Source organism: Chiloscyllium plagiosum, unplaced genomic scaffold (assembly GCF_037043375.1).
Source record: "Chiloscyllium plagiosum isolate Xiang-an unplaced genomic scaffold, Cpla_swu_hap1 HiC_scaffold_19, whole genome shotgun sequence".
Lineage (NCBI taxonomy): Eukaryota > Metazoa > Chordata > Chondrichthyes > Orectolobiformes > Hemiscylliidae > Chiloscyllium > Chiloscyllium plagiosum.
Window position 1 is genome coordinate 33962210 of NW_028270157.1, and position 144179 is coordinate 34106388.

The 144179-nt window shown below is 41.5% G+C and overlaps 1 protein-coding gene across 1 annotated transcript; it reads right to left on the minus strand.

Moving 5' to 3' along the window:
• Positions 1-48389: 48389 nt before the first annotated feature.
• Positions 48390-101177, minus strand: tes (testis derived transcript (3 LIM domains)). Its single transcript, XM_043709558.2, has 7 exons — positions 101039-101177; positions 88255-88340; positions 70736-70988; positions 69797-70120; positions 53298-53513; positions 49952-50110; positions 48390-48988 (listed from the first exon to the last, which is right to left on the minus strand). The coding sequence occupies exons 1-7, from the start codon at positions 101063-101065 to the stop codon at positions 48797-48799; spliced, it is 1257 nt and encodes a 418-aa protein (XP_043565493.2). The 5' UTR covers positions 101066-101177; the 3' UTR covers positions 48390-48796.
• Between the last annotated feature and the right edge of the window lie 43002 nt (positions 101178-144179).

The following is a 144179-nucleotide window of genomic DNA, read 5'->3' on the forward strand; positions in this document are numbered from 1 at the left end:
TTCATTGTTGTACTGTGGGGCACAGTTGGAACTATTGTTGCAATGCTGCAGCAAATGCACTTTGTTTTCAGGCACTCAGCTCATGGACTGGTGACCATGGAAAGTGCCCTGAGATGTTGGTGTGCCAGGTACCCACTCTGAGTTCCATGTTGAGAGTTCTTGGCATCTTAGTTTGCTCATGGTAAGATATGAAATTGCATATTAATGAGGTGAGATGTACAGTTAATGAAATCTTTATAGGCAATAATTCCACTTAATTGATAATTTACCACTGCCTAGTGAGAATCTCAGCTCGACACTCGGAATTTTGTTAAAAGATACACTGAGTTAGCTCTTGGTGTCATGATAGGTCTTGCTGGACTTCTCACACAATTCTGCCACATTCCGCACCATAGTTCATGTTGTTCAGGTTCCTCTAAAGATTCCACCCTCACAGTCTATATAACACACATGTATTTGGCAATTTTTCCACACCTTGTCATGGTATAACCTTTGCAAAGATCTGGACTTTGCTTGTCTATTGGTCCCTTATATGCTGTTTGTATGCTTGTTTTCATGATTTTGTTCCACATCCTGAATATCTCTTCGCATATGTTCTCAGCACAATTGCATAGTTTGCTGAATTGATTTCTGTTTCCCCTCAATGTTGCTCCATTCGTTATTGTGACTTATTTGGATCTAGGGTCACTGCACACTTTGGATATTCTGCAGGTAACCAGAGCCCCTGGGTGGGATGTCTGTTGGGTAGGACAATTCTGTACCCATATATTGGCCATGTTCCATCCTCATTCTCTCCTGATGTTTCACAAACTTGTTTTGTATTTCTGAGAACTTGGGCAGGAGATTGCTTGATAAGGATGTCCAAACTTACCTTTCCAATATGGTTCCTACTAACAATGGTAAACCCATATCAAAAGGTGTAGCTCTTAGGTAGAACATAGCAATATGAAGGTCCTGCTTTGTTGCCCTGCACTTTGCGATACATTCTTTAACATTGCTAACCACTTACTCAATGATATCATTTTATCTGAAATGATGTGGTGAGGCTATCATGTATGTTATACCCCATTTGGGACATGTCTCTAAAAAGTCTGCCCATATATTGTTGCTCAAAGTCAAATGCAACGTCTTTGGGTGTAATGAATAGACTGAGTTTTGCAAATGTTACGTCTGCAGTAGACAGATTGGTAGTTTCTTTTAAATATCTGATAAAAAAAGTAGCCAATGGTTGACTTTTAAGGAAAGATGCTGATGTGCATGGCTGTCGATTCACTAGAACATGTTACAATGATTCAAACAAGGGATGAGGTTCCCAATATATGCAGTCAGTTTTGCTGTTGCGAATTGCATCCTTGACTTGATTTATTATTGTTGCATGTACCTAGGTACAGTGAAACGTTTTGCATGCCATTCATAACATACAAAGACCATAGGGTAATAGAACAGAGCGAGGATTACAAAGTTACAGCTGCAAAGAAGGTGCACAAACAGCAAGATCAACATTAAATTTGAAATTTGACAAGTCCATTCAGAAGTCTAATAACAGCGGATCAAGAAGCTGTATCAGGGTGTATAACCTTCAGGATCCTGACTGGGTGGATGCTTGTACAATTCCCACATCATCTTTGGTCTTAAGCATGTGTTTGCCAATTTTCTAAGACATGTGATAATAATAGTGAAAAAAGCTTCTCGCTGTTTGACTTTGTCCACATTATGTGTCACATTCACAATGTGGAAAGCTTGTTTGCTTGCTGGTTGAAGGTCTTTCTAATCTGAATCTTCACTCTGGTCTGTTGTGCTGTGAACCTCTTGAATGTTTTTGTATGCATCTCTGGTGTGCTGCCAGTACACTGTACCTGGTTTTTTGTTTCTTTCATCCCGTTTTAAATTCTAGTTACAACTCAGAACAAGATTTCTTACGTACGCAAGTCCTAGTGTCCTTTAACACTGCATGACCTGTATAGATCTTGGAATGCACAACATCTTTATGGTGAGTGCAGCAGACTTACTTTCACCAGTAAGAGGCCTGATCCCCATTTCCTATGTGCAATAAGTTTGCCCTGAATCCAGCCACTAAGGACAACACAGAGCTGAATTAACAATTTTTAGAGGGATCATGTGAGATGAAGGGGTGTGTCAAAAACATAAGCTTCTAAAGGTCATTGGCCACCCCTTCCCCCCCCTTTTAATTTCTGATTTTTTTTCTTCTTCTCCTTCCTGGTTACTGACCCCATTTCTAGGCCACACCCATCTTACAATGTCCACATGAGAGTCACAGTGGCCTGTGATTAAAGCGGTTCTTCTGCAGCTTCCTGGTGTCTGGAATAATTCTAGATCTCAAATCCAAAATCCAGGGAGTAGAATAAAGAATGGTCTAGGAACTGAGGGTGCCATATTTGGACAGCAGACCTTTTTGTAAATCAGCGCTGTTGGTGCCGACTTAACAAGTTGCACTTGATTAAGGGAGAACATTGATAATAAAATAAAAACAAGAATCATTTTTGAAATTGGATAAATTTTATCTAAGTATGATTTTAAAATATTCCATTTCCAAACATAAATTTCATATATTTTGCTCTATACAGTTTATGCAATGTAGGCTCAGTGCTCTTCCAAACAAAAATTACTAATTTCCTGCTAAAGTATCAACTGAAATTGTTATTACTGGAAATAATACATTAACCCTAAATGAAACTTTACATTTTTCTAATGAGAAGATTTGAATGTACTTCACAAATATGCTTTTTGAACCTGTTCCAGCTTAAACTGGTTGAACTCACTGATAGTCTTAAGGCATGACAGGCCATTTAAGGCAGTCAGGCATTCTGCAAAGACAGGCTGGGAGAACCTGTACCATTTACTGCACTCATACTCTGCATACTTCTTGGAGGTTACGCAACTAAATGAGAATCATCTTTTCGATTTTACTAGTTATTTGAAGTGTTCAAAATGAAAAGATCTGGGGGCAGTGTTTGACATATAGACCTTTTAAAGATTGTTTTTCAAATATAGCTTTTAATTCACCTAGATCTGGACTGACTTGAAAATCAGCTACTATTCTGATTTCATAGATGACGAGAACCTGCCAAGCTTCACACAGCATGGGTGTGACAGCACTGCCTTCAGTAACTGAAATATCACCAAGCAAGGCACACTGCCATATGCCTGAAATAGAGGGGTTCATTTTAACCCAGAGCAGGGTTTGGGTGCCATGCAAGCTAGCTGAGTGCAAATTCCTCTCACTGACCTAAATCTCAAGCCCAGGAAAGTCTAAAATAAAAAAAAGAGTACTGCAAATGTTGGACATCTGAAATTAAAAACAGAAATGCTGGAGGATCTCAACAGGTTTGGAAGCCTTTGTAGAGTGAGAAACACAGTTAACATTTTCAGTCTGCTATGACTCTTTCAAATAGGTAGGAAAGAGAGCACATGACTGCAATTGATGTTCCTAGACACCATTGACTACCAGGTAAGTGGTAAGAAGGAGTATTACACAGGCTTTGCAGGAGGAGTCTTGTGAACATGAGTCACTCCATCCCTCTGACTGTTCCACCATTCAACCATGGCTGATTACTACGTCAACTCTATTTATCTGCCTTTGATCCATAACCCTTATACCCATCCCAATAAAAAAAAATCAATTTATATTAGTGCTAGAGTTCTTGGTTAACATTTGATCCACCTTTTGTTAGAACAATCTTTGGAACTTTTCCACAGGACCTTTACTGTTTTTCTGACCAGCTCTGAAAGGGAGTTTTTACAGGAGGTAAAGTGGCAATGTCCACTGGATCTCCCAGCAATCAGACAGCTTACTGCTTCATGATAGGTTTTCGGCCTTAATTGGGTTGGGGATTGTAAAATCAGGGAACCAGAGATGAAGGGTGGAACATGACTTTCAGCAGCTACTCTCCTGGCCTTGGTCTAGGCCCTCAGCCATGCACAAATCAATGGAGATTAAAGGACCCTCTCCCCCAAACTGATAGCCTTCCTGCATTGGTTCATTAGTCAAGTAATCCAACTGTTTCTCCTTCCATGTGCTGCTGGATAAATATCACCTAGGAGGGATGGAACTCTAACGTAATCATTAATTAACCACTTAAGGGGTTCAGTTGGTCATGTGACAGGAAGAAAAGCTGGATTTTCCCTCTTGAAATTTAATTTGGGTGGAAAAGTAGAAGGTCTGGGACTCTGTTACAATCTTGCCTGTAAGTAAGTTCACTTTCCTCCTCTGGGCCCAAATAATTTTGCACTTAGTGTTAAAAAGTGTTTTGTCATTATTAAGATACAGGATAGCTTAGCTTTAATTTCAAGATTGAGCTGTCTCATTCTGCAGTCCATCTTTTTATCATTTTAAACACGTCTGTTAGAGAAGTCTCCAACTTTATAACCTCAAGGAAATGCTAACCATGTTTATGTAATCTGTCCTCCTACTTTAAGTCTTTTAAAGCCAGTAACATTACGCTGAATCTGTGCTGTACCCCCTCCAAGACTAATATATCATTCCTTTCATATCCCACAGTAAGGGAAGCTAGTAACCAATGCACAACAGCAATGTGATTGCTAAAATATGCATTCCTTGCCTGGTATAATGAATAGATTGAAGAGAAATTGCTGACTTATTCCCCAACACACACTACAGTCAGCATGCAAGTAATATTTGAAGCATAGACATGCCAGATAATCGTAAGATCAGAAGGATAAGGAAGAAGAGTAGTCGTTTAGCCTATCAGGCCTGTTCCACATGTCACCAAGATTATGGTAGATTTGATTGTGGGATTAATTCCACTTTCCTGCCTACCTCCTGTAATCCATCATTCCTTTGTCATTCTGAAGTCTGATTAATGCAACTTGAAGTATATTCAATGATCCAGCCTCAAATGATCTTTGTTGGCAAGAATTCCAACAATCGATGATTGCTGAATGAAGGAAATCTCCTCATATCCACCTTAAATGGGAGACCCCCTTATTTTTAAATTGTCTGTCTGATTCTAGATACTCCACAAGGGGAAACATCTTCTCAGCTCCCTGCCTCCATCAGGTCCCCTTAGAACCTAATATGTTTCAATAAAATCACCTTTCGTTCTTCGGAGCTCAAATGAGTATGTGTAGAATAAAGGCTTTTAGTTAATTTAGCCTTTCTGATTACTTGATGCACTTGTACCCCAACATTGCAGGATTAATCTAAGAGATGACCCAGATTCTAGTTTTCCTTCACTTCACCCGTATTCTATTTCTTCTTTTCCTGCTGAAGGACAAGTTGGATCGAAAGGTCTATTTTGGTGTTGTACATCACTATGACTAGGTGTTGTACATCACTATGACTAAGTGCTGTCTATCACTATTCCCTCTCAGGTTAATATTTTCAATCCTTAATTGGCTTCTTCTTACGCAAATATCTGGGACTATATGGCTCATACTCCTACATCTTGCTGTAACAAACTTGTAAGTTTCAATCTACATTTAACAGGGGTCCTCAACTACTTCTTTGATTACAAATTTCACATAGATTGCTAAACATTTTGGATACATTGGGAATATACTTCAACTTCAGGGAATGATTTTCCCTTAAGCTCAGTGGAAAGAAAATTCATACCATGCCTAGACTACCCATTTACGGACTGTCAGAATAGAGTTTTATTAAAATAAAATCAGTTTGAGACACTAAAATGATCAGCTAAGCTGTATTTCATAGTGATCTACTTTTTAGCAAAAATTAGTCAAATGAACATGGTACAACCAAGGATTAATGACCCGTATTACCCTGCAACCTTCATCTTGTGACAAAACATAAAGATGGGACAATAAACCTTGTACTATTTCCTAATTAAAACATAAAATACATTACTGAGTTGAGAGCAGAAATGTCCCTCAAGTTTGGTTTGATTTCTCGTTTAAAGCTGTTTGTTCTGTAACTATGCCTTGTTAAATAATGAGTTTATGAATTTAGTGGCTGGAAATAACTAATTTAATTTCTAGATAGACTAAACTTTCATTCCAGTAACTTGAAATTGCTGTCAAAGAAGTCTGCACTTTTGCATCACTACTTTCTTCAGTCCAGCTTTGTTTTTTCTCTATTTTTTTCCTTCACCAAGTCACCTTTTTTAACACATGGAGAGTACTTGACACTGGTCCAACTCCTTCAGAGCCAGATCTGAGTGAACAGTCTTTTACAATGCTGTTTTTAACTTTCTTTCAGTCCAGCTTTGTTATGTGGACTTTACCTGTTTGCAAAGTCACACTAAAAACAATTAGTTGACTATTAATGGGTGCCATCTGCTATCCTATAAGCAAAGCATCCAGATAATCAGCTAGGTACTTAACTGAATGAAGAGTAATAAAAAGATGGGGTACTGGGCTAATGGACGGATACTTGGTAGTGTGGATGAGCAGAGGGATCTTGGTGTCCATGTACACAGATCTTTGAAAGTTGCCACCCAGGTAAATAGTGCGGTGAAGAAGGCATATGGCGTACTGGCTTTTATTGGTAGAGGAATTGAGTTCCGGAGTACTGAGGTCATGTTGCAGTTGTATAAGACTCTGGTGCGGCCGCATCTGGAGTATTGTGTGCAGTTTTGGTCGCCATACTATAGGAAGGATGTGGAGGCACTGGAATGGGTGCAGAGGAGGTTTACCAGGATGTTGCCTGGTGTGGTAGAAAGATCGTATGAGGAAAGGCTGAGGCACTTGGGGTTGTTTTCATTGGAGAAAAGAACGTTTAGGGGTGACTTGATAGAGGTGTACATTATGATTAGGGGTTTAGATAGGGTCGACAGTGAGAATCTTTTTCCACGTATGGAGTCAGCTATTACAAGGGGGCATAGCTTTAAATTAAGGGGGGGTAGGTATAGGACAGATGTTAGGGGTAGGTTCTTTACTCAGCGAGTCGTGAGTTCATGGAATGCCCTGCCAGTAGCAGTGGTGGACTCTCCCTCATTATGGGCATTTAAGCAGGCATTGGATAGGCATATGGAGGATAGTGGGCTAATGTAGGTTAGGTGATCTTGGATCGGCGCAACATCGAGGGCCGAAGGGCCTGTACTGCGCTGTATTCTTCTATGTTCTATGTTCTATTAAAGAAAGAGAATTGAATAAGGCACAGAGTAAGGCTAAGGTTGTGGACATGGATCTGGATGGGAGTGGGAGCCTACCACAGCCAATGGTGGAATTTTAATATAACAATAATCTGGAATTAAGAGTTTCATGATGACAAAATCATTGTTGATTTTTGGAAAATTCCATCTGGTTCACTAATTTCCTTTAGGGAATTAAACTGCCATCCTTCCTGGTCTGGCCTACTGATAACTCCAGACCCACAGCAATGTGGTTAATTCTTAACTGCCCTCTGGAATGGCCTAGCAGCTGTAACAATCACAAGAAAGTCTCAAAAGAGAAATGAAACCAGACAGATCACCTGACATCAACCTAGGCACTGGAAATGACAATGCCAAACACAACCTTATCAACACTGCAAAATCTAACTCCCTAACATCTGGGAGCTGGTGCTAATGTTGGGAGAGTTACCTCATAAACTAGTCAAGCAATAGTCCTGACATAGTCATACTTCTGGAATCATACCTTACAATCTCTCAGACATCACGCTCATGCGGGTGTTGTGAGGGAATTGTTGGGATATGGCGTTGGTGATTGTTTGCGATAATGGAGCTCAATCCTGGTGAAGTGCAAATGGCAGTTGCTGATGTCCTCACGGTGCTTCTCCTGGTGGGTCCACTTGCTGTGCCATTTCACGCACAGCAACCTTAGCTGTTTATTATTGAAAATCCCCCGGGGAGACATCTCCAGGTGATTAGGTGTTGTTCACTGCACATGCGACTGTGGGGTGGAAAGGTGACTCAGTGGTTAGCACTGCTGCCTCACAAAGCCAGGGACCTGGGTTTGAGTCCACCCTCGGGTGACTGTCTCTGTAGAGTTTTCACATTCTCCTCGTGCCTTCATAGGTTTCCTCCCACAGTCCAAAGATGTGCAGGTTAGGTAGATTGGCTATGCTAAATTGCCCATAGTGTTCAGGGATGGGCAGGTTAGGTTGATTAGCTACAGGAAATGCACGGTTGCAGGGATAGGGTAGGGATGAGGGTCTGGGTGGGGTGCTCTTTGGGGAGGGGGGTTGGTGTGGGCTGAATGGCCTGCTTCCACAATATGATTCCAAGTGCTTCGACCTCAATTAATATATGATTCTACCACTACCCCAACCCCCTGGTTATAACTTGTTCCTCTGGCAGGAGTGACCCAGCATAGGGAGCAGCATAGGAGTTTCCCTGCAATTCCTCAATATTGACTCTGGACATTATGAAATTGCTGATTACCATGTGATCCCCAATAGCTAGTATAGCTGGTGAATCAGTGCTCCTCACTGTTGCACATCACTCGGAGGAAGCACTGAGGGTGCAGAAAGTAGGAGAATTTCAAATTCACCAGCAAGAGTGGCTTGGCAGATGTATTACTGATTGAGCTAGTTAAGACCTAAAGGACAAACCTACTTGGCTGGGTCTGCAGGAAGTGGTGAGGGGACCAACAAGAGAGAAAGACATATGTAACCTCAACCTCTGCCAGCTCAGATGCACCTGTCCATGACAGTACTGGTAAGAGTGACTATTGGTAAGAGAGACAAAGTCCAAGCTTCGCGTTGGCTCATATCTGACATCATGTTGTGTGGCACTATCACTGTTCTGAATAGAACAGACTTCAAACAGAGTTAACATCTCAAGACTGGGCACCCATGAGGTGCTGTAGGCCATCAGCAGCAAAACAAGCATACTCCAATACAATCTGCAACCCCATGGCACAGGTATGCTCATTCGACTGCAGAATAACCTCGATTATCTGAACAAGACGGGCAGGGTATATTTGGTTCAGATAACTAATCGTTCACATAACAGATAATGTTTCTCCAGGACCATGAGATCTTGTTCGGATAATCCGAAATTTGGATAAATGACATTTGGATAACTAAGGTTATTGAATCATAGAATCTCTACAGTGCAGAAACATGCCCTTCGTCCCAACAAGTCCACACCAACCCTCCGAAAAGTAACCCAAACAGACTCATTTCCCTACACTATTATCCTATATTTTCCCCTGACTAATGCATCTAACCTACACAACCCTGAACACTATGGGCAATTTAGCATGGCCAATTCATCTAACCTGCACATCTTTGGACTGTGGGAGGAAACCGGAGCACCCGGTCAAAACCCACACAGACACGGGGAGAATGTGCAAACTCCACACAGACAGTCACCAAAGGCTGGAATTGAACCTGGGTCACTGGTGCTGAAAGGCAGCAGTACTAACCAGCATGTATGGGTCCATGAGTGTGGACAAGGGTGATGCATACCTAGAATGTTCCCCATAGTCAATGGACCAGTTGATGAGACATCCGTGGTAGACCACCTCTGTAGAACTGTACCTTGGGAGAATAGTCAGTTGCAGAGAAGGAGAGGAGGTGATGGAAAATGAAGAGAAATAAGTCTCCAATATCTATATCCACAATCTGGTACAAACCTGCTGCTAATGTTATTTTAAACGCGAGAGTTATAATGAACACTGAGCCAAGTTAGCAGTCACAACACCACGGTGGCTCAGTGGTTAGCACTGCTGCTTCACAGCACTAGGGTCCCAGGTTTGATTCCAGCCTCCGGTGACTGTCTGTGTGGAGTTTGCTGCTTCTCCCCATGTCTGTGTGGGTTTTGTCCGGGTGCTCTGGTTTCCTCCCATAGTGAATTGGCCATGCCCACAGGTTAGGTGCGTTAGAGGGAAATGGGTCTGGGTGGGTTACTCTTTGGAGGGTCGGTGTGGACTTGTTGGGCCGAAGGGCCTGTTTCCACACTGTAGGAATCTAATCTAATAGTACAACACAATATATATTAATTATTGGGGCTATTCACAATTCCTTTGTTCACAGGTAATAATGAAGGTCACCAAAATTCATATGTGTCACGCGCATGGAAAGCAACATAAATTAGGATAAATTAGATTAAAGCTGCAAAGATCTCTCATGTGCCAGACTGAGGAAGAGGAAAACCAATCCTGGGAGAGGATATGTCTCCCAGCTGAAGGCTACATTCTGCAGGGCAGGCTTTCATCCAGGGAGGAGAAAGTGAGGACTGCAAATGCTGGAGATCAGGGCCTATCCCGAAACATCGACTCTCCTGCTCCTCGGATGCTGCCTGACTTGCTGTGCTTTTCCAACACCACACTTTTCAATAGTTTAACTATGTCAAGTTCTTAAGCGGAAAACAAACATCTCACTCCTGATAAGTCTTCACCGATCAGTGTTCCGTGGTAATGTTTGGCTCATGTAACCCAGCAGCTGCATTAACTTTGCTGAGGTTAGTGGGGAGGAGGAGATGAAGGATTGTTCATTGCCAACAGAACCAGAGAGATGAGGCACAGTGTAGGGGAAGTGTGATTGTGGAAGAGATAGCTGTACATGGAAAGGAAAATCAGGGTCTTCAGCACTGTTGAACAGTGTTCTGAGTGAGGGTGAACTAGAGATGTTAAAGCTACTTGTAGATGAGTGGAAAGTAGTGTTGGGGACTTTGAGTCATACAGTCGTAGAGACATACAGAACTAAAACAGACCCTTTGGTCCGACTCATGTCATAAATTAACTAGTCCAATTTGCCAGCATTTGGCCCTGTCCCACTAAACACTTTCTATTCAAGTATCCATTCATATGCCTTTTAAATGTTGTCATTGCACCAGCCTCCACCACTTCCTCTGGCAGCTCATTCCATACATGCATCAACTGCTGCATGAAAAAGTTAGCCCTGAGGTCTCCTTTAAGTCTTTCCCCTTTCACCTTAAACCTATGGCCATCTTGTTTTGGATTCTGCTACCTTGGGAAAAGAGACCTGGGCTATTTACCCTATCCATGCCCCTCATGATTTTATAAACCTCTATAAGGTCACCCCTCAGCCTCTGATGCTCCAGGGAAAACAGGCCCAGCCTATGCAGCCTCTCCTTATAACTCAAACCCCCAACCCTGGCAATATCCTTGTAAATTGTTTCTGAACCCTTTCAAGTTTCATAACATCTTTTCTATAACAGGAGGCCAGAACTGAGCACAGTTTTCCAAAAGTGGCCTAACCAATGTCCTATACGGTCGCAATATGATCTCCTAACTCCTTTATTCAATACACTGACCAATAATGACAAGTGTACCAAATATGTTTTAGATTACTTACAGTGTGGAAACAGGCCCTTCGGCCCAGCAAGTCCACACCGACCCTCCGAAGAGCAACCCACTCAGACCCATTCCCCTACACCTAACACTACGGGCAATTTAGCATGATCAATTCACCTAACTTGCACATCTTTTGGACTGTGGGAGGAAACCAGAGCACCCGGAGGAAACCCACGCAGACACACAGTCAGTCGCCCAAGGTGGGAATTGAACCCAGGTCTCTGGCGCTGTGAGGCAGCAGTGCTAACCACTGTGCCACCATGCCGCCCATGATCTACCCTGTCTACCTACAACTCAACTTTCAAGGAGCTATGAACCTGTACTCCAAGGTCTCTTTGTTCAACAGTACTCCCCAGGACCTTACCTTTAACTGTATAAATCCTGCCCCGATTTGCCTTTCCAAAATGCAGCATCTCACATTTATCTAAATTAAACTCCATCTACCATTCTTTGACCCATCTGGTCAAGGTCCTGTTGTACTCTGAGGTAACTTTCTTAACTGTCTACTACACCTCCAATTTTCTTCACCTGCTTATGCCTGTCACCAGCTGCAGGCAGATCCACAGATACTTGATTAGGTGGAAATGCAGGACCAGTGATGCCGAAGGTCACTGCAGCAGTGAACTTTCTCACCTTCAACCCCTTTCGAATCTCAATTAGAGACATGTGGCATTTGCCAATCAGCAGCCTATTTGTGAGCTCACTGATGGCCTTAACGTAGAAGAAATGCAGTTTGTTCAGTTCACCATGAGCCCAGAGACCCAAGGTGCCCAATCAGTCAGATTTGCAAATATCAGTATTCCTTCAGATACAGGGGGCCACTGAGTCTGCACATGTGGTTCTCAGAGCTCCATGGCCACTTTCAACAAGATTCCTGAATGGGAATAGGAATCCTGAATAGCACTCTCTCAGGGCTCAGCTTGCTTATGACTCCAGGCAACAAGTTCCACGTGATGTTCACAGTCTGCACGGCCACAAAGTTCCTTGAATGTTTCTTCCCTTCACCTCTACATCAACCCCATGGCTAGCTCCTGGGTGAAAAAGGGTACTCCCAGAGGAAAAGGCTAATGACCCTACTGCCAAATTGTGCTACAATGCATCTCCTGCATCCATTATCATTTAACAGACAATCGGTCTTCTGAAGATGTGGCTCTGTTGACTAGACTGTTCAGCAGGAGCACTCCAGTCCACATCAGACAGGGTTGGCAGAAGTGCTGTGCCTTGCACAATCAAGCTCAGTGAGGGGGTGAAAACCTAGAAGAGGGGGAGAGCGGTCAGCCATCTGTCTCCTCAGGTAGTAGGGGAATCTGAGGAAGGTGCTGAGGGAACCAATGCTTTTGATGAGGAATATAAAGAAGCCCGGGCAGTCATGAGGTGAGGCAGCAAGCCCCACGGAACCTGATAGCTGCTTAACGGCAAATGTATTTGCATTAATGTGAATGGACAACCTGAACTATGAGCTGATTATGGTACTGAAGGATTCCTTCCCTTGAAGGAATTCTTGCTTTTTACCTTTAAACATCAAGATACTTTGTATGCTATTCATTTCAATTTAATAAGTCCCCTTGGCACCAATAATCTCCAGTTCAGTTCCCTCTCTAGAGCATCAGTAAGAAATTATGTAGAATTACATTGAAGCTGCACATTTATGATTTTGCACGTATTCGAGAGACATAGAGGAGCTAAACTGATTGAGCTGACTGATTCCAGAATCCCAAACCTTTTACTTCAGTTGCTGCTTTCCGGAGGTTCGGATCTTCCCTCAGGGATCAGAGAATGACAGCTTTTTGCACTGCTCCGCATGATGTGTGCGTGTGAATGTGTTTGGTGATCAGTGACCCTGAAAGTAGTCTACAAGGAAGTCATAAATATTCAGCAGCTTTAACAGATTGAGAGACACCATAGAGCTGTTGTAAGAAGCGCTATCTTTGTGACAAGTGTCAGGTTATACAGAAGCCTGACATGTGCACACCCAAATTTGCTTCAATGTGGTTTCATCTTTCTTTTCACACCATTTTACCTTTGTGCTCCCTCCACAGCTGCAGCTCAGCCTGAGGAAGCCTGATGACTGCTTAGGTAAAAGCAATGACTGCAGATCTGGAAACCAGATTATGGATCAGTGGTGCTGGAAGAGCACAGCAATTCAGGCAGCATCCGAAAAGCTTCAAAATCGACGTTTCGGGCAAAAGCCCTTCATCAGGAATAAAGGCAGAGAGCCTGAAGCGTGGAGAGATAAGCTAGAGGAGGGTGGGGGTGGGGATAGAGTAGCATAGAGTACAATAGATCAGTGGGGGAGGAGATGAAGGTGATAGGTCAGGGAGGAGTGGGTGGAGTGGATAGGTGGAAAAGGAGCTGGGCAGGTCGGACAAGTCCGGACAAGTCAAGGGGATCGTGTTGCTGGAGGTTAGAAACTAGGATGAGGTGGGGGAAGGGGAAATGAGGAAGCTGTTGAAGTCCACATTGATGCCCTGGGGTTGAAGTGTTCCGAGGCGGAAGATGAGGCGTACTTCTTCCATGCATCTGGTGGTGAGGGAGCGGTGGTGGAGGAGGCCCAGCACCTCCATATCCTCGGCAGAGTGGGAGGGGGAGTTGAAATGTTGAGCCACGGGGCGGTTTGGTTGATTGGTGCGGGTGTCTTGGAGATGTTCCCTAAAGCGCTCTGCTAGGAGGCGCCCAGTCTCCCCAATGTAGAGGAGACCGCATCGGGAGCAATGGATACAATAAATGATATTGGTGGATGTGCAGGTAAAACTTTGATGGATGTGGAAGGCTCCTTTAGGGCCTTGGATGGAGGTGAGGGAGGAGGTGTGGGCACAGGTTTTACAGTTCCTGCGGTGGCAGGGGAAAGTGCCAGGATGGGAGGGTGGGTCGTAGGGGGGCGTGGACCTGACCAGGTAGTCACGGAGGGAACGGTCTTTGCGGAAGGCAGAGAGGGGTGGGGTGGGAAATATATCCCTGGTGGTGGGGTCTTTTTGGAGGTGGCGGAAATGTCGGCGGATGATTTGGTTTATGCGAAGGTTGGTAGGGTGGAAGGTGAGCACCAGGGGCGTTCTGTCCTTGTTGCGGTCGGAGGGGTTGGGTCTGAGGGCGGAGGTGCGGGATGTGGACGAGATGCGTTGGAGGGCATCTTTAACCACGTGGGAAGGGAAATTGCGGTCTCTAAAGAAGGAGGCCATCTGGTGTGTTCTATGGTAGAACTGGTCCTCCTGGGAGCAGATATGGCGGAGGCGGAGGAATTGGGAATACGGGATGGCATTTTTGCAAGAGATAGGGTGGGAAGAGGTGTAATCCAGGTAGCTGTGGGAGTCGGTGGGTTTGTAAAAAATGTCAGTGTCAAGTCAGTCGTCACTGATGGAGATGGAGAGGTCCAGGAAGGGGAGGGAGGTGTCAGAGATGGTCCAGGTAAATTTAAGGTCAGGGTGGAATGTGTTGGTGAAGTTGATGAATTGCTCAACCTCCTCGCGGGAGCACGAGGTGGTGCCAATGCAGTCATCAATGTAGCGGAGGAAGAGGTGGGGAGTGGTGCCGGTGTAATTATGGAAGATCAACCGCTCTACGTAGCCAACAAAGAGACAGGCATAGCTGGGGCCCATATGTGTGCCCATGGCTACCCCTTAGTCAGCCTGCTTCAGTTAACTTTGGTGGGTTTCCTCTGGTGGTGCTGAGTCTAGAGATCTGTCTTCCACAGGAGTAAGTGCAGTCTCCTCAGGCCTAACTGACAAAAACATATGGGTGCCAGACAGAGAGAAGATACTGCAGCAAGACACCACTGGAGTGTCCTGAGGTGTCAATCCATAGGTGCCTGTCTGTTGCTCCTCTTCCTGCCAGCACACAATGGAATCTTACTCATTGGTCACCTGGAGGTAAGTCAAGATCCTCAGCCCTCTCTTGTTGAGCCAGTGAATGAATGCATCCAATGCTCAAGTGAAGGATTGAAGGCCCTTGCACATAACCAGCCAATACTGATTGTTCTGATGGATTTGCTGTCCACCTTGACAAGCACCTAGTCCATGGAAGCAGCCATAGTCTTGTATGCCAGAGCCACATTGTCAGGTATTAACTGAGCAGAAATTTCCACACTTCATTCAAGTCTGCACATGATTTCTCACAGACATTTCTGCCAGACATTCCCTGACTTGCCCCTGCATCCTCATCAGTGGCTTATCATCTTTTCTGGGCTCAGTAGGGGCCTTTTCTCCAGCAGTCTTCTGAGTGTCAGAGACCTCAGTAATTTCTTTCTTCTCTGGCTCTGGACCTGTGTCAGTGCTATGCTGACTATATTGTGACCCTGAATCTGTTTGAGTTAGTTTATCCACTGTGGTGAATGTCTCTGTGCTAGTGGAGGGTGAGGAAGAAGGCTTTGACTGTGCATCCCCTGAGGAACATGACCTTTCCTATTCAGACGTGAGGTTTGAGAATGGTAGAGACAGGCCTGGGGGCTGGTTCTCCTTTAGGTCCTTGCTTGTCAGTGGGATCCGGAGGCCACATAAAAAAAAAAATAAGATTTTGTGAGTGTTGTGAATTACTAGCCTTTCTGGAGGTTTTATTAAGGCATGGCTTCTTGGAATTTAGCTGGGAATGGAAGCTGGGAGGTTTTCTCAGTAGAGGACTGTAGGTATCTAGTTTCTCCTTCTGCCCCGGCATGTTCCTCTTGCTGTCCTACCAGTTTAGCAGTCTGTTCCACACTGTGGGTGTGGAGCCCTATGTCAGACATCCCACCCCAATGTTTATGGCACATGTCCTTCTTGGGCTGAAAGATAGAAGCTTTAAGAAGCTTTAGCATAGATATCCGAGCACCAGGATCTAATTGATAGATACAGATGGAGATATCAATCTCTATGATTGTCTGCACGTGATGCTAGTAAGAAGAACGTGGTATGTGGGAAAATTAAGAGTTAAAGGGTAATGAATGAAAGGTGGTTCAGTCTCATAAAAAAACAGCTGATGTAAAACTGCGAAGCATTATTTGGTGTGTGTGCCTGAGATACCTGTGAGGGGTTCATCCCAAAGCCTTTGAATGCTGTGACCGTGTCCCATACAAGTCTTTGGTGAAAAGTTATCAGATGTGCATGATCTCTTAGTTATGTAGAAATATCAGTGAGCTGCATTGAGCTGCTGTAGCTCCTTTAATGTTTTAAGTGTGAACCCTGATGGATGCATGAGAAGCAATATCACTGTGGTGTAAGTCATGTTACATTGGTAGCTGCTATAAAGTGGTAGACACTGAATGCTCAGCTGTTGGAGACATCTGGCTGTTTACCTTCTGTGTGACAGTCCTCTGCAGTGATAACCTTACAATGCTATAGCTCACTCAAAGAGGCAGGAAGCATTGAGTACAGTTGTACACATCCTGGAAGTGCACAGCAGATGATTCCTAGAGTCTTAGAGTCATACAGCATTCAAACAGACGTTTCGGTAAAACTTATCTATGCCAACCAGGTTTCCTAAACTGATCTAGTCCCATTTGCCCGCACTTGGCCCATAGCCCTCTAAATCCTACCTATTCATATACACATCCAGGTGCCTTTTAAATGTTGTAATTGTACCTACCTCACCTCTTCCTCTGGAAGCTTGCACCATGCACATACCAACCTCTGCATGAATCAGTTACCCCTCAGTTCCCTTTTAAATCTTTACTCTCTCACCTTCAAACCCATACCCTCTAGTTTTGGTCTTCCCTACCATGGGAAAAAGACCTTGGCTATTCACCCTATGCCTCTCGTGATGTTATAAACCTCTATAAGGTCACCTGGAAAAAGTGAGGTCTGCAGATGCTGGAGATCAAAGTTGAAACTTTATTGCTGGAACAGCACAGCAGGTCAGGCAGCATCCAGGGAACAGGAGATTCGACGTTTCGGGCACAGGCCCTTCTTCAGGAATGAGCAGAGAGTGTCACACTCTCTGCTCATTCCTGAAGAAGGGCCTGTGCCCGAAACGTCGAATCTCCTGTTCCCTGGATGCTGCCTGACCTGCTGTGCTGTTCCAGCAATAAAGTTTCAACTCTATAAGGTCACCCCTCAGCCTCTGATGCTCCAGGGAAAATAGCCCCAGCCTATTCAGCCTCTTCCTATAGCTCAAACATTCCAATCCTGGCAACTTCCTTGTAAACCTTTTCTGAACTCTTTCAAGTTTCACAACATCATTTCTATAGCAGAGAGACCAGAAATGAAGACAGCACTCTATATATAGCCGAATGCACAATAGCAACACAAGATCCCAACTCAATGTACTGACCAATGAAGTCAAGCATGCCAAGCACCTTCTTCACCACCCAGTCTACCTGTGACTCCATTTTCAAGAAACTTGCACCCCAAGGTCTCTTTGTCTGGCAACATTCCCCAGGGCTCTACCATTAACTGTATAAGTCCAGCCTGATTTGCCTTACCCAAATGCAACACCTCACATTCCCTACAAATTCCCTACAGTGTGGAAACAGGTCCTTCAGCCCAACAAGTCCACACCGACCCTCCGAAGAGCAACCCACCCAGACCCATTCCCCTACATTCACCCCTGACTAATGCACCTAACACAACAGGCAATTTAGCATGGCCAATTCACCTAACCTGCACATCTTTGGACTGTGGGAGGAAACCAGAGCACCCGGAGGAAACCCACACAGACACGGGGAGAACGTGCAAACTCCACAGAGGCGGGAATTGAACCCAGGTTCCCTGATGCTGTGAGGCAGCAGTACTAACCACTGAGCCACCGTGCTGCCCTAATTTATCTCAATTAAACTCTGTCTGCCAATCCTTGGTCCATTGGCCCATCTGATTAAGGCCCTTTTGAGATTATCTTCTTTATTGTTCACTGCACCACCATTTTTGTGTCATCTGCAAACTTTTACTAACTAGACCTCCTATATTCATGTCCCAATCATTTACACAAATGACAAATTCCTGCACTGGAAGCAGCTTCTGTTCAGCCATCCACGAGCAGTGATCTCCAAAGCCACCAATGTCCAGGCTTCCTCATGTTGCCATCCCTAAGGATAATAACTTCCTTTCTCTCCAGGAGAACCTCGAGGGAGGTAGCACCAAAACATGTTGCTGCCTTTTGCCTTGTTTCTGATGTCTTCAGGGGTGGGTGATCAGTGAAGGTTGAGTGATGCTCCTGGGATGCAGACAGTGAGGTTTTTCTAAAATATAGTGCCTGGAAGCTGTAACTCAGAAGGTTTGGCAAAGTGTAACATCTCACCTGCCCGTAACGTTTGGTGGTTTAGGTAAAAACAATGACTGCAGATGCTGGAAACCAGAGTCGAGATTAGAGTGGTGCTGGAAAATCACAGCAGTTCAGTCAGCATCCGAGGAGCAGTAAAATCGACGTTTCGGGCAAAAGTCCTTCATCAGGAATACAGGCAGAGTGCCTGAAGGGTAGAGAGATAAATGAGAGGAGGGTGGGGGTGGGGAGAGAGTAGCAGAGAGTACAATAGGTGAGTGGGGGAGGGGATGAAGGTGATAGGTCGAGGGGAGGATGGAGTGGATAGGTGGAAAAGAAGATAGGCAGGTAGGACAAGTCATGGGGACAGTGCTGAGCTGGAAGTTTGGAACTAGGGTAAGGTGGGGGAAGGGGAAATGAGGAAACTGTTGAAGTCCACATTGATGCCCTGGGGTTGAAGTGTTCCGAGGCGGAAGATGAGGTGTTCTTCCTCCAGGCGTCTGGTGGTGAGGGAGCGGTGGTGAAGGAGGCCCAGGACCTCCATGTCCTCTGCAGAGTGGGAGGGGGAGTTGAAATATTGGGCCACAGGGAGGTGTGGTTGATTGGTGCGGGTGTCCCAGAGATGGTCCCTAAAGCGCTCTGCTAGGAGGCGTCCAGTGTAGAGGAGATCGCATCAGGAGCAACGGTTACAATAAATGATATTGGTGGATGCGCAGGTAAAACTTTGATGGATGTGAAAGGCTCCTTTAGGGCCTTGGATGGAGGTGAGGGAGGAGGTGTGGGTGCAGGTTTTGCAATTCCTGTGGTGGCAGGGGAAGGTGCCAGGACGGGAGGGTGGGTTGTGGGGGGACGTGGACCTGACCAGGTAGTCACGGAGGGAACGGTCTTTGCGGAAGGCGGAAAGGGGTGGGGAGGAAAATATATCCCTGGTGGTGGGGTCCGTTTGGAGGTGGCGGAAATGTCGGCGGATGATTTGGTTTATGCGAAGGTTGATAGGGTGGAAAGTGAGCACCAAGGGCTTTCTGTCCTTGTTATGGTTGGTGGGTTGGGGTCTGAGGGTGGAAGTGCGGGATGTGGACGAGTTGTATTGGAGGGCATCTTTAACCACGAAATTGGAAGGGAAATTCCAGTCTCTAAAGACGGAGGCCATCTGGTGTGTTTTGTGCTGGAACTGGTCCTCCTGGGAGCAGATACAGCAGAGGCGGAGGAATTGGGAATATGGGATGGCATTTTTGCAGGAGGTAGGGTGGGAAGAGGTGTAATCCAGGTAGCTGTGGGAGTCGGTGGGTTTGTAAAAAATGTCGGTGTCAAGTCGATCATCATTAATGGAGATGAAGAGGTCCAGGAAGGGGAGGGAGGTGTCAGAGATGGTCCAGGTAAATTTAAGGTCAGGGTGGAATGTGTTGGTGAAGTTAATGAATTGCTCAACCTCCTCACGGGAGCACGAGGTGGCGCCAATGCAACCATCAAAGTAGCGGAGGAAGAGGTGGGGAGTGGTGCCGGTGTAACTACGGAAGATCAACTGTTCTACGTAGCCAACAAAGAGACAAGCATAGCTGGGGCCCCTATGGGTGCCCATGGCTACCCCTTTGGTCTGGAGAAAGTGGGAGGATTCGAAGGAGAAATTGTTAAGAGTAAGGACCAGTTCGGCCAAACGAACGAGAGTGTCAGTGGAAGGATACTGTTGGGGACGTCGGGAGAGGAAGAAACGGAGGGCTTGGAGGCCCTGGACATGGCGGATGGAGGTGTAGAGGGACTGGATATACATGGTGAAGATGAAGCGTTGGGGGCCGGGGAAACGGAAGTCTTGGAGGAGGTGGAGGGCGTGGATGGTGTCTCGAACGTATGTGGGGTGTTCCTGGACTAGGGGGGTTAGGACAGTGTCGAGGTAGGTAGAAATGAGTTCAGTGGGACAGGAGCTTGCTGAGACAATGGGTCGGCCAGGGTGGTCGGCTTGTGGATCTTGGGAAGGAGGTAGAACCGGGCAGTGCGGGGTTCCCGGACTATGAGGTTGGAAGCTGTGGGTGGGAGATGTCCTGAGGTGATGAGATTCTGTATGGTCTGGGAGATAATGGTTTGGTGATGGAGGGTGGTCATGGTTGAGGGGGCGGTAGGAAGAGGTGTCCTCGAGTTGGCGTTTGGCTTCAGCGATGTAGAGGTCAGTGCGCCAGACTACCACTGCGCCCCCTTTATCTGCTGGCTTGATGGTGAGGTCAGGATTGGAGCAGAGGGATTGGAGGGCTGGGCGTTGTGGGTGAGAGTTTGGAGTGGGGGAGGGGAGTAGACAGGTTGAGGCGGTTAATGTCCCGGCGGCAGTTGGAAATGAAGAGGTCGAGGGTGGGCGGCCAGCACGGGGTGTCCAGTGGATGGAGTGTGTTGGAGGCGTGCGAAGGGGTCCTTGGAAGGTGGGCGGGAGTCCTGATTATGAAAATAAGCTCGGAGGCGGAGGCGGCGGAAGAAGTGTTCGACGTCACGGCGTGTATTAAATTCATTGATGCATTAGCAGAGGGGGATGAAGGTGAGTCCTTTGCTGAGGACTGATGTGGTTTACCTGTGCATGCATATCTAATGAGCTGAGGAGAACGTAATCACGCAAATAAAAGTCAGCCACCCATGAACAGAATTGCCTTCTGCAGTCGGCCTGTTAGAACACACACTCAAAAACACAAGATTCCATTCTTGGTGTAACTTCACTACAGTGTTGAACTTGGCTAAGTAAAAGTTTACATCTATTAGAACACTTGAATGCTATTAAAAATTACAGCTGAATAGCTAGAAAGTGCAAATACTCTTGCTTGCATTCTTGGAAATTTTTAATGATGAGGTAGGGTGTGTCAGAGCAACAGAGCTCAGAGTTAAATGAGGTATTTGCTAGCTCGAATTCAACCTGCAGTTACCAGTTTCAGCTTGAATAAATATCCCTCTGACAAACCCATTAATAACTAAATATCTGAATTAAAATAACAATTCCTGAGCATCCTCCAAATGTAAAATTTGGGTTTATAAATGTGAACTTTTTCTCTGGAAAAACAGGACATCGGCTACGTTGAAAGTTTATTTTGGTTAAGTCAAACTCTTTTCTGGTTTGTTTTAGTTAACTCAGATAACCTCATTCTGGTTGATCGGATAGGTGAAATGGATCAACCATGAGGATAAAGTCCCCTCCCCCTCGCATCTTATGAAGCTCTTCTTTCCTCTCTGAGATAAACCAGCCAAGATTAAAATAAAACCTGCCTTTCAGAAAAACTGGGTGAATTGCTTAATGCAGGAATTTTAGATCAGTTCTTTTCGAAGGATCAATTCTCAGGCAAAGTTTGTAGATTATATATATATAATATATATATATTGATTTGTCCTGTGGAGATAAGATATTACCAGAGTCCTTCAACTTAGGATGTAAGTGTAAATGCTAAATACCCCATCATTGTCAAATATTCAGGATTAAATGATCCTCAAAAGAAACTCAAGGATTATGAGAGGAAATGGTACGTTACCAGCTACTATGAGTTAATCATTTGCTTGTATTTTAGTTAATGAACAATATGCTTTCAATACACTTCTTAAGCAGACATTCTGAATCCTGACCATCCTCTCATAATGCCCTATAGAACATTTCACACTAAAGAGAGCTGGTATTTATTAGTTTTACAGCCACGTATGGCATCAGTGCATTCTTCCATTGAGTTTTATTACCTTTTTAACGATTCCAGAGACCTGCCAAAAATATTTTGCACGCCCTGTAAGGAATGAGCTTCGTCTTTTACCAGCATGGTACTTCAATATTAAAGCTACATTTGATGGAGAAATAATCAGAATTTCTATGTATTAATTATTATGCCTTTGAAAGTAGGTGGAGGCAATATTTCTGTCCCATTTTCTAGTCCATATTTGTCTGTTTATCTGTAAACACTATGACCTGCATTGTTCGGGAGTTGGACTGAATGTGAAGCTATTTAAAAATGGTGGCAGAACCCAATTCTGAGATTACAATCCCTATTTCCAGTGCTGGCTTCTTTCACCAATACCAGAGAAGGACTCCTGACTTGGCTGGCTCCATTGTAGGGTTAGATATTTCATAGCCATTGTTATATTTATGGAGTCTGGGAAGTTTCTTCATGACATGTCATCCACAACCCATCAGAAGAATCCTGAATCATAGTCTGAATTCAGAAATGTCATGCCCATTTTCCTTCCTATGGCCTTAATTCCCAACCATACCTTCCATGATTGTTCCAAGACCAATTATTCAGCACTCACCATATACAGAACCAATGAGTCATCTGATACCAAAAACAACTGTTGAAATGCTGAGGAAATAGAAAACATCCATTCTGAATTTTTGTTTGAAAACATCTGGGGTGCCATGATGGCTCAGTGGTTAGCACTGCTGCCTCAGAGCACCAGGGACCCAGGTTTGATTCCACCCTCAGGTGACTGTGTGGAGTTTGCATGTTCTTCCCGTATCTGTGTGGGTTTCCTTTAGGTGCTCTGATTTCCTCCCATGGTTGAAAGATGGACAGATTAGGTGGTTTGGCAAATCTAGTTTTCCCCATTGTGTCCAGGAATGTGCTGACGAAGTAGATTAGCCATGGGAAATGCAGGATTACAGGGATAAGGTAGGGGCATGTGTCTTTGTGGGATGCTTTTCGGATGGTCAATGTGGACTCGATGAGTGAATTGGCCTGCTTCCACACTATAGGGATTTTATGATCTACTGTTCCAACAGGCATATAAAATGACCAAGCTAAGGCATAAGCTTTAATCACTTTATGGCTCTTAATCTTGTCCAAGTTATCATTCATGCATTGACAAAAGATGTTCTTTTATCATGTGGCTCTGTGCCGCATTGATGAGTTCAAGTTCAAGTCAGACTGATTGAGGGGGAGGCAAAGTGTCTTTTAGATTGGGTTTCTTTAGAAATTTTCTTTATAAATTTATATTTATATTAACTACTACCAAACATAGTAATCTGCGAATTACCAAGCTCTAATCTTACTATTGCATTATTGAAACTATTACCAATATGTCCTTCATTTTCCAGCCTAATTAACTGTGCCCACATCATCATAAAGTTGCTGTAGGGTCCTGAAGCAATACACAGCAGAGATCACAGAATAATAGCATATTATAATGACATAAAGATGCCAATAAATCAAAATAAACATTTTACTCTGTTGTCAAAATGAACCCAAGCTGACCGAAAGCATTTGTGAATCTTTGAACTGGGCAGTGCATTCAGAATGAGCATAGGTGGAGAAACCAAATATCTGGCCATCTGTTTCCACTGAAACAGTTCTCAGGGAGCTCCCTATGGATGGTGGCTCGATGGTAGCAGGGAAGAGGTATACTGATGGAGGTGAAGAGATGTGAAGTCTAGAAATAGAACTAGGACAATGTCCTGAAGAAGTGAGGCAATACAGCAGGGAGCCTAGAATCTCTGGTTGAGGGGGGAAAACACAAAAAGGCAAGGCAATGCAGGGATGCTGTGAGCATCCGAATAGGCTCAGAGTTAGTGAGTGCTATGAGAGTAAACGAACAGACCAGAGATGCAACTTGGTTCAGACCATGAGCTGGGTACATGTCCCTGGGTGCACACTACTCTTGCTGCAGCAATACAATGATAGTTGCCAGTGCTGCCCAAGGTACAGCGTTAAAGTGCAGAATTGTACTGTAAGTGGATCAGAGATGCGGAAGACAGTTCACAGACACATGTTGAATGCCAAAGTCTGTGGACGTAAAGGGCGTGTGAGTGGTGTCCATGGGTGTGGCCTGAAATGCCAGGAAGGGCCCCAGAGCAAATGACAAGCTGACATTGCCAGGTATTTGCTCTGAGTTCCATGTTGGAAATTATCAGCAACTTTTCTGCTTACAGCAAGTGATAAAATTCAGCAGTTGTATATTAATGAGGTGAGGTATGCAATTAATAAGGTTGTTAACAAGCACCTGTCTCTCTTAACCTCAACTTGTTGCTACCTAATGAGAATTTTGTCACTGTATTCTAATCCTGCTTAAAAGATACAGTGGTTGTGATGTCGAGGTAAACCTCAAGGGACTACTCATAGACCACGTCTCTCAGGTTCCTATAAGATTCCGTCACATGACTCTAACAAAAGAAGATAAAGATATGTAAGTGCTTTCTGAATGGTGCAGAAATACGCAAGTGTAAAGCTGAATGTGGTGTAAGAACATAGTTATGTCCCAAGTTGCAATCAAGAAAACTGACAGTATATTGAACATCAACAACACAGCTGAAGTTAAAATAGAGGAGATAGTTATTACAATAAATTGTAATTTAATCAGGTCATGTTCAAATATTGTGCCCAGTATCAATAAAGACATTTGAGTACTGAACATAGTGCAAAAAACAGTCACAAGACAGACTTGTAGAGTTACAGTTCCAAATTATTAAGCAACACTGAAGAAACTTAATGGTTTCATCCGAGAGGGACTGAGAGAGAATTTTTTTGAGGAATACAAGATTATTAAGGGTGCAGAAATAACTAATTTCAGGAAAACAATGGGATATAAATGACTGTGTGTGCACTTACTTTTCAGGTGTAAAGTGGGGGTATACCATACTGATTTAGAAGTGGGAGAAAGTGAGGACTGCTGATGCTGAAGACCAGAGTCGAAAGGGTGGTGCTAGGAACGCACAGCAGGTCAAGCAGCATCCGAGGAGCAGGAGAATGGCTGTTATGGGCATAAACCCTTCATCAGGAAGATTCCTGATTTAGAAGTGGAGTGGTCTGCATCCAATCTGAGCACTCATTGGTTTCTACTGCTCAATTTGTGAGGCTGCTTTTTTTAGATGTTCAAAGGCTAGATGTTCTTATTTAGTTTTTTCATGCATGAATGAGCAAATGCATCTTGAAATTCATTGTGTAGCTGTTCACTTCAGCTTGTTTCTCTCTCCACTGGACTCTGAAGTCACGTTGACACCAAAGTAATGGTTACCATGGAATTAAGGCAAAATCCTTGGACAGAAATGCTTGACTAGTTCTCCATTCCCCTTTGTGGAATGACTTTCTTTTAGTATTTTTTTTTGTAACCTAATAACAGTTGCCCATAACTAACTTTGGCAACTAAATATGATTTATTGCTTAAATTATACTTCTACGACAGTTAACGTTTTATTGTCAGACCTATGGGAGCAGGAGTGTGTCAAGTGATCAGATATTCCGGATAATCAAGAGGTCCACATAATCAATGTAAAAACATACACTGAGTAATAAAAATGTAAAGCAGGGGATATACATAACACTGCTATACTTTATTTACAGCATAAATTGCTCAAATAATGATGCAACTTTACCTTAAATAAAGCTTACTGGCAGACAGCCTTCTCACTCAAACTTTCAACTGACTACTCAGACATTGTGATGGAATTGGTATTCGAGGAGAAGTTAACCCGAAATTGAATCAACTGTTGATATTTCATATGGCTATTCGATTGAACAACAAGTGTATTTACATTGAGGTAAATCTATTTAAAAATAATCGGACAGAATAATACAGTAAACTTGATAGTATCTGAGATATATCATTTTTGCTGGTTTATCAAGATCATCGATTCATAAGATGCCGGTTAAAACAAAGTTTGCAATATTATTTTAATCACTTCTGTTTCTTTAAATTTACAAAGCCAATGCTTCAAAATGTAATGATACAGTATCCTTGCTTTCATTGGGTATAATATTCCCTCTAAGCTGCACATGTGCACAGACAATCCAAGCTTCTGCACAGCGACTGGCATTTCTACACTGGTAGATTAGATTAGATTAGATTAGATTATTTACAGTGTGGAAACAGGCCCTTCGGCCCAACAAGTCCACACCGACCCTCCGAAGAGCAACCCACCCAGATCCATTCCCCTACATTTACCCCTTCACCTAACACTATGGGCAATTTAGCATGGCCAATTCACCTAACCTGCACATCTTTAGACTGTGGGAGGAATCATGACATTGAAATTGCTGCAGCATGTTGGCTTCAGTGGCCAGTACAGCTAGAATGAAAATGAGAGGGAAAGCTGCTTAGGTGTCATTGCGGACCCAAAATGGCACAGGATCAGAGGGAGAGGATTAGGTCATTCAGACATTTGCTCCATCTTTTTACATTGTAACTGATAAGACCAAACTTTGCAGAAGCAGAAGTAGACCATTCAACTAAAGGTTGACTTGCAGGTTGACTCCGTGGTTAAGAAAGCGAATGTAATGTTTTAATTTATCTCAAGAGGGTTGGAATGTAAAAGCATCCATGTGCTTCTGAGACTTTATAAAGCTTGGTTAGGCCCCAGTTAGAATACTATGTCTAGTTTTGGGCCCCACACCTCAGAAAGGACATACTGGTACTGGAGTGTGTCCAGCAGAGATTCCGTCGGATGATCCCTGGAATGGCAGGCCTAATATATGATGAACGGCTGAGGATCTTGGGATTGAATTCATTAGAGTTTAGAAGGTTGAGGGGAGATCTAATAGAAACTTACAAGATAATGCATACCTTAGAAAGGGCGCACGCTGGGAATTTGTTTCTGTCAGGCAGTGATACAGGACCTGTGGGCACAGCTTTAGAATTAGAGGGGGTCAATTTAAAACGGAAATGAGGAGACAATTCTTCAGCCAGAGAGTGATGGGCCTGTGGAACTCATTGCCACAGAGTGCAGTGGAGGCCGGGACATTAAATGACTTCAAGGCAGAGATTGATAAATTCTTAATCTTGCAAGGAATTAAGGGCTGCGGGGAGAATGCTGGTAGGTGGCGCTGAAATGCCCATCAGCCATGATTGAATGGTAGAGTGGACTCGATGGGCCGAATGGCCATACTTCCACTCCCATGTCTTATGGTCTTATTCAGCCCATCGAGTCCACTCTGCCATTCAGTTAGGTCAGGGCTGATCTGATAATCTTCAAATCCACTCTCCTGTCTTTCCCATTAACCCTTCATTCCCATTTTATTTAAAAATCTGTCTAACTCAAAACTTGAATACATCTAATGGTCCAGCATCATCATGCCTGATAAAGAATTCCACAGATGGAGAGAAGAAATTCTTCCTCATCTCTGTTTTAAATATGTGATCCTACATCCTGAGGTTATGCCCTCTGGTTCTCGACTCTTCAACAAGAGGAAGCTACCTTTTCGCATTGACTCTGTTAAGTCCCCTAAGGATATTATATGTTTCAGTAAGGTTTCATCTCATTCATCTCGTTTCCAACGGGTATAGGCCCAACCTACTCAACCTTTCATCCCAGACTGTCCCACCAGATCAGCCAAGGGAACTTCTTTGGACTGCCTCCAATGCTTTTCCTTAGATAAGGGCCTAGAACTGTTCACCATCTTCCATCTGGATACTAGTGCCTTGTATAGTTTTTGCAAAATTTTCCTACGTTTATATTATATTCTCTTTGAAATAAAGACCGACATTCCATTTCCCTTCCTGTCACCCATCGAACTTGGGTGCTAAGTAGACAAACAGGAGGCTGGAAGAACTCAGCAAGTCAGGTAGGATCAGGAGGTGGAGATGTCAATGTAATAACGCACTCTCAGCAATGGAGGTCGTGGTAGGGGGTGCTATAGATGAAGGGAGGTGTGGGTGGGTGCAGTAGAGTAGCAGGATGTGAGGTAGTGGGTATGACCTGGTTGGTCGATGGGAGGGATGAAATCGGCTGGTAGCTGGAAGAAAGGGTCAGTAGATGGAATGAAAGAGAGGAGGTGGGGCTGGAAAGGGATCTGGGGATGGGTAGGAAGGTTATTTGCAATTAGAGAAAACTCAATGTTTAGTCATAGAGCCATAGTCATAGAGATGTACAGCATGGAAACAGACCCTTCCGTCCAACCCGTCCATGCCGACCAGATATCCCAACCCAATCTAGTCCCACCTGTCAGCACCTGGCCCATATCCCTCCAAACTCTTCCTATTCAAATGCCCATCCAAGTGCCTTTTAAATGTTGCAATTGAACCAGTCTCCACCACTTCCTCTGGCAGCTCATTCCATACACGTACCACCCTCTGCATGAAAGGTTGCCCCTTAGGTCTCTTTTATATCTTTCCCCTCTCACTCTAAACCTATGCCCTCTAGTTCTGGACTTCCCCAACCCAGGGAAAACACTTTGCCTATTTATCCTATCCATCCCCATCACAATTTTGTAAACCTCGATAAGTTCACCGCACAGCCTCCGACACTCCAGGGAAAACAGCCCCAGCATGTTCAGCCTCTCCCTATAGCTCAAATCCTCCAACCCAGGCAACATCCCTGTAAATCTTTTCTGAACCCTTTCAAGTTTCACAACAGCCTTCTAATAAGAAGGAGACCAGAACTGCACGCAATATTCCAACAGTGGCTTAACCAATATCCTGTACAGCCATAACATGACCTCCCAACTCCTGTACTCAATACTCTGACCAATAAAGGAGAGCATACCAAACGCCTTCTTCACTATCCTATCTACCTGCAACTCCACTTTCAAGGAGCTATGAATCTGCACTCCAAGGTCTCTTTGTTCAGCAACACTCCCTAGGACCTTAGCATTAAGTGCATAAGTCCTGCTAAGATTTGCTTTCCCAAAATTCAGCGCCTCGCATTTATCTAAATCAAACTCCATCTGTCATTTCTCAGCCCAATGGTCCATCTGATCAAGATCCTGTTGTAATCTGAGGTAACCCTCTTCGCTGTCCACTACACCTCCAATTTTAGTGTCATCTGCAAACTTACTAACTATACCTCTTATGCTCACATCTAAATCATTTATATAAATGATGATAAGTAGTGGACCCAGCACCAGTCCTTGTGGCACTCCACTGGTCACAGGCCTCCAGTCTGAAAAGCAACCCTCCACAGCCACCCTCTGTCTTCTACCTTTGAGCCAATTCTGTATGCAAATGGCTAGTTCTCCCTGTATTCCTTGAGATCTAACCTTGCTCACCAGTCTCCCATGGGGAACCTTGTTGAATGCCTTACTGAAGTCCATATAGATCACATCTACTGCTCTGCCCTCATCAGTCCTCTTTGTTACTTCTTCAAAAAACTCAGTCAAGTTTGTGAGACATGATTTCCCACGCACAAAACCATGTTGACAATCCCTAATCAACAAGAGGCCCAGCAATCACTTCTCTAGCTTCCCACAGAGTTCTCGGGTACACCTGATCAGGTCCTGGGGATTTATCCACCTTTATGCATTTCAAGACATCCAGCACTTCCTCCTCTGTAATCTGGACATTTTGCAAGATGTCACCATCTATTTCCCTACATTCTATATCTTCCATATCCTTTTCCACAGTAAATACTGATGCAAAATACTTGTTTAGTATCTCCCCCATTTTTTGCGGCTCTACACAAAGGCTGCCTTGCTGATCTTTGAGGGGCCCTATTTTCTCCCTAGTTTCCCTTTTGTCCTTAGTATATTTGTAAAAACCCTTTGGATACTCCTAAATTCTATTTGCCAAAGCTATCTCATATCCCCCTTTTGCCCTCCTGCTTTCCCTCTTAAGTATACTCCTACTGCCTTTATATTCTTCTAAGGATTCACTTGATCTATCCTGCCTATACCTGACATATGCTTCCTTCTTTTTCTTAACCAAATCCTCAATTTCTTTAGTCATCCAGCATTCCCTTTACTTACCAGCCTTTCCTTTCACCCTGACAGGAATATACTTTCCCTGGATTCTTGTTATCAATATACTTTCATGGATTCTCATTATCCTCATAGCTGGGATGCTAACTGCTGTGATTCATGCCTGAGGACTCACAAACCCCTTATTCTGGAGCTTTCAGCAGTCTTTCTCCATTTAAATAATATTCAGTTCCTCTATCCTTCCTGCCAAAGTGCATAACCTCATATTTTTCATATTGTTTTTCACCTGCCGAGTCTTTGCTCAATTGCTGAAATGGTGCATAATACTCTGCAAAGACTTTCTGTCATCTTCAGCATTCACCTTCCCACCTATTTTTGTGTCATCTGCAGTCATCTACATCAATGTCATATTCCCACATTATCCCCATATTCCCACGTTATCCCATATTCTCACATTATCCCCATATTCCTTGATATCATTAATAGTTAGACACTGCATTTATTCCTGATGAAGGGCTTTTGCCCGAAACGTCGATTTTGCTGCTCGTCGGATGCTGCCTGAATTGCTGTGCTCTTCCAGCACCACTGATCCAGAATCTGGTTTCCAGCATCTGCAGTCATTGTTTTTACCTCGTTGATTTTAACCCTATTGTGAATACTCTTGCAAGGATGCCTGCCTTGAAGAAGTTTTCCTCCTCTCTCTACAAGAATCTCAGGGAGTCCCTCTCCCACTTCAACTCCCAGGTCATCTCCTCTGCCCTGAAGCTCTTCAACCATGTCGTGAAACAAACTCGGTACCACAGCCACATTTGCTTCCTCAGTGCCTGCCTCCGTAACCAACTCATCCCACACGGACTCCGGACCGGACCACCTTTAAACCAGCAGATTTCGGACCCGAACAGGACAAACAGTACAGACTACAGATTCAAAAACACCAGCAACAGTTCTCCTTCAAGATCCTCCGGTCCACGCTTGCAGCAATGCGCCGGCACCTAACCTCTCTACAGTCTGCCCTGCCTCAGCTGAGGACCACACTCTCTCAGAATTGCAAAGGACCCACTCTGTACTACATCCTGAGGAGAATTCATACTCTCAACAAACAGTATTTTAATTCCATCTCAAACATCAAAAACTGTAAGTACAACAAACTTTTATCCACCCACCTCCATAACCAGCGCTCCTCAAACATTCCAGAAGATTCCCCTGGCCTTGGAAACACCATTAGCCATGCGGCTGATGCAGCTACCACCCCCACGCTGATTGATGATGTCACTTCTGCCCCCATCATGGCCACTCCCACAGCCACTTCCGGCCCTTACATCATCGCCGATGCCACACGCTCAGTGACTTCCGCCACCCCTACTGCCGTGTCTGCCACCACTTCCGTCCCCACCAGCACCACTCACCTGCATTCTGCTGACACGCCCTCCACAGACCCCACTGTCACTATCCCCACCCCCCAGAACCCCGAGGGGAACACTACCCCTGCTCATGCCTCCACCCCCATTCCCCCCACCATCACACCCACTCCAGGTACTGGCTCCGACCCCACTCCCAGCTCCACACCCTGCCGAGTTTTCACCATCCCTCCAGACCTCCCACTCACTGAGGACGAACGATCAGTCCTCAGCAAAAGACTCACCTTCATCCCCCTCCGTCCACACATCAATGAATTTAATACACGCCGTGACATCGAACAGTTCTTCCGTCGCCTCCGCCTCTGAGCTTACTTTCACAATCAAGACTCCCGCCCACCTTCCGAGGACCCCTTCGCCCACCTCCAACACACTGCATCCATCTGGACACCCCGCGCTGGCCTATTACCTGCCCTCGACCTCTTCATTTCCAACTGCCGCCAGGACATTAACCGCCTCAACCTGTCGACCCCCCTCCCCCACTCCAACCTCTCACCCTCACAACGCGCAGCCCTCCAATCCCTCTGCTCTAATCCCAACCTCACCATTAAGCCAGCGGATAAAGGGGGCGCAGTGGTAGTCTGGCGCACTGACCTCTACACCGCTGAAGCCAAACGCCAACTCGAGGACACCTCTTCCTACTGCCCCCTCGGCCATGACCTCACCCCCCCCATTACCAAACCATCATCTCCCAGACCATACAGAACCTCATCACCTCAGAAGATCTCCCACCCACAGCTTCCAACCTCATAGTCCGGGAACACCGCACTGCCCGGTTCTACCTCCTTCCCAAGATCCACAAGCCTGACCACCCTGGCTGACCCATTGTCTCAGCATGCTCCTGCCCTACTGAACTCATCTCTACCTACCTCGACACTGTCCTATCCCCCCGAGTCCAGGAACTCCCCACATACGTTCGAGACACCACCCACGCCCTCCACCTCCTCCAAGACTTCCGTTTCCCCGGTCTCCAACGCCTCATCTTCACCATGGATATCCAAACCCTCTACACCTCCATCCGCCATGACCAGGGCCTCCAAGCCCTCTGTTTTTTCCTCTCCAGACGTCCCCAACAGTACCCTTCCATCGACACTCTCATTCGTTTGGACGAACTGGTCCTCACCCTTTACAATTTCTCCTTTGAATCCTCCCACTTCCTCCAGACCAAAGGGGTAGCCATGGGCACACGTATGGGCCCCAGCTATACCTGTCTCTTTGCTGGCTATGTAGAACAGTTGATGTTCCGTAATTACACTGGCACCACTCCCCACCTCTTCCTCCGCTACATTGATGACTGCATTGGCGCCACCTAATGCTCCCACGAGGAGGTTGAACAATTCATCAACTTCACCAACACATTCCACCCTGACCTTAAATTTACCTGGACCATCTCTGACACCTCCCTCCCCTTCCTGGACCTCTCCATCTCCATTAGTGACGACCGACTTGACACTGACATTTTTTACAAACCCACCGACTCCCACAGCTACCTGAATTACACCTCATCCCACCCTATCTCTTGCAAAAATGCCATCCCGTATTCCCAATTCCTCCGCCTCCGCCATATCTGCTCTCAGGAGGACCAGTTCCACCATAGAATACACCAGGTGGCCTTCTTCTTTAGAGACCGCAATTTCCCTTCCCGTGTGGTTAAAGATGCCCTCCACCGCATCTCGTCAACATCCCGCACCTCCGCCCTCAGACCCCACCCCTCCAACCGTAATAAGGACAGAATGCCCCTGGTGCTCACCTTCCACCCTACAAACCTCCGCATAAACCAAATCATCCGCCGACATTTCCGCCACCTCCAAAAAGACCCCACCACCAGGGATATATTTCCCTCCCCACCCCTTTCCGCCTTCCGCAAAGACCGTTACCTCCATGACTACCTGGTCAGGTCCACGTCCCCCTACGACCCACCCTCCCATCCTGGCACTTTCCCCTGCCACCGCAGGAACTGTAGAACCTGTGCCCACACCTCCTCCCTCACCTCTATCCAAGGCCCTAAAGGAGCCTTCCACATCCATCAAAGTTTTACTTGCACATCCACTAATATCATTTATTGTATCCGTTGCTCCCGATGCGGTCTCCTCTACATTGGGGAGACTGGGCGCCTCCTAGCAGAGCGCTTTAGGGAACATCTCCAAGACACCTGCACTAATCAACCAAACCGCCCCGTGGCCCAACATTTCAACTCCCCCTCCCACTCTGCCGAGGACTTGGACATCCTGAGCCTCCTCCACCGCCGCTCCCTCACCACCAGATGCCTGGAGGAAGAACGCCTCATCTTCCGCCTCGGAACACTTCAACCCCAGGGCATCAATGTGGACTTCAACAGCTTCCTCATTTTCCCTTCCCCCACCTCATCCTAGTTTCAAACTTCCAGCCCGCACTGTCCCCTTGACCTGTCCGGACTTGTCCGACCTGCCCAGTTCCTTTTCCACCTATCCACTCCACCCTCTCCTCCCTGACCTATCACCTTCATCTCCTCCCCCACTCACCTATTGTACTCTATGCTACTTTCTCCCCACCCCCACCCTCCTCTAGCTTATCTCTCCACGCTTCAGGCTCTCTGCCTTTATTCCTGATGAAGGGCTTTTGCCCAAAACGTCGATTTTGCTGCTTGTCGGATGCTGCCTGAATTGCTGTGCTCTTCCAGCACCACTGATCCAGAATCCATCAATATCTGTCTTGGGTTTACTTAATGACCAAATATCTGCAGCCCTTTGAGATCAAGAATACCAAATATTCACCACCCTCTGATTGAAGACGCTCCTCCTATCTCAATCCAATTTGCCCCTTATTCTGAGATGATGTCCCTTGTTTCTAGATCTCACAGCTAAAGGAAACATCCTTTCTGCATCTACTCTGTTGCTCTGTAAGAATTCATAAGTTTCTGTGTGATCATCTTTCATTATTCTAGACTTCAGAGAATATAGGCCTAGTGTCCTCAATCACTTCTCACTGGGACATTCCCATCTATCTGGAGAATCAATTTTGTGTAATTCTTTTGCACTCCCTCAACAGCAAGGATTTCCTTTCCTAGACAAAAGGATCAGAATTGAACACAATACTCCAGATGTGTTCTCTATGGTCCTCTGGGACTAGAGTGACTTTATTTACTTATTTATACAAATATAGTAAAACATCTCTGCTCCTGTACTCAAATCCTCTTGTGAAATTGGTCAGCATACCAGCTGCCTTCCAAATTGCTTGCCACACCCACATACTGGCTTTCAGTGACTTATGAGAAATGACCCACAGGTCATTTGACAGCAACGCTTTCCAATTTCTCACTATTAAGGAAAACTGTGCACCTCTATTCCTCCTACCAAAGTGGACAATCTCAGACTTATCCACATTATATTCCATCTGCCATGTTCTTGTCCACTCATCCAGCCTGTCTAAATCTCCCTGAAGCCTCTTTGCATCATCATTACAACTCACATTCCCACCTAGTCTTGTGTCATCCATAGACTTGGAAAGACTATTATTACTCCCCACAACAAAATCATTAACATAGACTGTGAATGATTGGTGTCCAATCACTGATCCTTGTGGAAGCCCATTTGTCACAGTGTGCCAACCATTTATTCCTAGTCAAAGTTTTCTGCCTGTTAACTAATTCTCAATCCATGCTGGTATGTTACCACAATCCCATGTGCTGTAATAAGTAATGAAAACAGAAAGTGCTAGAGAAATTCAGCAAGTCTGTCAGCTTGTGTGGGGAAAGAAAAGGAGTTCAGTTTTCAAGTTTGATATGACACCTCTTTGGAACTCCCTGAGATGGCCTTTCCATGTGATGGAACCGGAAATTACTCCAAGTAGCAAAGATGGCCTGGATGAAGGTAGCTATGGTGGTCAATGCCCATGGTGCCCAGAGGAGTGACTAGATGCAGATGCAAGAGAATGAATGATCTCTTGAGATTCACCAGCACAAGTGCCATTGCCTATTTAATGCCTCTTTTCTTTATAAGTGTGAGTTGGCATTATGAGCTAGCCATGCACAGGAATGTCAGACACAAGAGTGGCTACCAGATATTTCCATTACAAGCCTCATATGCCATCAATATTTGTCACCTCATTGCACATACCTAGATTGATCTGCTTGCATCACAGCTCTATTGCCTTTCTGAGGAAGCCGAGGGATGCTGACCTCACTCTAAGTGGTTCATTCCCTCAAGAAGTGAATGAGGTGTCAATGGCAGGGAGGAGGAGTGAGAGTCCTCTTAGGGCACTTGAGAGGTCACCTGCTGCACCAACTCTCTCAACCAGAGAGCCAAATACCTACTTTGGGTCAGGTCAAGGAAATTGCATCTGCACCACCAGCAGGCTGGAGCCGTCTAGGTCTCATGGCATCAGAGAACACTCACCATGGTAATCTGTGGCAAGTTGACAAAGTAGTCAAAATGTTTTGACCAGATCAATTGCTGTTGCTGAGGTACCACCCAGACCAGTGATAGAAAGAGAAAGCTGAAAGAATGTGGATGTCACTTTGGATATACAGGTGTCAACCTTTTTTTCTAAATTCCTGTGGTCTTGTGTAACCTGTTTATACTTCAAACAGTTTTGCACTTTCTCTCAAATACATGGAGGGGTGTTGTCATCCATGTTTCAGGTAAGTGAAGATTATGGATACCATCATGCACCAATCTCGAACAAGAGGCGGATATTCTCTGAGAAATAGGAACATAAGCCACAGTAGTTGTGTCCCACGAATGAACCAATTTGGTCTGACCTGTCTACATGTTGGTGATAAATGAATGTTCCTCGCAAACAAAAGTTTTTTTTGTGATACAGGGTGGTGGTGGAGAGTTGTTTTTCAGACTGGAGGCCTGTGACCAGTGGAGTGCCACAAGGATCGGTGCTGGGTCCACTACTTTTCATCATTTATATAAATGTTTTGGATGAGAGCATTAAAGGTGCAGTTAGTAAGTTTGCAGATGACACCAAAATTGAAGGTGTAGTGGACAGCAAAGAAGGTTACCTCAGATTACAACAGGATCTTTATCAGATGGGCCAATGGGCTAAGAAGTGGCAGATGGAGTTTAATTTAGATAAATGTGAGGCGCTGCATTTTGGGAAAGCAAATCTTAGCAGGACTTATACACTTAAAGGTAAGGTCTGAGGGAGTGTTGCTGAACAAAGAGACCTTAGAGTGCTGGTTCATAGCTCCTTGAAAGTGGAGTCGCAGGTAGATAGGATAGTGAAGAAGGTGTTTGTTATGCTTTCCTTTATTGGTCAGAGTATTGAGTACAGGAGTTGGGAGGTCATGTTGCGGCTGTACAGGTGAGGCCACTGTTGGAATATTATGTGCAATTCTGGTCTCCTTCCTATTAGAAGGATGTTGTGAAACATGAAAGTGTTCAGAAAAGATCTACAAGGATGTTGCCATGGTTGGAGGATTTGAGCTATAGGGAGAGGTTGAATAGGTTGGGGCTGTTTTCTCTGGAGTGTCGGAGGCTGAGGGGTGACCTTCTAGAGGTTTATAAAATCACGAGGGGCATGGATAGGATAAATAAACAAAGTCTTTTCCCTGAGGTGGGGAGTCCAGAACGAGAGGGCATAGGTTTAGGGTGAGAGGGGAAAGATATAAACGAGACCTAAGGTGCAAAGTTTCACTCAGAGGGTGGTATGTGTATGGAATGAGCTGCCAGAGAAGTGGTGGAGGCTAGTCCAATTGCAACATTTAAAAGGCAACTGGATAGGTCTACGAATAGGAAGAGTTTGGAGGGATATGGGCCAGGTGCTGGCAGGTGGGATAGTTTGGGTTAGGTATCTGGTCAGCATGGACGAGTTGGACCGAAGGGTCTGTTTCTGTGCTGTACATTTCTATGACTCTATGACTCTGTGTAAATCTGTAGAATCCCATTATCTGGCCATCAAAGTGAACAGGAGTTCATCTTTGCAAATAGAATGAAGAAATATAAAATGTATGATACGGAGTCATAGAGATGTACAGCACGGAAACAGACCCTTCGGTCCAACTCATCCATACTGACCAGATATCCCAACCTAATCTAATCCCACTTGCCAGCACTTGGTCCATATCCCTTTAAACCTTCCTATTCATATACCTATCCAGATGCCTTTTAAATGCTGCAATTGTACCAGCCTCCACCACTTCTTCTGGCCGTTCATTCCATACAAGCACCATCCTCTGCATGAAAACATTGCCCCTTAGATCTCTTTTATATCTTTCCCCTCTCACCCTAAACCTATGCCCTCTAGTTCTGGACTCCTCCACCCCAGGGAAAAGAGTAGGTCTATTTATCCTATCCATGCCCCTCATGTAAACCTCTGTAAGGTCACCCCTCAGCCTTCGACGCTCCAGGGAAAACAGCCCCAGAATATTCAGCCTCTCCCTACAGCTCAAATCCTCCAATCCTGGCAACATCCTTGTAAATCTTTTCTGAACCCCTTAAAGTTTCACAATATCCTTCCAATCGGAAGGAGACTGGACTTGCACGAAATATTCCAAAAGTGGTCTAACCAATGTCCTGTACAGCAGCAACATGATCTCCCAACTCCTATACTCAATGCTCTGACCAATAAAGGAAAGCATACCAAACACCTTCTTCACTATCCTGTCTACCTGTGACTCCACTTTCAAGGAGCTATGAACCTGCACTCCAAGGTCTCTTTGTTCAGCAACACTCCTAAGGACCTTACTAATAAATGTATAAGTCCTGCGAAGATTTGCTTTCCCAAAATGCAGCACCTTGCATTTATCTAAATTAAACTCCATCTTTCACTCATCAGCCCATTGCCCATCTGATCAAGAGTCTGTTGTAATCTGGGATAACCCTCTTTGCTGTCCACTACACCTCCTATGTTCATATCCAAATCATTTATATAAATGACAAAAAGTAATGGACCCAGCACCGATCCTTGTGGCTACTTCCTGGTGTCTGGTGTCTGTCCGCCAGATATTATAATAGTGGAATGAGGACATATGAGAAAAATAATCAGAATTATAATGAATGATAAAATTCCTGCTAATAGGCCTCTTACAGCTGACTAATGAGATCTTGTCTTGACACGCACAGCTTAGTTGTAAAATGGTCTCAACTTTAAGAAAGGCCTTGCTTGACTTCTCTCGCATTTCTCCCAAGGTCTTTGCCATCGCCATGGCTGTCAGGCCCTGGGAAGATTCCAGCCATGTCAATTTTTAATTTAGATAACTGGAATAATGTTAGGCCTCTGTATTTGTATCATATTCCAATCATAGCTGATTTCTATATTTAGAGAAGCAACAGAAGCTGGTCCAATGCAAGTTCTGACATCTGATTTGCATTTCTCTCCATTGTCTAACACAAGACTGTCTGAATAAGTTAAAATATGCTGTTCTCCAATAATCAACTTCAATGCGCCATTGCTTGTCAGAATTTTCCACCGTTGACATATAATACAATTCTATTGGCTGTATTGGCAAGACTGTTTATCTTTGTTTGCATGATTCATGAGACCAATGGCGCCTACAAAGTTCAGATCCCAAATTTCTCTATCGGTGTATGCAATGCCTGATTTGATGAGATTGTCTCATTGCAAGACCAATCACAGCCCTAAATTATATAGAGAACACTGTGCGACATCTGCCACCAACTGTTATATTGAACCAATAAGTTAACTCATTGCTAATTCTCAATATACATTGTACTTCTTCATGTACAATCCCAATTATGCTAATAATTTTCCTAAATAACCAATGTATTTTGAAAATCGGCCACAACAAATCTTTGTAAATACTACTGACCACCTTCAATTAAATTCAGAACCACTAATAACTTTTTCAGCAAAGCAAAGAATAAAAAAAGACTAAAGATTAAAATAACAAAAAAACAGCTAGCACCTCTCAGAGTTAGTTATCAATAGCTGTTCTAATTTTGTTGAAGTTAATTGTGCAGAAGAAATTGCAGCAGACAACAGTAACATTATACCACAGCAGACGTCACAATCAAGTTCATTCCTCTGTTTAGGAAGTCTGACGATCATTCCTTTTGTCCAAACTTTCACGGTTCTTCTTTCTCTCCATACTAAACAAACAGACATAAAGTGCTAGCCAAATTCTCATCTCCATTAACTTTGACCAACCCCTCACAAATTATGGATTGTTGTTTGATCCTTAAATTAGCTCTGGTGGAAAGTAGCTCCCATACGGAGGTTTCACATTTGACATCAAGTTCAGTCCCTTTTCCAATATAGCTTTCAATTCTACCATTTGAAACAGTTTTGTTCAAAATTTCATACAAACTGCTCTGCCACCTGCTCTTCATTCGTTCTGATTTTGTAACAAGTGTATCATGTGTTTCCAACAGAAGTTTCAATGTAATGGTCAAAATTACTTGTGAGATAAAGGCTCATTGTTTATTATCATAATTTGTAAATTTGAATTCAAAAGTAGGGGATATGTCGAGCAACGTAAAGTTTCACCATAAGAAACCAAGCATTCTCTTGAAGACAGTAATGTTTTATGTTACTTCTGAGTGTTCACAAATATTCATGCAAAGTCATTCATTCTCAAATCAAGATGCTATCAGGATCTCACAGGCTTTTGTCTGTCTCAAAACTGTTCTGGCTTGTTCAGCATCAGTGCTGGGCTCTCTTTGTACCTGTATCAGACACCCCTTCTTCCTTGTCCTAGGAGATGTGACTGATCCATCTCCTCTTTAAGTTCATAGGACCATTAGACACTGGAGGAGAATTGAACCATTTGACCCATTGAATTTTCTCTGCCAAATGATCATGGCTGGTGTGTTTCTCAATCCCATTCTCCTGCTTGTGAATCTCCTCTGGACCCCTCCAACACCAAAACATCCTTCCCTAGACAGGGGGCCCAAAACTGCTCACAATATTCCAAATGCAGTCTGAACAGAGCCTTATACAGCTTCGGCTGTACATTTCTGCTGTTGCATTTTAGTCCTCTTAAATGAATGCTAACATTCAATTTGTCTTCCTAACATTCAATTGAATGTGCATATTGACCTTAAGAGAATCCTGAACTTTATGCTTCAGATTTCCAGAGCCTTTCCCTGTTTAGAAAATAATTTACACATCTATTTTTCTGATCAAAGTGTATAGTCTTACACTTACCCACATTGTATTCCATCTACCTCATTGCCTACTCTCTTCGCCTGTCCAAGTCCTTCTGCAGCCTTCCCACTTCCTCAAACCTGTCTGCCCCTCAACCTATCTTTGTGTCCTCTGCAAAGTTAGCAACAATGCCTTAAGTTCCTTCATCCAGATTGTTAAATGTAGAACATGAATAGTTGTGGTCTCAACATGGGCAACTGCGGAACTCCACTAGTCACTGGCTTCCATCCTGTAAAAGACCCCTTTATCCTTACTCTCTGCCTTGTGCCAATCCTCTGTTTTTGCCAGTATCTTGTCTCTAATACCATGGGATCTTATTTAGCAGTCTCTTGTGTAGCACCTCATCAAAGGCCTTCTGGAAATCAAAATAGGTCATATCCATTGGCTCTCCTTTGGCTAACTTTCTCCATACCTCCTCAAAAGATTCTAACAGATTTATCAGGCATGATATCCCCTTGATGAATCCATGCTGACTCAACTCTATTTTATCACTTCTAAGTATTCTGGAATCTCACCGTTAATAATGTACTTGAAAATCTTACCAATGGCTGAGGTCAGATTAACCAGCGTATAGTTTCCTGTCTTCTGCCTCCCAACCTTCTTAAACAGGAATGTTACATTAGCAATTTTCCACTTCTCTGGCACAGTGATTCCTGAAGGATCACCACTAATGCATCCACAATTTCCTCAGCTAACTCCTTCAGAACTTCAGATGTCATTCATCTGGTGATTTATCCACAGTTACCCCTTTCAGTTTTCCCAGCACCTTCTCTTCCTTGATTTAGCCACTACATTCACCTCTGCTCCCTGACTGTCTTGAAGTTTTGGTGTGCTGCTGGTGTTTTCCACCATGAAGACTGATGCAAAGTCCCTATTTCGTTCCTTTGTCATTTCTTTGTTTCCTATTACTACTTCTCCATCCTCAGTTTCCAGCGGTCTAATGTCCACCCTTGCCTCTCTCTTACCTTTTAGATATCTGAAAAGCCTTGCAAACTTCTTTTATATTACTAGCTAGCTAAACCCTCATATTTCATCTTCAACCCCCTTCTTGCTTTTGCTGTTAACCTCTGCTGGACTTTAAAGGTTTCCCAAACGTCTGGCTTCCCACTAATCTTCACCAAATGGTATTCTTTATGTTTTGCTTTTGTGCTGTCCCTGACTTCCCTTTGTCAGCCGTGTTTGCCCCATCCTCCCTGTCATTGAGATTGAGCTTTTTTAATTGCAATCTTCTATATGGTCTGCTTTTAGCTGCCATACAGAACATCCCCAGTATATGGAGCTGCAAAAAGCAGGAGGAAACATCGAATAATGGTTAATAAAAACAAGTATTACTATAATCTGGTTTGTCGATAGCTATGTCCCAAAAGCCTTATTGTTTTTACTTCAATGGTTCAATTTTACCAAGGCAAGCTAAGCTACACACTACTAGAGTAGGAGGAGGAATATGGTGAAGACCTCTCAGCAGGAGGCTTAGCCACCTAGGGTTTCAGCGAGTAATTCTATCTGAGCTATAGCAACAAATTGTGCGTATGTCTCCATTCCAGTAAAGAATGCATGAAGACCCTTAGCTTCAGGGCAGGATGAATCAGGCATTCCAAGAGGCTGTGAAGGTAACTTTGGTCGTGAATACTTTCACATTAGGTATCTTCCAGGTTGTGAAGAAGTTACATTTTCAAATGCTCACAGTCTACTATCTGCTGTTATACAAAGGAAGTCACTCAGGCTCTGTACCCCAAAACAGCTGAAAACCTCTCATTTTCACTTGGCAATGATAGCAGCCTTTCCTAACCTGCTGGGTACAATTAACTACACATGCTTTGCTTTGCAGGTGTACCTTGTAAGGTCAGATACACTGCAACAATTCCACTTCCTCAATGTTCAGCACATACATTACTATACTTAATGTTTCAGGTCAAATCCAGGAGCAAGCTGGTTTTAGCCCCTTCACTTTCCTAGGCTCAGATATGTCCACAGTGGTGCCTGTCCCCTTGTCAGTTGGGTTCTACAGTTTCTGGTTGTGTGCCACTTTAAGGTGGACTTTTAGACAGAGGGAACTATGTCAGTGAGTGTGGCACAATATGTTTAGGTATTGAGTTTGATACATTTGGATAGTTGGCATCATGTGCAAGCTGTCAAATGTGAGTTTGAAGAAAGCAACAATATTAAATGTATGAGGCTTAGGTGAAGACTTGTATGCAAAGTATGAATTGTAGTTGATGAGTGGTTGTGGAAAGGTGACTCAAAGGGGGTGGTGAATTAAGCAGCATGTGAGGCTCACACTGCAGTGGGTGAGATATGACATTTGTAGATGTAATCACTGGCCTTAGACATACACTGTTGCAGGTTCAATGACCTCAAGTATATCTAAATCCTAGAGGCTATACCTCTGGAATTGACTGCAATGGCAGTTCACTCCCAATACCTTACTGCATTTCTCCAGAAGGCCTCATGCTCCACCTATGGATATAAAACCATCCTCTCTCTGTTCACCACCTGCAGTGAGACTTCAGTATTACATCAGAGGACAATGAAATATGCTCTCTCACACCTCCTGCAAATATCTCACTTTGTAACTGGATCCTGGACTTCCTGACTGGGAGACATCAGTCAGTCCCAATTGGGAACAGCATTTCCAAGACCATTACAATGAGCACATCCCCCCCAGGGCTGTGTGCTCAGTCCACTGCTGACCACCCTACTGGCACACGACTGTGTAGCAATGCACAGCTCGAATCATATCATTAAGTTCACTGATGGCCTGTAATAGGTCTCATTAGCTGGAACGATGAGTCACCATACAGAGAGGAGGTGTAGTAGCTAACAGGCTGGTGCAGAGCCAACAACCTGTCTCTGAAGGTGGACAAAACATAAGGGATGGCTGTTGACTTCAAGAGGGCATGGAACGACCATATTCCGCTGGATATTGACGGCTCTCCCATGGAGATTGTGAAGACCACCAAATTTCTTGGCATTCACCAGGTCCCTCAACACCAGCTCCATAGCTAAGAAAGCCCAGCAGCATCTCTACTTTCTGCATAGGTTGAGGAAAGCCCACCTCCCAACCCCCAACTTCACCACATTCTACAGAGGGTTCCTCGAGAGTACCCCCGAGCTGCTGCATCACTGCCTGATTCGGGAATTGTACCGTCCTGGATCGGAAGACCCTACAACGGGTAGTGACGACAGCTGAGAAGATCATCGGGGTCTCTCACTCCCCTCCATTACAGACATTTACACCACATGCTGAATCCAAAAGGCTAAGAGCATTGTGAAAGACCCCAGACACCCCTCACTCAAACTCTTCTCCCTCCTGCCATCTGGCAGTAGATGCTAGAGCATTCAGTCTCTCATGGTCAGAGTGTACAACAGTTTCTTGCCCCAAGCCATCAGGCTCCTTAACACTGTTTGATCAGACTCTTTTCCATCTGAAACTCTTTGCACCTCTTCAAATTGCTATTTGAACAATGTTTTATTAATTATTATTCTTTTATTACACTATAATTTGGACACCACTGTGCCTATTGTCTTGACGCATCAGGAATTACTGTGCTGCCTTGTGTGTTTTGCACTTCTTATGCACTTTATGCCACCCTGTGTACAATCATGTGGTTTGTGCTGTCCATGTAGCACCTTGGTCCTGGAGGAACACTGTCTCATTTTTACTGTATCTGTTGTATATGGTAGAAATGACAAATAAAGCTACTCTTGTCTCTTGTGCCTTTTCTAGATGAAGCTCACTTTAAAAATGATTTTAAGCCCATGCTCCAACTAAAATACATTTTCTGTTTTCAGGAGCTTGCTGGCTTTAAGCAGTATGCATGTGGTCTCTCATGAGTTTGCACTGCCTACACAGGAAGATAGCAACTTACACTGTCCTTGGACTTTCTGCGTGTTAAAATCAGTTCAGTGAGAAGTCCACAAAATATTTGATTGTTTCATGAATCAGAAGGAATGGGTACTGGTGAATAATTTATTCTGATGTCCATTCATGTTTCTGGAGGTAATGAATTTTGCCTCTCGAACCTCTGATTATTGATGTTTAATTAGCAGATCGGATGGCAAAGGGATGACTTCATTCTGTAATGAAATTGCCTGGGGCTCAGCCTTTTCACATTGCCATGACAGATACCACATTCAATGGGATAGAGGTCGGTAGACTTTGCACCCTTCTTAAGAAATTTATCGTCTGCTACTAATCTGATACTCAGCAAACACAAAGATGAATTATTGCAATAGCAGCTCACAGAAATTATTACAATATGATGAAAAACATTTCATGTCCAAATTTCATCTGGCATTCCATCCCTTGATTTTAACTTGCATATCTTTCACCATCAAAATAAATCATTAATTGTCACATCAGAGAGATACAGTGCTAATGTAAGATGTGCTGATTTTTATGAAGACATTTTCAGATAGTTAGAATCTCTGAAACAGTGATGTGTCCAGAATATTGACCTATGCATTATTAGTACAAGCTTAGATTACAGCACACACACTGTCCATAATAACACTAGACACCTATCTCAAGTAGAGTGCAATAAAATTCTCTTTTTATATTTTCTGTTATCAATAGTAAATAGTGAGTTTATGAGATACTGGGAGAAGGCAACATTTGAGAGATAAGGAGGGATTTTACAAGAGTTAAATGATGCTGCAGAAGTTACTAAAATTACAGATCAACAGTAAAGAATCATTAAATGAGATGAGTTGACTACAAAGTAGATACATTCTTATAAGGTGATAAATAGTACCTCAAATGATAGAATTCTGCAGATAAATAGACCAATTAAAACTGAAATGCACCTCGAAAGGGAAACATATGATAAAACTTGGGCCAACAATAAAAAAATCATGAGAAATATAAAAATATAGAGATAAAAAGGGAGATTTGAATTGCTACAAAGGGACATAATTTTCATTTCATTCATTTGTTTGCCTTAGCTGTATTTAAATTACACTGTTTCTTGTATTAAATCTAAATCTTTTCTCTGAAGTCTAACTCATTCCTCAGAGACGGAAACTCATTAATGAAACTGAATATTGTTAAAAAGTTCAAGATTAAAGAATAAAGTGAATAAGATTCCTGTTCGGCAACTAAGAAAGCAACCTGTGTGAATTGGCCTTCTCAAACCAGGTTTGACTTATTTGGTGCATTGCTTTAGAAACTGACATGCGTTAATGAGGAAACTAGTTTGTAAAATAAATGCATTCATAAATATTGTACTTATGTCTGAGCAGAACTATGCTTGGTTCTTCTCTTCACTGCTGATGTGTTCTGAACTCTAACCTGTCTGAAATGTTTATAATTCCCTGTCTGGAATATTGTTTACTCAATTATTGCTTAACCGCACAGATACATGGCTGCACCACATCACTATTTACAAGAATGAGTACCTGACAAATTCATTTTCTCTATGCATTTCCAAGTGCCTGGGTGAAATGGGAGATGATCAGATTCTTAGGTAGAGGAGCAGAGCAAGAGCAAGCACCCAAAGATATAGCAATACATCCTCAAAGGGACAAGGGAAAGTTATTCACTAAATTTAACTATGTTAAAATGAACTCCTCCAGATTTTTCTCATATTAGATATGCATAAATAGTATAGACTCGGCAGCTGGAATGAAATAATCCTTTCAATCACACTGTCCTCCTTTAGCAAAACAGGCTGAACATTTATACAGATATTTCAGCTTCAAGATTGGGCTGCAGTTGCTACACTAGTATAGAATGGTGCTCCACTGAGGGTCCATCATGCTGGTGTTATTTGCGTATGCCATGCTGTTGTTATATTGGATCAGATTCCTCCATACACAGCTAGGGCAAATGCCAGAAATGTTAAAAATACTCATCAACATCTGGGTCTTACATGTGTCATTTTCCCGAGGAAGCTGCCACTGAGATAAGGCATCTGTTGCAGTACAGTTCATGCTTCAAACCAAGCGATGGACAGCACAGTCTGGTCTCTATCAAATTGTCACCATGGCTTGAAGTTTTTTATGCAACGTGGTCTTTTCAGGCTGCAACAAGGGAAATATGTAACGTCTCCTGATTTGAAGTTCATTGTTGCATTGGGAGATCATAGCAATTCTCGCAGACAGGAGGAAAACCTACACCTGATACCCAGGAATTAAGTAAAGCAACATGAGAAAGCAATTGGCTTTTCTAGCATCGTATGTTCGCTTGGAGTGCAAGGTATCAAATCCTGCATTGCATCATGTTGGTCTGTGCCCTTTTTTCTGGTTGCACTCATAATCCATGCTTTCCCAAGCAGGTTGTTGTGCGAATCTTATTATTGGGCAACTAGAACTATTCACTTCAAATACGGCTCAAGACTCCTGTCAGGACACAGGTACAGATGCAGAGCTGGGGTACAAACATCATCGAACAGTCAAATCACTCACCCACTTCCACAACTCTGAGATCTACAGCCCCAACATTTCTGGCAACTTGAGATTTTGTGCTGCATGACATTGCCATGATGAGGGACTTGTACTGACCCTCACATGGACAACAGGGAGTAGAGATGGAGAAGGGCCATGAAGAAGATCACCAGTGGCATCAACCACATTACTACCATCATCCAAATGTATTCCTTCACATGAATCTCAGCAGCCTCACTTCACTATAAACCTGAAAAACAAAATAGCAACTCAGTTCCATCTATTTGACAGCCATGATTGGATGGTGGAGCAGACTTGATTTGCCGAATTCTGCTCCTATATCTAATGGTCTACCAAGAAGAATGAAACATTCCATTTGTGCTTACTTTTTGGTATTTATCTAAGCAGTTTTAATGAAATATTCTCTCATGGCTATAATTTAGATAGTAGCAGGATGCTGACCATTGGCTGGAGTCCCTTCAGACCCTGATGGTCGACAGCCCCCAGAGGTGCCTGCTGCAAGGGTTGGGGCAACTTGGGCCAACTGTTTCTGTGGCAGTGAAAGGCGATGTACTGAAACAGCTAACAGGGGAAGAGGTACACCGTCTTCAAAGGACAGCAGGTCTCCCACCTTTAAAACCAAGGCCAAACTTCTGGTCACATACCTCAGCACTCCTACAGTAAAATGGTGCAGATCTAAATTATTATTTACTCTGGTTCTTTGCTGCTGCACTTTTCTGTGTGCATTTCTTAACTCTTCATGTCACACATTATTGTTTGTCTCCTCACTGCCGTGCCATCTTGTTTCTTTAAAGTCTTTTTTAAGCTTTCCTCTAGTTGAACCCCATCCTTAAACTGAATCAGAAATGATGTAGCCCAGCTCCAGCTGAGCCCAGCAGTTCCCCAAAAGCCTCCATTGTGGAGGTGGACGCCACATGCTCCCTTTCCACCCCAGAGTGTGGGCAGATGGCTGGGACTTGTGGCTCCCTCCATGACTCATTGCCTGGACCTATTGTGGCTATCCTTTCGCCAGACCCTGGAGCGGGCTCACAAGGAGGTCCCTGATTTCTAAACTGAAAGGTTGCTCATGGCAGAACAAGTACATCCTCAGAGGTCTACGCCTTCAGTACATGAACTGTTTAACGTTTATTCAACAGAGACACAAAGAAAGAAGTGATTGGTGAAAGCAGATATAGTTTGCCATGCTGACTCAGTGAAGTGAGATTGGGGTGACAAAGGGTGGGGTGGCAGGGAGGAGAAGATAGAAAGCAGGGCAAGATGTGAAGAAACCAAATGTGACATCTCCATTAGTGCTGCCACCAGCCATGTTGCCTCTATGAAGTACTGGGTGCCTTTTAGTATTCAATGAAACTTGATTTTGCCTCACCCTCCAACCAACAAATCAGGAAACAGCCATTGAGCTCTCAGCATCAACTCAAAATGATCTTTGCAAATAGGTGATGCAGCAGACCAGTTTTTAAGGAGTGAGTGCATTTTTCAATCTCGGGTTTTTATGCTACAACAACATCCAAAATAAAAACAAGTCTGGATTATAGAACACTCAGTGAAAAACAGATCAAGCAGAATTTTATTTTTCAAGCTGATAAAAGTACACCAAAGCTCTGCTTTTGCCTGGATAGGATAACTATTTCCAAAGTACCAAAAGGGAATGCCATTTTAGAATGTTACATGAGATTTCTAACTTTGATACTTGAATCATGCTTTTCATGAAATAAAAACTGAAGATTTACTAAAAGAGATGAGTTCATTGTAATACATGCCGTTTTTAGATTTCTTAGTTTTGATTATACCACATTTTTGTCTCGTCAATGCAACTTTCAGTTATTAGCAAATGCTTAACATTTGTAATAAAAGTGATTCCTCATTCCACAACACACAAGTAATAGAATTCAAATTGTATAAACTGGAGAAATGAATGTTGTGATCAGCATTTAAATTTGTTGCAGTTAATCATGTTCAAGACATCAGCTTCTTTTTGCAGTCCACTGAGCAGAACAGCATTCCTTCCACAGGCATGAACTTCTGGCCAATCAGACACTTGCCACAGCAAGAGCACAGGAAGCAGTCAGGTGTAGCGTGCCAATTGTATTTCCCATATGTAACACGCTGGGCCTCAGGATCAATGACGTTGTGACAACATTGGCACACCTAAAATCAGACATTGACACAGAAAGAAATTCACAGTTGCACAGAATTTACACTGACATCTATCAACCTATCTGGTAGCGCTGTGCAAAATTTGGATAATTAGTTCCTGACTGCATGCTTGTTCCCTGCTGCCAAATTGCTTGCGTTCAAAATGTTTTACTCTGACCTCTTCAACTCAAAAGAAACAGCGTCGAAGAAATGCCATAAATTGACAGTTGCTTGTGTTTTTTTGAAAGTCATTAGATTTTAAATGACAAACAAGCCCTTCCAGGAGGGCAGTTTTTCTCAAATGCAGAATGATTAAAGTACAAAGGCTATTTTCCCCACCCATTTGGTGTAAAGGTTGACAGGAAGTGGGAATGAATCCTTTAGGGGAGTTGCCCTGCAGCCCCATTAAGATTATACACTCCTCTGTGTGCCCCTCATCTGGCCTGTAACATCCTTCTTGGCTCAACCCTCCTCCTTTCCATCCTTTTTGGGTACCTAGCCCCTCTGGGACATTCCTTTGTGGGACAGGTTGCATCCCTGGCAGAGCTCACTATTGGGTCTGCAAGGGCAGCTCTCAAAAGATAGCAATTTCTTTTACTGAATTCCAACTCTCAGGTTAAGGCCACCCAGTTATCTGTGTAGTGCATGAGGTGTGAGCAGTTTACACCTGTAAAATCCAGCCTGTAGGTTCTTACCAAAACACAATATTTTAAATATCGGCATTACTGTTTGCTGTTTCTCATCAATGTAGTGGCTGGTTTCAAAAGAAATAACTATAATTAGAAGGCCCGCTGGGCCAAACAAATCTGTACACAAATAGTTGTAGCAGCTGTACTTCTCATAAAACTCCTACTGAAAATCCCAAACGTCTCTAAGAATAAGTAAAGCACAAGGGTGGAATCAATCTTGATATGACCATTTGCAGCTCTATAATCTCCCAATTACAGACTCAAGTATTTTGGCAAAATACATTACCGCAGCATGAAGCTTCACATAGCAAGGTTTGCAGACAGGTTTGTCATTCACCATAACATAGATTTCTCCGGCAAGGACACAGTCACACTCGAAACAGCAGAAATGCTTCAAGTGCCAATTCTGGCCTTCAGCTTGGGTGTATTCATTGCTGAATATTAACTAGAGAGTGAGAAAAACATCAAGGAACAAGGCAGTGAATGCACAACATACAGTTCAATTTTGTGCTCACAGTACAGAGTCATTAAATCTTATTGATGGATTAAAATTACAGAAATGGAAGTATCAGAATTTAGTCACTTCTGAAAGCTTCAATAATCCAACACATTGTGCAATGAAAGTGAAAGCAGTATGAAGCACAACAGTTTCACGAGGAATTTATAATCTTTACTATGCATGTTAGAACCAATCATGAGGTCTTTAAAAAGCACAAAGTTAAAAAGCACAGAATATATTTTTGAGGTGATTTGAAATGAGAAAAAGGCCTAACAGAATCAAAAAATTATAAATGCACAAGCTGACAGTACTGAAGGAGGCATCCTTACGTTATTTCATTATGTGGAGTTCAGCACACATTTCCAATGTCATAATTTTTTTCATTAAAACCTTTTCAGAAAGTTACACATGTGAATGTCTCTTTGCAGTGTTGTGTCACAATAATAAGTGGGGCATGTTTTTAGTGGATTGCACATGGCAGGTTGGAAATCAGAGAGTTATGAAAATCTCTTCAAGACCACCACGTCAACTGACACAGGAACAGAACATGTACCACAGTGACACCTACAGTCTGAGGGAAGCACTGCAAGTTAGAGAATCCTGGGTTTCACTTGAAAGTCTGAGCTAATCAGCATCACAAATCAGGATGTTATCTTTTGGTGCTCTTCTCAACATTTCATCAGCTCCTTTACAGAAAGGGAGAGACTTTAGAAGCAGGTAAAGAATATCCATCCACCTGGTAGAATTTAGAAAGAAAATAACATTGTACAGGCAGGGGTTGTGATAAGAAAATGAAAGTTCTCCTTTCCTATGCAGATCTAGGGAATCACTGTAAATAAATCTTCTATACAATGAGGAACTTTTACTGTCCTCTGTTTAGTTTACAGAGTTTAGAAACAGTAATGTATGAAACGATAAAGAGCATTTGGTCTTTGCTTCTTTATAGAATTTCCTAGCGCTTATTGTTATGAAATGCTATATTGCAATACTTCTGATTAAATCTGAGCTTTTATTCAGAACCTTTTCCCAACTATACAACTTACTACGATATCTATGAATAATAATTGCTTTCAGCTCGAGGTAAAAATAGAACAGATGGTTATAATAACAAAACACAATTTAAAATATACCAGACCACGCCATTCCTCTTTATCTGTCTCTGTTTGACTCTCACTGGAATTGTGGGAGATTGGCTAATAAATGGGTGCCCAATAAATTTCCCCTTTCAGGATTACCTAAGAAGAAGAAAGCTAACATGATCTTAGTTTAACACATTTTTGCTGTTTTATACTTCAAAGGAAACAACATCTGAACAAAACTGCTTATAAAATGGTTTCCCTGTGGATTTTCACAGAGAGTAATTTTCTATTAATAGATTAAAAAAAAACTGCAGGAATCCTGACACCTAAGTGAATCAATAGTACTGCAGAAGACTAAAACATGCTTGGGAACTCTAGCCTGGAATCTGACAAGTTTGCCAGCAGGCTATGACAACTCTGGAAATCACAACGGGTTTTAGTCGAAAGTTTTTTTTTAAAGCATATATACCTAATTAGAAAATAAAATTACAACTAAGCTTACAATTACTTGCCTTTTAAATAAAAAATGTTCCTATACTACAAAATCTAACTTCAAGACCTCAGTTTAGTAAAGGACATAAAACGGTGGGAAAAAGAACTTTCAAGTATGATACAGAATTATGTAATTTGCACTCATTGCAAGAATGAGGGAATTAATTAGAAAGTTTAAACTTTTAGCTGACTGGATGAGTATCTGGCTCATTTATTTAGTGACTACCGGCTGGCTCTCCACAAAAATACACATTACTGCCCAGTATGCAAAATAATACTTAAAAAGCCACTATTCTATGCTAGTATATTTGCATGGGAATTCAAAATAAAGTGGAAGTAACTTTACATGAACTATGAGTTCTGTTCTGAAAACTGTTAGTGTTTTCAATGCATATAACTGGGCTGTGGCCATATATAGGGATGAACGAAATGTATTGTAAGTTTTTTGATTTTGGTCGATTTAACTAAGGAAGGCACCTTTTTGATTTCCTATACTAATGTTCAAAGGAAATTGACAGCAGCATATGCTCAGTTCTACTCTATACCACAAGCTATGCAGAAGTGCTCTTGTAGAGTCAATTGTTATTACTCCATCTAAGAGTTACAATTCAATACAATAGTGAGCAAAGTTCTATGTATTTTTAAATTGCGTTATAAAATGCAAATTACAAGATCTGCAGACAAAGTGCACTAATGTTTCTGACTGCTTCCTTGATATATTTTCATGCATTTATTCCATTATTTTCAACTAAATTGCAATCTGATAAGTTTTATTCTTATTTTTCATACAGTCATAGAATCCCTCCACTGTGGAAGCAGACCATTCAGTCCATTGAGTCCACACTGATCCTCCAAAAAGCATCCCACCTAGACACATCCCAGTATCCTATCCCTGAAACCTTGCATTTCCCATAGCTAACCCACCTAACCTGCACGTCCCTGGACACTTTTGGCAATTTAGCTTGACCAAACCACCTAACCTGCACATCTTTGGACTGTGGGAGGAAACCAGAGTACCAGCAGACACCACCTGCAGATACAGAATGAAGGTGCAAACTCCATTCAGTCACCCAAGGATGGAATTGAACCCAGTTCCCTGCTGTGAGGCAGCAGTGCTAACCACTGGGGCACCGTGCCACCCTTTTTAAAATCAAGATGTTCATAAAGGATATTTTACAGTTTTAAATCCCAAGAGCTATTGGATTGCTGTTAAGTTAGATCATTAGGCATTCAGAAGTTATTCTTTGTACATTTATATAATGGCATACAAGCTAAAACCTCCTCCATTACAGTCCCAGGCTAGATTCTTCATGAATAACTGGTTTACTGTGATATAATATATATTAGCAATTGTTGAGAAGATTTGTAGCTCAGATTGATGATAAGTATGCAAGGTACCTTCACCAGAGACTCTCACTGATGATGTTACCTAGTTTGGTGACAAAACGTCTGAAAACAAACCTTCAAGCTCAGCGAGCTAACTTACATACATACAATATATTATGCTAAAAAAATGGTGAAATCATACATTTTCTAGTATTTTGACAATGGTTTTTCCCTACCTCATCACAGCCAGCACAACGTGGTTTCTCCGTGTCACAGTAGTGACGTCCACAGTATAGTTTTCCTTTCTTCCAAAAGTAGATCATATCCACAAGCAGTTCACTGCAGATGCAGCAGACAAAACAAGCAGGATGCCACAGCTTGTCATAACCAGCCCGCTCTGCGTATACAGCTGGGTCTCCCTCCTTCATGCTCAATTTACAACGAAAGCATGCCTAGAACAAAAACAAAACTCTCAGTGATCTCAGCAGACAATAGAGAATAACTGAAAATGCGTGACAACGTGATAAAATAAACTTATGACACAGATATACAAATAGAAGAAATTAGTCAAATGGCCCCACAAGCCTGATCTTAGTTTAAGGAGGAGAAAGTGAGGACTGCAGATGCTGGAGATCAGAGCTGAAAATGTGTTGCTGGAAAAGCGCAGCAGGTCAGGCAGCATCCAAGGAGCAGGAGATTCAACGTTTCGGGCATAAGCCCTTCTTCAGGAATGATCTTAGCTTAATCACTGTTTTATGAACTTATCCTCAAGGCTACTTGTAGCAATTTAATCTGTTCAATCCATCTTTATTCACAGTGAATTATTTCACTTGCTAATTCCTATCCACAGCCAAACAGATTCTACACCTTGACCTTCAGAAAGAATAAAAAAGACCGTATGGTATCAAAACCATATAGAGGCTTGAATACATCGGGTACCTGACACTATATAGATACATGCCTCAGTATTTTGCTAAGCAAAAGCGAGGACTGCAGATGCTGGAAACCAGAGTTTAGATTGAAGTGGTGCAGGAAAAGTGCAGCAGGTCAGGCAGCATCCGACGAGCAGGAAAATCGACGTTTTGGGCAAAAGCCCTTCATCAGAAATGGAGGCAGGGAGCTACCAGTTGGAGAGATAAGTTGGGGTGGGGGGGTGGGGCTGGGGAGAAGGTAGCAAAGAGTACAATAGATGAATGGGGGTGGGGATGAAGGTAATAGGTCAGAGGATAGGGTGGAGCAGATAGGTGGGAAGGGAGATTGGCAGGTAGGACAGGTCATGAGGACAGTGCTGAACTGGAAGCTTGGAACTAGGGTAAGGTGGTTGGGGGGTGGGGGGCGGGGGGGGGGGGTGGTGAAGGGGAAAAGGGGAAATGAGTATTTTGCTGTCATTGTAATACCGCACATCAAAACCCAGATCGCAAGTTTTGTAAGGCTATTCAATCACAGGGAAGAGGAAGAGGAAGAGGAAGATGTCACAGGGAGAGGAAAAAAAAAATTACAGACAAGTTAAAATCTCTCCTTACCAGACATGTGTACATTGGGACAACTGCATATAGTTAACTGAAGAGAGATCGAGAAGCAGGAATCCTGGCTAGTTCTTTATCCCCTCAGTCAAGTTTAGCTTCTAGTGAAGACATGTGAACTAGATAAGGACTGAACTCAAGATTTTCCTAATCTTTATGGTTTCGTTCACAACAAAATTACCAACTGGTCTTCAAACATAAAAAAAGCTACAAGTAGTAAGAATGTTGATTATAGTCATAGAGAGGAGTTTACTTCAAATGACCTTTCGCCATCTTACCTCCTCCTGCTGAGGGAAAAGGTCAGCAACTGACACTTGAACCTGATTTTCTAGGTTCACAGTTCAGAATGGGATTGAAATACTGCATTGATAGATCCACCAGTATTTGGATAGAAACTAAGTTTGGATATTATTTGCCTTATCTGTCTCTTCAGAAAGTGTAAAACATTCTTTGCTATTATTCAAAGGGGGTTTCCCATGTTTAAGGTAAACTGCTCAATTATCTCATTTTGATTCGATACACCTTACTGTGTACAGAATGGCTGCTGCATTTACTAACAGTGACCATTCCTCAAAAATTTATTGGGGATAAAGTACTTTCCAATGTCATGAGGATATGAAATGATCCATATGGAGGCAAGTTGCTACCTTTTTTGTGACGTGCTTTTGGGCACCTTAAAAACAATAATTCATGCAGAATCAGTCAGAGTAATACAGTTCTGAGGAAGGGTCACCAGACAGCAAACGCTAACTCTGATTTCTCTTCACAGATGCTGCCCGACCTGCTGGGCTTTTCAGCAACTTCTGTTTTTGTTTCTGATATCAGCACTCAACCCTCATAAAAATAACTCTCAGGCAGTAGAGCACATCTGAAAAAGCAAAATAGTGATCTCACATAAATGGCTTGGGTGCTTGAAATTTGGATTCAAACTTGGTTACACTGTTGGTCAATTCTGGGGTTGACAATGACAAAGCATTATATGGATTCTAGCTACAACTTAACAGCTGAAGTCTTAATAATTATGTTATTATATACCAATGAAAACAATCCTTGCCTAATTACTGATAAAATGTATACCAATCTAAATATGGCTATGCAAACAATTTACAAAATTTCAGACTGGATCAGAAGCTTTCATAAAATGCTCATTTAGTGCCATCCAGAAAGTGTGCATAAACACAGACATACTGACGTCAGTGAGCCTGTCAATAAGTATTCCAATTTTGCTCAGCTTTATAAGGAAGGCGTAATCTATTTTAACATGAAAATATCACATTATGATATTCAATTTAAATCACACCAAATCAGCCAAGTGATAGGCTTAACTATTGTTACACGTCCAATACTGAAACGTTTCAATGAAACGATTCAATAATACTTTTAGAGAACGCTAACAATCTGTTGAGGTCTCATTAAAATTGATTACTGCTAAAGGTCAGACAGAGGTTAACATCCATATCCAGTGATTCATTCCAGAAATGCCGGTAGGCATCAGGTTCAATTGATTTGCACCCTTGGGGAACAATTGTCTCACTCACAATTGAGACTTTTCATGTTGACCCTCTTGTGGGACAGCAGAAAACAAATAGGTGGTCAGGGGGACTGTAAAAGAGAGGTTATGCGATCATACCCCAATCAAGGTGGTGACAATTTGGAACATGGACAAAATTAGGGAAAAACAGGAAAATACATCAGCAAAAACATTAACAAATGGAAAGCCTTTATTCCACACCCCATTAAAACTACTTAAAGAAAATTAAAAAGGCTGTTATGAGAACAGGTCAGTTTGCTAATTTTGGAAGGTTCTCGCTAGCATGCTAATACCAAATTTGATTTCCCATAGTGAAGGGCTAAATTGCAAAGAAAATAATGGAAACAATGTAGTCCACCCAAATCCCAAGGTAACCAGTTCCTGTTTAAAGAAATAATCAGTTTCCAAAGACTGGAGAAAATCACACAAAACTAATAACTTTTAAAAGCAATGCTTTAAAAACTAACTGAAGAATTCTCCATCTAAATGCTTTTCTTTCTAAGTAGTTAGCTTCTAATATCTGGTCAGATTTGCCATTTGTGTTGTTTAGATGTGGATGATGCTGTATACATGCCAAAGTACTGGATTTATTTTCAGCTGTTTAAAAAAAATACAGCTAAAATAATAAAGGGCGTGGGCAGAACAGTATTCTGGGTTGTTCAGTTTTCTACTTCCATTCACTGGGACTGCCTTTTCTGAACGAAAGCGAATTGCCCCCTCTGCTGACGATCCGTTGTAACTACTAGTAATTACTTTAAGTTTGTTCTTATATTCAGGATGATAGTTTGCAATGATTGAGAACGGTGTTAGTTTGGCGCTAGGTGAATATTTCCACTTCACATCATTCCATAATATCAAAAGAAAAGGCTTATTTTGTTCTGAAAATACAATTTTTTACACAACTTTCTTTTTGAATAGAGAGGAAACAAAAATATTATGGGCTGAATCATAGATACTTGACTAAGTTCAAGTGCAGGGATTTTCTTCTGGAGGGATTCTCACCTCGAGGCCGAGCAGAGTCAAGATGAGTGGTGGGATGCCCGATTATGTGGACAGCATCTTGAGCACCTAGACGACGGTGTCCTAGACACTAGTTCTGTATTGGAGGCTGCCCTGAACTTTATTGTGCTGAGACCCTCTCAGCAAAGACTACCCTACCTGACATGATTGAGGTGGCTAAAACCATGCTAAGTTTCCTGGCTTTGCATCTGTAAACACAGAAACATAGAAGATAGGTGCAGGAGTAGGCAATTCAACCCCTCGAGGATGCCACACCATTCAACATGATCTTGGCTGATCATCCAGCTGAATACCCTCATCCTACCATCCAGCTATATCCCTTGATCTATTTAGCCACAAGAGCCACATCTACCTTCTTCTTGAAAACACAATGTTTCAGCCTCAAACCACTTTCTGTGGCCGTGAATTCAACAAGCTCACTACTTTTTGGGTGAAGAAATTTCTCCTAATCTCAGTCCTAAAAGGTTTACTAATTATCTTTAAGCTATGACCCTGCCATCAGGAACATCCCTCCTGTCTGCGTCTTATAGGTTTCTATGAGGTTCCACTCCTGTCTCTCCCCATTCTTTTAAACTCCAGTGAGTACAATGCTAACTGACTCAATCTCTCCTCATACGTCAGTCTTGCCATGAATTTCACCACAGCTGATAAAAGGTTTCTGAAAAAAGTGGAAGTTCATAAGTAGTTACAGTAGTAATTTTAGAAGTTCTCCATTCTCTGAGCAATGGGGCCTTTTTGATAGCCTATTTAAAGACATCTGTGAATCCTATCCAGATAAAACACACACTGGAAGAAAAAGACAATGGAGGAGGAAAAATCCTTCATTGTGTGAATGACAACCACCATAGAAGGTTCTAGGGGATCCACAACTCATCAATCTAGTCTACTCTTTAATACAGAACATAAACTTTGACATGATGGTCTTTTAAAGCTACCTACCCTGATCAAACATACTGGGAGAAGAGGAGCGAATGTGTTAGAGAGCGAATATGTACAGTGGATTCAGAACAAGGGAAAAGTTTGGCAATCTAATTGTTTTATATAGATTTATTCTAGCGATTCAAATAATTAATATAAATTAAATAAGCTGTTCATCCATTTTTGTTTAAATTCATCATCTAATTTGAATGAGCGTTCCCTGACCCTAAAGTAAGTGTTTGTAAGTAGTGATACAATAGGATACAATAATGAGATTAGAACGTCCTGGCTGTATGATGCAGGACATACACTTCAATATTGTGCCAGTTTATTTTTCCAGCTTTATTTCTCATATACTTTAAATTCTATTTAGGAATATTAGTAACATGTATCTATGACACATCTCCCATTGAATATAATGGTACTATCACCTGCATTCAGGTGAAGAAAATTGCTGTAACTATTTTGAGAGCTTAATTTCTGCATTGAGTTTATGCGTCTTCAAATCTCCATTCCATACTTCCTAGGCTTGGTTTAATTCCCAACTACTTGTTCTGGCAAGCCACATAATTTAGATACTAATGGGTCAGTTCTGTAGCAGTCTGACTTGAATCAGGATGTCTCTTCAAGTCCCACCTCAGAGTAATCTATGCCAGCATTTCAGTGCTAATTGTATTCTGGTGCCACATTGTATTCTGCAGAAGTTACCAAATAAAAGACTCTTCTGTCCTTTCAGATGGATGTAAAGACCAATGGTACAATATAAAGAGAAGTAGTGAAGTTCCGAGTGTTCAGTCGAATATCAGAATAGCACATTATCAGATGATTAGATTATTTAGTTAATTGCTTATTGGAGGACTTTGCTGTGCACAAATTGGCTGCAGTGATTTTAGATCAAATTTTGGCTACTTGTAATGTTAAAAAATTAAATGGGACTCTCTCTCTGACATTAATGGAATGTTAAAGGGTTAAACTGCACTGTTTTGGGGTGGGGACAAAAGCCATTAAAGAATACAGATGACTATCCATTGTAATTTACACTTGATTTAGGCATTACTCTCCGGCTATTGTCAAGTTAAACTATCAATTCAACCTCTTCCATTCAGAAATACTTTTTGGCCAGAGGTATGTCACACCTGTATTGTCTTGGGAAAGCACGGAGTCAGGAAATCGTCTGCATAATGATTCCCCATGATTATGGCAATTAGCATTATCGTGGAAGAGGATCTCATCCTGTCATTGTACCTGGTGTAACACACGACTGTGAGTAATTGGTGGCTGTCTCGAGAGGCAGGTGACTGTGGGGAGTAGCCTGAGTATCTGTAAGCATTGCCATTGACCTGCATAAAGGGGATGTGTTTCCTTTTGTTCAGTGCCTCACTTTGACTCAACCTTGCATGGCTGCAAGGGGGGGCAAAGGGGGTCACCTAACTTGTACAAGCTTTAATAAACTTTAACTATTTCCTTTGTTCAGAGAGAGCTTTTGCCACGACACCATGAGCTCTGCTAGGTGTGTGTTAAAGGTCCCTCCAGAAAGCCTGCACTGTACTGTGTTTAATAATTTGGTTGCTTGTTCACAGAAGTTGGTGTGTTGCAGTTGCATCAAGTGTGTAAGAACCTCAGGAGTAAAATAACTTAACATACTGAGGCGGGGATAATGCAAGTTGGAAAATTTCTTGACTTGGCAAACCTGTTTGTGACTTGAAGGGCTCCAACATACCACATTTTTGTCCTAGAAGCAGATCCTAGGTGGCCAAGAGCAAGTATTGAAGTGGACTGCTTTGAAGGCCAGCCTCATTTCTGTAGGACCTGGACCCAATTGTTTCATCAGTTGCTAGACCCTCCTCCCACTCACACACCGTCTCCTCCCCATATACCCAACCAAAGTTCCCCCAACTTCATATTCTAATACCACACCCATAGCCAGACCTTAGCAGACATGCAGAAGTGAGAAAATACACTTCTGACAACATAAAAGGTCTCACAAACAGATATGACTGTTAAACAAACTCATTCATGATACGCATTCAAAACTTGTAAGTCTTCATGAGTGGCTAAACTTTGATTGAAAAAAAAACGTTTATTCAAAAAAAATCCTCTAAGTGTTTTGTTAAAGTACAAATCAAATAGTGAATTGATAACTCAGAGATAATTGTACTGCTTGAAACTCATTTAAGCTTTCATAATGATATAATAATATTTGTGAAATGTCAAACACTGACTGAAAATGCATGAAGATTTGGTAATGTTTTTCCTTTCCTAAACCATACCAATGGCCCATCAACAAAAGCAGCCAAGCAAAGTTTTTTTCTTTAAAAAGAATAACTCATTGACAGTCTCAAGTCTGTGATTTTCATGTTTAAGACTGGGAAATTTTAAAATAAACTTCAGACAGTGACACTTATTTTATCCATCTCTTCAAGAGAGAGAGTCCACATCTCCAGTTTAAATCCATGATTCTCACACTGTGGGTTAAGGCCTTCAGACCAGCCAAAAGGGCGTCTGTTCGAGCTCAGGACAAAATAGACATCTTGAGCTTGGAGTTCCTTCCTCTTTTGGTTATACCCTAACCACTTCCCTATCAGCAACAACTGAATGTGTCAGAAAGTTAAGTGGGACACCTGGACACTGTCTACCATTTCTGTGTCATGGAGTCTTCCTGACTGCTGTCTTGCACAGTATAAAAGTGATTAAATTTAAAAATCACACACCATCAGGTTATAGTCCAACAGGTTTATGTGGAAGCACTAGCTTTCGGTGTGCTGTTCCTTCATCAGGTGGCTGTGATGAAGGAGTGGCGTTCTGAAAGCTAGTGCTTCTAAATAAACCTGTTGGACTATAACCTGGTGTCGTGTGATTTTTAAATTTGTCCACCCCAGTCCCACACTGGCATCTCCAAACTATAAAAGTGAGCCCATTGTTGAAGCGGTGTACGACACCTGTACAGGCTCTCTATGACAGTACATGATTTCTAGTTACACAACAAACTCCTGTAAAAACTGCTGATTCAAGTTTTCTGTCATTCAATTCATGTGTAAATATTTTCTCAAAATTTTGAGCAGATTAACACAAAGTTCAGTTTTTGATTCTATTGGTTTTCCCTGCATCATACTTTCTAGACTTAGCTGACAATATTACACAATCATGACACAAATGGTATTTCAGGCCCTGCTAAAAATGGGCATGTTGAGAGCAGTTTACGTATCTGGCAATGCTCTTGGATGCTTTAATAGCTCAAAAATGCTTCATGGGATTCAAATAAAATACAGAACGTCTTAGGAATTCTGATGTGTGTATATGATTATACATGAATCAATTTTTAAAAAAACTTGAATTCCAAATTAAAATCTTGGCTCTTTTTTTAAACAGCCAACATAACTTAGCACCCTTTGTCTCCAGTTAACTACAGAATCAATAATTAAGTGTTACATTTTACCTCATTAGCTGCTGGATTCTAGTTACTTTAAGTCTCTAAATCAGGCTCAACTTTTTAAAACAGTGTCCATGTCAGTCCTGCAGGTCCAGTGTAATCCATATGGGATTAGTGCTTGGTCGCTTGAGAAGCAGCACAGAGGTCAGTCAGGCTGTCCTTCCCAAGTTGGCCCGGGGGGTGGTGGTGCAACCATGGATAGTCTTGAAGGTCTGCTCACCGAAAGTCAAGAGGAGTTATCAAGAGCCGCTGCTGTGGCAGGGAAGTTGGTGAGGTCAATGTGAAATTCCTCCAAGTGCAGGAACTATAGTCTGTACACTTGTTGTGTTGAGAGAATCATCTCAAAATTCAGCAGACATCATCATACAAGGCAGCCCAGTTCTTCCACCAGGGCCGTTCTGGAGCAGATGTTAGGCCTGCTAAAGATGAGTTTCCAGTGCTTGGATCAATCTGCAAGTTTGGTCCAGATAGAGCACATTCTATAATCCTTGGATGGTGTGCCTGTCCAACTGGGATAGGCAAAGAGGGATGAGATGGATATTGAAGAGCTGGGAGACTAGCAGCAGAACTCCAAGGAGGAAGATGAGGACTTTGAGGGGGTAGAACATAATCTTTCATAAGATGATATTATGGTGGGTGCAGCATTGGGTGCAATAAGCCAGACAGGCCTGAACTAACATCATGATTGTTCATCAATTAAAGTAGTCCTTATTTGTTCCCAGATGCAGCCTTTTTTGATTGTTTATCTTTGCTTTTCCTGTTGTCCAATACAAGTTAACATTTTCAACTGTTTGAAGGCTTTCCAACATGCGATAATCCCACATTAACCGATGAGAAGACATGAGGCTATATTGCTGCTAGGGAAAGAATAGCATTCCCTTAAATATAATTCCAACAAGGAATGGCACTAAGGATGGGTAGTATGATTCTTGTAACTTCAGATACAATGACAGTCGATCAGACAGGTAATGATGCAAAAAGTAATGCATCTATAAATGTGTTTCCGTTTCACAATGAAGTGTCACCCATGCCACCTACAAGCCCTCAGAAGCCTGTCTTCTCATTTCCCTCACACTATGTGTACTGCTTGTGACTGCCAGTGATTGAATTGGTGCACAGCTGACCTTTGAACATGGCACCAACTGCCCGAATCCCAGAAGGTCACAGCAGTACTTACGCCACTCGTGTGCCCACAGCAGTGCAAGGATGGCATAGAGAGGCCTGGTGCATACACAAGACCATAAGCATTAGGAACAGGAGTAGGCCATTTGGCCCCTTGCACCTGCTCAGCCATAGGATCCGACACTCCTCTTGTCCACTTTGTTGTCCTTTGCCCATAACCCTCGATTTCCCTACTGATAGACAGACAGATCATTTATCTAACTCAGCCTTAAATAAACACAAGGACTCTGTCCCCTTAGCTCTCTTTGGCAAGGAGTTCCAAAGACTCAACCTTCTGACAGAACATAGTTATCTTTCTTATTCCTTAGAATCTCACAATACGTTTAGCAGAGAATTGCAGCAAAAACTCACTTAAAGCTCAAGGGGAGAAACAGTCAATAAAACTCTCAACACTTGATAATTAGCTGCTTTTTTGTAAAATCCAGCCCAATATTTCTTGCTCGATATCTGAAAGATAACCCCCCAAGAAGATTATCAATCAGAAAAAATAAATTTCAAGAACATAGAGCCACTTCTTTCTCTCTCCCAACAAGGTGTAATCTAGTGAAAATAACATTGATAGCTCCTTCATGTTTTATATAACAAATATTTGGAAACTAAGTGATTTAAGCAACACATGGAAAATAACATTCATCAGCAATTTCATTGAAGAAAAAAACACAACTCAATGTAATAAAATCAATTACCAAGTATATGAGCTCTAACTTATCAAATTAATAATTTTTAAGATATGTTCAACAGCTTGGTTAACCTGCTGATCAGTTTAAAAAGAAATAGCTAGCTATAAATTTATACTCTCTTATCCCAGAACTTTTTTTAGCTCAATAACTCAGTGTGATAATGGGACTTTATTTGATAAAAAGAAAGACAGCAAATTGGTTTTAAAAAAAAAGCTCACAGGATGCTAGAAATCTAAAATAAAAACAGAAATAGATGAATAAGGTCAGCAGGTCTGACATCATTTGTGGAGAGAGAAACAACAAACATTTTGGGTCCAGTCTGAAGAAGAGTCTCTGGACCTGAAACGTTAACACAGATCTTTAGTTCAATTTGAAGTCAAGTTTGTGAGAGATTGAAAATTAGCGATCGGTTCTGTATCAGAGGCTTTATATTATCTTGCAAAATGAAAACTCTTTGCCTTGTAAGGAAAATAATATATAATGGTATAATTTCACTTGGGTAGCATATTTCATTACTAACATCAAAAAATGCCACATAGGTAGCAGTTCTTGAACTACTTTCCCCTGATGAATCAAATACAAAAACAGTATGACATGAATACATTTCTCCCCCATTGTATTTTCCTATTGAATATTTTACTTGACAAGGTAAAAATCTCTTTTGGATAAATATTGCAACTTGATTTAGTCTGCAAATGTCCATTTTGTCTGCTGGCACCTTTTAGAGTGAAATCCCTTGAATGGTTCAGTCTAATTTTGCTTTTTGTTTACTTTTTGAATCTGGAAATGGTACCATACAGAAGGAAAAAATGCCATTTGCATTTCCAGACCAAATTCCTTTCCACTTCCACCATCAAAACAGATGATCAATTTTGCTATCTCATTGCCATTTTCAATAAATGGCAATCTCATTCAACTATCAGTGGTTATACTTCACAATAATTCATTGTGAGAAAAACATTTTGGACTGTATCTATAACACATGGTAGTGCACTATAGAGATAATGGTTTTTCCATTTCTGCAAAAGAATTTCTTTTTGCCATTTTCAGCCAAAAAGTGTTTAAGGCAGTTTCTTTGGCTCAAAAATTAGTCTGGGTTGTTTTAGCAACTGTGACTTCTAGCGCCACACAAGAGTTTTATTTTTATTACACTTCATGAGGAATGTTCAAGAATCTTGACTGTTTAGGTTCAATACTAAATATTTCATTGCCAAATTTTTAAAAAACATCATGCACCTTATTTACCCACAGAAGGCAGCTAACACTGTTCCTAAGCATCTGCCCAGACAGTCGAATAAGACCAGCCCTCAATTCTAGCATGAGAAACTATGCTTACAAAGAGTAGGTGCGAGCCCATTCCTGAAATGAGTGCAACTCATACAGACATCTAATTTTGCCTTTTCCAGAAGGTTGCAAAATTGGTTTGGATTTTCGTTTTCAACAGAGTTGGGACATTTCCCAACCCCACAACAGAGATCTGAGGAAAATAATACCCCGGAATATCAGATTTTCATACCAGGGTGGTGTGGCTCCCTGTGAGGTGGAAGGCTTGCTACAGTGCACAGGCACTGTGTATAAGTTTGATATTTTAAAACTCAAATTTTCTGACATCCCTTACCTCCTTCACCCCCCACCCCCAAAATCTCAATGCCAACCGATATCTCTTCATACACTATGCCAAACCATACCTCTTTTCTCATTGAGAGTCTCTACGACAATATAATGTCAACACATAACAACCCATGCACTCATCCACAACCTGTTTCCCTTCTGCCACAGTCAGACCTCAGGTCCCAAGCAGAGGGGATGCAAAATAAACTTCTATAAAGTATATTATTAAGTGTCTGTTGTCAACTTTACAAAGAAAAAAAATCACAAAAGTCAATTTATAATCCTTTACTACATACAACCTTACAACAACAAACAGTGGAATTCATCATCTCACTTCAAAGAGTCTAAAACCACTTGTAGCTGTCAATTAAAGTGAGAAATTGCAGGGATACAAATCCTGCAGCACTAATTCAGCAATAGAAATGCCCAGGCTTATGCCAACAGAATGAAATGGCAAGACATCTTATTAAAAAATCATAATGGGCATTTAAAAACAAAATACACTTAGAAGGGCAGACTTGACAGCTTCATTTGGTAGTTACTTTTGACCAGTAAAGAGGTCAGCATTTGAGACATGAATCACATAAATATCACGCATTTTCTTCACGAGCTTAGGTCATTTAATTGCCAAAGCCTTGATTTTTCAGCAGCTGTTCCTGAAACAAACTTCGACTCCTTTGTCAAGATTACATTTTGCTCCAAATGGCTGAATAAACCACATTCCAGCTCAAGACCTCATTTTGGATGCTCTTTTTTGGCTAGAACCTATATGCAGAAGAGTGCCATTTTAATGTGGAAAATTTGTCACTGCTGAAGCAGTATTGGAGGAAAGGATCAATCACTGACACTGCAAACAATAGAGTGAACAATAAACAAGAATTTCTCTATCAAGCTGGGAGATGGTTTTCCATTCTCCTCTTATTAATGGAGAAACATTACTGCTGTTCCCAAATATGAAGCATTTCACTCGACCACGTAAAACATTTGCCTATTCAGTTATTAAATCAGCCCTTGGATTTGAATCAGAACAAATTAAATGGGACAGCCATCCACAGTCCTGATATAATGTTAAATAGAAATTAGAATGCAGAGTTGTGGGTATAGTGAATTCACAAAATTGCTCAAAACAATTTTTTTGAGTTCTAGTAAAAATGAATTAGCAGTGCAGGCCTCGTTCTAACAAGCAATCCCATTTTTTGTTTGAAAAATGAAAAAAAAAGCAGTGGAATTATTCATTTATCTACAGTATATAAATGGAATGTTCAAGCTCCCGAATCAACTCTGGTTGCTTTGTATCCAATTTACAACTATAAAAGGAGACATAACCAAAGGTAATTTACTGGTTCAATGCTCCTTCCACAGCAGCAACTTCAAACAAAAATTCCTAAGAAAAGAATTTGAAAATGACCTTATGCTTTCCATTACAAAAGTTTTTAATTTCAGTTAGAATATAGAAATCTATGAGATTAGAGATTAACGCCTGGAGATTGGGCTGCATTGCAGGCTTCCTGAACAGCCATACTCATCTCCAGAATTGGGGTAGGAAGCATACACACACAATCCTGATTGAAGGTTGCTGCTTCACAAATTAATTAAGGTGTTATAGAGGTGGCATTACTCCAAACCAGAGTCAGGCAACAGGCATTTTGCAAAAAATGAATAAGAGGTCTAAACGTTGATTGATATCTTTTCCAAGAGGGGTTTGCCTGTGTGCATTAACAGTCTGACATGTTAGTATGTGGACCAGTGTGCTCTGAAGTTTATAGCTTTGACAACAGACGTTAAACACCACTGCACTACAAGAAAGGAAGGGAAAGGTAGCTGGCACCATCAGTCTGTGCTCAGAGAAACCAGGTTTATGGATTACTGTCAACAAGGAAGGCAAGCAACTCACATGAATACATATTAACTCCATTCTGCCAGATCATCATTGATCATTGACCAAGCCCAAAGTAGCCTCCATGGCATTGGTTTTACTATAGTGACCTGATGCTATATTAGCATTTGTTTGTGGGCTTGGAGACTGCCCTTTCTCCACTGCAATTCATATTTGAAACTTGGACCCTAACCATACTTTTCCTGGTTACAATCCCTAAATTCCTTCAGCAACTCCCACCCACCTCACCTATGATTCCAACCCTCCAATACCTACAACCCTCTCCCTTTCCAAGCTTGCCCTCCTCTTGTTTACTCGATTGGCATAACCCACATCATGAACTGAACGTTACAGAGTGTTATTCAACTCCCTTAATTTCTTTCTGCAACTTCAAGCCAGTGTTATCAGCACTACAAATAAAACATCTAAAAACAAGGTTTTTTGGTTACAAAGATTTAAATTTCATAAAGTAGTAGGACAGCAATGCTAACCACGGAGCCACCTTTTCAAGGAGATGAAAAAGTAAATAGAGATATTTTAGTGACTATCTGTTAATAGCTATACACACCAACACATTATATTTATGTACAACTAAGATCCCATCATACTTGCAGGTGTTAAGATGAAGGATCACATTCCTGGTTCACCTTTGGTCATGTTAAACTTGTAATTCTCATGTTTTCTTTTTAAAAAGAGGAATAGTATATCCAAAAGATAACAGGGGATGTAATTTCAGAAAATCATAGAATCCCTGTACTCTGTAGTCATTCAGCCCATTGAGTCCACCCCACTCCCAATCCCTTCCCTGTATCCCTGCATTTCCCATGGCTAATCCAACTAGCCAACACATCCCTGGACACTCTGGGCAATTTAGCATGGCCAATCCACCTAACCCACACATCTTTGGACTGTGGGAGGAAGCCAGAGCACCCGGAGGAAAGCCAGGCAAACACAGAAAAAAATGTGCAAATTCGACACAGTCTCCTGAGGGTGGAATCGGGCACCTTGCACTGTGAGGCAGCAATGCTAACCACGGAGCCACCTTTTCAAGGAGATGAAAAAGTAAATAGAGATATTTTAGTGACTATCTGGAAGAGTCCTGTACAGATTCATGGAATGTCATACCTTTATAGAGGCAAGCAGACTTCGAATAGAAGGATTAAAAAGGAAGAGATAATGAGAGGCTGACTACCCAACTCTTTCCTCGCAGAAGCAATCCCTACAGGGATTGTTTTGCTCTTCCAGAGATGTACAAAAAATGAATTTCAACCCTGGCCTGTGTATGTTGGTGGCCTGACATATTAGTATGTGGATTAATGTATTTTGAAGGTCATAGCTTTAAGAACACCCATTAAACAGCATGCACTGCATGTAAGGAAAGGTTGCCAGCCAGCCACTGTTGAAATGAACCAGAAAAAAAAGGGATTTCAATTAACTTGCAAAGCTGAGAATCTCAGAATGTCAACATGAATGCTACCAGAGACATGCAATATTACTGGCAGTTACAACTGAGAAACTGATTTGTATATACTGATTTGTATATCCTGCTTCAAACATTTTTTTGGACTCACTTCTTATTCCTAATCCCTATATATGCATATTTTGTTCTTAGTTCTTCTCACATTTAGTAAGTAACACATTTCCTCTTTTGTTAACTCAAGATAGCCCAATTAAAATGATGCCTTTTAAAACCTAGGTTGTTTTCGTCTGTGAGAAAGGTATTCAAGCAGAAGGGCACTTTTATGTAAAATTAAAATTAAACATGGTGTGACAAACCCAGGGGGCAGGTGACCAAGCAGGGGAGCCAGTTCATCCAGCCTCACCCAGGTGGTGTGTATGTGCAAGAGAGAGAGAGAGAGAGAGAGAGAGAGAGACACACACACAGACAGACAGAGAGGAACGAAGGAAGGAAAAGAGAGCATGAGAGAGCAAGAAAAGATAAAGAAAGTGAAAATAGAGAGGTTGAGTCAGAGGACATGAAACAAACAGCAGCTGCATGTCATTTGTCCAGTGAATGTTTTCTAGAGCCCTCACTGTTTAAGAAGTACAATATCTCAATTGCAATGTAATTAGAATCAGCTTGTTTATTTATTTCACTGGGTGCAGAGGGGAGAGCAAGAGAAAGCGAATTGAATAGGAGTTTGTACTTATGTAGTGCCTTATATCTCTCTCTCTTTTTCTTTCTCTCTCACACATACCCACACCATACAAAAGCAAGTAAAAGTTGATAAGTGACTACATTACATTTGTTAACCTTTCAGTTAGGACATGACGTACAGATGGCTGGCCATCAGCCTCATCTCCAGGTAAGTGAACTCAAGATTTTATTTTATTTTCCAATGCCTCCCTGAGGCAAGATTACTGCCCTATGGTGAAGCATAATCACTTGATCATGCAACTAAATAAAAAGGGGTAAGCAAGGTATTTTAAAGATATTTGCGCTTACAGGGACAGTCAAAGTATAGTTTTGTCTTAGAACCCAAGCATGAAACTCAAACATGCATTAATGAGGCAGTGCTGGAAGAAAAACAAGTTGTCAAAAGAAATCAAATCAACTTTGGACCAAGTCTTACCATCATCCTCTGACACAATATACATACAGCCTTAAAATGTGAAAGCACACTATTTGCAAATCTACACATGGAAAATAGGAGGGCAGATCATTTTGTAATTGATAAAACAGGAGTCGCTTAAAATCATAGTGATCCAAGTGTAAATGTAAATATTTTCAAAATACTTCAGGTTATTAAAACAGTTGAATTTTAATACCACATCCTTTGAGAAGATTTATATCATTGCAGTGAAAAGAAAATAGTCTAGACTCATTATTTACAGACAGATGCTAGAGTTTCCATTCAGAATAGTTTGTTTAGAACTCTGCAGCTTACAAATATTGAGCCAGTCTGAAAAGGTAATGTCTATAAACTTTAAGCTCCACCATATCGATATAATTTTGATACTTACATATTTTGTCGCTAGTTGTCCAGCCACTGATCCAACAGCAACTGTGGTACTTCTTTCACCAGCATCAGGTTTTTCTTGTTCTTTAGACTGTGCTTCCATTTCATCTGGGAGTTTGATGTCACCAACACCAAGAGCTTCATTCTTGTATTTCTTCACAAACTGCTCCATCTGTTTCACCTCATTAACAGACAACTCATGGCATTTTGAAGGATCTTGATCATGTGCAGGCAACTGCTTAGCCAACTGCTTCTTTCGATACTGAGCTCCCTCTGAGCCAGCAACCGGCTGCTTCTCCTTTGGTAGCAGTTCCATGTATCGCACAGCCTTCAAAAGGAAAGAATTAGTTGGATATCACAGCTTTCCAAGTTTGTGACTCAAGCAAGACAAGTCTTTCCCTTATTTGCCTCCGAACAAACACACAAAGCAACTAACTGCACTGTCCAAGTATAAAACAAAGCGGTTTTCCAAATCATCACCCTGCTGGACTGACTGAATTAAACCTTCCATAAGCATTTTTATTAGATGATAATTTTCCAGCTCTAGATAAAACAAGATAAAATCTGCAGCTGTTGTGATGTAAGTACTTCTGGAATGGCAAAAAGCCAAACAATACTGGCTTCCACGGAAAAGTTAAAGGACATTGTTATGCTATCAAATACAGTTAGATGAGTAAATCTTTTCCCCCCAAAGCCAAAGTAATTTTTAATCTAAAATTTCTTGAGATGCATGTAATTATTGATATGGTCACTGCTTTAGTATCAAAAAAAAAACAGAGAGTTATTAGTTACCAGTAAACCATAATGACAATTTGAAGATTTCTTTTCAAAAAGAGTATACAAGTCAGAATTTTCTTTCACTTACAACAGAAGTAATTAACGATACCACTTTTGAGAATAGATAGAGTTACATAAAAGTGACATTTATTTATTATGCACTTACCAAAGCTTGATTTTGGACCGGTGGAGCCCACTCATACGTAACAGTCTTGATGGATACATCTTTCTTGGCTGCTATAGGGTTGGTGAGTGTTACCGTATTGCGTTTGTAAACAGGGATACCATCGGTTTTAAGTTTTGCAATGAGACTTGTGTATTTTGTATCCTCAAAAAGTTTGCCCACTTTCTTGTCTTCTTCATTACCAGTGAGGACATCATGTTCTTCTTGGCCACACTTACAATTACGACAGATCTTTCTGTGAATTTAAGGTTGGCATTAAATTTACTGAATTTTTGACCCCATTTATTTTAAATTACTTCTCTAGAAATGGTGAGTTATCCATATACATTTCAGGAAAGTTGCTTGGAGAGTTGCTTGCTATAGTTCAGCAGCATGCACAAGTAGTTGGGAATCTTGTCGATTCTGTTAGAAAATTGCTTGGGTCATACAAGTATCTCCTAGTAACTGTTAATAAGCAGAGGTCACAGAGGACTTCTGTCCCTTCACCTGAGGAATGGCATTAAGAAGGAAAAAGAAAGTGACCTGAAGCAGGTGAAGACAAACAAAGTACAATTCAATAAAGGTATCCAAACATAAAAGGATAATCAAATTAAAAACTGAATTATAGAACAGCACAAACAAAATAAAACAAATGGTTACGATGATAAAGAAGGACTGACAAGCTAAATAAAAAATGTATTATATTGGGGAAATTATCATACATTAAAAATATTAAAAGCTATAAAATCTTGTAATGTCCAGCCTCTGGGTCTAACAGTGGTTTATATTTTAATTTTGTAACAAAGTGCCTCAGTTGTGTAATAGAAGCACATTATAATTCAGACTTCAAGTCTATTACAAGCAGAGATAAGTATACAACTGAGGGAGGAATTCATGATTAATACACCCAACATTAATACAATTTAATGACTTGGTCAAATGATGAACCAAAAGGAATCAATTTGATGTCATTCAGGCAGCTCCTTCTGTTTATGGATTATGATTTTTTCACAGGCCACATTTGTTGAAGGTGTGTAATATGACGAAATAATTATTTTGTCGTTTGATTCTAAAGTTGTAAACAACGTCTCTTCATCTAATTTTCTCAATAAACTTATGTTAATGACAAATATTTGGTGTATCTTGATGCTCAATATTCCTATTTATTTCAGATAACAGTGACACCAAAGTATCAAATTATATTTATTGCAATGCATTAGTTGCAAATGGCTTGGCTTCCTGCTCAAAAACCTGTGCCTGACTGAAAGACAGTTTGAAATAACCATGCATCTGCCTAAGAAAGACACACTATCATATTAACGCAGCTTCTCATGTATTTGCGGAAGTGGTTTGCAATGTACCACACACTTCAATGACAATAACATAATTCTCAGGAGATTTCTCACTAATGCATAAAAGAGGCCCAAACACAATTTGCTACATCAATTCACTGCATTATACTCCATGTTAGCATTGGTTGCCTAGTTTTATGGACAGCACAATTCATTAGCTTCATGTCCATATTAGGAAGCAGAAAGAACTGTTGCAAGGAAGTCAGTTTAATAAAAGTGTAATCAGCATCATTTTAAGAAGCGTAGTCAAATCTTAACATATGGCAGTTAGTATCAATGAAGATTTGACATGTTGACCGGTATCAGTAGAAACCACTTGAGAAGGGATTTACATCTGTAAATGAGAAAGTAATGGAGGCAAGTCATCAAAGGCCATTCTTTCTACGTTTACTAAACTCCAAGTCGATTGTTCAGCAATACGATAAAAGATAAATCGCACAAGTTGCTGCTAAGAAAATACAATTACATCTCCAACAGTAAGATGACAGGAATTGCAAATCAACAGCTGCAAGGCTAATCTCATTTGCAGCTGGCTATGGTGTACCTGGACTAAAATTGAATGTGTTGATCTGGACATGTCCTACCAGTGAAGATAGGAAATGACCAGAACAAAAATCATTTTGGGTAAGCAGTGAAATAATCTTAAGGAACAAAATGAGGTAATACTTTCAGGGAATCAGGTGTTAACCTTGCATTGTAGCTGCTCAAACTTGCAGAGTCTAGTGAAGGTCTGTAGCAATTCAATTAAAAGCTTATGGACACATTCACATTGGTGGAGGTTTTGCAGGAGAGGTGTATCTTCTGGTGGGTCCTGCAAGTTTTTCTCCCACTACTTAGCTCAAAATCCTTTTTGACTTGTTCGCTTACAGAAATGCAAGATGAAATAACCCAGTGACAGTTACAGGCTGTTGTTAAATATTTGAAACCAACAGTGTCTCTCCTTAACCAGTGAGATATGAGAAACATTTGAGGACTCTGGGACTATACTTGGAGTTTAGAAGGGTGAGGCGGGATCTGATTAAAACTTATTAGAATACTGAATGGCCTGGGCAGAGTGGACGTTGGGAAGAAGTTTCCACTGGCAGGAGAGATGAGGACCTGAGGGCACAGCCTTAGAATAAAGGGACCTTTAGAACTGAGATAAGGAGAAACTTCTTTCGTCAGAGTGGTGAATCTATGGAATTCATTGCCACAGAGGGCTGTGGAGGCCATGTCATTGAGTGTATTTAAAAAAGAGATACATAAGTTCTTGACTGCCAAGGGGATCAAAGGTTACATGGAGAAAGGAGGAGAATGGGGTTGAAAAACCTATCTGCCATGATTGAATGGCAGAGCAGACTCGATGGGCCAAATGACCTAATTTCTGCTCCGATGGTCTTATGGAGATTTAAGGATGGAGAAAGACAAATGAAATATATGGAAGGAGAATGAATTAGTGTCATCATATCCAGAAAAAGCAAAATAAAAAAAAAAGAAATGAAATGCAAGTTTATTAAAGTTGAAATTTTAAAATCCCAAACAATTTATTTATTAGCTATAAGAATGAAATGCCACAGTTTTGTTTACTTTCCTCCTAGGTCAGAGAGATTAAGTGACATTACAAAAGCAAAAATATCCTCAATAGCAAGGTACTCACACTGTCAAACAGCAGCTTCGGTTGGTGTCAAATAAAATTCCAACAGTGTGCAAACATAGACATTTCATGAAACTCTCAGGGAGCTGCTTTTTTGGCATGACAAACAGCAAAGTGGTGCAAATTATTCAGTAGTTTATAACAATTCGCACTTCACAGGTTATCTTTTCCTTGTCACATGTTGGATGATTTACACATTAATACAAGTGTTATTAAAGTCACTATTAATTTAGCAGCAAAACGTGAAGTATTACAACCGGACAGGAGGGACAACAAGTCTCTTCAGTCAACCTATTCTGTCCAGAGGAGAAGATTACCTGCTGACAGATATATTCTGCTTGTCTGAGGGACTGCTAGTCTAACACTACAAAGAGAAACTGTTCTGGTGCCAATTAGTACAACAATTTAGTTGTTTAGATTGTGGTCAGTGACTAGAGATGGAATGGAGTCCTAAAGACTATTTGAATTACTTCAGGTTTCTTCAAATACTGAGCTTAAAAGTAGCAATATGAAAAGGCCAACAAAATGAGCACATTGTGGATGTTTAACTTGCCTGTGTGGGTGTTAATAGGATAAGATGTGACTTTGTTTTCTTGGTCACAGTCTTATAGCTTACTTCAAACTGCTGAATATTTTGACCAAACTGGAGTATAGTTGTTTCACAAAAATGGATTGATAGCATTGCCAGGTATTTCTTCAATACACTGGCATTGGAAACAAGAAAAAAATAAATCTATGGATGTAGGTTTGCTCACTGAGCTGAAAGGTTCATTTCCAGACGTTTCGTTACCTTACTAGGTAATAAGTAAATCCATGCCCATACCAACACAAGACTTTAGCAAATTAAACAGGTGTTTCCCACTGGAGAGAGGGAATCGGATTCAGCAATTGCTGCCTCAAAATTCACAACCCCAAAATTTCAGTTTCTCAGCTCCACTTCATTACATGACACTACTTTGGGAAGCCCTGAATTAGACAAAACAATGCCAACAGTGATATGGTGTGTTGAAGCTAGTTATCAGGATTCAGAAAGGAGTTCTGATGAAGAGTCACCAGACTCAAAACGTTAACTCTGCTTTATTTTCCTCACAAATGCTGCCAAACCTGGTGGCTTTCTCCAGCAATTTCTGTTTTTGTTATACACGTTATGATGGCTAACCATAATTTTAAGTAGAAGAAATGCAAGATTGAATACCAGATGGAGTTTAGAAGAATAGAAGAATTGAAACATAGAAGATTCTTAAGGGACTTGTCAGTGTAAACACTGTGTGGGTGTTTTCCTCTTATGGAAGAGTGTAGGACTAGAGGACATTGTTTCAGAATAAAGTAGTGCCAGTTTAAGATGGAGATGAGAAGGAATTTCTTTCTCTCAGAGAGTTGAATGTTTTTGGAACTCCTTGCCATGTAGAGCTGACGGAGTAGAATCGTTGTGAATATTTAAGGCTGAGACAGATAAGATTCTTGATCAGTAGGAGAATGAAGGATTATAGGGAAAGGGTAGCAAAGTGGACATGTACTGTGTTGGATCAGCCATGATCCTTTTGAATGATGGCACAAAATTGAGAGGCTGAACAGTCCATTCCTCTCCCTATTTCTTATGGTTTCATGTACAATCTGACACTTCAGACGCAGTATTGGAGTAATGGGAGGAGATGGAACGTTAGAGCTTGGTATCATCAGCATAAATCTTCAACACGTTAAATAGCAAAATTTGATATATGGTCACTCTTGTCATGGGTTTCACCTGCTGGAAGCGTATTTGAGGAATTTAAATGCATACCACATCTGAACAAAATGGTTTCTGAAAGAAATACTGCCTGAATAATGGTTTGTGATGATTTGTTCATGAGGTTTGGACAAGGCCAGCACTTACTGGCCATCCATTATTAGCATTGAGAAGTGAGAAGGTTTATAAATTGCTGTGGTGTTGTAAGGGAGGGTGTTCCAGGACAATGAAGTGAAGGAGCAATGATGCACTGACAAGTTAGATTGGTGTCAAAATAGAGGGTTCGGAAGGTGCCACTGAAGGAACCTCTGAGTTGCTGTCGAACATCCTGTGGTTGAAATGCAATGTTATCACTGTTGCTTCTGGTCAATGGGATGCCAATCAAACAGACAGCTTTACTCTGTATTGAGCCTGAGTACTATTGGAGCTGCAATCATTCAGGCATTCCCTTATCATTCAGTGATGAGTACTCTGTCATACTACTCAAATTAGCCTTTGAGCAAATGGCAAGGTTTGGGGAATCAAAAGGTAAGATCGCCACCTTGGAATTTCCAGCATCTGACCTTCTATATAGCAAGAGTTTTCTATTGTTTTGAATGGGATGGGCAATGGTAAGAAAGGTGAGAGAAAATGGCAAAAATGAAAAGAGAGAAAAAAAAAATCAGATGATTCCTGACTGAGAAAAGCCCTTTGGATTTAAAAGGCAGATTCTCAATCTTGCTAGTGTGAGCAGCAACTACTTGATTTCATAAGAACATAAGAGATAGGTGTAGGCCATGTGACCCATGGAGCCTGCTCCATCATTCAATAAGATCATGGCTGATCTTTTCATGGACTCAGCTTCACGTACCCACCCTCTCACCATAATCCTTAATATCTTTACTGTTCAAAAATCTATCTTTGCCTTAAAGACATTCAACTAGGCAGACTCAACTGCTTCACTGACCATGCTTTCTTTTTTAAGGGTGGCACAGTGGCTGGCACCAGGCTCCCAGGTTTGATTCCAGCCTTGGGCAACTGTCTGTGTGGAGTTTGCACATTCTCTCCATGTCTGGTTTCCTCTGGGTGCTCCAGCTTCCTCCCACAGTCCAAAGATGTGCAGGTCAGGTGAATTGGCCACATTAAATTGCCCATAGTATTAGGTGCATTAGTCAGAGGGGGGTGGGTTGCTCTTCGGAGGGCAGAAGGGCCTGGTTCCACACGGTAGGGAATCTAATCTAATAATTAGAATTCCACAGATTCACAACCCTTTGAGTGGTGATGTTCCTCCTCAAATCAGTCCTAAATCTGCTCTCCCTTATTTTGAGGCTATGCCCCCTAGATCCAGTTGCACCTGCCAGTGGAAACAACATCCCTGCTTCTACCTTATCCCTTCATAATTTTATATTTTGCATCTTATTATTAGCTAATCTCATCTCATTACTATGTAGCTCACAACTTTCTCTCCTTCCCTGAGAAATGAGATGGTATCAACTCCTGGTATGGATGTCAGAAGTCGTTCCCCCCCGCTTCCTCCACACAAGACAGCATCACCAAAACACTAGCCTCAACATGTCACATAGCTGTTTACAAACCAAATCCTACACAACCTCAGCTCTCTAGGACTTGACTTCAGAGTACAGAGATGCTTACGACTTGCTTGCTTCTGCCAGCTTGCTTTTGCCCAGGGGTACACAAGCATTGCATGCATCTAAACAGAGTGTATCTTATGGCTTTTAGCACTCATTCACTTTGTGCTGACTTGACGCAGCCAGCCTCTGTACCCAACAGTGATTTATAATGCATAGGCTCTGCAGTACTAACTTGCAGGCTGGCTGCTTCGCTGGCTTGCACTGTTCTTTTGTACAGAGGTGGGAGGCAAGCAGTTTCTCATGCTGACAGTACTAAACAGATAAGGGGGTGGCCATGTCACTTATAGAGTCACAGAGGTGTACAGTATGGAAACAGACCCTTCGGTCCAACCCGTCCATGCCGACCAGATATCCCAACCCAATCTAGTCCCACCTGCCAGCACCCGGCCCATACCCCTCCAAACCCTTCCTATTCATATACCCATCCAATTGCCTCTTAAATGTTGCAATTGTAACAGCCTCCACCACTTCCTCTGACAGCTCATTCCATACACGGACCACCCTCTGCATGAAAAAAGTTGCTCCTTAGGTCTCTTTTATATCTTTCCCCTCTCACCCTAAACCTATGCCCTCTAGTTCTGGACTCCCTGACCCAGGGAAAAGACTTTGCCTATTTATCCTATCCATGCCCCTCATAATTTTGTAAACCTCTATAAGGTCACCCCTCAGCCTCCGACGGTCAAGGGAAAACAGCCCCAGCCTGTTCAGCCTCCCCCTGTAGCTCAGATCCTCCAACCCTGGCAACATCCTTGTAAATCTTTTCTGAACTCTTTCAAGTTTCATAACATCTTTCCAATAGGAAGTAGACCAGAATTGCACGCAATATTCCGACAGTGGCCTAACCAATGTCACAACATGACCTCCCAACTCCTGTACTCAATACTCTGACCAATAAAAGAAAGCATAACAAACGCCTTCTTCACTATCCTATCTACCTGCGACTCCACTTTCAAGGAGCTAGGAACCTGCACTCCAAGGTCTCTTTGTTCAGCAACACACCCTAGAACCTTACCATTAAGTGTATAAGTCCTGCTAAGATTTGCTTTCCCAAAATGCAGCACCTCGCATTTATCTGAATTAAACTCCATCTGCCACTTCTCAGCCCATTGGCCCATCTGGTCCAGATCCTGTTGTGATCTGAGGTAACCCTCTTCGCTGTCCACTACACCTCCAATTTTGGTATCATCTGCAAACTTACTAACTGTACCTCTTATGCTTGCATCCAAATTATTTATGTAAATGACAAAAAGTAGAGGACCCAGCACAGGCCTCCATTCTGAAAAACAACCTCCACCATCACCCTCTGTCTTCTACCTTTGAGCCAGTTCTGTATCCAAATGGCTACTTCTCCCTGTATTCCGTGAGATCTAACCTTGCTAATCAGTCTCCCATGGGGAACCTTGTCGAACGCCTTACTGAAGTCCATATAGATCACATCTACTGCTCTGCCCTCATCAATCTTCTTTGTTACTTCTTCAAAAAACTCAATCAAGTTTGTGAGACAGGATTCAAAGCCATGTTGAATATCCCGAATCAGTCCTTGCCTTTCCAAATACATGTACATCCTGTCCCTCATATTTCTTCCAACAACTTGCCCACCACTGAGGTCAGGCTCACTGGTCTATAGTTCCCTGGCTTATAGGTTCCCTATAGTTCCTATCGTTCCTTGTGACTATCGATGATACAAATATCTCAGCAAGAGACCCAGCAATCACTTCTCTAGCTTCCCACAGAGTTCTCGGGTACACCTGATCAGGTCCTGGGGATTTATCCACTTTTAACCATTTCAAGACATCCAGCACTTCCTCCTCTGTAATCTGGACATTTTGCAAGATGTCACCATCTATTTCCCTACAGTCTATATCTTTCATATCCTTTTCCACAGTAAATACTGATGCAAAATATTCATTTAGTATCTCCCCTATTTTCTGTGGCTCCACACAAAGGGCTGCCTTGCTGATCTTTGTACCATCTGTACCACTCTTACAGCATGCGCCAGCAAATTAAGAGCAAACAAAACCAAAGGAGCATATTTGAAGTGCTTAGTGAAGTGAAGTGAAGTGGAGTGAACCAGGGACTGTGGTCAGTAAAGTGATGCTACCACTGTAAGTCAATAGGCTCATGTGGTCTCAGTCTCAGTCCAGTTGGATGATCACGGTCAGTCACATGGTCTGACCAGAGGCTGGAAATCAGTGTCTTTGCAGTCTGGGTTGCACCATGATTGGTCCCACTGCAATCAGTCTGGGGATCACATGCACACCAGAGTGATGCAGAGACACAAGGCCAGGGCTGGGCTTTTCTCGGTTGGGGCGGCCTCTTCAAGTCAGTCTGTGGTGCCGGACACGTTCAGTCCTGAAGGTTTGGTTATTAAATGGTCAGTCCATTCAGTCCTATGCTAAGAGTACATTGGACTGAGTCACTGAAGGAATGATAATAGTGAAAGGGACAATTTAAGATAAAAATGTAAAATCTCAGAACATGGAAGGAGATAGGAAGCTTGCAGGCACACAATGGGAAACATGAAGGATTGGTGTAGATCAGCAATCATCTCAGGCACAGTCAGCAACACATCGACAAGAATGTAGGTTTAAATCTTGCCAACTTTGCACCAAAGCCAAATCATGCAAAAACAAGACAAAACATATGCCATCACAGGCAGACTGGCTGGAGTAAATTACTGTTTTTCACTTCATGGACAAAGAACAATTCTGTGGATTTTTGGCCCTGTTCCAGGTAATCGGATTAATCATGCATCTACCGACTGTTTAATACAACTCTAACTATCACCAAATTTCATTTAACGGAAAGTCCTTTTTTTTTGACAAGAATTATTATGAAAAATGATAGCCTTAAGTAATTATGACCATTATAATTTTGCATAATTGACCCCTGTCATGTCACATATATAAAGCTATGCAGACACAAGCTTAAGTCTTAACTTGCTTTGCAATTTGTACATCACTTCTCATACCTGCCATTGGAAGACAAATATTCGAAGCTGTCACGTTTTCACACCTAATTATAAGGATGGGATGATATGCTCAAAGATGTTCAAGGGCGGATGTTTTTGGAAGGGAGTGCTTTTATGGTGGACCAGTGCCTGAATTTCACTACCCAATGTAGCATTAGCACGTTGGATCTGTAACACACATATGGAGAAGGTGACATAGTTTAGAGCTCCATGTCGAGGAATGACATTGATCTCTTTGCAAAGCCTCCATAACGCACTGCACCATCTCACTTCATGGTGATGCTGAGAGTGATCAGGGGTACCCTTACTGATTTGGTGTTCTAATTTTGACATTCCCCACAGATATCAGCTTATGCATGTGAGATGGAACCTGTGCTTGGAGGATTCTTACATACAATGACAATGTCAAAGAAATTGCAATTTTGTCACCAAACCCATCAAGAACAGCAACTTCCAGCAGCTGCTGGACAGCAGCAAGAAGGACAACCAGAGAAAGATCCCCCAAGGAGAAGCAGAATAATGCTCAGATTCCAAAACCACTGGCCTTGCTATAGACAGCTCTTAGAGGACCAGTGCAGGCGAAGACCAAGGATGTCCTGGACCATCAGAACAAAATGCATTATCTGGAACTGGACTTCTGCTTGCAAGGAATGGGTGACCGTCCTATTCCATTTCCAATGAAGTCACACTGGCCATGAATTTTTATGTAAGTGGCTTGTTCCAAGGAGCAACTTGTGTGCCATCTGACAATTCTCAGCCACAAACACATCCAGGGTATCACTGACGTCATGTTAATGAGATTACATTGGTTTATATCCTTTTCTTGTGAAGGGGGGTCAAGCTGGCCTGACAGTGGGATGCTCCTGTATTTTGGACTCCCCTCTGGTGGCGGGTGGTATATACTGTACTAGTTTGCTTTCCGAGAACCCTGTCACCAATGTGTAGAATTCTCCAGCTGTAAATCTTCCATTCTATCAATGTCCAGCTCATAGAAACAGGAGTAGGCCACTCAGGCCATTGAGTTGTCCCGCCATTCAAAACGATTGTGTGCACACTTCAATACCTTTTACCCTCACCCTTCCCCATAACCCTATACGTCATTTGTAATCAGAAATTTCTATCTTAAACAAAGACAGAGCTGGCAAAACCCCCCACGGTAGAGAATTCCAAAAGTTCAAGACCATCTGAGTTTTAAAAAAAAACTTCTCAGAGCCCAGTGACTTCCCCTTTATTATAAATTGTGTTCCCTGGTTCTGGACTCCCCCAGTCTGGGAAAACATCTTATCTGCTTCCATCCAGTCTATCCCACTAAGTACAATACTTTGTAAATTTACAAAGAACTCTCTCTCATTTTCAAACTCTAAAGTACACAGGTACAATTTAATCAATTTCTTTTCATAGGACTGTCCTGTGATCCTGAGAACCTTTGTCACACTATTTGTCTGGCAATAATATCTTCCCTGAAATAGGAGACAAAAATACAATTGAAGCAAGATTTTATTACTCCTACACTCAAATCCTAAAGCAATAAAGGCTAAAATTCCATTAGTCTTCAGTGACTTATGAATAATGATACACAGAACCCTTTGTGCATCAAAACATTTCAAGCTCTTACCCTTTAGGAAGCACTCTACACATGTATTCCTCCTACCAAAGTGGATAACCTCATATTTTTCCACATGATAGTCTATCTGCCATGTTCTTGCCCCTTCACTCAGACCTGTTCAAATCCTCTTGAAGTCACTTTTCAGCTTACTCATAACACACGTTCCCCACTTACCATGGTATCATCCACAATATAATGCATTTTGCTCTTACATCCAACTTACGGATATATATTATAAACAGCTTGAGAGCCAAGTACATATCCTCACAGTATCTCACTAGTCATTGCCTGCCAACACGAGAATAACCCATTTATTCCCTTGTTTTCTGTTAGCCAATCCTTAGTTGATGCCAATATAGGATTACCTCCAATACCATGCACTTTTTTTTCTAACCAGCCTTCTTGGAGGAACTTTATTACAGCTCTTCTGAAAATCTAAGTATACTACATTTATCGGTTATCCTTTATTAATCTTATTAGCAACGTTTTCAGAATATTCGAACAAGTTTGTTAAACATGGTTTCCCATTCATTAATCCTTGCAGACTGTGCCCAATCAGATCACTACTATTATAGTAGCTATTTATCACACCTTTTACAATAGCTTCTCATATTTTCCTTTCTACTGATAGAAGGCTAGCAGGTCAATAGCCCTCAGTTTTCTCTCTCGCTCCCTTCTTAAATAGATTACATTTGCCATCATCTAATCTGCATGACTCATTCCAGGTTCTACAGAATTTCTGAAGTTAAGTTCCAATGTATTGACTGTTTAAGTAGTCACTGTCTTCAACGTCCTTGGATGTAAAATAGAAGGCCTTGAGGATTGATTGACTTTCACTTCAGCATAACTGATTTCTCCAGTACAATTTTCCTTATAAATCTCATTCTACCTAGCCATTAGGATATCTAATTCTGGGAGAATTCTGGTATGTTCCTCAATGAAAACAGAAACAAAGTAATAATGTACCTTCTCTACCATTTCTCTATTCCCCTTATTACTTTGACTGGCACAGTGGCTCAGTATTAGCAAAGCTGCCTCACAGCACCAGAGACCCAGGTTCAATTCCAGCCTTGGGTGACTGTGTGTGTGGAGTTTGCACATTCTCCCCAAGTCTGCTTGGGTTTCCTCTGGGCGCTCTGATTTCCTTCTACAGTCCAAAGGTGTGCAGGTTAGGTAGATTAACCATGCTAAATTGCCCATATATTAGGTGGATTAACTAAGTGGAATGCATGGTTGGGAGGGAGTCTGGGTAGGGTGCTTTTCTGAGGGGCAGAGTGGATTCAATGGGTCAAATGCCCTCCTGCCACACTGTAGAGATTCTGTGACTCTGCCTGTAATGGACCCAAATGTTTTATTTTTATGTACCTATAGAAGCTTTTACAGTCAGTTTTGATTTTAGCTACATCACATTCACATTCTATTCTTACTTTCCTTTTTGCGGTCTCACAAACCTCACAATCCTCACAATCTAAAAACCTCACAATCCTCAGATTACTGCTATTTCTGGCAACTTCATGGTATCTTCTGGCAACTTACATTTAATCTAACATAATCTTGAACTTCATCTGTTATTTGTTGGTTTGATTGACCTTCTTTGAGTTTGTGTACCTTGGAGGAACATATTGCTGCTTTAAGACATGTAATGGTTCTTTAAGAACTATCCATTCCCTTTTAATATATTTACTTAATCCACCTCAGCCAGTTTGTGGCTCATGCCTTCACAATGCCTCTTATTCAAATTTAACACCATTATTTCAGAATAAACTACCAAACATTTAAACATAATGAAAAATTCTATTACTATTATGGTCATATTCTGTGCTGGATTTTGGATCTGTGTGCCACCTATTCTGTGAACTATCTTGATGTGTACATATTGGAGAACTTCCAGGTTCCTGTGTCATTCCATAGTTCTCAGACTATACAGGAATGATTGCTGGATCACAAGTGCTTCCCCTCCAAACATAGCTTGATGACACCTTTACGAAACCTTGAGATCAATACAAAGATGCAATGCAGCCCATATTTCCACCAGGCTATATCAGTGTAGCCTAGAAAGGGTGTGCCACATTATTGTGGCATGCCATGCCCTTCCCAGTTGCAGCTGACACAATTAGGAGATCTTGAATGTAAATGAAATAAGGGATAATTAACAATCCTCTGAGGATGAGGGTCAGGATATTGACTGGGATGGACAACCAAGATACCATGAGAGAATTATGTACTGTCAAGCACACGAGGCTAAACAGAATCTAATTGAAACCCACTTCCAGGAAGAAACAGCTGGGTTTGGACTTGCTTTTGGGCTTGGAAATTACTACACTCTGAACTTTTCTGTTGATGAATAAATGTTTACTTATCTATATGTTTGTATGCAGGGTATCTTGGCTAACACTGCCTTAACATATCTGGTATTTTAAAAAGGTCTTCGTTACTGTTTGCAAGAAAGCATGAGTCACTGTGACAGGTCACTGGGGTAATGGCTTTCAACACTTCAGTTAGCATACAACATCCAAGTGTTGTGCAGTAGAGTCTCTCACGATAGGCAGTAGATTGGAAGCCAGTTCTTTCACTCCTTTCCATCAATAAACCTTCAATATTTCAGAGTTGGCTTCAGCTGCTAAATTGACTTGAAATGCTTAAGCATCTTCTAGGACAGCATTTAGCCTGAGAGAGGCAGAGCTTTGTGCAGCTGCTCTCAATAGGCCATTATGCTATGGGAGAGAGTGAAGATGTCAACTTCCACTGTACACCTCCCAGACTTAAATGGCAGTGTGCTCCCTTGAAAAGTTGGAAGATAGAATGAAACATTGCCTCCAGAGGTTTGTGCATTCATCCCTGATCGAGTCCTCTCATTCACAAGGCGGATCCAATTGTGGGTGAGGAATGGAGGACAGGCACTAATACTAAGTCTGCACATTGCTTGGAGCCTCAGTGCTGTGCTGATGGAAGTGCAATGTCTTGGCTGCAGTCAGCCATGTGTTGGTTCACGTATCTGTGATGTCTGAGGTTTTCTGCAGTCAAGCAGTTGGTTGCTTGACAGAGATGAGCAAAGCTGAGCCAATATAACTTCTTTCATCCTTGGAACATCCAGACGCTATTCATCTCTCACATGGGTGCGACTGCACCAGGTCAAACAATGACAAAGAAACTACAGGAAACATTTTAAAAATGTAAGTGAGCATACATTTACAAAAGTGCAGGATTTCTTACAATGAAGTGTCATTTGTACCACTGATGTACCCAGAGTGGTTTATTCCCTTACTTCCTCACCCACCCTCCCCTCCTTCTCAGTGCAGTCCTGACACCCACACCAGGGGTGCAGAGAGGCTGCTCTGTAGTTAGGTTCTGTTGGAAGACCTAGCTGGTTGTCCTCATGGTGTTTGGGTTTAGAGGATGCAGGCTTGCTATCAGAATCCTGCCCAGATGCAGGGTCATTACCCTCTGCTTAGTCTTCTGCAGCTTTGGCATCACAGGCAGGGGCTGGTAAAGGCATTGGGCACCTGTGGAATACCTTAAAAGAAAGCTTCTGAGCATTCCTAAAATCTGCAATGTCAGACTTTTTACTTCTCTATTTTTCTAATAACTAAAGAAGCTGTACCTAGGGACCTTGCACTGTAAGCGGCGACTTACACACTTTTCGCAGCATTTGACAGCAAAGTTAATTCTGGTTCTAATTCTAATTATACATGTGTCTTCTACTGCCTCGTGGTGGCTGCCCATACCATCCCATCTCAAGGAGCTGGAGGGGGGAGGGGATACCTGGCGTGAGCTTGAGTTCCCTCATTTCCCTCTCACTTTGCCATGGACACTGAACAGCAATGAATAAAACAATGGAATGCTGGTGCACGCGTGTATCTGGCAGACACAGAGTATGCTGGACCTGGGTCCCCACATCAGTCACCAACCTAATCATTGTGGCAGTCCGGTAAGTTCATGTTGGAGCCAGTATGGTACTGAAAGAATGGAGAAATCCACCAAAGTTTCAATCTAGTTTACTGTCTCTGACAAACCTGCCTGATGTTCTATGACCTTCTCTGCATATTTTGTCAATGTTTAATTAACAGCTAAGACCATGGGATCACCTTCTGGCTAGAGCTAAGCAGATATCTGGTCTCAGCAGTCCTTGGAGTGCATAGACCTGAGGCATTTCTTCCCCTAGCAGCTGCAGAGACCCTCACCAGACTGTTCTTTTGATCTGGAAAGAGAACCCACTGAAGTGAAAGTCTCTGAGCTGGTTGAGGGTCAGGTGAAAGCCATTTTGTTGCATCCTCTGAGGGACGTATGGGTTCTACTTAAGGTGGAGGTTCATCTAAGGTTAGGTGGTGCAAATCTCTTTCTCACAGTCATTCATTGGATCCCACTAGTACTAGCAGAAGAGAATACAGGGAATTAGTTATTAATAAATGCTTGTTCAAGTCAAGTATGAGTTAGCACTGGCATTAACAGGATAGCAGCACAGCAAAATGAAGCTCACTCAATGAGTTTTCCACAGGAATGGTCACCTTCTTCTCCAGCCTTTTCTTCTCCTGTGGGCTGAGAAGCCTCATGTCCACCACCAGTCTTCAACCTCTTGGTGTGGACATGCTGTATGCAGTAGTGAGAGTTGCAGTCCATGGGCCTTGATGAGAGCTATGTACAGTGGCAGAGTTAGAGTAAGTGGTGATAGGCCTGTGGGTGAGGTAGGGGAGAGAAAATGGAGCATGGATATACGTTCAAAATTGCTGGGCATTTCTTTTAACCTGGGACACTGCGCTGACCTGGGTCATTATATTTGTCAACATTGGCTGTGTCTGCTGCCTCCTTTGGTGGTCTGGAGCAGAAAGCACAGTTTTTTTTCCCAACCATTTTGTCCATCAACACCTCAAAACGGGGTGCAAGCTTGCTGAGTTATAATGCTGGAACATCACAGTGTGAAGGGCAGATTCTGACTTGCAGCTTGCCCAAGTACAGTGGAGCTAGGGTTTAAATATGACACCAATGGTATGAATGTTTCAAAGTCCCAACAGTAGTGAGCACTTCTGCCTCTCCTACCACATGAGGTCAGTTGCATCACGTATGAGTTGAAGAGCAGAAGATTGTAGGAGAAAAGCCATGGAAGAGGGGGCCAATTTCACTGAATAAACACTGCCAAAAAATTGGGAAACGTATGGCTGATTCAGTCAAAAGGTTTGCTCATTGCTAATCCCTGAAACGTTAATGATGGGAGGTTCAGTGGGGACAATGGCACTGATTATCAAGGGGAGATTGTTACATTCTGCCCTGTTGCAGATCATCACTGCCTAATACTTATGTGGAGCATATTTATCAGCTCAAGCCTGAATGTTTTCTTGCTGCAGACAGTAATGGACTGCTTCTGTATCTGAGGCTGTATTCTTAGAGTTTTTTTTTTAAATTAAGTTGTTGCTTATAAAGGAATAACATTGAAATAATAGACTATGGTAGAGGTAGCATAACTGTGATTAAATTCGGCAGCTCATACAAGTCAAGATTTGATGAGCCCAACCACTTATTACAGTGTAGGAACAATCTATAATTCTAAGATCTACATACAACCTGAAGTGTTTGACAAAGAAAAGTATCCCATTAGAAGAAAATAAATACTTGTCACACTGTGGGCTGATTACCTACTCAGGAGTGGTACATTTGTGTTGTTTCCTACTGACTATATATTTGTCAAGAAAATAATCAGCCCTGTGATCAATGACTGCCCTTGCCACCCAATGTAAACAACAAGTGATGAAATGAAAAATGTGGTGTTATATCCAGTTTCAGAGAATACTGCAACTAAGGGAACAAAAACATTATGTATGTTAATAAAAGCAAAAGCACACACAATTCTTAAAATGGAAAGGGGTGGGAGCAGTATTTTAGGAATATATTTTTATAACATAAGTTGATCCTTTGAGAGGACCATCTTAAGGTTCAACTGTATATTTTTTGAGGTAAATTTATTGTCAATCGTTTGTAGCAATTAATACCATTAACTCCTCTTGCAATGAAGTTTCAGTGGAATCATTTTACTGATTTTGTAAATATTCAAATTAAAAGTGAAAGTTGAGAACTTTTATACATTCAAAATAACTCAAACAATGGCCTCAGAGCAAAATATGCTGGGGAATAAATTGTCACTGCTTTTATAACAAATTATTGCAAACATTTGGTATACATTTATGCTTGAGACATTTCGGCACCATCCAAATTATAACTACAAAATTGAGGTATGACTAACGCTTTGGATTTTATGATCAAGTTATTCTACAAGTTGGAAGGAACAGTTGGATCATGTTAATTGACTAAAATCTTGAAACAAGGAAAAGGGATTTTTATTTTTAATATAGATTACACCATATCAATACTAAACTAATTTCTCTTCATGCAAAAAAAACTTAAAATAGAGAAAAATGCTTTCAAAATAACATCCATTCCGAAGCTCCAAAATAAATTGTTTAAAAACTTATAAAGACAGGAGTGAATGAAGCAATTACCTAAACCCCATTTATTAAAAAAAACAGATAAAATATGAGAGTTGAAACACTAAACGCATTAGATTTTCCCAAGCACATCAAGAGGAAATGAAAATTTCAATCAAATGTACACTACCTCCAAAAGTGGAGCTCAAATCCTTCACATTTATCCTTGCATTTCAGACATGGGGCCCCAGCTCCCTGCTCATGGCCCAGGGTCATCTATAGAAAAGAAACACTTCAGTCACTGGGAAGAAAAGAGTTGCACAACATTTTCTGTAAAGTAACACAATTGATTATGAAGAATGAATTTGAGTATCTGCCTAATAGCAGTCAGTTTGGCTTTTTGATTCGGGAGCAGCTGTCCATCACACACCCTGTCCTATTTGCTATTCCATTAAATTCAGTGAAAAAGAAAACACATTCAGGATGTGCAGCTAATCCATAACTGCTCATTTTATGTCCTGGTCAAGAGATGACCCTTGGGCTTTTCATTTGATACTGATATCTTATTATCTGCATTCCTTACTCTATGACCAGAGGGCATAATTTCAGAGTAAGGGACTACCCATTTGAGAGAGAGGAGGTGTTATATTTCTCCAAGGTGGTAATGAATGGCAGTAGAATTTGGCTGTCAAAGTTGGGTTCTTAAGTTTACTCAGGGCTGAGACTAACAAATTTTTAATCCATAACTCAATCAAGGCAGGAAAGTGGTGTTGAGGATTATCAGATCAGCCAATGACTTCATTGAAAGGTGAAGGAGACTGAATGTCCTACCTCTGCTTCTATGTTTTTGGGTCTTGTTATACTGGAGAGGTAATACTGTCCAGAATACTACTTTGACATTAAACTGTGGGCAGTGTGATACAGCAAGAGATGCTCAAATTTATAAAAGAAAAGGACTGACATCAGGATGTTCTTGACCATTCAAAGAACAATCAACTCTTTGAATGGACTTCTAGGCAAAATGGTTGAGGTAGAATCCTGGCAAAAAAGACTAAGATGCAGCATTAGGAAACTGTTATATTATTCTGGGTGGATTAATTTTGATGAACCAAAGGAGTTCATGCATCAATGAATATGCTGTGAAGGAGACGCTTCATGCGCAATGAATAAGATTGTCAATTCATTGTTATTATGTGGCAGTCACTGTGAAGACAACAACAATGAGATGAATGGTCAGTTAATTTGATTCTATTCTGTGAGTCAAGTGGATTGTAGTTTACATTTTATAAGGACTTAGAGATGTACAGCATAGAAACAGACCCTTCGGTCACTTGTATTCGCATTTGCCACAGCTCCTATTAAATGCAGAATTTCAGAGTGCCAATTTTATCTACAGGAGAACATTTAATGCTTGATTGAAAAATGCTCCCCCCAAAAAATTCAAAATCACTTTACAGTGGGTCTCTTTTGGGTTAAATTGCATGGACATGTCTATATTTTGGGTCACATAACCATTTTAAAAATGGAAAGTTTATTTCATAAACAAGAAGAGTTTACTGAACTGTCAAACAAGCTAGTCTGAAAGTCTGCAATGCCGTCAGGATTTTTCCTTTTACGGTCACGTTAAATAAAATCAACGTCAAACACAACATTTCCCGATGTGATCCACTGGTTTTCCTCTGGAATCGGAAGTGAATACTATGTGGAATAAAAACGTTTTGTTTCCCTTAAAATTGGATGGCTGTTGAAAAGAATAGGATTGTGATCAACGGTTTAAAAAAAAGGGACAGAAATTAACCGGTGTTTTTAGTTTAAGCACACACTGCTGGCACATAGCCAAAGTATTTCCCTATTTGACAACAGGTTTTCTTCACAAAAAGTACAAAGACTGCTGTCGGGGAGGGGAAAACTAGCAAATCATTAACACAACCTGGACATGCTTCAAACTGAAAACATTGAAAATTATTCAAGTTATTCCTCAGCCGATCCAAATTCACTAGCTTTATTGTTTCTTAAGGTCAAATTACCACACTACACAGTATACAGCACTTTATGCCCTGATTTCAGCTACTGATCTCAAGGGAATAATTACAGTATCACTGCTGACAGCACCTCCCCGTTGTTGCCTGCTCAAGTTACAGTTATCCCATCGGGCTCTGGGGACATATATTTACACAGGCCAAGGCCCATTAACTGCACAGCACCATACAATAATTAAACCAAAAATCTACGGATGCTGGAAGTCTGAAACAAAAGCAGAAATTGCTGACAAAACTCAGCATGCTTGGTAGCATCTATGGAAAGAAAGCAGAGTTAACATTTTGAATCCTGTGAGATGGTGCTGCCAGACCTGCTGAGTTTTTTCAGCAATTTCTGTTTGTGTGTTGTGGCTCAGCTGTACTTAAAAAGTCAGTACGAGAACTTCTGCAAAACTAGGGCTGAAGGCTCCAATGACTGTTGTAAAACAAGAACGTTCCCAAAGGTACAAGCTAACTAATTCTTTTCAAAGACACCTCTTTCTACAATGTACACTTCTAAGATGGAATTTAACCACTGATTAGGCTTGGTACAGTGGCTGAGAATCTTGGGACAAACTGAAACTATTACATGCAAAGCCTTTAATAGAAATGTTAAGCAGGCAGGATATGAAACTGACAGTTGAAACACCGTTTCCCCTTTCCTGCAAGATAATAAAAATTAAAATGAATTCCACGAGGTAGAGTGCTTTTCACATTCAATTATCTGTTGCAGGAGTGCACAAGATGTTAGTTGTTGGCCATAACTCATTGATAACACACACATGCCAGCATCAAAAGATTGCACATTCAAGCCCCATTTAAGGACTTCAGTACACAATCTGGGCTAACACATCAGCACAGTAGTGAAGGATATCTGCACTATTTGGGTGTTCAACCATGGTTGAATGATCAAAATTGACTCCATCTGAACTGTTCAGGTGGTGGTAAAAGATTCCACAGCATTATTTTCAAAGAGACAGCATAGCAATTTTTCTAAAATCCTGACCATCACTTATATATTAACCAACACCAAAGCACAGGATAGATCGAGTGAATCCTTAGAAGACTATAAAGGAAGTAGGAGTATACTTAAGAGGAAAATCAGGAGGGCAAAACGGGGACATGAGATAGCTTTGGAAAATAGAATTAAGGAGAATCCAAAGGGGTTTTACAAATATATTAAGGACAAAAGGGTAACGAGGGAGAGAACAGGGCCCCTCAAAGATCAGCAAGGCGGCCCTTGTGTGGAGCCACAGAAAATGGGGGAGATACTAAATGAATATTTTACATCAGTATTTACTGTGGAAAAGGATATGGAAGATATAGACTGTAGGGAAATAGATGGTGACATCTTGCAAAATGTCCAGATTACAGAGGAGGAAGTGCTGGATGTCTTGAAAGGGTTAAAAGATGGATAAATCCCCAGGACCTGATCAGGTGTACCCTAGAACTCTGTGAGAAATTAGAGAAGTGATTGCTGGGCCTCTTGCTGAGATATTTGCATCATCGATAGTCACAGGTGAGGTGCCGGAAGACTGGAGGTTGGCAAACGTGGTGCCACTGTGTAAGAAGGGTGGTAAAGACAAGCCAGAGAACTATAAACCGGTGAGCCTGACCTCAGTGGTGGGCAAGTTGTTGGAGGGAATTCTGAGGAACAGGATGTACATTTATTTGGAAAGGCAAGGACTGATTCAGGATAGTCAACATGGCTTTGTGCGTGGGAAATCATGTCTCACAAATTTGATTGAGTTTTTTGAAGAAGTAACAAAGAAAATTGATGAGGGCAGAGCAGTAGATGTTATCTATATGGATTTCAGTAAGGCGTTCGACAAGGTTCCCCATGGGAGACTGATTAGCAAGGTTAGATCTCATGGAATACACGGAGAACTAGCCATTTGGATACAGAACTGGCTCAAAGGTAGAAGACAGGGGGTGGTGGCGGAGGGTAGGTTTTCAGACTGTAAGCCTGTAACCAGTGGAGTGCCACAAGGATCGGTGCTGGGACCTCTACGTTTTGTCATTTACATAAATGATTTGGATATGAGCATAAGAGGTACAGTTAGTAAGTTTGCAGATGATACCAAAATTGGAGGTGTAGTGGACAGTGAAGAGGGTTCCCTCAGATTACAACAGGATCTTGACCAGATGGGCCAATGGGCTGAGAAGTGGCAGATGGAGTTTAATTCAGATAAATGCAAGGTGCTGCATTTTGGGAAAGCAAATCTTAGCAGGACTTATACACTTAATGGTAAGGTCCTAGGGAGTGTTGCTGAACAGAGAGACCTTGGAGTGCAGGTTCATAGCTCCTTGAAAGTGGAGTCGCAGGTAGATAGGATAGTGAAGGCGGCGTTTGGTATGCTTTCTTTTATTGGTCACAGTATTGAGTACCGGAGTTGAGAGGTCATGTTGCGGCTGTACAGGACATTGGTTAGGCCACTGTTGGAATATTGCATGCAATTCTGGACTCCTTCCTATCGGAAAGATGTTGTGAAACTTGAAAGAGTTCAGAAAAGATTTACAAGGATGTTGCCAGGGTTGGAGGATCTGAGCAACGGCGAGAGGCTGAACAGGCTGCGGCTGTTTTCCCTGGAGCGTCAGAGGCTGAGGGGTGACCTTAGAGAGATTTACAAAATTATGAGGGGCATGGATAGGATAAATAGACAAAGTCTCTTCCCTGGGGTCAGGGAGTCCAGAACTAGAGGGCATAGGTTTAGGGTGAGAGGGGAAAGATATGAAGAGACCTAGGGGCAACCTTTTCACACAAAGGGTGGTACATGTATGGAATGAGCTGCCAGAGGATGTGGTGGAGGCTGTTACAATTGCAACATTTAAGAGGCATTTGGATGGGCATACGAATAGGAAGGGTTTGGAGGGATATGGGAAGGGCGCTGGCAGGTGGGACTAGATTGGGTTGGGATATCTGGTCGGCGTGGACGGGTTGGACCGAAGGGTCTGTTTCCATGCTGTACATCTCTATGACTCTATGACTATGACACAATAACTAGCCATCTAGCTCAATGCTAATTGTAGAGCTATGTTGTGCACAAATTACTTCTTCTTACACTTCAAATGTTCTTCATAAGGATATCTTGAGGTCCCAAAAGTCAGTCTTTTCTCTTTTCAGTTAGATGTATGTATTACTGTTTCTCAGTTCAGAATGTTATATTTATACTTTTAGAACTTTAGCCAGTTAAGACTTTTATCTTCAAACATGACCCCTCCCAAAATTTTCTGAAATAATTATTTTGAGTCGAAGGCAAAAAAAAGAGCAAGAGTCTTAGTCTATTGTTAGAATTTGATTCAGGTGAGGTTAGAAACAATAATTAAAACAAAATACTGTGGAAGCTGGAAATTTGAAACAAAATCAAACTGCTGAAGAAACTCAACAGGTCTGGCAGCATCTTTGGACAAAGAAACAGAATTTAATAGTGTTGAGTCTGAAACTATTAATTTCCCTTGTAATGGAAATTAAAACTTGCGGGTTAAATTGACACAACACAGAAATGGGTGTGGGGATCACAATGCACAATTAAGCTTTTCCTGTTGGTTGATGTGCAGGAGCCTGCATTTCTGTTATAACGATCTCTGCATGCAGCCAACAATTATATTGTTCACTCACTGTACACATCAGAAGGGGGCTCAAAACTGTAACTTGAATAGAGACAAAAAAACCTGCAGATGCTGGAATCCAAAGTAGACAAACAAGAGGCTGGAAGAGCACAGTAAGCTAGGCAGCATCAGGAGGTAGAGAAGCCGTGGCTCAGTGGTTAGCACTGTTGCCTCACAGCATCAGGGACTCGGATTGGATTCTCAACTTGGCTGTGGAGTTTGCACATTCTCCCCACCTTTATGTGGGTTTCCTCTGGGTGCTCCGGTTTCCTCCCACAATCCCAAAGTGTGTGAATTAGGTGAACTGGCCATGCTAAATTGCCCACAGTGTTCAAGGATGTATCGGTTAGGTGTATTAGTCAGGGAAAATGTAGAGTAATGGGGATTGGTTCTGGGTCAGTTACTCTTCGGAAGTTCGGTATGGACTTGTTGGGCCTAATGGCCCGTTTCCACACTGTAGGGTCTCTGTGATAGGATAATGATAATTAAGTCAATGTTTGGGGTGTAACCCTTCTTCAGGACTGGGGGTGGGTGCAAGGGGATCTTCAGATAACTCGCCCAGCCTCCTGTTTGTCTACTCAAAACTGTGACTTGCTGGTATCACCTAAAACTCGAGCACTCTCAAAAGGACTGAAAATGCTGGAAATCACTATTTGTCAGGCAGTGTCCAAGGAGAGAGAGCAAACTGGCATTTCAAGTCTAGATGATTCTTCATCAGAGCTGAATTGAAATGTGGAGAGAGCAGCCTTTGTGCTATAGTGAGGGGGTGGCAAGCTCAGGGAGACAGGCTGTTGATAGGCTACGGATTAAGTGATTAGAATGTGAGAATGGCAGAACAATGGTGTGTCTAACTACAAACTGGAAAGGACAGACCGTCCCACTGGGATGGGGAGGAGGGGGAAGGAGGACATGATGATCAAGAATGTAACAAATAAAGCTAAAATAAAGGAAAGGAACGGGAGTGGGTTCACAATTTGAAGGTGTTGAACTCAGTATTAAGTCCAGAAGATTGTAAAGTGCCTAGCCTGAAGAGGAGACATTGTTTCTCCAGTTTGCACTGTGATTCACTGGAGCATTGCAGGATGCCGAGGACAGACATGTGGGCTTGTGAGCAAGATGCTGTGGTAAAATGACTAGCTATGGGAAGGCCGGGGTCATGCCTCTTGGAGGTATTTTGCAAAGCGGTCACCGAGTCTGCAATTGGTTTCTCTAATGTAGAATAGGCCACGTTGGGTGCAGTGAATGCAATTTACCAGATTGGAAGAGGGACAGGTGAAATGCTGCTTCATCTGAAAAGACTATTTAGGCCTTTGGATGATGAGCAAAGAGGTGGTGATGGGGCAGGAGTTGCACCTTCTGCAGTTACTTGGGAGGGTGGCGTAGTTTTGAGAGCATATTAGTGATTTTAATTAAGGAGATTCAAAGGAGAAGTCTTGATGAGGGCATAGTGGTAGATGTGATCCATATGGACTTTAGTAAGGTGTTTGACAAGGTTTCCCATGGGAGACTTGTTAGCAAGGTTAGATTTCATGGAATACAGAGAGAACTAGCCATTTGGATACAGAACTGGCTCAAAGGTAGAAGACAGAGGGTGGTGTTGGAGGGTTGTTTTTCAGACTGGAGGCCTGTGACCAGTGGAATGCCACAAGGATCGGTGCTGGGTCCACTACTGTTCATCATTTATATAAATGACTTGGATGTGATCATAAGAGGTACAGTTAGTAAGTTTGCAGATGACATCAAAATTGGAGGTGTAGTGGACAGCAAAGAGGGTTACCTCAGATTACAACAGGATCTTGATCAGATGGGCCAATTGGCTGAGAAGTGGCAGATGGAGTTTAATTCAGATAAATGTGAGCTGCTGCATTTTGGGAAAGCAAATTTTAGCAAGACTTATACACTTATAGGTAAGGTTCTCGGGAGTGTTGCTGAACAAAGAGACCTTGGAGTGCAGGTTCCTAGCTTCTTGAAAGTAGAGTCACAGGTAGATAGGATAGTGAAGAAGGTGTTTGGTATGCTTTCCTTTATTGGTCAGAGTATCGAGAACAGGAGTTGGGAGGTCATGTTGCAGCTGTACAGGACATTGGTTAGACCACTGTTGGAATATTGCGTATTCGGGTCTCCTTCCTATCGGAAAGATGTGAAACTTTGAAAGGGTTCAGAAAAGATTTACAAGGATGTTGCCAGGGTTGGAGGATTTGAGCTATCGGGAGAGGCAGAATAGGCTGGGGCTGTTTTCCCTGGAGCATCAGAGGCTGAGGGATGACCTTTATAGAGGTTTATAAAATCATGAGGGGCATGGATAGGATAAATAGACAAAGTCTTTTCCCTGGGGTGGGGGAGTCCAGAACTAGATGGCATGGGTTTAGGGTGAGAGGGGAAAGATATAAAAGAGACCTACAGGGCAACTTTTTCATACAGAGGGTGTTATGTGTATGGAATGAGCTGCCAGAGGAAGTGGTGGAGACTGGTACAATTGCAACATTTAAGAGGCATCTGGATGCATATATGAATAGGAAGGGTTTGGAGGGATATGGGCCAGGTACTGGCAGGTGGGACTAGATTGGGTTGGGATATCTGGTTGGCATGGATGAGTTGGACTGAAGGGTCTGTTTCCATGCTGTACGTCTCCATGACCCTATGACTATGCTATGATACATCTCAGAAGCATGTGGAATTTGAATGCAGACTTTCTGATCCAGAGGTAGGGACACTACCATTGTGCAGATATAGTCCTCCAAGTTTAGTGATTTTACATACGTAAATGACATCAGAGGCTGCATCTTTAATAGCCACCCAAGGTTTCCTCTGGTGGTACAAATGCAGCTGGTGTAGCAAAATGAAGGCATTATGACTGCTATTAGCACACCAGAACTAGACTTAACCATTGCTCAATTCACCATCCCCCATTCACTCCTCTACCAATAATCAGCATTCATAACTTTAAATTCATAGAATCACCTCCTACATTTAACACTGCTCCAATCCTTGCTTTGCATTGGAAAACATGAAGAAAGCCTTTGTTCAATGTTATGGTGAATGGAGTAATTCACCACTAATGTGATAGAACATGGTGCCTATTCTTTCCAGCGTGGAATAGTAACCAACTTGGTTTGCACCTTGTGGACCCAACCCCTGACCCAACACAATGTCAAACTTCTACTGCAGGACAAGCAACTGCACCCCACCACAAATGTGATGTTCAAATGCCACAATGGAAACTCATACTCCAGGGAAGTTAAGAGATTAGATTGAAATCTAATGACCACCCTGAGGTGGAGAAAATGACACTGGTTCTACAGAGAACAGGTCTGCTGATTTCTCTCAGGTTCACAGCATTCACTCTCCCACCTTGTCACGACATCTGTGTTTCCACTGCTACCTGTTGGTCAACCAGCCAAGCTGGAACAGAGATCCGGAGCTACTTATTGAATGTCAGTAGCTTCCCACCAACCATGGTGCATCTACTGTAGCAGGAGGATTACAACAGGCTTTTAGTTTTGAATTATGGTCAATTGGTTTCTGTGATGGTTGGTGTAAGACAGGAGAGTGTTTATGGGAAAATGTAGTTCGAAACAGCAGCCAGATGAGCTGATGACAGAAAGCACAATCTGGAATGGGTCATCTACGTTGTCCCCTCCTCAACTGCCCACCATTCGGACAGTGGCAAAGACTGCCCAATCATAGCATGGTGCAATATATAGCAGACTTACATACTGATACTTACACTGTTCATTAATGCAAGGCAACACCACAGCAATTCAGGCTGCTGTGAGAATTCACCATTAGAGTCATAGAAATGTATAACCTGTCCGTGGTTTCCTTTATCACATTTCATGTCAGGCAGAACAGATTTCACTGTACGCATACTCACAGGGAAAGTGCACTTCAGCCATGAACAATGAGGATTGTCCTGCCACTCAGTAGCCACCCTTAGTTTGCTGTGGTGGCACAAATGCAGCTGGTGAGCAGTGGATACCAGAAAATTCACTGGCTATGGTTACACGCTAGCTGTACGTTGAGAAATCACCTATGGTTTTGCTTATTTTGCTATTGCTTTGTACTACATTGACATGTGGCACCTGTAAAGTGATGTCGATGCAGTCAGTGACATCACGGGAAGCCCTCAGTTCTACCAAAGCTGTGTCCTGTCTCCAATTTATGGTTCCCAAGATGAGCAAATAACAAAGTTAATCCTCTTTCAGCAGAGATCCTCAATGACCTCCTTATGTAAAAGTGGATGGCAAACTGTGAAATGTTGCAAGTATAAAAGGAGTCTGTTGCTCAAAATGTTGTAGAAATATGATCTTTTTCCTGCTCAGAGATTGCGATTTTGGCTGATGTCTCAAACATTGTTCTTAGATAAGGTTCAGGTTGAAGAACTATTCCTTAAATATCCTGGTTGTATATACAGCTTCTTACTGAGAACACTACTCCACTGTCTCTTCCTTCTTCTTAAGCACTTTTTTATATTCTGTATGGCCTTGGTTCAATCTCTCAGTTGTGCTATCTTACAGGGTGCAAATGGTTTCTGCAGCAAAAATGGCTTGGTATTAACCCCAAAAATGCCTGCAGCCTTTAGCAGCTTTACCTAACTCCAGGATGTTTAATGCATTTGTAAAGTTGTTGGATAGCCAATAGAAATCAATCAGTAACTAATCTTTAAATAATACTGGCAGGAGTGGGAAGTCTCTTGTGGCACTGCGGTCATGTCTTGACCTCTGGGCTCAGAGGTCCAGATTCAAGTCCTACCTCCTCCAGAGGTGTGCCATAGCATCACTAAACAGGTTGATTAGAATCTTTTTTTCAGTATGTCCTGCCCATTGTTTAACACATGTCCAAGCTGTAAGTAATCAAGAGAAAACACATGTTGAGTGGTGCACTATGCTGGATAGGGTGAATAGCCAAAGTATTTGTTGGGGAGTCCAAAGGTAGAGGGTAAAGGTTTAAGGTGAGAGGGGAAAGATTTTTAAAAGACCTGAGGGGCAACCTTTTCATGCAGAGAGTGGAGCATATATGGAATGAACTGGACAAAGTGGCAGAGGTGGGTACAATTACACCATTTAAAAGATATTTATTTGGACAGATACATGGATAGGAAAGGCTTAGCATGGATGAGTTGGGCTGAAAGGCCTATTTCCATGCTGTATATCTCTATGACTCCCATGACTGATATCATTATCAACCTGTTCTATATATGTCTGGTGAATACTGGTCATATACAAGTGGTAATGTCCAAACTGAGATTGTGTCCAGACCTTTCTTGGTGAATGTGTCATGCACATAAGATGTCATTTTATTTGCCAAAACAGTGGCTGCTACTGAGCCCAACTTCACAACTAATGTGAATTAAAGTAAATTAGACAAATTATTTAAGGCTGGGGGGGGGGGGGGGGGGAGAGGTGCTGGGGGGGGGGGGGGGGGGGAGAGGTGTTGGGGGGATGTGGTGGAAATGGGGCAGAGGAGGAATAGAATGAATTACAACAGATTGATATATTCTATTTTTGTTGGCACATTTCAATATGTCACATCTATCAAGCTACATAATGACGTCCACAGATGTGAGAGGTGTACTTATGGCCAATATATCCTAATTTAGTCATGTAGTGATCATCTTTATCATTAACCAATTCCCTTCATTTTTAGATAAGGAGACACTTTACAATGCTTTAAAACACCTTCTAAAAGCCAAGTAAGTTTCATATGTTTCAAAGAATCATGCATAACAGAAACCAAACTATATTGTAAAGAACTGAGACGAATAAACCAGATTCAACTTTTACTGAAGTTTGAAAAATTAAAAGTGAAATATAACAATATACTCATGATACTATGTTGAAAAATTATAACTGTTGTATAATACAATTTAATTCTTCCCTGAAATATGGACCCAAGGAGTTTAAATACTTTCATTTCTTTTTCTCACTATTATACTAAAAATGGTGGAGATTCTTAACATCCAGGAAACTGAAATATTAGCTTGTGGAAATATCCAAATTAAGATCACAATTATTAAGCACACATTGATTTTGATATGTCTCACGTTTCCTTTTCCTCATTTTCTTCAAAACTTCTATAAACTAGTTAAACATGGCTTCCTTTTCCATTATTTGATAGCTAGAATATTAAAATAAGACACTAGGAATTTGGTTTATTGGACAGATCAAGAATTTACTTTTATTCTGCAATTTCATGCCCTCACAACATGTCAAAATGCTACATTCTGGCAATTTTAATGTTGATTTATAGTTCTTGTCATCACCATATAGCAAGTACAGATAAACGATCGATTAATTTGTTTTACTGGTGGTATTAATTACACATCAACTCTTGTAAGCCTAGATTGTAGATTGAAGTTCCCCTCTACAGACTTCAGTACAAAATTTAGGATTATACTCTTGTGCAAACACACTGGGGAAGAGCAGTACTGTCAGAAATGCACTTTTCAATTATAGATTAACAGTAGTCTTGTCTGACCACTTGAGTTGATGTAAAATCCCTGAGGTGCAGAGTTCTCCCTGATATCCTCAATGAACATCTAAAAGTGGATTACCTGAAAAGTATCAGAATACTCTTTATATGCCTTTGTTACACATTAATTAGTTGCAACAGTTCACAATGACTACACATAATAAGTGCTTTCCAGCAATTAGCTGGAAAGTGCATTGGGATACCCTTAGGTTATGAATACAGGTTTTATCTTAGCCACATGAATCAGCACTTAGTTTGATGTCTCATTTAAGATGTTGCACTTCTGGTGCTACACTGTCCCTGAGGTGCAGCACTAAAGGGAACTGCCTAAAGGGAAATGCTCAAATCCTGAAGCAGACCTTGACCCCACAATCTGCCACTCAGGTAAACCAACATGGTATGAATGACTAACAGATTGAAAACGACGCAAGTGATTAACAAATAGAAAAAGGGAGTTACTAATAACTGGAAAAAAAGTGAAGTAACCTAAAGTCAGAAGAGGATACTGCACTATTGAGGGCAACTGCAGTTGACAGTTTTATTTCAATCTCTTCCGTTTCAAAGGTAGCTCTTTTGCACGTCCATGAGTAGAAAAAAAATGTGCTCAAAAAGCTACAACAATCCTCTCAAGGTCCTGCAATACTTTCCTGACAGCCCATTCACCATCAATCTAGCGACTCAGAGCTTCTCTTAGTATATATGCTGTCGCCGGCATTTACAACATATTCACCTATCGCGGAGGTAGAGACATGTTTTATTCAATAAAGTCAAGCAGAACGACCAACTGGGTGTAGTCCCCTTCCTTGATCAGATAAGACTGAGAGGTTCCAGGGCGTTTTCATCGCGGGGATAAAACAAAATGCTCAATCCTCCTACCTTTTTCACTTTGTTTTCCAAATCCATTTTTTTTTCGCCTGTGTTCAAGGAGCTCGCCTCCCCTGTCAGGATGAAAGGGATCAATGACTTTCTTTCTCTTTACAATGTTTCAAAGCACTTCCGCTCCATTACAGCCCATTCTTGGCATAACAAATCAGAAAGCACGGAAAATAATGCACTCACCAATGGCAATTGACCGGGACAAAGAGTTGACCAATAAAGTTCAGACGAATTGGCCCAGCCAATCAGTTTCTGGTTGAAAGCACCAATCGGCTGGGGCTCTGTGTGTGGACCCAGTGAGAGTAAGATGTACTGTGTCTTTTCTCAGCACGTCCCATTGACTAAAACCCAGTGCTATTGTTATAATGTGCTGTGGGAGTGGGACAGGGAATCCTTATATTTTTGAAAGGGAGGGTCGTCTAACGCTGTTTGATGACCTTCCTGTCCGGCGCTTTGGGAAAGGTTACTATTTCAGAAGCAGCGCTATATAAACGCAAGTTGATGAGACAACACAAAGCTGCCAGCCAGCCCCAGCAATAAGCAAGAAACAGCCTGGCACTGAATTAACTTCCTGTTTGGTCTTTGGGTGAGCTGTGTCACACACTGTGGAGGTGTTAATTCGATCAAGACTGTCGTTAAAAGTCTTGAATCTGGTATCTGAGTTCTTTTCAAATCCGAAAAGTGCGAGGTGAATGCTGCACAGTTGTGCTAATAGGTAGGGGGGGACTATTTTGGTCTCCTGTTCCTGTTCCGAGCTGGATTTGGACAGCAGCACGATCAAAACTGGAGCAGGATTGGGAAATAAAAGTTCGAGAGCTGTAATATGGAAAATATCCAAGAGTGGCATTTGGGTGTGCTTCATTGGCAGAGAACCTAAGTGCAGTCAGGATAACCCATATGAAAGTTCAAATTATTCCTATGGTGATGTTACTTTAACATTTATAAATAGTATTTTACTAAAATAAAACTAGAAAATGAAGCAGGAGTAGGGTACTCAACGCTTGCAGCTTGCTCACAAAATCCACATTTCTGCCTCTCCCTCCCAGCAACACTGATGTACATTCAACTCTCCAAACAAGTGGCCAGTCCTCAATACCTACACTCAACCCGGGGGAATGGTACCTGATGGGAATGCTTCCCTCCTGCTTAACACAAATTCCTCTACCTTTGCCTGAAAAAAAATTCAAAGTTTCTGCTTCCACCATCTTTTAAGGAAAGGAATTCCAAAGACACTCAACCCTATGTGAGGAAAAGTTTCCCTTCATCTTTGTCTTAAATGGGTGGACACCTTAATAAAAAAAAACACAGTATCTCCCACTTCAATGTTAGCCCATAAGAGGAAACATCCTCTCCACATGTCCCCTGTAAAGACCCCTTAGGATTTTATACTTTTCAATCAAGTTTCCTCTTATTCTTCCAAACTCAACTTAGCCTTTCTATGCTTTACTCTTAATAAAACTTATTCATTCCTCAAACGTGGTGCTGGAAAAGCGCAGCATCCAAAGAACAGGAGAATCACCGTTTTGGGCATAAGCCCTTCATCAAGAATGAGGCTTGTGGGCCAAGGGGGCTGAGAGATAAATGGGAGGGGGTGGGGTGGGGGTGGGGGTGTGATGTTGTGGAGGTAGCTGAGAATGTAAGAGGTAGATGAAGGTGAGGGAGAAATGATAAGTTAGAGAGGAGGGTGGAGCGGATAGATGGGAAAGGTGATGGACAGGTCAAGAGGGCAGTGCCGATTTGGAGGCTTGAGACTGGGATAATGTGGGGGGAGAGGAAATGAGGAAACTGGTGAAATCCACATTGATCCCAAACCTGCAACTCAGCACTGCTCTTCTGACCTGAACATTACCTTTTCCATCTATCCGCTCCACCCTCTTCTCCAACCTATCACCTTCTTCCTTACCTTCATCTATCTATTGCATTCTCAGCTACCTTTCCCCCCCACCCCACTCCCCCTCCCATTTATCTGTCAGCCCCACCGGCCCACAAGCCTCATTCCTGATGAAGGGCTTATGCCCGAAATGTTGATTATCCTGCTCTTTGGATGCTGCATGACCTGCTGTGCTTTTCCAGCACCACACGCTCGACTCTGATCTCGAGCATCTGCAGTCCTCACTTCCTCCTCATTCCTAGTAACACTCTAGCAAACTATCTCTGAACCGCTTCCAATGTACTTACATTATGAAATGAGGAGACCAGTACAGTACATAGTACTGCAGATGTGATCTCACTAATCTCCTGTATAACAAAGCATAACTTACCTCATTTTATATTCAATTCCACATGCAATAAACAGTCGGATTCAATTAGTTTTTATGAAATTATTTGCTGTTTCTGCAAACTAATCCTTCATGATGTATCTATTGGGACACCTAGAATTGCTGCATTTTAGAACTTTCACCATCTTGATGAGACATTTTGAAACAATCTTTTCCACCAACATGTTTAGCAGATTATTGTTTGTGAGAGCTTGCTGTATACAAATGGGTAGCCACATTTATACAAATGCATATTGGCTCTCACCAAAGGGCTAGAGTATCTGAATGCCACCTTAACAGGATTGATGGAAATATGGCTTTGGTACTTCTGTACAGTGCAAGGTAACAAGTATAGTAAATAAGTTAAAGGAACCAGTAGATGTAATACGTATAGCTTGAGGAGGTACCACATGTGAGGCAATTCAGTATGATAAGAACCATATTCTGTTAGGTTATTAGCATGGATAGATGATTGGTTAATTAATAGAAGACAGAGCCATTCTTACGATGGCAACAATCCATCACAATGAAGGCAGGGGCCAAACTCGTCTGTCTACTCCTTTCCAGTCCAATGATCACTCCTCCAAAAGGGAAGAATTGAGATTGAGGCAAGGCTTTAATAAGGGGTTCTTTTGTCTGTCACACAACTGACAATATGACACTCTGAGGAATCAGCTGTGAGTGGGCTCCCTTGCTGTGAGGCTACAACAACCAAGATTATGCATTGTCCAAAAAGCACATGGCATCATCGGAATTAAAAAGCAGTTTTTTTGATTTCACTGGCTATTAGTCAGAACAGCTGTCTATCCTGATTCTTAGGGGGAAACCGTAAGTGCACAATTACTAACTATAAAGGAAAGGAATACAGATCCTCAAAGAATGAAGACCCTCCATTCTGTATGTATTCAAGGAGATGGATGAAACCACTCTGTAGGCTTACCATATCAAGCTTTGGAGATTCCAGTGTTGGACTGGGGTGTACAAAGTTAAAAATCACACAACACCAGGTTATAGTCTAACAGGTTTAATTGGAAGCACACTAGCTTTCGGAGCGATGTTCCTTCATCAGGTGATAGTGGAGGCTCAATCCTAACACACAGAATTTATAGCAAAAATTTATAATGTGATGTAACTGAAATTATACATTGAAAAATTGATTTCTGTTTTAACATTTTTCAATGTATAATTTCAGTTACATCACACTGTAAATTTTTGCTATAAATCCTGTGTTACGATTGAGCCCTCCACTATCACCTGATGAAGGAGTGTCGCTTCTTCCAATGTCCACTGCTTCCAATTAAACCTGTTGGACTATAACCTGGCGTTGTGTGATTTTTAACCATATCAAGCTTAGCAGGCATGTTGTTGGGCATAAGGTGCAGAGGAATCTCTAAATTGTGTAAATAGTTAATGGGGATAGAGACTTGGGGGATGTATGGATAAAGGGCTAAGTACAATTTAACTAACAATAGCTATTGAAGTTATGTATATTCAGTTTCAACAGGACGTTTCCTGATGAAGGGCTTATGCCCGAAACGTCGATTCTCTTGCTCCTTGTATGCTGCCTGACCTGCTTTGCTTTTCCAGCACCACACACTCAACTCTGATCTCCAGCATCTGCAGTCCTCACTTGCTCCTATGTTGGGATGATGTCAGATCACATGGAACTGGGACCTGAGTCTGAAGGGTTCCAGAGTTGATCTCTCTTACTCTGACCTCTGCATAGTGTATATATTTAATAAAGATCATTGATGTTCATTAACATGGATTGGACTACCTTCTGTCAACACCAGTCTGTGAATAATTATGCTGACAACCAATTCAGGATTGATAGTCACTCTCATGTGGCTGCTTTACATGTTCTGGAACCTATGTATATTAATACACAGACCCCTGCTCTTTGCACCTGATTCACCAAAAGAGGATAGGTGACAGCCATTGTCATATCTGACAGCAATGCCTTGTCTAATGTAACTTAAAATTTGCTGGGTTAGCCAAAACGAAATTCAGTTGAATAAAATGAGAAGGATGCAACATATGAAGCCTGGTGATGACCTAATAATTAAAAAGATTATGGGTTTTAAATTGTTTGTGAGTTGTGCTGATGGGATGTGTATGTTTGTTCATGTCAAGCATTGTAACTCAGCAGTAATAGACTGAACTGTGACAGTAACTTTTGAAAAGCTAAAGTTTTGTTTAAACAGACCTGGTAAATCTGATGTGATAATGTGGACTATCTGCCAGCTGAATTTATGATGGCCATACAATTGCGCTGTGTAAATATCACACAGTTGATTTGATGACATAAAAGTGGCAGACAGTGAGCACAAGTTAAGCTGACATCAAAGTTCATTAAAAACAAGAGATAGCATTTTCCAAGGAGAGACAAGCTTGATTATTTGATTGATTAAACCAACATGGAAACCGTAGGACGTTTGTGATGCTTGCCAATTATGAAACTCAATGGCAGAGACAGGATATTGTCAAGAGTTTAAATGCATAGCCTCTCTGTACAAAAAGGGAATTTAAAAAGCCCTTGTCTCACAGCAGAAATTAATTAGTATGGGGAAACAAAAGTTGTTTGATCAATACCCAGAAGTTGAGATGCAGCAGGCTGATCACCTATTCTGGTCTAATTGTCAGACAAGTTCAGGTAACAGGGTTCACTTGTGATGTAAATATTGTATGGATAATATTTTTTGCAATATTTTGTGTCATGTACTTTGCTTTAATAAAGAAAATTGGGTATATTCTGTGATTAGAACTACCTTGGGTCATTGATGTTCAGGACAAACCTGATGAACCAGAGAAAATGGGAATAAAGAGCTATATTAATCAGAGTCAAGTTATCTGATTTAAAATTTAAACAAAATTCACAGGTAAATGTCAATCATAATTAATTGGTGCATTCTCCATGGCGATGCTCTTCTCATGTCGACTCATTTGCCAACAATTAGTATTCATTCAATAATAATGTCAGTTTCCCCTTTACGTTAGTATTCTTGTTAATTGTCCTGATGAGTGTAAGTTGAAAAATTTTGACAAAATGTGTCACTTTTCAGCAATATTCACAACCGCTACCATAACACTATAATTCTAACCAAACTAATCTCCAAGCTCCAAGTCCTAGGTCTTTGCTCCACCCTCTGTAACTGGACTATTGACTTCCTGACCCACAGACCGTAATCAGAACAGGCAACAGCATCTCCTCCACATCAATTCTCAATACCGTTAGCCCCCTACTATACTCGCTGTACACTAATGACTGTCCTAACTCCATCTACAAATTCACTGACGACACAACTGTTGTAGGTAGGATCTCAAACAATGATGAGTCAGAATACAGAAAAGAGATAGAGTGCTTGGGTGGTGTGGTGTAAAGATAACAAACTCTCCCTCAACATCAGCAAAATGAAAGAGCTGGTCATTGACTTCAGGAAACAAGGTGGAGGGTACATCACATTCCTCATTCCTGAAGAAGGGCTTATGCCCGAAACGTTGATTCTCCTGTTCCCTGGATGCTGCCTGACCTGCTGCGCTGTTCCAGCAACACATTTTCAGCTCAGCACAGGAGTCTATTTAGCCCATCTTATCTGTACTCCTTCAAAGAGCAATGCAGTAAATTTCACTCCCTCACTCTCCCTTATATTTTATTCTCCTATACATACTTAGACAATTCCTTTTGGAAGATGATAGTGAATAAATATTCATAAACTGATCATTTGAAATGTGAAATCCTAACCACTAGTTATGTAAAAATGCTATTTTCCTCATCTAAGTTTTGGTTATTTTGTCATCAACTTAAATCCTCTGGTTTTGACCCTACAACCATTGGAAGTTATTGCTTTTTATTTATACTAAATCCTTCATGATCTTAAATGCTTCTATCTAATTCCTCTTACCTTCTTTGCTCTGTGGGGAACATCTCTCAGTGCCTTAAGTGTATTAAAGTAACTGTTTTCTTCACTCTCTCTAAAGTCTTCCTGTCCTTTCTAAAGAGTGGCATTCATAATTGAACAGGATACTCCAGCTGGAGCCAAAAGGTTAGGCTGAATCTTCTAAGGCAGGGTAATCACAGTCAAACTGCCACTTCAATCCTTTCACCCAACCTGCCCAAGATTGCACTGCACTGAACGGAAAACAATGCACTTTCTTTGCAGGAACTACCGTAATCCAGAGGTCAAAATGTTCCAAAGGCACTTTCACAAACCATGGAGAGAAGCTAAATGGGGGAATTGATAAGGTGGAGGAACAGGTTGATAACTGAATTGGTGTGGGATAGGATGGCAGGCTGGGTTTAGCAGGTAAGGTATCAACCAAGTTAGTTACAGGGTGATGCATGGGTTGAGGGCAATCTAATTTCTATTAGATCAGGCCAAAAGGATTTTGAGAAAGATAAGGGTTGTCTGGTCAGAAGGATTATTGGGTTGGGGGGATTTTGTAGGGTCAGATTAGGGAAAGTGTTGGGAGTGTGGACTTGATTCTTTAGGTTGAGTCAGGAAAGGGTAGGATCAGGGAGATGTCAGGTCAGAGGACATGGGGCAGGGAGTGGTTGGGTCCAGGATTGCTGTTTGATCAGGTCAGGGAATGATGAGTTGGGAGGCACTTCAGCTTTAGATTGAAGGTTAGGGGTCATATTGCACAAATCAGGTCAGGGGAGATGTTGAGATAAATGGGTTGTGTCAGGTCAGTGTGGGTTGGAGAGTGAATCTGGGTGTCAGTTGAGAGTTAAGGATATCAGTTTTATAGTTACTCAAAATTCCTCAAACTAATCCTGGATATTTTTCCAGGTTGTGAATCAGAAATCTTATGAAGTCTATGACTCTAACTCAGAATTGTAGATTTTTAAGAGGGTTCCAGACAGGGTAAGTGACCATTGGAAGTTTAAACCTCCCAGACAATTTGCAGATGCTCAGTACATCAGGACTTTGAAATGTTCCCAAAGCATATATGTTAGAGTATGTTATTACAATGCCAGTCCAATCAGAAGGTATCAGTGAATATTTTATAAAGGTTTAACATATCTTCTTGATTTCTGTACTCCATTTTCCTCTTTTTAATGCCCACAATCTCTCAGTTTTACTGTTTTGTTAATCTGTCCTGTCACCTATAAAGATTTTTGTGTTAATATGTCCAGATCTCTTTACATCCCCTTTAAAAGTACATGATTTAAAGGTTTACCATTTAGCTTGTACTGTTCTCCTTACTCTTCTTACCAAAACTCATTACCTTCGTCTATTGAATTTCATCTGTCAAATGTTCAGCAATTTCATCAGCCTCTTAATGTCTATTATTATCTTCCTCACTGCTTACCACACTTGTATGTTTTGTGCAACCTGAAAGTCAAAACTCACCTTTATCCCCAAACTTAAGACATTAACAGATACCAGAGCAGCAATAGTCCTAGTACTGAACCCCAGGAAACACTAATGTGTACCTCACACCAGTCAAAAAAACAGTCATTCATTGTATCTCTCAGTTTTCTAAATCTCTCAACCAAAGTGGCATCCATAATATTATTATCCTCTACAACTTCAGTTTGCTTTCAAACGTAATATTCAGTACTTTTCAAATGCCTTTTGAAAATCCATATCCATAACAATTAATTATATAAAACATACAGAGCAGAAGCAAGGAATTTGGTTTGCGTTAGTGTGTGTTGCAATCAAACATCACAGTCATCTATCCTCTCAGGTAATTGATCTAAAAATTCAAACAAAATAGTGAACCATAATTTGCCTTTACAATTCCAGGCTTCCTCTCATTTATTGTTTCATGTTTGTTCATATGGCTATGTATTTTTTTTTTGAATTTTCTTCTTGTTTCAAAATCTTCCAATTTTAAACTACCCAGTTTGTAAGTGTCATGTTTATGCTTCTCCCCTTTCTTGGAATCCTCCAGTTCCTTGGCACCAGCCCGTTATCTATGGAAGATTGGACAAATATGACAAGTACCTCAACAATTTTCCTGCTACTTTGGTCAGCATCCTGTCATACAGCCCATGAGGACTATAAGACCATAAGACCATAAGACATAGGAGCGGAAGTAAGGCCATTCGCCCATCGAGTCCACTCCGCCATTCAATCATGGCTGATGGGCATTTCAACTCCACTTACCCGCATTCTCCCCTTCGCCCTTAATTCCTTGTGACATTAAGAATTTATCAATTTCTGCCTTGAAGGCATTTAGCGTCCCAACCTCCACTGCACTCTGTGGCAATGAATTCCACAGGCCCACCACTCTCTGGCTGAAGAAATGTCTCCGCATTTCTGTTCTGAATTTACCCCATCTAATTCTAAGGCTGTGTCCACGGGTCCTAGTCTCCTCGCCTAACGGAAACAATTTCCTAGCATCCACCCTCTCCAAGCCATGTATTATCTTGTAAGTTTCTATTAGATCTCCCCTTAATCTTCTAAACTCCAATGAATACAATCCCAGGATCCTCAGCCATTCCTCATATGTTAGACCTACCATTCCAGGGATCATCCGTGTGAATCTCCGCTGGACACGCTCCAGTGCTAGTATGTTCTTCCTGAGGTGTGGGGAACAAAACTGGACACAGTACTCCAAATGGGGCCTAACCAGAGCTTTATAAAGTCTCAGTAGCACAACAGTGCTTTTATATTCCAACCCTCTTGAGATAATTGACAACATTGCATTCGCTTTCTTAATCATGGACTCAACCTGCATGTTTACCTTTAGAGAATCCTCGACTAGCACTCCCAGATCCCTCTGTACTTTGGCTTTACGAATTTTCTCACCGTTTAGAAAGTAATCCATGCTTCTATTCTTTTTTCCAAAGTGCAAGACCTCGCATTTGCTCACATTGAATTCCATCAGCCATTTCCTGGACCACTCCTCCAAACTGTCTAGATCCTTCTGCAGCCTCCCCACTTCCTCAGTACTACCTGCCTGTCCACCTAACTTTGTATCATCGGCAAACTTCGCTAGAATGCCCCCAGTCCCTTCATCCAGATCATTAATATATAATGTGAACAGCTGCGGCCCCAACACTGAACCCTGCGGGACACCGCTTGTCACTGGCTGCCATTCCGAAAAAGAACCTTTTATCCCAACTCTCTGTCTTCTGTCAGACAGGCAATCCTCAATCCAAACCAGTAGCTCACCTCGAACACCCTGGGCCCTGACCTTGCTCAGCAGCCTCCCATGTGGCACCTTATCAAAGTCCTTTTGGAAGTCTAGGTAGACCACATCCAATGGGTTTCCCGATCTAACCTACTTGTCACCTCTTCAAAGAACTCCAACAGGTTTGTCAGGCATGACCTCCCCTTACTAAATCCATGTTGACTTGTTCTAATCCGACCCTGCTCTTCCAAGAATTTAGAAACCTCATCCTTAATGATGGATTCTAGAATTTTACCAACAACCGAGGTTAGGCTAATTGGCCTATAATTTTCCATCTTTTGCCTTGATCCTTTCTTGAACAAGGGGGTTACAACAGCGATCTTCCAATCATCCGGGACTTTCCCCGACTCCAGTGACTTTTGAAAGATCTCAACCAACGCCTCCGCTATTTCCTCAGCCACCTCCCTCAGAACTCTAGGATGCAACCCATCAGGGCCAGGAGATTTATCAATTTTAAGACCTTTTAGCTTTTCTAGCACTTTCTCTTTTGTAATGGCAACCATACTCAACTCAGCCCCCTGACTCCTTTAATTGTTGGGATATTACTCATGTCTTCCACTGTGAAGACTGACGCAAAGTACTTAATAAGTTCTCCTGCTATTTCCTTATCTCCCATCACTAGGCTTCCAGCATCAGTTTGAAGTGGCCCAATGTCTACTCTTGCCTATCGTTTGTTTCTTATGTATTGAAAGAAACTTTTACTATCATTTCTAATATTACTGGCTAGCCTACCTTCATATTTGATCCTCTCCTTCCTTATTTCTCTCTTTGTTATCCTCTGTTTGTTTTTGTAGCCTTCCCAATCTTCTGATTTCCCAGTGCTCTTGGCCACTTTATAGGCTCTCTCTTTTTCTTTGATAGATTTCCTGACTTCCTTTGTCAGCCATGGCTGTCTAATCCCTCCCCGGATAATCTTTCTCTTCTTGGGGATGAACCTCTGTACAGTGTCCTCAATTTTACCCACAAACTCCTGCCATTTTTGCTCTACTGTCTTCCCTGCTAGGCTCTGCTTCCAGTCTATTTTCATCAGTCTATATTTGCCTTTTTCAAGTTAAATACTGGCAGTCTTTCTTGCATCTCTTCTTCGTCTTTTTTTATGTCACTCAATATCTGTCAATCAGTTCTCATACTTCCTCCTTGCCCCTCTTATTTTCTTTTTCACTTCTTCTTGTACTTTTCACATCCAGTCTGATATTTGTTTGTATGATCAAGCTGACATGTATTTCCTTTGCTGTGTCACCTCTTTCATCACAGAGGGATCTTTGGTTTTGTTTATCCTTCCTCAACCCTTTGTGTGACTGCATCTTGTGTGATACACTCCTCATTCCTGAAGAAGGGCTTATGCCTGAAACGTCGATTCTCCTGCTCCTTGGATGCTGCCTGACCCGCTGCGCTTTTCCAGCAACACATTTTTCAGCTGTGACTGCATCTAGTCTGTAACCAGGTCATCCCTGTTTGAAGGCCACCCAATAACCTACTATCTTTTAACTTGTTAGTCTTTGGCTCCATTTTATTCAGACCTCGATTCCTTCTTGTCGATAAAATATGGAGCTGAAAAAACACAGCAGGTCAGACAGCATCAAAGGATCAGACAAGTAGATGTTTCTAGTCAGGACCCTTCATCAGGACCGATGCTGTCTGACCTGCTGTGTTTTCCCAGCTCCACATTTTATCGACTCTGACATCCAGTGTCTGCAGGCCTTACTATGTCCAGATTCCTCATTTTTAAAAAATGAATTATTCCCCAGTTAAGGAGATCTACAGTTGGTTTGACCTGTTCATTAAGGTTGCTTGCAAGCCCATGAAATCACTGGGAGAACTAGGCAGTTGTCTAGAGCACCAAAATACATGTTGTGGAATGGTAAAGGACTGAGCAAACTACAAAACTACATAAATTCAAAGACAAACTCCAGTAGTTGGAATGGAAGGTCTAGATCTACTGATATAAATCCGCATGTACTGACACACATGCTGATATCAGTGTACAGTATTTACATTGCAACATATTCCACAATTTCATATTGTACTGTTCATTCTGACTATATGGCAATTACACAAATTTATACATGTACATTACTATTTCAAAACTGAGCTGGGCATGTTTAACTTTCTTCAGTACTAAAACCTAAACATTATTATGGCTTCACTTTTCACAATTAAATACCTTAACTTTCAAATGTAAAAGTTAGTAATGTAGTGCCTTTCTGTAATATAGGTTGAATCAATGGGTTGGATCTTTTCTATTTGACAAATCTAGCTTGGTCATTGGAAAATGTGAAGAACTTTTCCACAGCAAAAAAAACTACTCATTGTGATTAATAGATTTTCACCTTTTCTTTCCATGTAAAAATATGCTTATTAATCGTGACTAAGTAACAGCCGAGGTAAGACGATTGCTGTTCATTGATTGATTTGTTATCAAATGTACTTCATTGATTGATTTGTTATCAAATGTAATTCCAAACATTATCAAGTGGCAAACTTTCAAATGCATCAAGCTATGAATCTCTGTTGGAAGTGTTTTTATATATGTGCAGAGAAGCTCCCAATGTTAGGAAATCACTGAAGGACCCCACTAAGTACTGGGCTTCTGATCAGTTTCAGTTTACTTTCATCACTCTATGTTCATTTTTGTTTGTTAGAATGTAATGCTTAATTACAATATTCCAAAATGTATAGATGAAGACTGTTTTAAATCACGTCATTATGCCGATATAGTTAGTCAGATGACTAGATGACTAGACAATTTCCAAGAACTATTAAATGTTCAGCAGAACTTAATATTTTGATTTGTTAGTTCGAGTTCTAACAACTGTGTTACATTTTCATTTTATATGTTTTTAACCTATAAGTTCAGCTTAGGTCACAACATTAGCAGAAAAAAAAATTTAGAAGTTCTCAAAGTTCCTATTCCAAAACTGGATTGCTATTTTCTTTCAATGCTCAATTATTATTTTCACTTAATTTCTGATATATTATGTCTTAATAAAGAGTCATTGCTAAATAAGCATTAATGTGAAATACTTTCACTCACAAAATTAGTTCAAACTCATTCGAGAAGTTTTGTTTCAGAACGTAGACAGTAGGAAATTTTGTTGCTGTTGAAAAGAGGAAGCGGATTCTCACAGTACTTAAATGGCAAACTCACTCACAGACCTACAGAGCTAACTTGAAAAGAGACTGGCTATCTTCAGCCACAGATGCACTGACTGCACTCAGAGTGGAACCACCTCTAAAATTTATATTCAGGTAGGGTAAACATCCTTTCCACAAAGGATACATTTCATCCTTACAAAATATTTACTGGAGTGTGTACTATGTTATTGTTTAAGAGAAATATGATTATGATTGCAAAATTGTGATTAGGGAATGTGCTATAAATGTGTGATATAGATGTATTACATAAGGATTTTTCTTTAATGTGGCACAGTATAATAGACTCTGGACTAAGGTTAGAGAATGTGGAGTCAGGCAACAGATAGCAGACTGAATAGGAAGCTGCTGTGTAACAGAAAATAGGTTATTCCAGTGATTAAGGGTAACTATTCAGATTAACAGAGCGGGAATGACCACTTTATTCACAATATATGTTATTTAGAATTGAGAGTTGGAAGTGTAGTTTCAAATTTTCAGAAAACACGTAATAAGGCCAAATTCTACAACTGTGAAAAATAGTAAAAGAGAATCAGACAGCTAAGACACATTTGTAAAATGACCATGCAATTGACAAATTAACTTTAACATATGGGGTTCATTTAGACTCACAGAGTCATAGAAATGTACAGCACGGAAACAGACCCTTTGGTCCAACTCATCCATGCTGACCAGATATCTCAACCCAATCTAGTCCCACCTGCCAGCACCCAGCCCGTATCCCTCCAAACCCTTCCTATTCATATACCCATCCCGATGTCTTTTAAATGTTGCAATTGTACCAGCCTCCACCATTTCCTCTGGCAGGTAATTCCATACATGTACCACCCTCTGCATGAAAAGGTTGTTCCTTAGGTCTCTTTTATATCTTTCCCCTCTCACTTTAAACTTATGCCCTCTAGTTCTGAACTCCCCCACCTCAGGGAAAAGACTTTATCTATTTATCCTATCCATGCCCCTCATGATTTTATAAACCTCTATAAGGTCACCCTTCAAACTCCGATGCTGCAGGGAAAACAGCCCCACCTATTCAACCTCTCCCTATATCTCAAACCCTGGCAACATCCTTGTAAATCTTTTCTGAACCCTGTCAAGTTTCACAACATCTTTCTTACAGGAGGGAGACCAGAATATTCCAACAGTGGCCTAACCAATGTCCTGTACAGCTGCAACATTACCTTCCAATTCCTGTACTCAATACTCTGACCAATAGAGGAAAACATACCAAATGCCTTCTTCACTATCCTAGCTACCTGTGATTCTACTTTCAAGGAGCTATGAATCTGCACTCCAAGGTTTCTTTGTTCAGCAACACTCCCGAGGACCTTACCAATAAGTGTATAAGTCCTGCTAAGATTTGCTTTCCCAAAATGCAGCATCTCACATTTATCTAAATTAAACTCCATCTGCCACTTCACAGCTCTAGATGATTAGAATTTTAAAAGCTTTAATACTATCTTAAACGTACAGTACCTTGGTTGGACCACATTGGATTATAAGCTGATATAGATCGTTAAAATAACGTTTAGCAATAGACAACATGTTTTCACTTATTAAGTATTCAAACCTAAAGGGCATAAACATAAGGCATTGACAAATAAAATCAGTAAGAAATTCAGGAAAATCTTCTTTACCAAAGAATGGTTAGAATGTGAGATGTGCTTCTACAACAACTAGTCAATACAAACAGCATTGATGCATTTAAAGGTCTGCCACATTATTCCATGCCAAGCAAAGAGGATATATGGCTATCATTAGACAAAAAAAGGAAAGGAAACTCATAAGTGCTGGTGTAGACACGTTGGACCAAATTAACCTTTTCAGTGTGCTGGACTTATAATTTGATATAATGGATTCAATTTTTACATGTTACCTGGTATTAATGATAATGCTTCATTTTGGATAAATGTCTGATAACAAATATTCATATCAAACTTTTTTTATTATGACATTTCTGTTTCTTATGAAGAGTGATGCTGGATTCAGAATTAATTAATGAACAGTTTGCAATGAGACTGAAAGCAATAAGGAAAATCAATAATAAAAGACTTCTTAGAACAACATGATTCTTCTCTGTCAGAAGTGACTCATCAAGATTGAGCAATAGAAGTGGGGAGTGTGGATGCTCTTTTTCTGTTCATAGGTTATCCTGTATTAGAGCTGGATGTTGCAGGTTTGTAAGTCACAAACTAGCAAAGTACATGGTTGATAATTCATACATTATTTTAAGGTGGTTTAATGAAGTAAGAAAAGGAATTTAGAAATAATGAACAAGCAAAGTATGTAGGAGCAGCAGATTACCCATGATGCCCTATTTTAATGCCTGTTGCCTTTGACTGTGACCAGCTGTGCTTGAGAGAACTTTCAAAACACCCTCCACATGATTGAACTCCCAAGATCTCACTGCCAGCATTTAGATCTGGGCCGGTAGAGACTTGATGAACAAACTGAGCAAAATGAGCAGCCCAGGAAAGGTTATGTTTTTGTTATCACTTTTAGTTAATTCAAAATAGAAAGTGCTGGTGCAACTCAATAGGTCAAACAGCATCTGGGAAGGGAGAAATAGAATTAATGTTTTGAGTTCATTCTGACTCTTCTTCAGAATAGTATTTTATAATTTAGTTTATACCAGTAAATTAGAGAATTATATTCAAAACATGTTGTCAAGCAAATTTCCAATCCTAACTACACTAGCTGAACAAGCAGAACAAGCCAAACCACATTAAAATTGACATTTTCCACAAGTGCACTGAATCATAGAATTTACAGTTGGTCATTTTGTTTATTATATTTGTGTTAGCTCTTCAACAGAAGTTATTATCCCATTCACATTTCCTTCTGTTTCTATTTAACCGTTCCATAATTCCTTTTCAAATACATGGGAATCAGTAGAGAACATACAGCCTTGATCCTATTCTGCCAAATCAGTAAAGATAGGTAGTGATCTGTAACAACTCTGTATCACTGTCTTTGCCCTACATTCCATACTATATTCAAATGTATTCAAAAATCTATCAATATTAGATTCAAAACTTATAATTGACCAGTGTCTATTACCATTTGAGAAAGACAATACAAACGTCTACCATCCTATGGCTGTCGATATGTTTCTTAATTTCATTCCTGGAAAATCTGGCTCAAAATTTTAAATTGTGATTCTTGGTCTTGGAATTCCTTACTTTCAATAAAGGTTTCTATTTAGCCTATGCTTCTTTTAGTATCTTGAAACTTTGATCAAATCTCATCTAAATCTTCCAGGGATTATAACACCAAGGTCTGTTTAAGTGACTTCACTTCATAACTTAATCTTTGGATTCCAGTCTTTAATTGGGTAAACCAACATTGCATTCTCTCCAAAGCAAATATGTCTTTCTTGAGGTATGTTGGCCATGACTGCTCATAGTACTTTTGATGTTATCTTAACCATGACTTAACCAGACTATAAATTATAGCCCACCAGTTAGAAATGTCATCATTCCACTAGCTTTCAGGATTTTCTGTTCATGATATTTTAATTCTCTGTGCATATAAAACACAAAACCTCTTTGGAACTCTATTGTTTCTCGATTTCACCATTTAGAAAATGGTCTGTTCTATCTATTTTAGGTCTGAAGTGAATAAACTCACATTTGACTGCATTAAAATCCATCTGCCTTGGTTTTGACAATTTGCTTAATTTACTAATATCTTTTTGTAATTTTATACTTTCTAAATGGCTTACTATGCAACTGAGCATTGCATTATTGACAAACATAAATACAAGGTTTTCTATCCTACTATATAAGATGTTATTAAATATCTTTAACAGTGTAACCCTAACACAGATGTTCTTAGATTAGATTCCCTACAGTGTGGAAACAGGCCCTTCGGCCCAACCAGTCCACACAGACCTTCCAAAGAGTAACCCACCCAGACCCATTTCCCTCTGACTAATTGACCTAACACTGTGGGCCAATTCACCTGACCTGCACATCTTTGCGATTGGGAGGAAACCCACACAGACATGGGGAGAATGTGCAAACTCCACACAGACAGTCACCCGAGGCTGGAATCAAACCTGGGACCCTGGTGCTGTGAGACAGCTGTGCTACCTACTGAGCCACCATGCCACTCCTTATGACACCAGTTGTCACATTCCACCAATTAGGCATTTATCTGACTCACTTTGCTATTTAGTTACTCTGACAATCATGGTCTACTGGAGAGGGAAACACAGCTTAAACGGAACACTTTGGGATGGTAAAAGATTGCTTAAAATGAAGCATCCAAAATGAGGCACTGCCTTCAATCAACAGTCAATGTTTACTAGATTTAAGCACCATTGATATGTAAATAACTTTTCTGAAGCATGATTTATGTGAATGAATGGAATGCAAGTGACACCATTCACAAATGAAAATGCAGCATGTTCGCTGTTCATACTGAAAACCATCCTTAATGAACTGTACCAAGCAATATAATCAGAGAACCATTGTTTTACATTGTATGATATGTCAACTTAATAGTTTTCAAAATATTTTGTTTTTAATGATAAATTAATTTATTTATATGAATAATCATTAGAAAACAAAATAGCATTGCAGGAATCTCCCAGAGCAATTTCACTTCCTGTTTTTAAAGTGTCAAGATAATTTTGTGAAAACAAAATCCATGTTGTATTTATTAGTGTTTATAGTATATGCTTAATTACAACTAATACTTTTGGTCAGTTAAAATATATTATTTTTGATGGACTTTGTTTTGAAGCAGATATGGTGCCACTTTATTACAGTTGCATAGATTGGAACTACTTAATTTTTAACTTCTCTTGGAAAGTCCACAAGTAAAATTCCTGCAATATAGAATGATTATTAATTCTATTTGGGTCTCATGAGCTCATGACTCATTCTCACATTTAATCCAAATGACGGGAAAGACCCACATCTTACATAACAGTCCAGCTGATTTTGATATGTTTGTTTTTGATTTTGGAAAAGCAGTGTAATGTCATGTTAACATAGGTAAGTTGGACTAAATGAAAAGATTGTCTTTTTTAATATCCATTAAATGTCTGTATTAATTGTAGTGCCAATCTCCTGCTTAAGTAATGATGGCATTTAAAGATGATGGAGAGAGGTGAGCTGAGTGGCCTCCTTCTCCACCATAACACTTCTGTGATGTCAATGAATAGGCTAAATAAAAGGATAAAAAAAAAAATCCATTCATTAGTTGTACTAACTTTAGTTAAGACTCAAAAATATAATCACTAGGTAAAATAAAGGTTCTATTAAAGTAACGATACCTTTGCAAAGCTGAAATATAATAAAACATCACTGCTTGCTTCACTAAAGGAAATAATCTGTGAATTTTATATTGGATTTTTGGACATTTGTCTGGGGCTTGTCTACATCATGAACAATAAATTTCAACTCGTACAGTGTACAGTTTTGTGCACTCCATTATTGAAAGGAGACAAGATATTGGGAAAAGATCCAAGATAGCTTTTTACTAGGATTGTACTATATTTGCATTGAGAGACTAGAAAAACAGGGATTATTTTCACTGGAAAAGTGAAAGTTAAGGCAGATGTGATCAAAATATTCACTGTTATGAAAAGCTTTGAGAAGACAGATAGTGCAAGACTATTTCAATGCTTGGTAAATCTATGTCAGAGGATCATAAAACACTGTCAGCACTACAATTATGAAGAGTCATCCATGGAGAATATCTGCCATGAAAGGAATTTTTAGAGTTCAGTGTACACTATCACAAGTGGTTGTTGAAGGTGAGTCATCATGGCACTGAAAAGGAATTAGGTTAACATTTTATTAGGAAAAATATTAAAGCAGAATGGAAAATAAATTGAGACTAGATGGATCTGATGTACAGAATTGCACATTATAAAATGAATGCCCCTTTTGTGCTGAAATAATTACTATTAAACCAGAACCTGAAGATTAAATTAAAGCTATGAATTCACTTCCTTTACTCTGCATTTTTCCCTGTATGATGGGGAGGTGTGACGAGCAGTGATAATGTGGAGAAGCTGGTGTTGGACTGCAGTGAACAAAGTTAAAAATCACACAACACCAAGTTATAGAGTCATAGAGATGTACAGCATGGAAACAGACCCTTCGGTCCATCCTGTCTATGCTGATCAGATATCCCAATCCAATCTAGTCCCACCTGCCAGCACTCGACCCATATCCCTCCAAACCCTTCCTATTCATATGCCCATCCAAATGCCTCTTAAATGTTGCAATTGTACGAGCCTCCACCACATCCTCTGGTAGCTCATTCCATACACGTACCATCCTCTGCGTGAAAACGTTGCTCCTTAGGTCTCTTTTATATCTTTCCCCTCTCACCCCTAAACCTATGCCCTCTAGTTCTGGACTCCATCACCCCAGGGAAAAGACTTTGTCTCTTTATCCTATCCATGCCCCTCATAATTTTGTAAACCTCTATAAGGTTACCCCTCAGCCTCCAACGCTTCAAGGAAAAAAGCCGCAGCCTGTTCAGCCTCTCCCTATAGCTCAAATCCTCCAACCCTGGCAACATCCTTGTGCATCGTTTCTGAACCCTTTCAAGTTTCACAACATCTTTCCGATAGGAAGGAGACCAGAATTGCACACAATATTCCAACAGTGCCCAACCAATGTTCTGTACAGCCTTAACATGACCTCCCAACTCTTGTACTCAATACTCTGACCAATAAAAGAAAGCATACCAAACGCCTTCTTCATTATCCTATCTACCTAGGACTCCACATTCAAGGAGCTATGAACCTGTACTCCAAGGTCTCTTTGTTCAGTAACACTCCTGAGGAACTTGCCATTAAGTGGATAAGTGGGGCCCTACTAGAATTTGCTTTACCAAAATGCAGCACCTCGCATTTATCTGAATTAAACTCCATCTGCCACTTCTCAGCCCATTGGCCCATCTTGTCAAGATCCTGTATCCCTCTTCACTGTCCAATTTTGGTGTCATCTGCAAACTTACTAACTGGACCTCTTATGCTTGCATCCAAATCATTTTTGTAAATGACAACAAGTAGAGGAATCAGCACAGGCCTCCATTCTGAAAAACAACCTCCACTATCACCCTCTGTCTTCTACCTTTGAGCCAGTTCTGTATCCAAATGGCTAGTTCTCCCTGTATTGTGTGAGTTCTAACCTTGCTAATCAGTCTCCCATGGGGATCCTTTTTGAACGCCTGACTGAAGTCCATTTCGATCACATCTACCGCTCTGCCCTCATCAATCCTCTTTGTTACTTTTTCAAAAAGCTCAATCGAATTTGTGAGACATGATTTCCCACGCACAAAGCCATGTTGACTATCCCTAATCAGTCCTTGCCTTTCCAAATACATGTACATCCTGTCCCTCAGGATTCCCTCCAACAACTTGCCCACCACTGACGTCAGGCTTACTGATCTGTAGTTCCCTGGCTTGTCCTTACCACCTTTCTTAAACAGTGGCACCACGTTAGCCAACCTCTAGTCTTCTAAAATCTCACCTGTGACTATTGATGATACAAATATCTCAGAAAGAGGCCCAGCAATCACTTCTCTAGCTTCCTACAGAGTTCTAAGGTACACCTGATCAGGTCCTGGGGATTAATCCAACTTTACGCATTCCAAGACATCCAGCACTTCCTCCTCTGTAATATGAACATTTTGCAAGATGTCACCATCTAGTTCCCTGCAGTCTATATCTTCCATATCCTTTTCCACAAGTAAATACTGATGCAAAATACTCGTTTAGTATCTCCCCCATTTTTTGCGGCTCCACACAAAGGCCACCTTGCTGATCTTTGAGGGGCCCTATTCTCTAGGAGAAAGTGAGGACTGCGGATGCTGGAGAAGGGCTTATGCCCGAAACGTTGATTCCCCTGCTCATTTGATGCTGCCTGACCTGCTGCGTTTTTCCAGCAACACATTTTTAAGCTTTGGGCCCTATTCTCTCCCTAGTTGCCCTTTTGTCCTTAATGTATTTGTAATAGCCCTTTGGATTCTCCTTAATTCTATTTGCCAAAGCTATCTCATGTCCCTTTTTTGCCCTCCAGATTTCCTTCTTAAGTATACTCCCACTGCCTTTATACTCTTCCAAGGATTCACTCGATCTATCCTGTGTATACCTTACATATGTTTTCTTCTTTTTATTAACCAAACCCTCAATTTCTTTAGTCATCCAGCATTCCCTATACCTACCAGCCTTTCCTTTCACCCTAACAGGAATATACTTTCTATGGATTCTCGTTATCTCATTTCTGAAGGCTTCCCATTTTCCAGCTGTCCCTGTACCTGCGAACATCTGCCTCCACTCAGCTTTCAAGAGTTCTTGCCTAATACCGTCAAAATTGGCCTTTCTTCAATTTAGAACTTCAACTTTTAGATCTGGTCTATCCTTTTCCGTCACTATTTTAAATCTAATAGAATTATGGTAGCTGTCTCTAAAGTGCTCCCCCACTGACACCTCAGTCACCTGCCCTGCCTTATTTCCCAAGAGTAGGTCAAGTTTTGCACCTTCTCTAGTAGGTACATCCACATACTGAATCAGAAAATGTCTTGTACACACTGAACAAATACCTCTCCATCTAAACCTTTAACACTATGGCATTCCCAGTCTATGTTTGGAAAGTTAAAATCCCCTACCATAACCACCCTATTATTCTTACAGATAACTGAGATCTCCTTACAAGTTTGTTTCTCAATTTTTTAGGGGGTCTATAATACAATACCAATAAAGTGACCATGCCTTTCTTATTTCTCAGTTCCACCAAAATAACTTCCCTGGATGTATTTCCAGGAATATCCTCCCTCAGCACAGCTGTAATGCTATCCCTTATCAAAAATGCCAGTCCCCCTCCTCTCTTGCCTCCCTTTCTATCCTTCCTGTAGCATTTGTATCCTGGAACATTAAGCTGCCAGTCCTGACCATCCCTGAGCCATGTTTCTGTAATTGCTATGATATCCCAGTCCCATGTTCCTAACCATGCCCTGAGTTAATCTGCCTTCCCTGTTAGGCACCTTGCATTGAAATAAATGCAGTTTAATTTATTAGTCCTACCTTGTCCCTGCCTGCCCTGACTGTTTGACTCGCTTCTATTCTCAACTATACCAGTCTCAGATTGACCTCTTTCCTCACTATCTCACTGGGTCCAACTGCCCCCACCTTACTTGTTTAAATTCTCCTGACCAGCTCTAGCAAATCTCCTTGCCAGTACAATTAGTCCTCTTCCAATTTAGGTGCAATCTGTCCTTCTTGTACAGATCACTTCTACCCCTAAAGAGATTTCAATGATCCAAAAATGTGAATCCTTCTCACATACACCAGCTCCTCAGCCATGCATTCATCTGCTCCATCCTCCTATTCCTGCCCTCACTAGCTCGTAGCACCGGGAGTAATCCAGATATTACTACTCTCGAGGACCTTTTTAATTCCTGCCTAACTCGCTGCAATCTCCCTTCAGAATCTCATCCTTTTCCCTTCTTATGACATTGGTTCCAATGTGGACAATGACCTCTTGCTGGCCCCTCTTCCCCGTGAGAACATTCTGCACCCTCTCTGAGACATCCTTGATCCTGGCACCAGGGAATCAACACACCATTCTGCTTTTTCGCTCCTGGCCACAGAAACATCTGTTTGTACCTCTGACTAGAGAATCCCATAACATAACTGATGTCTTGGAACCCGACATACCCCTTGTTGCATTAGAGCCAGTCTCAATACTAGAAACTTGGCTGTTCATGTTACATTCCCCTGAGAATCCATCACCCCCTACGTTTTCCAAAACAGCATACTTGTTTGAAATGGGTATTGGCACAAAAGACTCCTGCATTAGCTGCCTACCTCTCCTACCCTTCCTGGAGTTAACCCATCTATGTGACTGTATCTGAGACTTTACCCCCTTCCTATAACTGCCATCCATCACATACTGTTGCTGTTGCAAATTCCTCATTGCTTCTAACTGTCTCTCCAATCGATCCACTCGTTCTGATAAGATTTGCAACCAATAGCATTTATGGCAGATATAATCTGCAGTAACCCTTAGACTCTCTTTAAACTCCCACATCTGACAAGAAGCACATATCACTCCACTAAAGATCATTTTTACTCCTTCACAATCTACAGACCCAGAAAATATCACCGTCTTATTCCTCTACGAACACTGCCCCAGGTTAAATTAATAGTTATGGCTTATATTTTAAGTTTAATCAAGAGACATAGCTCAATAAAACATATAATCAAGAAAGAAATCACTCTACTCACTGCTGCAGACTTTCTTTAGTCCACTTAAAACAATTCACTTATCTGCTTCTGTGCTGTGAAATTCGCCCAACAGTTCCTCCAAGGTCAGTTGTGAATTTCACCGTTTGTTAATTTTCCCAGACGCACTCCGATGTCCAGTGATACATGAATTCAAACAGCAAAGACAGTAACTATGCAGGTTCAGTGTGGTGTCAGTTTCTTTCTTTCTTTCTCTCTCTCTCTCTCTCTCTCTCCTGCAATGACCTCACCATGTGCTTCCTTTGTCTGTTCTTCTCCCTTTTAAAACTTATAGTCCTGCAGGTTTATTTATTTGGAAGCACTAGCTTTAGGAAAACTCCGAAAGCTAGTGCTTCTAAATGAACCTGTTGAACTATAACTTGATGTTGTGCGATTTTTAACTTTGATGAACAGTGGGCAGGGGTGGACTGTTCTGATTCTTGTTTGGAATGACTTTTGATACAACCTATGCCCTTAACTCACAAAACAATTCACAAAAGGATGTTTATTAACACAGAACTCAAAAATATATTAAGAGAGTTTTCTGGTACTTAGGACCTCTGTAAGTTAATCTAGATCACTTGTAATTTTATAGACGTTTCAAATATGCTTTCTGCAATGCAAGATTTTAGCATGAATATGACTCTACCATTTCACAGAGCCATAGAGATGTACAGCATGGAAACAGACCAACCTGTTCATACCAACCAGATATCCCAACCCATTCTAGTCCCACCTGCCAGCACCCGACCCATATCCCTCCAAACCCTTCCTATTCATATACCCATCCAAATGCCTTTTAAATGTTGCAATTGTACTAGCCTCCACCACATCCTCTGGCAGCTCATTCCATACACGTACCACCCTCTGTGTGAAAAGGCTGCCCTTAGGTCTCTTTTATATCTTTCCCCCCTCACCCTAAACCTATGCCCTCTAGTTCTGGACTCCCCCACCCCAGGGAAAAGACTTTGTCTATTTATCCTATCCATGCCCCTCATGATTTTGTAAACTTCTATAAGGTCACCCCTCAGCCTCCACACTCCAGGGAAAACAGCCCCAGCCTATAAGACCATAAGACCATAAGACATAGGAGTGGAAGTAAGGCCATTTGGTCCATCGAGTCCACTCCGCCATTCAATCATGGCTGATGCGCATTTCAGCTCCACTTACCAGCGTTCTCCCCGTAGCCCTTAATTCCTCTAGACAACAAGAATCTATCAATCTCGGCCTTGAAGACATTTAGCGTCCCGGCTTCCACTGCACTCCATGGCAATGAATTCCACAGGCCCACCACTCTCTGGCTGAAGAAATGTCTCCGCATTTCTGTTCTGAAATGACCCCCTCTAATTCTAAGGCTGTGTCCACGGGTCCTAGTCTCCTCGTCTAACGGAAACAATTTCCTAGCATCCACCTTTTCCAAGCCATGTATTATTTTGTACGTCTCTATTAAGTCTCCCCTTAATTTTCTAAACTCCAACGAATACAATCCCAGTATCCTCAGCCGTTCTTCATATGTTAGACCTGTCATTCCAGGGATCATCCGTGTGAATCTCCGCTGGACACGTTCCAGTGTCAGTATGTCCTTCCTGAGGTGTGGGGACCAAAACTGGACACAGTACTCCAAATGGGGCCTAACCAGAGCTTTATAAAGTCTTAGTAGTACATCTCTGCTTTTATATTCCAACCCTCTTGAGATAAGAGACAACATTGCATTCGCTTTCTTAATCACAGACTCAACTTGCATGTTTACCTTTAGAGAATCCTCGACTAGCACTCCCAGATCCCTTTGTGCTTTGGCTTTATTAATTTTCTCACCATTTAGAAAGTAGTCTATGCTTTTATTCTTTTTGCCAAAGTGCAAGACCTCGCACTTGCTCACGTTAAATTCCATCAGCCATTTCCTGGACCACTCTCCCAACCTGTCTAGATCCTTCTGTAGCCTCCCCACTTCCTCAGTACTACCTGCCTGTCCACCTAACTTCGTATCATCGGCAAACTTCGCTAGAATGCCCCCGGTTCCCTCATCCAAATCATTAATATATAATGCGAACAGCTGTGGCCCCAGCACCGAACCCTGCGGGACACCGCTCGTCACCGGCTGCCATTCTGAAAAAGAACCTTTTATCCCAACTCTCTGCCTTCTGTTAGACAGCCAATCCTCAATCCATCCCAGCAGCTCACCTCGAACACCATGGGCCCTCACCTTGCTCAGCAGCCTCCAGTGTGGCACCTTATCAAAAGCCTTTTGAAAGTCTAGATAGACCACATCCACTGGGTTTCCCTGGTCTAACCTACTTGTTACCTCTTCAAAAAATTCCAACAGGTTTGTCAGGCATGACCTCCCTTTACTAAATCCATGTTGACTTGTTCTAATCAGACTCTGCTCTTCCAAGAATTTAGAAACCTCATCCTGTTCAGCCTCTCCCCATTGCTTAAATCCTCCAACCCTGGCAACATCCTTATAAATCTTTTCTGAACCCTTTCAAGTTTCACAACATCTTTCCGATAGGAAGGAGACCAGAATTACATGCAACATTCCAACAGCGGCCGAACCAATGTCCTGTACAGCCGCAACATGACCTTCCAACTCCTGTATTCAATACTCTGACCAATAAAGGAAAGCATACCAAACACCTTCTTCACTATCCTATCTACCTGCGACTTTCAAGGAGTACTCTGAGGTCTCTTTGTTCAGCAACACTCTCTAAGACCTTACCATTAAGTGTATAACTCCTACTGTTTTGTCCTCTTATTTCTTTAGATCAACTTAGATGTGCATAATAATGCTTACATAAATAGATTTGCAGCATTGAATGCATTTGAGAATAATATAAATTTTCACCGTAGCCATAGTTCAAATATGGTTATAATCCAAAGATGTGCAGGTTAGGTGGATATAGTTGCCCACAGTGTAAGAAATGTGCAGGCTGGGTGAATTAGCATAAGAAATGCAGAGATACAAGGATAGGGTAGGAGAATGGTTCTGGGTGGGATGCTCTTCAGAGCATCGGTGTGGACTTGATGGGCTGTATGGCTTGCTTCCACATTGGAGGGATTCTTTTTTTTTTGATTCAATGACTATTATTTTAACTCCATCATTTTAAAGTATTTTTCAATGCTTCTGGCTGTTGTGTTTATGACTGGCCCCTATGTAAGATAGCAGGCTGGAATACTCCTCATCGATTTCTGCTAACACTGATGTGTTGAATTATACTTAAACACCCTCTCTCTCAAGCGGCAAAATGTCTTGGTTTTTTTTACTACCATCTGCTGACCAGCCAGCTATCATTCCATGGCACCATGCATTAGTGCTCACTAGTATTACACACTGATGCCACATATCATGGCTGGTGTTCCCATTCATCCACTATCTTTCTGATTTTTTTTGGATCGCAGTCACTCAATATCTCCAATATAAAATTATCACCCTCGTGGCTAAATGACTTTATCATTCTCTATCTCCATAACCATGTGTATCCATATAACACACACACTCCTAGGATTCCTTGTTCTCTGACTTTGCATACTTTGGTTTATGTTATTTTCCTTGGAATGAGAATGACACTTGCTCATGGCAAGAATCTTGAGTCTTTTAAATGGGGATAGGTTGTTGCACTGCAGATACCACATGGTCCTTCTATTCTTACTACTTACTACAGATGTAAAGAAGGACTTACAGATTGATAATCCTCTTATTTGGTTATGGCACACCTTCCATTGCCATAGAATTTTGAGGTGGGATGAACACAGAGTTTCTGACCCAGAGGTAGGGACACTACCATTGTACCACAAGATCTTCCGTTTGGATACTGGAAGATTACTCCACCTCTGTCACAGTTTTGGCACCATTAAGGACCCACTCTACAAAATCCCCTCCTGAAATAGATTTGCCTCTCTCTTTCCCTCTCTACCTTTAACATCACATCTTTGATTGTTGTCACAGGAACAGCAGGAGGCCATTCAGCCCCTTGAGCCTTTTCTTCCAAGCCTTTCAATGCTGTCTCATCATGATGTCTCTTATGTTCCCATTCCCTAATCTTTCATTAGTCGGCTCAGCTTCCTATTTTATCTAATTATTGCTCTGTGAAAGGTGATATATAAAAGGAAGCATTATTAACATTGTTGTGGAGTAATGCCCAGGGTGTAGTGATGTAATGTCTCCTAAAATCTTCAGTTTAAAGATGATGCCATTGTGAGGAGATAGTTTAAATTTGAAATCAGAAAGCCATCAACTGTTCACAGAAAATCTTCAAACAATACAGCTTGAATGATCAGATCCTTAATCTCATTGATCCTGGAGTGCAAAATTCACTATATTTTAGTTTCGGCTGTTTGAGGATTGTAGTGAGTAGCAATGTTCAAGCTTGCTCCTTGACCAGCAGTAAAAAGAAAAATTCCCTCATCTCTGTTCAATACTAGCCATTGTTTACCAAACATAGTTCACATGATAACGGACAAGTGAAAGGAAACCTTTCCCATTAACTTCACACGAATCTCTGCAAAAATAGCAGCACTGGTCATGTGCCCAAACAAAGTAAAATTTCACGTGATAGCATGTGACTTTGTTACATCACTCCTCTTGTGCTACTTCTGTTTCCTTTGAAATATAAACAAAAGACCTTGAAAGTCTTCAGTTATTCACAGCTGGGATATTATATGCAGTCACGTCTGAGAAGCAACAGTGATATTATGCTGCCTTACCTTTGTAATGGGTATTTAAACAGGATTCTTGATTTGATGTACATTCAATCACATAGTTAATGTCTTTTGTTGAATGAGATCAATAGAGCCCAGCCTGTCATGGCTCGGAACAACTTTTCTCATACAACCTTCCATTCTTTATGCAACTTGACACTGTTTTCAGAAGCAGAAGTGCTCACCATGCTGTGATCAGCTGGTGGTCATGTCACTGGTGTGTTATTTAAAGCCCAGCGCTGCCTCCTTCAGATGCTGCATGGCAGGAACTACCCTTCACATTGTTGTGCTCAAATATCATCAGTGAGAAAATGTCCCAAAAAGGCAATTAGCCATTCATGTCTTGGGCGAAGTGGAAGGCCGAGCAATGAAGGAAGAAGGTGAATGATCTACTTGTATTCTGCAAGGATAAGCATGAGTTGATGCACTTGCACAGGACAAACAAGATAAGAGTATCCATGATGAACCCCAGGAAGCAGCAAGGATCTGCGAGACCATGATGTTCATGTCCACTGCTCCCTTAAGTAGTTAAGAAGGCATATGGGATACTTGCTATTATTAGTCAAGGCATAGTGTTTAAGAGCAGAATGTGCAACACCGTGTGCTTCAGGTGTGACATTACTATTGCCCAATGCCTCACAGTGACACATCCATCCTTGACTGTTCAGTGCTCTTCACCATGGCAGGCTAAAAGCATGCAGGCCACAGAGGCTGATGTCCTGTACCAGCACTAAAGACCCTTTGTGATAAAAGCAATGAAGCCACACAGTCTACAAGTAAGAGCAAAGTGAATGAGCAGTAAGAAAGCAGGCTAACAACCAAATGATTCCATATGCACAGATGAATGTGACATGTGTGTGTTCCTGTGCATAAAGTGACCTGGCAGAAGCGTTCAAGTCATGGGGGTCCCCGAACTTGAAAGTCATATTGAGGAGCTGAAGTGGTGTGAGAGTTAGTCTGAGAACAGCCATGACGATGTGGTACAACTGGTAAATTGCTGATGCTGACTTTTGTGAACAAAATGTTGAGGAGGATGGTGGTCATGGAGCATGCAGGGACATGGTGCTGCAAGCACGGTTGCTTGATGGCTTGGTTAAGTTAGCAGTGAGCTACAATTTGCTCTGACTTTCAAGTCAGGAATCTGTGCCTTCTCACTTTTCAAGGAAGAAGAATAGATGTAACACAAGTTGGGCTAATAATGAGATGTGAATGCATGGCTGCTACTCAACAATATGATTCTGAAGTTTCCATTTGAGGCTTGGGGAGAAAATCACAAAACACATTTTCGACATTGCGAGTCTGATTGATTGACTCTCTTGTTTTTACCCAATTTTCTTGTCTTTGCCCATGCCATACAACAGGGAGAGAGAGTTTTGCCTGTAGATTTTCCTTGTTTGTTTACTGGTTATACCTGCCTGTAGATTTTCCTTGTTTGTTTACTGGTTTTACCTGTGGGGTAGCCAAAAAAAAGCTGTGAGCTCTATGATTCTAGCTTTTGCAAAGAGCTGAATTTAATGCTGCAATAAAACTGAATTGATGTCATTAAATTATAATATGGAAACTTAGTAAATAATTCTGTTGAACATTAAAAAAAACGTGAATAATTGTGTAATGTTATTGGGGAAAGTTTGTATTACAATTAGCCTATATTTGCATGTGTTAATCCAACTATTATAATTCTAGCCCCTTAGTTGTTGAGGGCTTTTGAGGTGCAGTGGTAGTGTCCCTACCTCTGCATTAGAAGGTCTAGGATGAAGTCCCATCTACTATAGAGGTGTGTTATAATATGTCTGAACAGTGATTAAAAATATCTACCCCCCCCCTCCCCCCCGAGTTCAAGCATAGATTAAAATGCTGTTGACATAATTTTAAAGCCATCAAATGCACATTGAATTTAGCCTGAAGTTATTTGAGGTGATACTTACAGTTACACTTTCCAACATTCTTGAAAATCCAACATGTGCTTCTTCAATAACATGGGAAAGATATTTCATAAGCAACGTCAACTCCATTTGTAAAGCCAATAAATCCTGAAAACACAACAGTTATACTTGACAAATTTCCTAAATATATAATTATTATTTTGATTATGGTTCTTTTACTATGTGTGTTTAATAATTCTTCATGTGTAAATCAGATTTTAAAATCTTTAAATAACATTTGACTTCCAGTAGAGCCATCTTTAAGGATAGAATGGGAATGGCATATGCTGTGCCTTTTGTCCTATTTTGGCAAATGGTATTGTTCAGCTGGTGTACAACTGTGACTGACATTCCCAGCAGCCTCCCACTGTAAACATGTGGACATGAATCTTCTCCACAACAAAGTACATCAGAGAGGAGTTAAACATTAAGCTTCTTTAGCCAACACCCACACTTCTTTTCAACTGCTAACCCTCTACTTTATGGACATTAAGCAGTCAAAAGATGCCAATATTGTTTGTTTATTTTACATTCAGACACGAAGACAATAATTTTAAACCCTAGAATGTATGGGCCAATGACAATGATATGAGTCAAGTTTAATGATTTGAACCTAACCTGCCACAAATATGTTGATTCCTGGATTAACTGGGCTGAATTTGGGGTTGGATGATACCCCACTCCTCTGTGGCTGATTGTATATTCGGACATTCAAATGAAATTGGGTGCCTCAGATATTATGATCAATTTAAAATTAACTGTGGCAGATTGGGTTTCCCAGCATCTGGGCAATCCAGCAGCTGGAGCTAAGATTTGTCACAGCAAGTATGTGCTTTACCAGTGTTGCTTGTGAGTTAGGAGGAACCAAAATACTTCCCTTCTGGTTCATCAAACAAGCTTGTCACATCTACTTTCATCCCTCCAATCTTCAGAAACACCACATTCAGCAGTCCTGCTCACCCTTTGAGCTCTACTTCCCCATTAACAATTTCTCAGACGTTTAACTGTGATCTCATTGCCCTTCTTTTGTTCAATCTTTCACTTATTCTCTGCTCCTTCCCCATTCAAGGTCAAGCTGTAGATTAGTTTATCAAGCACTTTGGTAGCGGAGTCCCTTTTAATTAATATTTTCAAGGATTTCCTTTCCTAATTTTCAAAAGACAATATCTGTGACTCAAAAGAAAACCGTCAGATTATTGAAGAAACTGTTGATGTTATTAGCATTTGCAACAATACAACAATAACAATATAATGCATCAGTTTATAGATGTTAGATGGACAGAAGTGTTTAAAGCTTGCTATCTTGTGAATGTTCATTGAGACCTTCAGAGATTGGGAATTTGGAAAGTCTATGTTGTAGATTATTCTATTTTAGTGTTACTTAGGATTAGACATTTAGTCAAAAGTGTTAATTTCTGTGGGGTTTTGCCAAGCTTTCAAAGCTGTAAGTTTATTGCAAGATCAGTGAAAATCCTAGAGCTATATAAGTGGTGACATTGAATCTCTGTTGTATTCATTGATCTACTGTCCAGGTAATATTAGGATATTGGGAAAAAGAACCTCATGAACATTCTATACCAATGTTTTCTGAAGCATCAATATGCACGCAAGGGTAATAGTTGAATTTTGACTACTAATACTAGCCTATTCTTACGATTCAACATTGAGTCCTGTAATGACATACAGTGTAAAGAGTACCGAAATGAATCACATACTTTCATTATATTAGTAGTTAGACAGCTACAGAGATTTTGATTGCAGAATTCATAATCTAGGACTCCTTCAAATTAAAAGTAAAATTCTGTGGCTGCTAGAAATTTGCAATGAGAACAGTAAGTACTGTTGACCTGTGAAGAGAGAAGTAGAGAGAGGAATCTCCGGGGCCTGAAGTTCAAGGGGCTGTAGGTGGGATGTGAACTTGATTTAACAGAATGATGGTTACCAGAACCCTGCCACTTTCCCAAATTGACCTAACTATGTTCCCAGTGAGAAGGCACCACCTTCCTGCCTCGCTGCCAGTTGAGACCCTCATGTGCTCAATGAATAATCAAACCGGAGCCCCATTTCACCTGGCCTGCAAGTATTTTAGTTGAGGTCTACTAACTGATTAAACAGGCTATCAGCTTGGAATGGGTTTCTCAAATTGTAATCATTTATGTGCGACTAAAGTACTGGGCTGAAAGCATGGGAACTATGCCTCTGCCTTTGTTTCTGACCACCTCCCTCTGTTCCATTCTCTCCATGATCTCCACTCGAATTAGGCTTTTCCAAGCAGCACTTACCTTTCGAGTGTTTGCCTTGACTTCATTTTTAACATTGCTGTAAAAGGAAATTCTCTCTTATTTACAGAGTAGCCAAAGTACCTCTTTTTTTTGCATCTCCCTTGGGCATATTTACCACTAGATGATCGAAGTTTCGCACTGTTGTTCATGAACTCCAGTAAAAACAAACTGAATATTGTTCTAAAATTAAATTCTTATTATAATGAAAAAAAAATCAGTTGGATGAAGAAACATTAAACATTCAGGAAATAACAAGTCTGCAATCTCTGAGATCAAAGATCCCTACCTTCATTTATTAATTGTGAATACATCATAATGAGCATATCTACAAAACAGGAGCATAAATTAACCATCTAGCTCCTTGATCCTGATCTGCTACCATTCAATAAGATCATAGCAGTTTGTGTTTCAAATTACACATTCCCATCTAGTCCCAGTTGCATTTGACTCCCTTGCACACACAAACTATCAACTTCGTCTTAAAAATATTTAATGACTCTGCCTTCTGAGGCAAAGCTTTCCAAATTGGCATAACCTTTGTAAAGAAAAAAAAATCATCACCTCTATTTAGGTTCACTGTGTACAACAGTGACAAGTATAATTTAGCCTACAGAGAAGTGATATTGTCTCTTGCGGATGCAAAGATAAAGTAAGTCTTAGTGGCTTCTCACTAAATCTTCCTGCCCTGTACTGTATTGTCGGAACCCGAAATATACTGTGGGAAGAAGTGTGACATAGTGGATATAATGCTGAAGAGGCTTATTGACATGCGGCATCTTGGATTCAGATGTGCACATATAAATCAGTTATTAGGCAATAATGAAGGTGTCACACTTAATGATGCTGTAAACAGGTGTGAAGATAAGTCAGAAATTTTATTATTGCATCTATAAATTGTTCATCGCCTATAATTCAAGCATATCTGAACAGCATAGCCTTTTTCCAAACCATCAAACATTAACCTCTTGCTTTTGCATGAGTAGGTATTCAATCAAGGCCAATATCCTATGAGACAACGTTATGGTGGCTTATTGATGACATGGTGTCATTCATGACTAAGTATCATTATTCTGGAGAAAAATTATAGACCAGTATAAATTATCTTGATTTTTTGATGGTTGATGGGATCGATACTTTATAATCACCATTCTCCAACCCATGTGTATTTGTACCCTTTATCGTGTCGTCCTGAAATGTGGTTCAAAATACTTTTATGCTGAGATTGGACAATGCAGGCTCTGAAGAAACTGTGTGGTGTAGAATATTTAAAACAGCTCTTCACTTCTAGATTTAATGTTTAAACCCAGCCCAGATCAATAGGATGAAAGTGCACTTTCCAAAAGTTATGCAATTTGTGATTGTTCAATGGCAGAAAAGTGGTAAATTAATAAAGTTTTCCTTTTAGCAGCATTTGTGCTTAGCAATAACTGTGCATTATGTGTAAAAACACAGTTGACTGTCTGATTGAAATTGTTCCGAACTCTTCCTCCAGGCAAGTTCATGTCTTCACTCATATTCTCAAATTCTGCCGTTAATATTCAGCATTTGGTATCCTGCATGTTTCCAGTAAGCCTGCTCTGTTATTTTAAAGCCAGGATCGGATACCAAAATGATTTGTAAACATTTTCTATTCAAATCCAATGCGCTGCAACACTGTTTGTTTGAAACACCTGTCATTTCACATAATACTTAAACTCTGAGAGCTTCCTTTAACCGAATTAAGATATTAACACTTGAGAATGTAATTAACCGTAATTAGATACTTCACATAATTATACTTGAGAGGAGCAAAATATGTACATTGATAAATTATAAACAGTCTTCCTAGGAAAGGAATCCTGATTATCCACACAGAAGGGGGTTGATTGTGCTAATTTCACCCAATTTATTTTTTTTCCTCTTTAATTTGTTCACATGAGTTCTTTTGGTTTTTGACGTATTTTTACCAAAGTTATATGTTCAAAAAGAAATGTCATTCTTTGCTGTGTTCTGAAGGGAGAAATACTAGTTAGGATGCAGGCGAAGCTTTTTTTCCTCAAATGTAGAACCCAAAAAGACAGCTGGAACATACTTTAACATTGCTTCTAAAATATGGCAGCAGCAATATTGTACTCCCTTACTTCTGTACTGAAGGGCTAATTACGATTATATCTGCAAAGCCAAGGTAATGTTGAGAATGTGTGGGGGGAGAAGGACGAGAGGTCATTTGGTTTTGAACTCACATAGTAGAACTTTCCTCTTCCTGATGTGGCAAAAGTGATGTTGAGAAAGTTAGAGAGAACTTTTTAAAATCAGCTCCTGGACAGCAGGAAGAAGTTTGGGATTTTTCCTCTAAGTCTAAATGGTAACTTTAGAATTTTGCTATTAAGTGATAAGTAGTTTATTTTCATGTATTTGCATTTCATCAAAGCCAAATTCACCTTTTTTATATGCCACTCCCAATTTTCCCCTCCTTCTCTAATGAAGGGCTGATGCCCAAAACATCTATTCTCTGGCTCCTCGGATGCTGCTGACCTGCTGTGCTTTTCCAGCACCACACTCTCAACCCTGAACATTTGTCCTGACCATAATCCAACTGAGTCTGCATTTCCCTGCCTACCTCCTTGAGCGTTCATTCATGCAGATCAGCACCAGTAAACCTTCAGCCTCATCAGATCATCATGCGTGTTCGCAGACCTATTCACACAGCATTTCAAGTCTTCAGCACTTTACTTTGGAGGTCTGGGATACTGATGGCTTGTACACTTCTGCCAGGTCATGTTACACAGCCAGCATACATTACACAGGGTGCATTTTATGGCTCTAGCTTGCTTTCTTAGTACTCAAGCACTTGATGCTTACTTTGGAGGCTACGATGCTCCATTTACTTCTCATTGCTTTCTTAGTCTACAGTCACTGATTTACAAAGTGCCAGCATCTGGGTGGACCACATCAGAAACACCAAGACTGGTTCAATGAGAATGACCAAAAGTTTCAGTGCTGGTAAGCCATAGGTGCAAAGCATTTAATAACATGGAGCAACAACCCAACTTCAGAACTAGAAAGCAGACATTCAGAATACTGTAAGCTGAGATTCAGCCTGCTATCTAAAGCCCAGATAGTGGTTGGAGAAAGGGCAGTAGATCCAGCAGTTAGTTGACAACCACAATATGCAGTTTTTTTTAGCACAGTCAAGACTATCTAGTGCCCATTTACCAAAGGGCCTATTCCACTCTAGCCAAGAACAGAGACAGACAAGCAGGAGGCTGGAAGAACACAGCAAGCCAGGCAGTATCAGGAGGTGGAGAAGTCACCGTTTTGGGTGAAAGAACAGAGAGGAAGTCAGCACCGACTGGAAGAAGCTCTTCAAAGATTTCCTTAAAAGAGACTCTGGGTAGCATCTTATGGTTTTTGGCTAAGTGAGTCATTCAAAGTCATTCTTGCATGAGCTTTGTCTCCAACAATATCTTACCAAACTCATTGTATTAATTGGCATTTTAGCCCTTAAAGTAGCATGTCTGATTTCCCCTCAACTTACCACGTACCATACCCAGAGCAAATCATCCCTCACCAGGCATCACAGAATTGACCAGCAAACCTTGCACTAATGCCTTATTTAGAAGACCATAGTGCACCTGGACAAGTACTGTACAGCTCCTGACATTTATCCTGGGCCTAGCAGATTGGGGGGCAAATTGCTGTCCCTCTTTGCAGGGCTTGGCCCTGGGGGTCCTGCTGAATGAAGCCTTGCAAAGTTAGTACTTTCACCTTCCTCCGGGACCAACTATGGAGATCACAACACCAGACTATTCCAGCCCTGTCACCCAGGTTTGGCAGTGCCAGCCATCTGGATGAACACCCAATGCTTTAGGAAGAAAATCAACTGCGGCAGTATAAGTGCCACCACCTTCCCTCTGATATCTCACACTTACTGATTCCTTCCTACTGCACTTGCCTCCCATTGAGGTTCTCACTCTACCACACTCAGTACTGCCTGTAATATCTTGTCCTCTCACCTTACCCACCCTGGGGCATCACTAACCCTGCTTGCCCTCTGTGTACCTACCCACTTGCTCAGGAAACCTCCTCACCTTCACCAACAGTAATAGCTGTGCCACCCACATTCATCTCGCATAACAGCTGCTTGTCTGTCACACCACAAGAAAATCAGGCCAGATAATGCAGAAAGAGTCAAAATAAATGGTTCACTGCCTGTCATTCAGCTCCTCACCCTTTATGTGGAAGACATCCTGACTCTGACCACCTCAAACATGACCTGGACTGGTATTGGAGGCCACTCTTGACTTACAATGCCAAGGCCCCTGAGCAAAGGTCTGTCTCTCATTGACTGACAAAAGCCTAGTGACAACTGTGACAAGCTTCTTGTACTCAATGGCAAGGCAAGATAGTAATAATGTGAATCTGGTATCTCTGGCTGAGGGCAAAAGCACAAGAAGAACAATGCAAGACAATGCAAGGCAGGAATGCTCCAAGCATCCAGGCAGGTTCAGAGTGATTGGGCAATAAAAGCAAACAGAGGATCTGGAGATGCAGCCTGGTCCAATTCGTGAGCTGGCTACATGTTCCTGAGTGCGCAGTGTCCTCACTGCAGTATCGCAATGGTAGTTGCCGATCTACCTGAGGTGCAGCATTGAAGTGAAGAAGTTTCCTGTATGTGAGTCTAAGATGTGTCATAAGGTTTCATAGAGGCTGGCACACATTGGAAGCCATTGTCTGTAGATGTGGGGTACATGTAGCCTGTGTCCATGGAGTGTGCAGAGACGCTGGTGCATGGTGTGCAGCAAGGAAATTGTTTGGAGCAAATGGTGAGTTGCACACACCACAGAGTTCACTCTTGTTTCCATGTTGAGTTTTCCTAATAGCTAGTTTTTATGTTAAGTTGAATGATATTTGAAACTATGGTGAGCTGGGCTGTAAACAAGATGTTAACAGGCAATAATGAGCATCAGAAGGGAACCTGCCACAGCCTAGTGAGAATCTCGCCCTGCCACTTGATAAAAGAGTACATAATGCAAAGAGATAATCTTGGTATAGAGATGGGTCTTGCTGAACATCTCACCGGATGCTGCCACGCATCCTGCAAAAGCTTACATTGCTCAAAGCCAGATAGGATACTGCCCTAGGTCTTCACTATGAGTGTCATAGAGTTATACAGCACAGAAACAGATGCTTCAATCCAACTTGTCTGAGCCCAACCAGATATCCTAAACTGATCTAGTCCCATTTGCCAGCATTTGGCCCATTTTCCTCGAAACCTTTCCTATTCATAAACCCATCCAGATGCCTTTTAAAAATTAAAATTTGACCAGCTTCCACCATCTCCTCTGGCAGCTCATCTCATACACTCACTACCTTCTGTGTGAAAAACACTGCTCCCCACAAGTCCCTTTTAAATCTTTTCCCTCTCACCTTGAACCTATGCCCTCTAATTTTGGACTCCCCATACCCTAGGAAGAACACTTTGGCTATTCACCCGATCCATACCCCTCATGATTTTATAAACCTCTATAAGGTCACCCCTCAGCCTCTGACACTCTGGGTAAAAAAGCCGCAGCCTATTCAGCCTCTCCTTATCACTCAAACTCTTCAATCCCAGCAGCATCCTTATAACTCTTTTCCTTGACTCCATCCCCACAACATTATACCCATCAGCATCTCAGCACAACCCCAATCTGCCATGAGGCTGAGAAAGGCCAATCAACAGTTAGTGAGCATCAGGAGCAGATCAATTCCCACTGAAGCACTAAAATATGGCAGAGAAGCACTGCTCATGTAAATTTGTGACATCATTTCCTTTATCTGGAAGAATGAGAGCATGTCAGAAGACCGCAGAGATGTTATAACCATGGTCATCTTTAAGAAAGGTGACAACTATGACTGTAGAAATTATGGAGGAATCTCCCTGCTATCTGCTAAAGGAAAAATTATTGCAAGAATCCTCCTCCATTGCCTTCTTCCGGTGGCTGAAGAGCACCTTCCAGAATTACAATGCAGATTAGGCCCTTAAAGGGTCACAATGGACATGATCTTCACCATTCAGTGACTGCAAGAAGAAAAACAGCACTGCACCAACTCTTGTACATCACTTTCTTTGTTCTCATTAACATCTTTGACACAATCAGCCAGGAGGGATTATGGAGTGTCATCCTCCATTCCAGCTGTCTTCAAACGTTTGGCGCCACTTAATGCCTGATCCATGATGACATATACAGGTTGTGATCCCAAGCAAAGGATCCACCACAGACTCAACTCACATTCAAACTGAGGCTGTGTCATTGCACCAATACCCTTCTTAATTTTACTTAATGCAATACTCTGCCTCATCTTCAGCAGCCTCCTTACTGGAATGGAGCTAATCTACAGAGCAAATGGGAAACTGTTCAACCTCCACCACCTGCAGGCCAGTTCCACAGTTGTCTAATGCTCTGTCATTGGGCTACAGTACACAGACGATGCTTATATCTGCACACATTCAGAGACTGAGCTGCAAGCCATCATCAACATCTTTACTGAGGTTCACAAGAACAAGGTAATTAAACAAAACATTTATAAAAGAAAGGTCCATTACCAAACTTTCCCAGCCACACAGCACTCCTCCCAGTTATATAAACTGACAATCAAGTCTTGGATAACATGGACCACTTTGCATACCTTGGGAGTTTATTGTCACCAAGGGTTCAACATCAACAGCAAGGTTCAAGACTGCTTTTAGGGCTCTGGTGCAGTTTTCAGCTACATGTGGAAGAGAATGTATGAAGATCAGGATCTTAAACCTATCACTAAGCTCATGGTCTACAGAGCAATAGTGATACCCGCCCTCCTACATGGCTCAGTGATGAAGGCTAGATAGAACAGGCATCCCACTAGTGCTGTCTCCATGAGGTCCTGCAAATCCATTGGCAGCAGAGGCACCCAAATATGAGTGTTCTTGCTCAGGCTAGCATCCCCAGCTTTAACACATTGATAACACAGCTTTAACACATTGTGGGCGGCATGGTGGCACAGTGGTTAGCACTGCTGCCTCACAGCGCCAGAGACTAGGGTTCAATTCCTGTCTCAGGCAACTGACTGTGTGGTATTTGCACATTCTCCCCGTGTCTGCGTGGGTTTCCTCCAGGTGCTCTGGTTTCCTCCCACAGTCCAAAAATGTGCAGGTTAGGTGAACTGGCCATGCTAAATTGCACGTAGTGTTAGGTGTAGGGGAATGGATCTGGGTGGGTTGCTCTTCGGAGGATCGGTGTGGACTTGTTGGGCCGAAGGGCCTGTTTCCACACTGTAAGTAATCTAATAATGCTCAATCTGCTCAGCGGGGCGGTCCACAAAATATACTTGCCTGACAGGAGTCTCTTGAAACAAATCTTCCACATGGAGTTTTGTCATGGCAAATGGGGTACAAGAGGGCAGAGGAAAGGCTTCAAGGTACCCTCTTTGAAAAGCTGGAACATTCACATCAACAAGATCACCTAAAGTGGAGTGAGAGGATCTGGGAAGGATCTGTGCTCCTCAAGTCTCATTGTGATAGTAAGCTAAAGTCAAGCATCTATTGGGAAAGGAGCATGTGGCATCCTGGGTATGCCATCCTCCTATTCTACCAACCAGTGACTACCTCAGATGTGGCTGAGAATGTAGGTTGTGCATTTGACTCTTCAAGACTGAGTGTAAGCCATCCTCAACAAGGAGAAGAGTCATTTTGCTTTTTAGTGTACAGGATCTTTAGTGCTCAGTTACAGCAGTGTGCTACGTGAATGTTATAGGGGGAATTTGTGCCAGCAACTTATGCAGCAAACACACCAACTGTGCACTGAGCAAAGAGCTATGTCTGCACATCATAGGGCACCAATTTCCAATTGGGACAGTTGGGACCATCTGGATAAATTGGAATCAATGGGAATCCGAGGGCAAACTCTCTGGTGGTTGGAATCATACCTGGCACAAAGGAAGATAATTTGGTTATTGAAAGTCATTCATCTCAGCTCCAGGACATCTCTGCAGGAGTTCCTCAGGGTAGTGTCCTGGGCCCAATCATCTTCAACGGCTTCATCCTTCATAAGGTCAGAAGTGGGGATGTTCGCTAATGATTGCACAATGTTCAGCACCATTTGCAACTCCTCTGATATTAAAGCAGTTCATGTCCAAATGCAACAAGATCTGGACAATATTCAGGCTTGGGCTGACAAGTGGCAAGTAACATTCATGTCACACAAATGCCAGGCTATGACCATCACCAACAAGAGACAATCTAACGACTGCACCTTGACATCCAATGGTGTTACTATCACCGAATTCCCCACTGGCAACATCCTGGGGGTTATCATTGATAGAAACTCAACTGAACTCACCACATAAACACAAGTGGCTACAAGAGCAGGTCAGAGGCTAGGAATACTGTGGCAAGTAACTCACCTCCTGAATCCCCAAAGCCTGTCCACTATCTACAAGGCACAGGTCAGGAGTGTGATGAAATACTCACAAAGTGATTGGATGAGTGCAGCCCCAACTGAACTCAAGAAGCTTGACAACATCCAAGACAAAGCAACCTGCTTGATTGGCATTACGTCCATAAACATCCATTCCCTCTACCGCCGACGCTCTTTAGTAACATCTTTAAGATGCACTGCAGAAATTCACCAAAGATCCTCAGTCAGCACCTTCCAAACCCATGTCAACCACCCCCATCTAGAAGGACAAGGGCAGCAGATATATGAGAACACCACTACCTTCAAATTCCCGTCTAAACCACTTACCATCCTGACTTAGAACTATATCGCAGTTCCTTCACTATTGCTGGTCAGAGTCTCCCTTTGGGCATTGTGGTCAAACCATAGCAGGTGGACTGCAGCAATTCCAGGAGACAGCTCACCACCACCTTCTCAAGGGCAACCCAAAGGACTAGCCACACTACCATACATCAAGAACATCTCGGAAATGACAGCCAGACTACTGCGACCACTAGGACTTATAACAGCACACAAACCACCAGCCACACTCAGACAACAACTCACCAGAATGAAGGACCTGATACCCAGCATGAGCAAAACTAATGTAGTGTACAAACTCCCATGCAAGGATTGCACAAAACACTATATAGGACAAACAGGAAGACAGCTAACGATCCGAATCCACGAACATCAACTAGCCACGAAGCGACACGACCAGCTATCCCTAGTAGCCCCACACGTAGACGACAAGCAACATGAATTTGACTGGGACAACACTACCATTATAGGGCAAGCGAAACAAAGAACAGCCAGGGAATTCCTAGAAGCATGGCACTCATCCACAAACTCCATCAACAAACACATCGACCTGGACCTAATATACCGGCCACTACAGCGGACAGCTGAAACTGACAACCGGAAGCGGCAGGGACAGGCCACTACAAATGCCGGAGGAAACACCACAGAAGCGCTTCACAGGAGGCTCCCACGCACTGAGGATGTCACCTAGACAGGGGACGAAACGTTTGCAACAAAAATTTCCAGCTCGGCGAACAGAACCACAGCAACGAGAACCTGAGCTACAAATCTTCTCACAAACTTTGAACACCTAAGGGCAACTAGGCACAGGCAATAAATGCTGGGCAGCCACTGGTGCCCACATCCCACAGATGAATAAATTTAAAAAAAGGTCAATCAAAGGGAGTCTCTACAGTCAGTCAAGAAGCTTATCTGATTCCAGTCCAGCAGGCTGGCCATGGTCAGTTAGGCATTTGGTCCTACAAGAGTCTGTGATCTCTGTCCTTGTAGTCCAGGGATAGGGCCAAGGTCCTGCCTGTCAACTACAACCCATTCCAGGGATTACAGACAGGTCACTTGGGGTGATACTGAGACATCAGGCTGTGGGGCCTGTGTTGTGCTCGATGTGGGCAGTTCTGCCAAGTCAGTCTAAAGTGTTGCGCCAAAGTTAGTCTTGGCATTTGCAGATAACAGTCGGGGTTTTAGCAGAGCATGGATTCCTGTGGAATGTAGGCAAATGTAGGTCTGTGGATTGGTGTTCATTGCATTGTGGTGCCTCGGGAATTATTAGAGCGATAGGGCACAATGTTAGATTAAAAGGTGGGATCAAGTGCAGAAGAGGAGAGGACTGAGTGCTCCGCAGAGGGGGCTCTCACAGATCACAATCACTTTGCCCTCGATATTGGGAGGATGTACAGCCATGGGAATTCACAACGCCAACCGTACTATTTCTATTCTTCAGAGGTGGAGGATATTTCTTGTAATTGGAGTCCATGTAAAGGGTAATTATCAAACCTCCACCGATTCAAAAACACAATCCATCTGGCTTCAATTTGCATTTCATTGGCAGGGCATTCGTTGTTCAACACACATTCCAAATCTTGGCCTCACGTTATAAAGAGGATCACATTGTATGCATTAATTTCATCCTTGACATATCAGCGAAGCAACTGTAATCTGACAAAGTCACTTCAAAGCGAAATCTGAGGTTCGCATTCCCTGAACACATTCCATAACTAACAGACGTTGCTGCACAGCTGTCAGATTCTCACTGTGAAATGTTAAGTATTCAAGGACATGATCTGTGATCTGGAAGCTGTGGGTGGTGAGAGTTACTGGCAAAGTTTTATTCCCAATGTACTAAAACATTTGTCGTGGAGAAAGTGAGGACAGCGGATGCTGGAGATCAGAGTCAAAAAGTGTGTGCTTTTCCAGCGCCACACTTTTTGACTCAAAAACATTAGTTGTGTTGAGTACAATTGGGTAATTTTACTTACATCAGAGCTCTTATGTAAGCTTGATATGAACTCTTTGTGAAGCCCCCATGCCAAACTGTGTGAAACCATAACATGAGATTTTGTTTTGATGGATTTAATGGCTGAGGTGTATTTCAATGAACATATATTACTTTTCTGATGATTTCCACAGAATATCCACTTATGGATCTCATATCGAGATCACCACGGTCATAGTCCTGAATGTTGCAGTTCAAGGATCCACAGCGAACAAATTGGTCGCTTGTGAGAAAAGAGCAAGATGCGGCCCTTACAATTTTTTATGCTTAGGATGTCTGAAGATGATGCTATCTCTGATATGGGTGCAACTTAACCAGGCCGACAGCGAAAAATGCATTTATAGCAGACACTTAAAGAGTACAAATGAGCTTATCTTTACAAAAATGTAAGCTCATATAAAATTATGTGTTGCCCATTGCATCTATGTGCACTCAAAAATTCTTTTTCTACCCCCATTCCCTCCCATCTAAGTGCAGTCCTGACTTCTGCATTTCAGCTTTATTTGTTGGTTCTGAAGACTTGGGCAGTTGTTCATGGGAATACTTGGAGCGAAAGGATCCATTAGGTTCCATCCCCCTTACGATAAACAACAGCATTCTTTTTGCCTTCCTAATCACTTGCTGCACCTGCTAACTTTATGTGATTTATAGGCCTGGACACCCAGATCCCTCTGTTCCTCAGAGTTC

Excerpts from the sequence above, each read along its gene's own strand:
- tes (XM_043709558.2), bottom strand. The coding sequence starts at position 101,065 with ATGGATTTGGAAAACAAAGTGAAAAAG. Across the intron at positions 70,121-70,735 it reads CGGTCCAAAATCAAGCTTTG|GCTGTGCGATACATGGAACT; the intron begins GTAAGTGCATAA and ends TTCCTTTTGAAG. Across the intron at positions 50,111-53,297 it reads GTTGTGCTGGCTGTGATGAG|TTAATATTCAGCAATGAATA; the intron begins GTAGGGAAAAAC and ends CTCACTCTCTAG.